The sequence below is a fragment of the Athene noctua genome, chromosome Z, assembly GCF_965140245.1.
Source record: "Athene noctua chromosome Z, bAthNoc1.hap1.1, whole genome shotgun sequence".
Taxonomy (NCBI): Eukaryota; Metazoa; Chordata; class Aves; order Strigiformes; family Strigidae; genus Athene; species Athene noctua.
The window spans coordinates 73,422,158-73,534,339 of record NC_134077.1 but is presented as its reverse complement, the minus strand read 5'-3'; the positions used below and the strand labels follow the sequence as shown (position 1 = coordinate 73,534,339).

General features: G+C 40.7%; 2 protein-coding genes across 3 annotated transcripts; both read left to right on the top strand.

Annotated features, from left to right (window-relative positions):
• The first annotated feature begins 1,826 nt into the window (after positions 1–1,826).
• On the top strand, positions 1,827–68,849 carry ANKRD31 (ankyrin repeat domain 31). The gene is given in 25 exon segments (XM_074931189.1): positions 1,827–1,955; positions 2,836–2,891; positions 4,613–4,692; positions 7,969–8,015; positions 8,661–8,755; positions 9,756–9,800; positions 16,397–16,990; positions 16,993–17,027; positions 19,809–20,086; positions 20,403–20,530; positions 23,124–23,303; positions 26,392–26,534; positions 28,924–29,068; positions 36,217–36,465; positions 41,562–41,747; positions 42,501–42,643; positions 44,623–44,782; positions 45,274–45,371; positions 46,146–46,227; positions 48,385–48,481; positions 51,058–52,108; positions 54,309–54,449; positions 55,006–55,102; positions 58,266–58,460; positions 67,311–68,849. Coding segments are annotated over 25 exon segments (4,584 nt in total). The 5' UTR covers positions 1,827–1,851; the 3' UTR covers positions 67,466–68,849.
• A 2,616-nt stretch (positions 68,850–71,465) lies between these two features.
• GCNT4 (glucosaminyl (N-acetyl) transferase 4) lies at positions 71,466–93,440 on the top strand. Of its 2 annotated transcripts, none has more exons than XM_074931191.1 (2): positions 71,466–71,539; positions 90,245–93,440. In XM_074931191.1, the coding sequence occupies exon 2, from the start codon at positions 90,246–90,248 to the stop codon at positions 91,611–91,613; it is 1,368 nt and encodes a 455-aa protein (XP_074787292.1). In that variant the 5' UTR covers positions 71,466–71,539; position 90,245; the 3' UTR covers positions 91,614–93,440. The 2 variants fall into 2 exon arrangements, with proteins under 2 accessions (XP_074787292.1, XP_074787291.1); XM_074931190.1 differs by lacking the exon at positions 71,466–71,539 and adding an exon at positions 71,717–71,916.
• Positions 93,441–112,182: the final 18,742 nt, after the last annotated feature.

The window sequence follows — 112,182 nt, the reverse complement described above, 5'->3', positions numbered from 1 at the left end:
GGCGGCCGTGGCGAGCTCTTGGAGTCGTGGTGCCTTTATGGCTCACACTGACGCGAGGATGTGCTTTACCAAGGCGTTAAGAAATGGCGTGATAACTCGCAGTTTGTCTGCTTGCGGGAAGCAGTGGTCCCCCCGGCATTCAGAAAAAAATGCGAACTATTTGTATTTATGGCTTTCGGCCACAAGATACCAAATATGCCAAAAGATAATACTGGGTTTTACTCATGAAGCATAGGAGGCTCCTTACTCTCTTCGGGCACTGAGTCGGGTGTGACATGCCGTTCTTGTTAGCAATACATGGCTCTAGTTTTGCCTGGCTATTTTGTGTTTCTGGGTCTGAGCTTGCAGGCTAACAAAAAATATAATCCGCAGGGATTTTGCTGTGGTTGTTCTATGCTCTGGCTTTTCCAAAACTGCTTCTTATATGTGCTATTTCATTTAGAAAAATTTCTAGGAGCTTCACATGGTACTGTGCCAGAAAGCATTCGTGTGATCCTCAAAAAAGGATATGCCAATTAAAAGGTTTCCAAAGGACTCCACCCAAAGTAGTTGTTAATGATGAAATTATTCATGCCAGCTTTTAATTTGTAAACACACTTTTCATTCTCATCTTCATGTGGCACTTATAAATCCTAGTAACTTACTGTGTCAGTCTTCCCTGCCAACTTCTTTCTTAACACTCATGTTTTCTCAATACTCTAGTATTGTACCATTATTACCTCAAAAGAGTATAAAGTATTACCAGTGAGATTTCCAGTCATTTGATAATATGTGCAGCAATTGCTATAATTGCATATGGATATGACTAAGAGCAAAATAGCAATCTGTACACAGTTGCAACAATTATGTATAGCTGATACATAATTTTAAATTACCTTTAGTATCTTGGTCTTTTTTCCACCCTTTTTCCATAGCAGTGGGTGATGATTATGATTTGTCAAGTACTAAAAATGCTGATTTTATCCAGTTCACTGGGAGAAGGGGTCACTACAGTTACATGGAATTTGCAGTCTGTGCAATATGACATCACATTTTCTGCCATCTAGTTATTGTATCTGTAGCTCTGGGGATGGCCTGCCTGCAGCCCAGCTTCACACTGCTGAGAGGCCACAGGAGTGGCACTATCCCTGCTGCTGCAGACACAGAAAGCAAAGCTGTGACAGAATGGGTCTGCCTGAGGAAGAAACTGCTGTGACTAACAGATGATTTCTGCGTTATGTAACAGGAATGCTACTGCAAACGCTGGGAAAATATTGGCAACTAATAACTCGGTTATCTCAAACACATTCCTGAACACATGGACCATTCATTGTGGTCAGGACAGCAGATAAAGTTAGCTGCTTAAATTTGGACATGGAAATAAATTAGGAAAAGGGAGCAATTCTAAACGACACGCGCTGGTCTGTATGAGTGTGTCAAGCGCTTTGTGGCTCTGCTGAATACATGCATGACAAGCCCAGAGCCAGGAGCCAAAACACTAGCCAGGAGGCACAAACCCCTGCTGAAGGTGTGGGGATGGCATCGCTGCCCCAAGCAGGCCAAGGCTGGTCACGTTGAGGGAGACCCGTCCCGATAACACTGAAGGGAGAGGTGCCTTTAACTTCTACCAGCTGCCACTTCAAGCCTACCCGGCTGCGCTTGCTGAGTACGAGCTTGTCTTTCCCTCGGCCTCGCCCGGCTGAGCGATGCCCCCCCGGGAGGGAACAAGGCGCCGCAGGGTTCAGGCCTCCACAAGATGGCCGCCGCCGCCGCTGACGGGAGCCGCGCGGCACGCTGCGGGGAGGGGCGGCCGCCGGCGGCGCCAGGGGGAGGGAAGGGAAGGGAAGGGGAGAGACGGGGAGCGGAGGTGCCATGGAGGAACCCGGCGGCGGCGAGAACAGCAGCAGCCGGGAGTCCGTGGTGGAGGGCTCTGAAACGGAGAGCGACGTGGAGGAAGAGGAGTTCCGGTGGAGGAGGTGGTAAGGGGCGTTGCTCGGGGCTGCGCGTACTTATGCGAGCGCGGCGGCAGGTCTGGCGCAGGGAAAAGCGAGGGGCTTGTGGTGGCGGGCTGAGGGTGCCGCTCCCAGGCCGCCCAGAGGAGAGGGAGGCTGCCGGGCTGCCCAACTCTGGGTTTGATCTCAGGCTACACTAGCCACACACAGGAGCTGTCCCTTCTGCATCTGACATCCTGTGGTGCAAACCAGCTCTTCTTGGTACTTCACAAATGTGAATTTTTAGGGGGTTTTGAAGTATTTCTGCCCCCCTCCCCCCGCCCCCTTCAGACCAGTTTTGTATGCCCTTAGACTCAGTAGTTCTCAGCTCTGCAAATGTCCCCATTTATTTTACATACACCTTGTGGGTTTCTGAGTTTGTGCCTCCGGACCCTCCTGAATAATGTTTTAGTCAGCGGAAATGAAACGTACCGGAAGCCAACTCAGAGAAAAATGAAAATACTATTAAATATGATTGCTGCTGATGTTACTTCTCCACATCTTTAACGTGATACAATTTTCATGACAGTATCTCTTGTATCCGTAAGACATGACGAAGAATTGAAACTACCAAGCAGCAGCACTTCTTTGTATTGGCGTTGTGGCCCAGTGCTGCTTGGAAATATGTAAACCGGTGATACGTTTCCTTACTTAAGGTTTTCTAAGCAGAATATCAGGTATATCCTCACAGTTTGGGCGTCATTTACTGTTGGTGTTGGGGTTAGCGGTGTGCTCACCCAGTGTACAGTTAGCAGTCTCCTGCTAAGATGGGTGCTCTTGGCTGCCCTCAACTGCCCTTTGAGTTTATAGGACTGAAAAGCAGAGCATGCAACTGTTTAATAGACCTTTTTATTATTTTGGAAAGGTTGCCTTTTCTTAATAATGACGTGGCTTTAACTACTGACATAAGAATTACTGAAGGTAGGACAGATTCTTTTTTTATTCTGCATTGGTTTTTTTTTCTGTGAACTGTTCCTGTGGATGTTGCCTGAGTCCATGTTAATTAAACTTTAGTGGTGCATGAAGTTCATTCTTATGAACTGTGCTCTCTTATTATGTCCATAGTTTTTATTTAATATTTTAGAAGAATGCTCAGCGCATTTTTAGTATCTGGAAAATAGATTTGCTCTTAATTTCTTCATTCTTTGTGTGTTCTATAACTGAGAATTCCTGGCTTGTGAAGTGTTTAATCTATATGTAAGGATACCCTTTTTATTTAGATATGTGTGTTGTGCCTGAGCAGAATAAAATAAATGGAATATAAACACATAATAGACATATAAATGGCATCTATGCACATAATAGTCATATGTAACTATAGTTACATATTGTATTTAAAAAAAACACGTTTAATTTGTTAAAATATCCATTCTCTTTAACATACAAAATTTGGGTGGGGATATTTTAAGTGCATTATTTTAATTGTATTATTAAATTACTTTAAATATAAATGCACGCACACTCATTTAAAGCCTTAAAATCTTCCCTAGTAACTCCTTTAGAGCAGGTTGCATGAGCAGGTGTGTTGCAGTTACATAATAGTTTTACTGGTACCTCGTTGACTTTTTTATATAATCCATTTGACTTGCCTCCTGTACGTTTTATTCCACCAGTGCAGAGCTTGCCTGTTATTTAATTGACACAGGGTGTTCTAAATGTTATTCCAGAATTTTTGTCTTTTTGCCCATTCAGAGACCTGAATAGACTGTCGTTTTTTATCGGTCAGCCCTGACTTAATACAAATTTTATTCACAGATCACTGAAATCTGCAAAAACTTTTTCTATGGCTGTGATTTCCTGATGCTGAACACTTTTTCATAGTTGCTCAGTAGTTTTCTCTGAGGAAAGAAGCATCATCCCATTTTGAATTTACCTGTGGTTATCCACTGGAATTAAAACCTGGCAATGTTAAACATACATGGTTCATTTCACTGATTGTTCAGTTTGTGGACTGGGGATTTTTCTGAGGTTGAGTGGGGTTTTTTGTTTGTTTCTTAAATGTAATAGTTTATGGTATTTTTAGCATTCTGCTTGTGGCATTTTATATTTGGTAAATTTGAATTAGTATTTCATTATTTAGGTATTTGTGCATACTTGTATAGTAGCAATTTGGTGATGAGGTATGTAACATAAAGATTAATTTAATGGGTAACATTTTAGTTTTGCAACCTAAAGGTTCAACCTGAAGGGTTTCTCTTTTTTTTTTTTTCTTTTTTTTTTTTTTTTTCTTTTCCAGAGGGAACTTTTCTTTTGTGTAGTCTTGAAACAAAGTATTCCATATAAGAGTGCAGGTATTTTTAGTCACATGGGTCAGGCAGCTTACCAAAATTGCAGTTGTTAGTTTAAAAAATAAAAGAGTTAATCTCTAGTATGAACTCAAGGAGGGTTTCAGAACATTAGGTAAAATGAATTTTCCCCCTAGCTGGTTTTACTAATTTCTGACCTCTCATATATTGTAGTTTCAAAATCTAGTTAGATAGACTGCTTAACTTCTTAAGTCCGTGTATCAGAAGCTTTGATACATTTACCTCAGTTACTGAGTTAGAAATTTACAGAGTTATGGAAAGTTATGTAGAAATTAAGGTAATCAAAACTTCCTTTAATTACTGTATTTTTTTCTTCTGTTCATATTTTTTTCCTAGGAGCTTGCTCTCCAGAAATCTGTTTTATACAGAAATTTTATGACCACACATACAGTGAGAAGGAAGAGCAGATAAATCCAGTAAGTATAGAAATGATAGGGTTTCTGCTACACATATCTGTTAATTATTAATACACTCACTGAGCCTCCCATTCTTTATGTGCAAAAGAGCCTGGTGGCTTGCATCTGAAATGAATTTTATGGCAAGACGGTTCACGTGTGTAAGCACATTCTCTCCAGGGATGTCTCAAAGTCTCTTCTCTGGTCTTTCATGAGGGTATAACCTTTCAAATGAGGAACAAGCCTATGGTGAAGATGAAGAAGTTGTGGAGCACAGACTATGTGTTCCCTTCAGGAGCTGAAAGATAAGAATCTGGGTTAACCATACCAGAATACACCCTCAGTTGCTCATTATGAGATTAGCTGTAATCCAAAGGCTGGACAATTGTTTCTTTAAAAAGAAAGAGATAATAATCTGAAGTGCAGAATAAAATATCTGCTTTCGTGGTGATGGGGTAATTATTCTACTTTATGGAGTAGCTAGTCCGTAAACTTCTGTTTAGTTGAGCAATTGGGTTTCCACCTGCATATGACATGCTCATGAAACGATTGGAAACAGTTTTCTACTCTTTAACTGAGATTATTTTAAACCTGTGACTGTTACACTGTCTAACGCTGTGGAGTTACTAGTCTAAAGACTACTGTCTATGTATATTATTCCAGTGTAAGAGGGGTTTTTAAGAGAACTAAACTGCTTCCTAGATGACAAAAACTATATTGAAAAAAAGACACTCCTACTGAAGTGAATGTTTTTACAGAGCATTATAGAATTGCACATAAATTTGTTTCAACTGACAGTGCGGGTAATAGTGAACAAAATAGGAAAGATGCTGTTACTTCAAAGCCTTTTTTCCATAAGTTTATTTTGCTGCTTGTATGCCCCAGGGTTGTGCTGACTGAAGTTTGTCATGGTTTTTTAAGGATAGAGGGAACGAGGGAAGTGCCCATTTACTCTCTCCCTTTCTCCTCTGAGAGCTGATCTAACTATCTGCTGCCTAACTAAGTCTTTGGCTTCATGGCTCTCACCAGAGTAGCCAGTCTGCAATCACAGCAGGGTATTCTTCCAAGTATAAGGACAAACCTCCTGTCCAAAAAAGAGGAAGTCATGAAAGCACAGAAGCCTAATACTTTTCACCAGATTGTTTGGGTAACTCTCACTTTTTTTTTTTTTTTTTTGTGTGCGAAACCTGTATAGCATGCCACTGTCAGCTTGGTCATGCACAGCATGGGGACAGGGTAAAATTTAAAATCTTTTTTGAATGCTCTCAGGAACATTTTTGCCCTATCATCCTTGATACCTGCATGTGTAGATTGCACCTGTGTGTCTCTTCAGCCAGTCTGAGCACCAACATGAAATGTGCTTACATAGAAGCTTTCCTCTACCGTGTTCTCAGAAATGATCCTATGTGAATACAGCATCTTGATGTGTTGTGATATGAGAGTTGTACAGCCAGGAGTGGCTATGAATTTTTTCAGATAATGTTCCAGTTGTTCAGAAGAGTCTTGGCTTTCTTTGTACTTCAGGTGGGTGGGGGGAGGCTTGGAATATGCTGTCCTATCTTTGATTCTACCATGCAAGAGATTGTAAGTAAGACTTCTCTTCCACCAGAGATGCAGTAGATATACAGACAGATTTTGTGGGATTCAGGTTTTTTCAAACTGACAAGTCGTTTCCATTAACAGCCTATTCCATGTCCTGTTCAGGCAGGCCTCATGATGGTAAGTTTGTGCTTTAACCTTTTTCAGGCTTTTTTCCTTTGCCCAGTTTGGAAAAGTGCACATAAAATTGTTAGCTTTTAAGCATTAGGCTTTGTTTTGAACACATCCAGAGTGCCCCCAGGTAGTTGGCTGTATAAGTAAGCGCTCAAAAGAGAAAAAAACGTTAGAATTTTGCAGGAATTTCCTTACCAAAAGCAAGAGAGCAAGACAAAAGGCTGTTCCCTGTACTTGGAGTCAGTGGCCACACATACTATTTCTGTAACTTTTATGATTTGAAAAGACCTCTCAACCAATCAGCAATATTTTGCTTAGAACCTATTTTTTTAGCAGACAAAACAAGTCCTCCTTTTTCTGAGATATAATAGTAGTTCATTGAGCTTTAATCATCTTATCTGAGGAATGTTAGCCAGTCAAAGAGGTTTAGTAGTTGTTCTGCTATCCTCCTGACCTCACTTGATTCTGGATAATGTTCTGTGTAAATACCCAGGATGATTTGTACAAAGGGTGTATTAGAAGAGTCAGTAACTTTCTGCTAACTATCTCATCACCATATTTTGAAACTATATCAATCAATAATTGTGCACAAACTGTTTCTAAAGAATCTATTCTGTTCCAGGGAGCGTTTTAGCAGTACTTCCTACTAGGCAGTCTCCACCTGTTGCTCTTCAGGTCGTTGCTAAAATGGTTGTTCTTACTGTGTTGCTAATACCTTGTACAAGCCAAGTAAGTCATCCCTTGGTGTCCACACCAAGATGTTCTTCCCAGAGTTTTTCTAGTGCTGTGAATGTTCTCCACTGTATGTCAGTGATTTGTTGAAAATTTCACCAGTATACTGATAGTCCACTAGTAATCCCCAGTTTTCAGCTCATCTGGAAGAGAACAGTTCTGTAGTTTACTTGCCTATCGTAATTATTCCTAGGTTGCTTTAGGCTTTACACAAAGGTTCTTTTTTCCATACTAGATATCTTTCCCTTACATACAGTCAAAGGCACAAAAAACCGACCTAAGCTCCTTTTACTAAAGAGTTTGAATTTAGCTCCTGCTCTGACATTAGCTTTCTCCTTACCCACTTGCCCTTTCCTCTGTCTGCAAGTGGCAGCCCTGCCACTTTGAGTTTGTTGATGTGCAGGTCTTGCCAGCTGAGTTCCTTAATTCTGCCTTTTCTGGGAATATTGAAGGTTGTGTGTTAAACTCCACAGTCTCTGGAGCAGCACTCTGTCTTATTTAATGAAGGTAGGGAAGTTGAAATACAAATACGTGATGTTTTGGTCTTTTGATGTATAAAACCCCTGAAGTTTAAAGCAATCATATCTTACTTGTGTATTTTCCTTCTAGGTGAGCGTTGTCTTTCATAGTCTTGGTTTATTTTTCAACATTTTTCTCAAATAGCACCAAGTAAGAAAAAGATTTAAGAGGAATGGCTTTTGTATCTTATTAGTAATGTATGTAAAGATGAGATCTAAAAATTATGTTTCCCAACTCAGTTACGGAAGGAAGAATGTAAGCATGTAATAAAGCTGAGAAAATAAATAATGAAGTACATTCTTCACTAACTTGTCAATTTTTTTTTTCATTCAGACACCTCAAGAGGCATACGTATCTGACCAGTCTCAGTCTCTGCTGCAGTGAGTATAGTACATCACACAGTAATTCTAGTCAGGCGTACTGTGATTAAACAATTCTGTTATATCTCCATTTGTATGCTATTTTATTCTCAGTGTTCTGTTGTGAAGCAGTTTTGTTCTTTGCTTAGTGAAAGATCTGTATGTCAGAGGTAATTCTCTATCTGTTATGTGTCAAACTGTACCTGTATTTGTTTTTATTGATGATCCTACCTTTAGTGGTATAAAAGCATAAGCAACAGGACTGACAGTAAACTACTCAGGAAAAACCATTAGACAAATAAACAAAAATTTGTAATAAATAATATTGGATATTTTATTCTCAGAAGCTATGGAAATATTTCAGTAGAAGATGGGTTTATAATCGAAATACAGAAAGAAGTAATAAAAAATAAGAAGGGACATTTTTTCCCCTCAAGAGAATGAGTGTACAAACTTAGCTAGGTCCAGTAGGAAATCTGGAAGTCTTAGTTACTGCATGTCTTTGTAAAGCGAAGTATGCCTCTAAAATAATTGCAGGTGTTTCCGCAAATAATTGTAAGTACAAAACTGCATAAATAAACTCAAAGTATCACAGATATTTTCTTAAATTGAGCAGATTACAATTCTTTCTGAATAAGAATTTTTTATTGTATTACTTAATTTTAGGGGTTGGATAAAGTGTCTGTCACTTACTGAAGATACTTCTAAGCCTGGTTTTTCACTAAATGCTGCAGTAGAGGGACAGCAAAATAATTCTGTAGGTATGTTGTATTTTGTACAAAACTGATCATTGCTCTAGAAGTGGCAAAATCATTTGAGAAGCTGCAGATTAGTGTCCATGTAGGTTTATTTAGCATCTCACTGGCCTTTATAACAGTTTTTTAGTTTTTATAGTTGTTTTGGACTTCAAGTTATGTTTTTGTAAGTATTCGGCTAAGATTGTTTGAAGAAATAACTGTTTTCCCAAGCCACTGGTGTATTTCCTGCTTAAAATTATTTCATTGCTGTGAAACTTTTTGATGAGTTACAGGCTGCATAGTACTCAAGTGTCCTATGGATATGTGAGGTAAGCATGGATGTAGCAGTCTTTGAGGGTTCCTGCATGCTTCCTGATAACATATCCAAGAATCAAAAGCACCTTTAAGAATCAAAAACAGAAATGCTACTGGTCATTCTCCAGATACGTCTGTCACCTGCTGCTACTTCAGTTGTACTTCCATTCCTCTCTGCTCCCAGCAGTGCAGGACTGCCCCATCTGTTTTGCTGTCTCCCTGTTGGAGCTAATTTTTGCTAACACAGTAGAAAACCATTCACCTTATTTCTGATTAAGAAATTCCCAGGGAGTCACATGGTTGTCAAAACACGGTGGTGGGAGCAGAGGAGTGGGGCCAGCCCTTTCCAGAGACAGTAAATTATTGTATTGTTTTAGCTGTATTGTCTAATTGTGTTGTAATTGCAGAGGACGGGGTTAGGTCTCACCCTGTGGAGTGGGTGGCGATTCCATCTGCTGATAGTCTTTGGAAACATAGGCCTCTAAATCACAGTGAAGAAATGTGACAAAATAGCTCTGGAATATAATTTGGTGACTAACAGAGCCTAACTGGAAACCTTCTTGTCAGTTCCACTTAGGGAGCATGACTATGGTAAATCCTAAGGTTTGGAACTTAAGCTTTAATCAGGAAATGAGGCCATTTTATTAGAGATGATGAGAACTTTCAGAAATGGAAAATACAACTGACACGTTTATGTTTCTAAATTTAGATACCGAATTGAACGGATTTCAGAAAGATTCAGAAGAAAAGGTTAGTGTATTTTTACAACTGTGACTGTATATAAAATATAATTTAATTTGAGAATATTTTACTGAAAAATACCTGGTTCCTTCATTTTGAAAAGCAGGCACATAACTGTTGAAACTGACACTGAGCACATTAGGTGAAAACAACTTGAGAGGTAATCTTTACTTCCTGCTTTTTGGGTAGGAACTGCAGTCGTTAAGCTTGCAGGGCACAAGGGTAGAAGCATAGCAGTAACAGTGAAGTAAGAAAGATGTCACCATGACATGGAATCTGTAAGAGCTGTTACTTAAGCTAAAGTAGTGAAGACTTTTAATAGCTTAAAATATGGTTTCCACCACTGACAGTTACAGGAGAGGCATTAGGAAGGTCTTTGAGGAGGAACAGAGCATCTGTAACTGTCCTTCTGCTTGGCAGTGATGATTTACTTGTGGCCAAAACCAGGTAGTACCAGTGTCTTTGATACATCTCTTTGGTAATCCTAAAGCTGCTCATGAGTGACTGGTTTCACTGCTGATGAGGTAAAAGTGAGGGAATAGCTTTGGAGCTACCTTGTTCTGCTTCTGTCAGCTCCTTTCTCAGCCATACTGAATCGGAGATGGTTCCACTCCAGTGTGAGCCTATCTGCTTGGGTGTTGCAGGGTACTACCGGTTTTCTTTGACATGTGTTTCTGCAACTTTCTTTAGGCCAACACTAGCACTTGTTTGACCCCCATCATGAAGCAAGTTTTGGGGAACAACTGTCAGATGCTATTAAGTTTTTTTTAGTTGGCTTAGTTTTCAGCCAGGTTATCTTTTCAGTCCAGCTCCCCAGAAGACTGGGTGAGTGCCAGTGCAGCGCAAAAGAGGATGTGGAAGTGCTCAGCTGAAGGCAAGTGGAAGGACAGGGACTGTACCAACACTTATTTAGATAAGCTTGATGTAATCAGGAGGTTACGAATGTAGCTCACAAATAATACTATTTTAGTAATTACCTGCTTGCAAGCATTGCTTTTGCACATAAAAGAAAGAAAACCTTCGAGCGAGGAACGAATTCCCTGATAGCTTCCAGAAAACACAGTAGAAAAAATTCAAAAATATATCCATGCGAACCATCCAACACAGAAATATCTTGAGCAAGAGTTGGAGGTTCTGCAACCACCAACATAAACATCTGGTGGTCAGATGTTCCCTTGTTTCCTCTCCACTTGTCATCTCCCCTTTCCCCTTCCAGACTCCCTCCATTCTTGCTTTTTAGTCAGTGAAGTCCAAGCAGTAGTGAAGGACTTGAATAGATTTCTCTCCAGTTGGCAGAGGAAGTGCTGACAGCATTTCATGAAGGGCTGCGTGGCTTTTGCCTCTGTATCATCTCTTTATATGCTGTTGTCAGCAGCCATGATGTTACTTATGTGTGCTCTGCTACCTCTGCATTGTTACTTCCTTCTGTTGCTAGAAGCACAACGCCCAGTTCGTGCTTTTTGATTTCTAGTCTCGGTTCATCCCTGACCCATTCATTGCTTTCAGGTCTATGCGTGCTGGACAAAGAGACTGTTGCTGAAGTTTGCTCTGTTGCTGTTTCTGCAGCAAAAAGTAACTGCAGTTACCAACTCCTATTGCAATGTCATGGACAGTTTTGAGGATTTCTGCAGCACTAGTGACATCAGTTGAATGGGTCCTAGAGAAACAAGAGGATCTTACTAAGTACATGTAATGCTTGCTGCCATCTGCAGCTTCTTGGGAAACCTCACATTAACTTACAGCAGGATACCAGTTAGAGCAGGGACTCTTAACCTTTCCTTCACCATGGATTTCCTTTAAATACCTTTTGTGGCTGTGTACCACCAAGACTTAATTCAAGATTGAAAGCACTAGACTGCATCAAATATTTATTTCAATTTTCTCATGAAGGGTCTTCAAATTTGTAGAGAAGGGGAAAAAAGTTAATCTGTTAGTGCACACACTCATAATATCTTTAATTGCCATGATTCCATATGGATTTAAAATAATAGCATCAATACTCTTCTTGCTCAAATGGCCCATTTTCTGGTATTTTAACATGCTAATTCCAAACTTGATGCCGATTTTTACATTAAAATTTGATGAAAAGTTATTGCAGGTCTTCTCACCTCCACCCTTGTTTGTTTGTGTTCAGTCACCATATATTTTTGTTTACGGGTCCCAGGCCACCACTTGGAGGAACAGACTTCAGCCCCATTGTGGCCCTAAAGAGGGCCCTTGGATTAAGAAAATGTCTTTAAGAGAAAAACAGCCTAGTTAAAGTGGGACCTACCAACCATACTAGCACTGAATATACTAGTGTGTCAGGGCAGGTATAGGAGGGACTTGAGTAGGAAAGAAGCATTGAGGGGAGGAGCCTGTGGGAAAAGGAGGTGCAGTGCTTGCTGTGGCCAAACCCAGTGGTTCTGGGCCGGACATTCCCCACCCCTGCTTTAAGCCTTTGTGGTTATGACATCATGGCCACCCAGCGGTCTGCAGACCACAGGTTGAGAACCACTGACATTCCAGTGTGGAGCAGTTTATATCAGTATGCACTGTAATCATCTGCTGAAATAACCTGCTTAATGCAGAAGCCATAGCATTATGACTGTTCCGTCTAGTCTCATAGATTGTACCCATGAATAAAGTTAGAATTCCATATAGATGAGTTTTACTTCCATTTTTTCAGGAAGTCTGATTAAGGTTATTGTTAGAGAAAAAAACACTACTTGCTAAAATTCACCAAAGACAAATTTGAGACCAGTATGGCAAATTGTTCATGTAGCAAATATGGTTGATTATATGGTCAAGCATCCCTTATGTCAGAATAAAGTAAAAAATGAAATCCCTGTGGCTATTCCTTTTTGAAAAAGATACAGCTACCAATATACAACTATAATGCCAAGTTTATTAAATGAAACATTCTTATTGTACAGCATTAGTTAAATAAAACAAAATGGAAATGCCTTGAAACAAAGATTACCTATGATTAATAGCCTCTGCAGAATAGGCAGGTTGAGTGCATTGAGAATATCTCCAGAGAAGATATTTTAGGAGCCTGGGATAAGAAGGTTGGGATTAGTTGCTCCAGTGAATTATACTTTTTGCATATTGGGTGATGTTGACACTGGCACAATCTGAGTGCTGCAGGAAGACCTTTTATGAGAGGAACCAATGGTTATCACAGGCTTCTGTGTACTGATTTGAAGAAAAGGCAGGACAGACACCTTGACAACCAGCAGTGAGTCACTGGGCATGTCAGTTTTGTGTGTTTATCCTTGAAAATACAAGAGGAGTTAATTAATTAGCATAATACCTGCATAGAAGTCCTGACACCATTAAATGAGTGTTGCTGAGTTTTCTTGATTTTGATGGTGTAGTAACTCTGATTTTTGTTGTGGTTAGTCTGTTAATTGTGAGGCCAGTACTGTTAATATCTTCATTAATGGCCTGGAATGGAACAGAATGCAACTTCAGCAAGTTCAGGAATGGTACTGGGTGGAGGATGTACTAGATAGTTGTGTTGCCATTCAGAGGGACCTGGACAGGTTGGAGAACTGGACAGAGAGGAATATCAGGTTCAACAGAGGAAAATTCAGAGTGCTGCATCTGGGGAAGAATAACCTCAGGCACCAGTACATGCTGGGGCCAACTGACTGGAAAGTAGCTCTGCAGAGAAGGACCTGGGGATCCTGGTGCACAGTAAGCTGGCCATGAGCCAGCAATATGCCCTTGTGGCAAAGAAGACAAACAGTATCCTGGGCTGCATTAGGAAATATGTTGCCAGCAAGTAGAGGGAGGTGATCCTCTACTCAGAACTGGTAAGGCCACATCTAGAGGAAGTCCAGTACAGGGCCACAAATGTGATTAAAGGACTGGTGCATCTGGTTCTGTAAGGCCTTTGACACAGTCCTCCACAATGTCCTTCTCTCTAAATTGAATAGAGATGGATCTGATGGGTGGATGAGGACACCAAGCTGACAGATGAAGATACCAGATGACAGCAAGCTGAGTGGTGCAGTTGATATGCCTGAAGAATGGGATGCCATCCTGAGGGGCCTGGACAAGCTTGAGAATTGGGCCTCTCTGAACCTTACAAGGTTCAGCAAGCCAAGTGCAAGGTCCTGCACTTGAGTTGGGGCAACCCCTGGTACCACCTTTGTTTCATTTCTCTGTCTACCTGCTTCCTCTGATGCAAGTTCCTGAATCAGCTGAGGCTGGAGTTGACTGTGGCCATGCTCAGCTGTTACCAGTGTGTACTTACTGGGTAAGATGGGTATACAGGACATTTTAGGCTGATGCAGGATTTTTTGCCTGGATTGAGGAGCACCATAATTTGGATTTGTACTGGGAATAATTGAGACATTATAGTGGGATTTAAATCGGGGCTTTCAAAATAGTGTACTCATGCTCAGTGGAAGAGATTTACAGATGCCATCAGATGACTGGCATTCAAACCCGAAGAAGAAATAGCAACTTCATGCTAAACAGACACCTTTTTCTCTTTGGCATTCTTCCATAGGAACCCCTTTTTAAAATGAGTTGTGTGAAGTATAGCTCTTCTGGTGGATGATGGACCTAAACCTGTATTTACCAAAGTGTTGATATTTTACGGCTGAACTGCTGACTGAGGGGGAATCCTGCTCCTCCTTTGAGTGAAACCTATGTGTATTCAGACTATATTTAGATACCAGACTGGGGTCCACAGGAGAGAGAACTCCCGGTTTTGGTTCAGTTCCCATCTGACTCAGCCTTGCTACTTCAGCAGCTCTGTTCCTTTTCAACAGACAATTGAAGGTACAGGGACCTTAGGCACTGGGGCTTCATGTGTCTTTATGGGTAAGTGGTGTAGGGAGAGGCGCTCGGAAGATCTTGCGATGTACGGGTACAATAGAGGCACATGAAAAGATCTCGCGATGCACGGAAAGGCGTATATAAAGCAGTTGCGCAGTTAATAAACCGAACAGATAGCATCCACCATATTGGCGTTTGTGCTTTCGTTCCCGCGAAGGTTAACCTCCTGCAAGGGTTAGCTGTGATCTGAATGCTGCATTTCTGTGGCTTAGCAGATGGAAAAAGACAGCTAATGCCTTACCACAACAAAGTGGTACCTGAGAATGGGTTTTAGTGAGGGAAGGTTTTGACTTTTAGTGTACGTTCTGCAGATTTTAATTACTTGTAGAGCAAGTCCCACAGGATTTTGCTAGCAGAAATGAGTGCTAAAGAATTTTATGTAGCTATAGTTGGATGGGGGTTTTGTGAACACCAGTCACATTTAAGTGTTGGATTTCAGTTGGCATTTGGGTTTTTAGGATCTTTTAATAAATTAATCATTTATGCCTGTCTGATCCTTTTCCATTAATAGAAATAGAAAGAGCAAGTTTCACGTGCTCTTCAATAAATGCACCAAGCCTTTCTCTTAGTAAATTTGTAATATACATACACACTGTTTATACCACAGTTATTCAAGTATAGAAAGTTGTGCTAGTGGGTTTTTTTCCAGTTGTTTAAAGTCTGCACAAATTAGAGAAGTGGTCTATAAAGAAACTGTAATTTAGTATAGCAAAGTAAGAAGTAGTTGGTACTTACAAAGGCACAATAAGCTGCAGAGGTACAAGATAGGAAACAGCAGGCTGGGAAATAATTTTTCAACAAAGAATCAGGGATATACAATGCCTTACAAAATGAATGTGAGTCAGTGCTGACAGATTTCCCCCCTTTCTGTTTTATTTTGTGTGAGCTTTATGTTGTCAGTGGTTAAAAGGATTTTTGCACTACCCCGTATTGCCACTTGATGGCAGCAAGAGTCTAAAAATGTATTAAAAGAGATTTTATTAAGATCCAGTATTGCTAAGCAACAGCACTGTTATATACAAATGTTATATAGAAAAATTATGGTTTAGGTCTGCTGAGACGTCTGACTTTCTTGTGCAGAAGCATTTGAAACAGGGATAGGAAAAAAAATGAAAAAGCTATTAATTGGTATAAAAATGGGTGCATCTGTTGAAAGTGGCTCAAAGTAATTAGAAAAACAACAGAAATATTCCTTATCCAAGAACAGTTACAGTTTTGTGTTACAGTTTTGTCGTTCTGTATTCAATGTGAAAACTCAAATGTGCAGCCTTCAAACACACTCCTAAGGTTTTGAACTGAAGCTTGTAAGGCACAAATGCTCCATGCCTCTGTGGGATCCACATAAACACATAATCAAAACTCATATATTATGTTTTACTAACTGTGCTTTTTATATTATTGTGAGTATGTTCACTTTCACTATTTCTGGGTGAGAGAAATTTTTAATGCCTTTCTCTAAATCCCTTTAACACCCTCAGGTCATTGGCAATGGCATAATAGCTTTGACTTTGTAACAGGTTTAGTCTCTTTGCATTTTCACTGCTAGGGAAGTCAAGAGCTGAATTGCTCTACTTTTGAAACTGAAACCTCAGTCTAACCCTTGTTAAAAAATTGTGTGCGTTCTAGGGAAGGCTTTGAGTCTTGTAGTTCATGCAAAAATTGCAAATAAAAAAATCTATATATGGATGACTTCTGAAGTGAACATTGATTACATTCCTTTAGAAAAAGTTGTTCCATCCCTTTTTGTAAACATTTTTTCTGATGTTTAGATTTCAGGGAAATCAAGTAATCAAGATCTCTCTCCAGAAATAAGCCTCTGTCTAGATGCTCTTCTGGAGGATATAATAATGGTTCCAAAGGAACAGACACCACAAGATAGATCTTTGCATGTTTTAGAAGATGGCCAGAGAACCTTCATGACCATTATTGACACAGATAACAGAGTAAAAGAACATTCCCCTAATAATGATACAGATCTTTCACTGGCATCCCCAGGGAAGATTTTCATGGAAGCATTCACTGAACATAGTACAGAGACTGGTGAATTTGAAATCAGTGATTTGTTGAGATCTGTCAGTGATTCTGAGAGCCTTAAAATGATAAACCTATTACCTGACAAGTTGGAGTTTCAGGGTCATGCCTTTTCCGTTGATACATCAGCAGATGAGAGCATTGATGCCCTGCCAGTACAGCTTGTGAAAGCTCTGAATGCCTTGTCAGGATCTGTAGTATAACCTGTCACTTCTGTAGTGCCAAATAAGGGACAGCTTAACACTGAGGGAGAGCAGTTAAGTTCAGAACCCAGTATTCCCCAGTTAGATGATGGCCATACACAAATAACAAACATGACTGAGACTCAGCTTGCTACAATTCAGGATCAGATTTGCAGAGGACAACAAATGAGCAAGTATACACACATTTTAATTAATATTTTAAAATCTGTTTATAATAAATTATTTTATAGAATAGCCAGATTACTTGGAGATGTGAATCTTAGCAAATAATAAACTTGCATCAGTAATTTACATGTTTATTACATTTTAGTTGTTTTTGTTTTAAAAGTCCAGTAGTGTTTTTCTGTTTTGATATATTCCTGTTATGAAAATGGCTGAGCTTGCTGGGATGGGAAATGCTAGTAAAGTTAAGTCAGTGACTGCCATGGAAGTCTAGAATTACTATGGGAATTTCTAGCATTCCTGGTCCCCTGTACATCATCTGTGTCTCACAGTCTGTCCAAGGGGAATTCCGAAACACTATTCTGTTTTTTCATTGTAGTGCACTGGCATATACCAGCCAATTTCAACTGTAGGTTCTGACCTCACCAGATTCTGTTTTTTCTCCAGGCTATAGTATCCTGTATTCTGCAATCATAGGTCTCACTGCTGTAGCATACAAATGCTTTGCAAGTATTACAAAAGAAATTATACCTATGTCCCTCCTGTAGACTAGAAAGATTACTTACGGGGATTTTTTTACATGTATACTTAGAAGTGCATTTATTTTGTTTAGTTCTGCCTTTGTGAGACTTACAGAAGAAATTGAGGCATGGTTTTATTGTTATGTCCTCCTGTGAAGAAGCCAGTATGTATGGATACAATATGTGAGCCTTCTTTCTTACTTCTCTTACCCTGAGCTGTTCTCTCCACAGTGTTATGTCCTGTGCTGTAAAGGTGATCTGGAATAGATCATTTGGATTCAACAACACACATGCAAAAATCTGGAGAGGAACACAAAGGGAAAGCAGTACTATAGTCTTCTGTTTAGGTTATAAGGGAAAGAGAAGGACGCATAGGAGATGCATGTTTATGCTATATAGTAGATGGCCCTTGTAAACCTGGAATCAGATTTTCAGCTTTGTGTTGTCTTTGAATAATCTGGAGCTGCATCAATGATCAACCATGTATTACTAGCTATTTAAGGTGGTTTTACAGCTGCTTTGCTTCCTCACAGTGGGAAGACTATGAATTAATTCTGTCTTTTGCTGGTAGTATTAACGGAATATAACTATATAAAAAAATGTGCCACAAAGGTTGCTAATTTCAAGGTGCTAAAAGGTCTATAGGCAAATTGTCTCAGAAACATAGCAATTTGCAAAACTATTTCACTGAAGTGTTGATTTCTGAAATTTGTAGCACAGCTGTGTGAAACCTAATGTGTAGATTTACTCAATATTGCAGTTAAGATTGTGAAACAGGGTCCTGTGGGAATGGGGATTTATAACCTCTTGTCAATTAATAATTGATTTTAGCTTTTTTTAATGTCTCCATCTGCTTTTCTTGAAGGCAGAAAGTAGGGAGACAATTTTAGGAGGAAAAAATCCCAGTTAATTTTCTGGTAGCTGGTTGTATTCTAACGGTATATTGCTCACCTCGGCCTTTTCTCATCCTTGCTGTGGTAAAACAAGTACCCACAAGAGGGAGAGAGAGCCTGTACTGTCCTGTAGATGAAAGCAGGATGCTGGATTGCCCATCTACTTTAATATATGTTTCCTTTTTTTTTTTTTTTCTGTTTGAAATATTTTCTTCTTGTTCTCTAACCCTCTTCCCATAGTAGATGCAATACCATGGAAAGTCCTTGACTTTCTGTAGTTTTCTGAATGGAAATACTTGGTTTTCCACAACTGCCATGTTAACATGCATCATCTCTTGACATGGAGGAACCACTTCTGAGAATGCAATTCACATCTTCAGTACCCTCTCTGCTGAATATGGCAATTAAAAAAATAAAGCATCTAGTTCTCCATTTCAGACTAAACAAGTTCTCCCATGTCACTGTGAAAGAATTTGAATGCATGTGTGCTGAGGGTGTGTCCTAAGAGCTTTCAGCATTACTCAAGTGTGCAATAAACTAATGAGTACTCAGGTTTCAGCAACTTGAGTGATACTCAGCAGCACATCACACTCACTTGACTATACCAGTGAGTAAACTCAAGTCAATCACATTAACTCCCATGTAATGACATATCTTTAGGGTGGGTTTTCTCTCTGTTAGAGATGAGCCTCTGGTATACACCAATCACTTAGGTTCCCCTTTGCACAACTTAGGACAAGGTGAATCACCATCGTCTCTGAAAGTAGCTCTTCCTTTTCACCAGTGGTAGGGGTAACAAAGTGCATAGTGTCATCTAGATGCCTGGCTTTTAGAAGGCTGAAGGTAGTTGAAGTGAATCTCATCTGTTGTGGATGTATCTCAGGGGTGGTATGTCTTTAGAAAGAACATCTCAGTTGGGAGTTACCGAACCTCTGGTGAAATATGGTTCTTGATCTTTTGCACATTTCTAGCCTTGTGCAAGAGTGAGATAAAGTGAACTAGCTTAAGACGTCTTAAACATCACTTTATTTTTTAGAACAGGAATTCATGTCTATAGGAAACTGAAATGTCCAGCCAAACAACTTTCATATAGTAATGACTGCTGCTTACTGTCAGCCACCCAAGATTTATTATTTGTGATTCTGAGTATCCTAATTTCCTTGACTAATTCTGTCAGGGGTACATGGTGTGGCATACTACTTCAGGAGCGCATCTCCTGTGGCAGTCTCTCATACCTGTGGAATTCTTGTTATTCACTTAAGCAACCCCTCTATTGTGAGCCGACGTACAATTTATAAGACAGTGTTCTTGGAGCTCTTTATTTGTCATTTTAACTGCATGCTTACCAGTTGCTTGTAATATTTCTTTTTTGTCACAGCCTGTGGGTGATCAGCAGAGAGAGAAAGCAGTAATTCCAAATTACTGGGATGCCATTCCTAGTGAAAAGCAAACTAGTGAAGGAAGTTCACATTCAGTGGAGTCTGCAGCATGTGCATATACAGCCCAAACAATATCAAGGAAAGTGACGCAGTTAAGAGAGACCTCCTCAAGAAAGCGCAGAGATCTTGTTTCCAGTCATCGCCAAATACTAGAAGATACTCAGCAGAGGCTGTCTCACAGTGGCAGTACAACAGGGAGCAAAGCTAAGGATTTTGAGTATGACAAAAGCATGCATAATAATTTTTAAATTATTATTTTAAATTAATGTAACAAATACATTGCATACAGAGGAGTCACTCCTCGTGAATGACTAAATGATCAAAAGGTAAAGGTGTTACCTTTTATTTAAAGATCTTAGTTTCTCTCCTGATTTATTCTTTCTTCAATACTACCTAAGTTAGCCTACATACTTGCATGCTATTACAGATTTCCTTTTAAAATCAATTATATTCCCATTCTTAGCTCTACTATAGGCATTGATTCATATAGAGAAGAGAGTATTTTTGTTGATTCTATGTAAATCTCTTGTCAGTAAAATTCAGAAATCTACTTCTAAAGACAAGCAGGATCTAGAAATCAACATATGCCAAAAAATAACTCTGAATGAGGTTAGAAAAGCTCAGCAGAGAAGAAGGAGCATGAGGATCAAAACCCGACAGAGTAAGATGTTCTCTGATGCTTATCATACAGAATATTTTTTTATTTGAACAACTATACTGAATCAAATATAATTCATAACCTTACCAATATATTGTGGCATGGATTTATTTTAAAAGATGGTTTAAACATTCATTTTAATAAAATTATTTATTATTTCCCTCATTTGTTTAAACATATGTAACAGTTGACTTATTTACATAAGCTCCTTAAGAATCATGAGAATTTTTTCAGGATGCAATTTTATCACAGTGTTATATATGAAAAAGTTATGGTGTGTTCTGAAATGTTTTCATGCAGAGTGAAAATATAGATCCTGATCTACATTTATATATACTTTTATAATCTAGTCGTCTGTGTGCAGTATCATTCTGAGGCAGTGCCATCCCCAAGAATTGACCTATACAAAGTGGTTTTTCTCTTTTGAATGCCTGTTTTATCCTGTCTGTTTTAAATATAGGTTTGTAGGGTCTTCACTACCACAGTCATGGAGCACTCTTTGAAGTATTTTCCTTGCAGTGTGCTTTGTTAGAGAGAAAGATTGCTGGTTTTCATCCCTGGAAGATGCAGGCAGAGAAATTCTTTGCCTTGTAGAGGAAGTGGGTAAAACACAGTATTTCCTCACTTAAGTGCTCACTCCAGCACCTTTAAGATTGGAGTCTTACAAAGTGTTTCTTTTGTTTAAGCCTACTCCATCTGGATTTGTCAATGCATGTACAATCATTTAAACAGCTTACAAAGTTTAGAAGTATTTGAACTGTAGCAGCTGCATTATAGATCTTAGAAAACATGAATAATTCTGTGTCCAATTAACAAACCTCTTTTGCATGGTTTTAATTATTCCCAGTGAAAGCACCATTTTTATGAGATTTAAAGTTGTATGACTAACTGCTCATCTATTTCACGTTGACTTACTAGTTTTCACTCAGAAAGCTGATTGTTTTTAGCATGATTTCTTCCAGGAGTCACACTGACTGTAGAAGTAGCTTTGTGTTAATCCAACCTGTCAAGTTTACCTCCCTCTTGCATCAGACCTAGTAATTGGAGTCTGTGAATCATCTTAATTTGCCAGTTCACTGGAAAAACAGTCCCACAAAAAGTTTTGGTTTGGGTCCGCAAACATTGGTTGTTTTGCACAAGGTCAGACACAAGGAAGGCACTAGAGGAGGCAAGGTAGAAGTGATGGGAAATAGATCCTCTTGAAGTAAAGATCTAAATTCATTTAAGTGTAACATAAACCTGGACCATTATCTTTGTATGTCTGTGAAGTTTAATCCCTCCTGAACTGCTTGGCTAGTTTAGACCAGCTTTGACTAGGGACTGCAGTATCTTAAATGATTAAGGTCATGCAAGGCTGGACAAAGAGAGTAGAGAGACTGTCCATGTGCTCAGCTGGGGGAAGGTCCTGTGTAAACCCGTATCTATTAGATTCTAAAAATCTACACAGGATCAAGAACTTAACATGGTTGGGAATTAGTCTGAGCTCACAGTATATCACCATTCACTAAACAGCAGAGAGAAGCAGAGACATCAGGCTTTGCATGTTACCACTGTAGGAGAATTATGTGTTCTAAGGTCATACTTAAAATGTCTGTTTTGGACACCCAGGTGGCGTTTTAGGGCTAGCAAGCCACACCTGCTACAGCCTGTGGAGAGGAGCAGTGTATAAAGCCTGCTGTCCCAAAGTTTTTCACTAGTAGGTGAAGCCTAGGCCATGCACTGTGCTTTCCTGCAGGTGATCCTCCTGTCCTTTCCTTCCTCCCTTCTTTCTTCCCTCCCTGTTTTTCAGTAGAGACAGTAGCCACAATGCTCTTCTACGTGGTATGAAGGGATGCTGGGATGACACTGCTGGTGAAGTACAGAACAGCTCATCTGTATACTGGAATTAATTTCACTCAAGATGAAAACTGTCATGAGAGCATAATGGGAGATAATTTTTAGTTTATTATTTTATAAAACAAACACTAAAAATAGTATATTTTGCATTTTATTTTTTACATTTAGGCGTCGTATTCCCAAGCAACTGTTCACCTTTTGCTCACTGCAGAAATGACTGAGCTGGTTGTGAAGTAATGGGGAAAAGTAATTTGAGGGAGCCAATCTCAATCACTATCCTAGTGTAAATACTCCTTGCTTATGAAGTGAAGGTTTTAAAACACAAATGAGTGCAAAAGAACTGCTGATAAATTTTACTTTTAAAAAGATAGATTATTGAATAACTGACTAGCTATTGAAATGCTCATCTTGTAATAAATTGTAACCTAGAATAGCATTTTATCATCCAGTGGAAAAAAATGCACTTTGCAAAAATATCATTAAAAAGGGAAAAATTTAAACTTAACATACTCTTACGAAGACATGTTCCTATGTGTTGAATTTTGGTTGTAGTTTTGTTATGGAATTCACTATGGCATGTTTTATTTAATGATATTATTATTTAATTGGTAATGTGTTTTTTGAGATGTTAATTTCTGCTAGACTGAATGAACGTTTTCTTTCCAGGAAGCCTATTTATTTACTGTAATGCAAAGTGAAGCCAAAGTAAGAGAGGAAAGATAATCTTTCTGTTCAACAGATCTTTTACATTATTTTTCAGGACAAGAAGCCTTTGGTAGGAATTCTGTAAAAACTGCTTGCCATGTTTCACTTTCAACAATCAATAGGAGGAATGTTTATGGTGAGACCTTACTGCATAAAGCTGTTACTCATCAAGATGTACACCTTGTACGTAACATAATAAAAGCCGGTGGAAATGTAAATGTTCAGGATTATGCTGGTAAGTTGCAATTGTATTAAAATACTATTTTCAGAACAAGTATCTACCTATAACTAATAAAAGTGCATATTATGAGTTAGTGCAGTGGACAAGGTTTGTGACTAGTCAGTAGATTATTAAATTTTTGTTAGTTTAACTTTGTAATTGTTCATGAGAAAATACACAGACCTATGTATAAAAGTATATTAAAGAAAATTTTGTGGAAAAAGTAAGCACTTAAAAAATTGCAAAGTGATGTAATTAAGCCTTAACCTTAATTCAAGAATGTTGTGCATGCTTATCACAAAGCAGTCCCTTAATTAAATAATCAATCTAATTTTTTTAAAGATTTAATTTTTCATCCATTTCAGTGACCAATTTGACATGCTAAGATTTAGATTTTCCAATTCAGTTTTTCAGGGACTCTGATTTTACCCCTTGCACCTTAAAGGAAGTTGTAGCTTCATAATTTAGCACTGCTTTTATTTTGTAAAGTTGTGAGTGCTTGATATTTTGCATTTTAACTTGGACACCAGAAAAACCCAATGACAGATAGTGGCCAGATGTGAATGTTTTGATTGAAGCAATCCACCTTATCTATGCGTGGTACTGTCTTGTCACAGACATTGCCACACCCAAAAGTATCAATCGGTGGTTTCAAATATAAGACCAGTAACTATTTTGCAGTTCTCTGTCTCATGCATTAGACTCTTACAAACTTCCGTAACAAAAGAGAAAATGGTTTCACAGCTAGCTTATTTGGTAGAAAACTCCGATTGATTCTTAGAGTCTTTCCCTCCTGTACAGTGGCTAGGATTTCACAACTGTTCCATGGGAACACAAAAAAGTGTTCTGCTGTTAAAGGCTATTGCATAATGCAGGCATTTAACAGACCAAAATTAAGGTAGAAATTCTCTGTCTTCTGCAATACATTGTGATAGATTGGGTCAGCAGCAAATTTCAGACTTTCACAGTATAGGACTCTGGCACTTGAGCTAACAGTGTGATTCATAATGTGTGTTAACTTGTGGTAGAGGTAGATGAGAAAACATTTTGCTGGTGGTTTTCAAAGCCACCTGCTGACAACAGAGAAAAGCTGATAGTGTGGGTTCAGCTGCACCCTCTGTGGGCAAGTGTACTAAAGTGCACTGGTTCCAGTTTTTGGCCTCACAGCTGCTTAATTTTTCTGCTTTTTGCATGTTTTGCCAGGCCACTGTTTCTTAATCCCCTGGCCTCTGGCTGCTATTTTCTGATGTAAAAGGAGCACAGTTGCACAAAATAGGTTTTAGTTGAACTCCTTGAACAGATGAGAGGCTGACCTGGCCTCATTTCTTTCTTTTTTGGTGAGAGAGGAGTAATCAGAAAGAAGTAGAGTTGCCAGACCTGTGCCGTTTTGAAACCCACTTCCATCTCACTTTCTTTGGGAATAATTGTTCTAATTATTCTGCCTTTTTCTCTTCCTTTAAAGTCTTCCACCAGTGATTGTCCATATCTTAGCCTAGTATTTTCCCCTATTTCTGTGTTACAGTACTCTACTTCAGTACCTTCTTGAGGTCTTGGATTCTTTGGGGTTTATTTTTCTCCTTTTTATTTCCTGGACATCAGCATGTAGGATAGGAACAGCATGGTAGAGATACTATGTGTGGTCTTAGAATAAGTCTTGATTCACAGTGTCTTGAGGCAGCTGCAGAACAGTTGCAATGAGACTTGTGTTTCTCCTTGGTATGGAGCATGTGCGGTGTCCTTGGAGGATCATGTTGGTAAACTCTAATGATCATCAGCTGAACATGTTGCAGGTTCAATTTTTCAGGGGCTTATTAGTATATCAGATACTTTTTACTGAGAAATAGGTGCTTTCCCCTATGTTAACCTTTTTTATCCTTCCCTTAATAGACTTCAAGCTTTTGCTCCAGAATATGGAGTTACTAGAGTTTCTTAGTGAAATAGGCTCTATAAAATGCAAGTAAAATGTTTTACAGGTGATATTGTTAAAAAACATTCATCTTGAAGTACTGTCGACATTAGGGAATGTAGTTAAAACTTAGTTGAGTTTCAGGCGTTTGGGAATAAAGCCTAGTAGCACAAAATTTTTGGACAACATGATGCAACATCCTGTGCCCATAATAAACCCAATTCTATACAAGTATACAATATTCTAGATTTGGTGGTGTATAAGATAGCCTCAAGAATTTCTTTTTCCAATGCAAAGATAATTTTGCTTCATGGAAGCAGAACAGTCTCAATAAGAACAGTCTCATATTAGTATGTGAGTTAGGTCCAGACAACCTTCTGACAATGGGAGACAGTTGAAGAGTAAAGCTGTCCATCAAAATTATCTTCTGGAGGGCATGCTGGTTTAAGAGCTGGAAGATAGGAAATGGAAGGTCCTGTGTCTTTTTTTCCTTTTTCTCACTGTACAAAAAACTGTCACATAATGAATGTTTTAAGGAGCTGATGCAAGGCTATGCTAAACCCAGTTCAAAGACTTTCATTCCATCTTTTATTTTTGCTCAACACCTCCTTCATGGAGTGGCATTTTCTGTGGGTCATGAAGCTTGTATCTTGGCTTATTCCATATAACTGGGAATGGGTATGGAATTTTAGTGAGATTTTTTTCATTGCTTGCTTTGGACACTTGAACCATTCTTGAATAGTCTTAAACACTTTTGTTTGACAGTAAAGACTCCAGGTCTTTATTCTATCTCTTCTTTCTTACTTACCCTCTTCAGCACAGCTGTGTAAATAACAGTGCCATGAAAAATTGTCTTGTTCTTAAAATAGCATATACATTTTGTTTGGAGATAAATTACTAAGATGGGAGTGGAATAATTTTTATTGTCATCTTTCATGACAGAACTATAAAATCTAAAACTAACATTGTTACAGTGGCACCTGGTTCTTCAGTAAGTGCAAATTTTTACAAAGGAATGAGATCTCCCAACCTTTGTGACCATTTCATAAACATGTCTTCATGCAAGTTATTGCAAAATGCATCAGTTTTTATGTTTTCAGTATACTCTCTGAAGTACTTATCGAATAGACAACCTAAAACTGAGAAAAAATTTTATTAATTATTTCACCCAGATGTGAAAGAATTTCTTTTTTGTAGGCTGGACTGCACTACATAAAGCAAGTGTGAAAGGCTTTTATGGGATAGCAAATGAGCTTTTGAAAGCAGGAGCTGATGTTAATGCTAGAGGAAATGAACAAATAACACCATTACAAGATGCAGTTGAAGAAGGCCACTATAAGGTATATTCCAAAATGAACAAAAATAATGGTTTAGGAATAGAAATTATTGTGGTTAGGTCCAGAAGGTCACATAATTTTTTTACTTGGTGCTGGTCTTTTCAGATTTTGGGTAAATTCAGGAACTTGGGAGTCCTTTGTGCCCAATTTCTGTTCAGACCATTCCATGATTTACAAGATTTGTCCAAAAGCAGAAATTAATTATTTTTCTAACTGTTTGGGATAGTGGCTGAAGTACTGAGGAATAGATTGCTTCTGTTTAATACTACTTGTTTCACTTATTTTATAATTGTCTTGCAGAATAATTTATGACCTGAGCAGTCTCATGGAGTTTTAATGACTCTTTCATGATTTAGTACACATGCATGTATGGTGTGCGATAACAGCTGCCCACAGGCATTTTTGGTGTATTAACACATAGCATTGAGAGTTATGAAGTCATGACTTTATATTTTGTATGGTCTTAAACAGAAGGTCAACTGAATAGTCATTGTGAATTAATTCTAAGTTTTGTTGTCAAATACTAGGTTTCATAAGCCTGTGTCTGAATTGTGAATCCTCTTTCAGTCAGGCAGTGGTTGCCTCTGCCTGTCTGTGCATGTTCCTAGGGTGGCCTAGATTTATGTAGGAGTTCTGTATGTCCCTTTTATCTGCTTCCTGTTTCTTTCTCTAGAAATGCATATATGCTGCCTAACATTTACTGATTTCCAAGATTTTAACAGTTTTTTTGTGGGTTGTAATAAGTTTTGTCCCTAAATATTTGCTCTCTTTCTGTTTCACAACTGAGAGAAGACTAATCTGCTTCTCCCCAAGTCTCCCTGGAGGAAAGAGGAAGGATGGGCTTTTAGTTAATAATTTCCTCTGAAACTTGATAGCCCTAAGGTTGGTTTTGGGCTTGTGGATCAGAGACACTTGCAGATTCATGAAATCTGAGTTCTGTGAAAGTACCTAAGACACCATGTCCATGGTTATGCGTGAAGGACTCTGCATCTCCACAAGTAATATTTAGGGCTCAGCAACTTGAACGTTCTTGAAAGAACAATGATCTCAGCTAGGTCACTTGGACACACCAACATTGTTCAAGTACAGAGCTGTGCTAGAGTCATGTGAGCTGGTATATCCACAGGGTAGCGCTGTATTTACTCAGGAACAGTATAGTTGCATCATGCAGTGGTCTGTCAAGGCTTTATTTTTGTTGCTTCTGATGAGCAACAAAATAGTGATTCAGTAATAAGATTTTTGGTAACATGGTATTTGGAGCTGTTTATTTCAAAGCTACCTTCTCTCCGTGAAGTTGTTATTGCAGATTGGGTCACACCTTTTGACTGCTTTATCCCTGTCTGCACTTGCAATATGGCAAAATTGATTTCTTATTTCAGAAAAGTTATAATTATACAAAAGATTTTCTAACAGTACAGTTAAAGGGGACTGCATACAAGTGTGATGTGTAGCTAAAGATCTCAGGGAAGAATTTCTCATTGAAAAATCCATAGATTTGAGACAACATGTTGAGCCCAAGAGGGGTTTTGTTGTGGATTGAAACCTTTTTTATTTGCTTTGTTGTTAGTAGAATGTATGAACTGAGAAAATTTCACTAGCAATTTTCTCACCAGCAGTGTGATTAAAAATAATGAGGTACTTCAAACACATGGGTGAAGGATGTGATTCAAGCTCAGTCTGAACTGATGACATGCTGAAGAGAGAAAGGCAGAGGTGCAAGTAAAACCACACTAGTGCTGGAATAAGATTGCAGGGTTACTCACAGAAAGGAAATAATCAGATTGTAAATTTCTCACATCTTGACAAAGTATTCTGCAGAGGTAGATGGAACATTTTGCTAAAGTGATAATTTCTTGAGTAACAGTAGAATCAGACTTTATATAATATTTATATAGAATTATTGTATAAAAATCATAATGTTGGTAGGCCCATCTGAGTGGGTTTCATTTGACTAGATGTATGTTGTGTATTTGAAATACCTGTCAGAGCTTCCCTCTGCAGTCACAGGAGTCACAACAGAACCTAGAAAACAATTTATTTTCTCCTAAGTAGTTAAGCTGATTTATACCCTAAAATCACCTGTTATTTTCGACCAGTTAAGAGCTACGGGAGGGTATGAATCATACCCAGTATTTTGGGAGACCTTGGCTTAATGACATCAGGTTAATAACTGGAATGAATTTATAAAAATGAAAATAATAAGACTATAGGATAATGATATATCTAGGGGATTGTTTGGGGTATATTAACTAGAATAGAGAGCAATAATTTGTCATAGACCTTAGATTTGGTTTTAGCTGATCATGTTGTGTAGTACAAAAGAGAGAAGCCTGTATGAGGAAGGAGTATGGAAAATACTGTCAGAAACAATGTGAAAAACTTACTTTTTTAGGTGGCAGAGTTATTACTTTGGTATGGAGCTGATCCCTTATTAAAAGATGAGATGGGAAGATGTGCATTCGAAGAAGCTTCTGACTCATCTATGAGGAAACTGCTTAAAAGCTATTTAGCAAAATCCAGAAGAAATTCACTATTAGGTAGGAGAGAATTATTCTGACATATCACCACTGAATGCAGAAATTAAGGACATCTGTTGCACTATATTTCCTTCATTATTGCGTAATTCCATGGGCTTTGCTGTCTCATGTCTGAGTAGCAGTGAGCACTCCTTATCTCGCACAGTTGCTGTACATTGGCATATGTATAAAAGATAATGATGTCCAGCTTTTTCTTGGGCTGAAGCTACCTTTAAATCTGAAATGAAAATGTGAAGCACAATAGTTGTTGCTTATCTAAATGTAAGATGGGGCATGGCTGGACCTGCTGGTAGTTGAGGTATGGCTTAGAGTTAGACTAGTGTTAGGTCTGGGTCTAGGGTAGCCATTACAGTAGCTAATAGCTAGTGAGTTTGAAAGAGGTTGGTAGGTGAATATTTTGGCTAAGGCAAGTGTTGGATCTTGTACAGCCTTATGATCTAAGGTTCAGAAGAGGCTGCTTGGTCAGGGGCAGGTACAAAGAAGTGCCACAAGATAAACCGCGATTAGAGTTAGAATTAGGACTGTTGGACACCATTGGGCCTGTGTGGGCTGTATGGCATGTTTCTGGAAGGAGTCTGCAGCCCTTGGACTGTTATCCATTATTGCTCTTCCATGTGGGTGGTGATGAAGACACGACATTAGTCCAAGTGCAGTCGGAAGAGACTTTAAGGCCTTGGGACAGCTGATAAAGGAATCTGGCACACAAGTAATTTTTGCCTCTATGCTTCCATTTGTGGACAGAAACATTGGAAGAAACAGACAGACCAGTCTGTTAATGCATGGTTCTGTGGCTGGTGTCACCACCACAATTTTGGGTTTTTCAATAATAGGATGGTCTACAGTCAGGCCTACTGGGGTTGGATGGGGTTCAACTTTTTCAAAAGGGGGAGGAGGTTCTTTGCTCACAAACTAGAGGGGCTCATTGACAGAGCTTTAAACTAGACTTGAAGGGAGAGGGAGATAATACCAGGCTTGGCTGTTACAAGCTGTGGGATGACACACCAGGGTTAGAGGGGTGGAGTGCTACTGGGAGCCTGTGATGGGTTTATGTGTGTGGTGGGGATTTTTGGTAGTGAGGGAAGGAGCTACAGTGATGGCCCCTGTAAGAAGTTTGTCGAAGCTGTCACGTCCTGCTCAGACGAGGGGGACAAGTGACTCAGATTCACAAATCCCCAACTGGAGCGGACAACAAGTGTCCAAGTTCAAGCATTTATTAACTACCTACAATGTACTAATTGAAAACATGATAATTGGCTAAATACAGAGCAAGTTGTGGCAAGCAATATAATATGCTTTGCATTTCTTAATGGAAAAAGGAAAAGAGGGAGATAGAGGGAATGGGGAAATACAGATCACCGGTCTGGGTTCCTGGTGCTGATCCCGCCGGTGAGGGTTCCAGGAGGCGGCCGTCTTTTTCGCTGGCATCCGTCTGCTTCACTGCTCTCTCCAGACGGCTGGGGGGGCAGAGAGAGAGAGCGAGTCCTTTCTTCTCCCCTTTGATTTATACCTACTTTCCTTGGGTCCGTCCCCTAGGTCGACCCACAGACCTACGTATCCCATGTACGGGGAGGGGTAAGGTGTTTCATGGGATGATGTAATTAGCATGATTATGACAGCCGTCGTTAGCATATTGAGGGGTGTTAACTTTAATATGCATTTTGTGGATAATGAAGCAAAGTTCATTCACTGGACACATGGCCCTTGAAACTTGCCCAGGTGCCCCAGAGGAGAGCCGTCCTGTCTCCACAGGGCTCTCTCCCCCAGCTGCATGGGGAAGCGGTATCACCTTCGGCCTTCACAGAATGCACCCTGTGACTCATAGTTTTGTCTTGCAAGTATTTGAGTCATTTCTTCAATCAGCCTCAACTTTTTCTCTTCCAGGCTGTTTATCTTAGTTTCTCACAGGCCTGGTTTCTCGTCTCTCACAGAAGCTCCCTCAGCTTCAAGTCAGACTTGCCTCTGTGACAAGGCTGAGCCAATTAGCGATGGTGACGGCACCTCTGTGATAACATGTTTAAGAAGGGGAACTTGTCAGGAGGAGTAGGAGCTATGAGGATGAGTTGTGAGGAGGACACCTGTGCAAACACAGAACTCAGTGGAAAAAAGGAGGAGGAAGCAGGGGGAGGTGCACTGGAACAGAGACCCCCATGCAGCCTGTGGTGAGAGGGCAGGCTGTCCCCCTGCACCCATGGAGGTAACTGGTGGAGCAGCCTGTGGAGAACCCCATACTGGCACAGTTGACTGCACCTGAAGAATGCTGGGACTTTATGGGAAGAAGCCCCCACTATTACAGTTTGGTGCTGGGAGAACTGCAACACGTGGGAGGGACCCACACTGGAGCATCTTGGGAAGAGTTGCATCCTGTGGGAAGGACTTAAGTCAGAGAAAGTTTGTGGAGGACTATTTCCTGTGAGAGGGACGTCACACTGGAGCAGGGGAAGAATGGAGGGAGAAGATTCCTCCCCCTGAGGAGGAAGGAGCAGCGAGTCTGACCATAACCCTATTCCCTGCCCCCTTGTGCCGCTGTGGGGGAGAAGGTAGAGAAATCTAGAGCAAAACTGAGCCTGGGGAAAAAAGGAGGGGTGGGGGAAGGTGTTTTTAAGATGTGGTAATGTTTCTTACTGTCCTACTCTGTCTGTTAAATGTTGTTGTTAGTGTTTGAATTAAATTGATGGGGTTTTTTCTTCCCCTAAGGAGCCTGTCTTTTGCCCATGACTACAATGGGTGACTCGCCCCTCCCTGTCCTTATCTTGATTCCCGAGCCTTTTGCTTTATTTTCTACTTCCCATTCCTGAGGGAAAAGGGGTGAGTGAGCAGCTGCATGGTGCTCAGTTGCCCTCTGGGCTCAAACCACGACAGGGCTATTGCTCTGAGACATGCTGGGTACACTGGAGCATGCTTGACATCTTACGGAGATAAGCCAGGGGCTGCTGAGGTAATAGGAGCCAACAGGGTAACACCAGGGAAATATGTCAAAGGAAGTAAGGTGTGTTTGTCTGAAAAGGTGACATGGCCATCAGCCCAGCTGAAGTACCTCTACACCAATGCATGCAGCATGGGCAACAAGCAGGAGGAGCTGGAAGCCACCATGCTGCTAGAAAGCTACGATCTTGTTGCTGTTACTGAAACTTGGTGGGAATCCGGTGACTGGAGTGTGGCTGCTGATGGTACAGGCTGTTCAGAAGGGACAGGTGAGGAAGGATGGGTGAAAAGGTTGCTCTCTCTCAGGAAATGGATAGATTGTGAAGAGCTGTCTCTCAAGAGCAGCCACAAGCAGATTGAAAGCTTATGTTTAAGAATTAGAGACTGAGGCAACAAAGGGAACCTTATGGTTGGTGTCTACTACAGGCCACCTGAACAAGGAGAGCCTATTGGCAAAGCCTTCTTATTCCAGCTACAGGACACATTGTGCTCGCAGGCTGTCATGCTGCTGGGGGACTTCAACCACCCTGACATCTGCAGGAAAAGTAGCACAGCGAAATGTAGGCAATCCAGGAAACTCCTGGAGTGCATTGAGGATAACTTCTTAAGCCAGGTAATAGACAGCCCTACCAGAAGGGATGTAATACTGGACCAGATGGTCACTAACACAAATGAGCTAATCGGTGATGTCAAGATTGGAGGCAGTCTGGGCTGCAGTGATCATGTATGGATGGAGTTTGCAGTCCTGAGGGATATGGGTCAGGTGAAGAGTAGAGTCAGGATCCTGAATTTTAGAAAAGCAAAGTTGCAGCTGTTCAAGGAGTTAGTCAGTAGGACCCTGTCATGTGAGAGATGAGGAACCAGGCCAGGAGAAACTAAGAAAAACAGCCTGAGAAAACAGAAGTTGAGGCTGATTGAAGAAATGCCTCAAACACTTGCAAGACAAAACTATGAGTCACAGGGTGCATTCTGTGGAGGTCGAATGCCCGCCCCCCCCCCCCCCCCCAATAACACAGGATGCAACTGGAGGGGGGAGCCCTGTGGAGACAGGACAGCTCTCCTCTGCTTCACCTGGGCAAATTTCAAGGGCCATCTGTCCGGTGAATGAACTTTGCTTCTATTAAAGTTAACACCCCTCAATATGCTAACAAAGGCTAACATGATACTGCTAATTACATCAACCCGTGAAACACCTTACCCCTCCCCATCCATGGGATAGGTAGGTATGTGGGTCGACCTAGGGGATGGACCCAAGGAAAGTGATATAAATCGGGGGGGGGGGGGGGGGGGGAAGGGGGGAGGCCCGGGGAGTGCAGTGAAGTGAAGAATACAGCTGCCTCCTGGAACCCTTGCTGGTGGGATCAGCACAGAAACCCAGACCGGTGATCTTAATTTCCCCATTCCCTCTACCTCCCTCTTTTCCCTTTCCCATTAAGAAATGCAAGGCATATTGTATTGCTTGACACAACTTGCTATATACTTAGCCAATTATCATGTGTTCACTTAGTACATTGTGGGTAGTTAATAAATGCTTGGACTTTGAGACTTGTTGTCCGCTCCATTGGGGATTTGTGAATCTGAGTCACTTGTACTCCCTCTTCTGAGTGGGATGTGACAGACCCCCTGGGAAACTACCCTCAGGGACAAGGGAACAGAACAGAGTTGGTGATATTTAAGGATGCTTTCCATAGAGTGCCAGACCTCTTGATCCCCAGGTATAAGAAATCAGGGAAGGAAGATGAGAAACCGATATGGGTGAGTCAAGACCAGCTGGTCAAAGTGAAGGGTAAGAAGGGAATGCACAGGCAGTGGAAGCAGGGACAGGTATCCTGTGAGAGTATAGGGGTGCTGCCCGGTTGTGTAGGGATGAGGTCAGGAAGACCAAAGTGTGGCTAGAGCTGAACGTGGCAAGGGATGCAAAGAATAATAAGGGCTTCTGTGGGTATGTCAGCCAGGAAGAGGTCAAAGAAAATGTACCCACTCCAATGAACACAACTGGCAAACTGGTAACAATGGGTGAGGAGAAGGCTGAGGTACTCAACAACTTTTTTCCCTTAGTCTTCACTGGCAACCTTACTTCCCACACTTCTTTGAGTGGATGGACTGCAAGACAGGGACTGGGGGAGTAAAATCGCTCCCCCTGTAAGGAAGATCAGGTTTGTAACTAACTGAGGAACCGGAATGTACATAGTACATAAGTCTACAGAATCTGACAAGATGCATCCCAGAGTCCTGAGGGAATTGACAGATGTGGTTGCCAAGCCACTGTCCGTGATATTTGAAAAGTCATGGCAGTCAGGTGAATTCCCCAGTGACTGGAAAAAGGGAAACATTGCACCCGTTTTTAAAAATGGCAGAAAGGAGACCTGTCAGCCTCACCTCTGTACCTGGGAAGACCATGGAACAGATCTTCCTAGAAGCTGTGCTGAGACACATGGAGGACAGGGAGGTGACTCGAGACAGCCAGCATGGTTTCATCAAGGGCAAGTTCTGCCTGACCAACCTAGTGGCCTTCTGTGATGGAGTGACTACATCAGTGGACAAGGGAAGAGCTACAGATGTCATCTATCTGGACTTCTGTAAGGCCTTTGACACAGTCCCCCACAACTCCTTCTCTCTAAATTGGAGAGAGATGGATTTGATGGGTGGACTGTTCAGTGGATGAGGAATTGGTTGGATGGTTGCATTGAGAAGGTAGTGGTTAAGCGCTCAATGTCTGACTGGAGATCAGTGACAAGTGGTGTCATTCAGGGGTCAGTACTGGGACCAGTACTTCATCGTTGTTGATGATGAAGTTGTTCTTCATCAGCAACATAGACAGTGGGATCAAACGCATCCTCAGCAAGTTTGCAGACAACACCAAGCTGAGTGGTGCAGTTGACACACCTGAGGAACAGGATGCCATCCCGAGGGACCTGGACAAGCTTGAGAAGTGGGTCCACGTGAACCTCATGAGGTTCAATAAGGCCAAGTGCAAGGTCCTGCACCTGGGTCAGAGTAACCCCCAGTATCAATACAGGCTGCGGGATGAAGGAATTAAGAGCAGCCCTGTGGAGAAGGACTTGGTGGTGCCAGTGGGTGAAAAGCTGGACGTAAGTCAGCAATGTGTGCTCACAGCCCAGAATACCAACCATATCCTGGGCTTCATCAAGAGAAGTGTGGGCAGCAGGTCGAGGTTTAGAGTCAGGGCAGCAAATTTGAAGCCAGAGTTACAACAGACTACTGTAAATGACATGCAAAACATTTATACTGATATATCTGAAGATGGCACCAGCTGCACTGAACAGACACCTCAATGCAGAAGCACTGTTAGCACATGAATTTTTAGCAGCTACTAATGAAGAAAGTGTTTCTGGAAGTCTTTATAATTCTACCAGTGGTGTACTAAGCACCACTGAACAAAGGGCTCTACAGCCGGAGAAAGGAGGGAAGATCCTGCTTAATGGAGAATAAAGTGTTGAAGGATGTTACCTTGCAAATGAAAAGGCTAGTAGTTTAGAGATCAAGCCTATAGCTTTACAACTCTATGAAAAGGACACAATTCATATTAGACTAAAGAAATAGTATCTTCAGGAGACCAACTCAAAAGCAGATTTGTATTTTGGAGTTAATGCAGACAGAAAGTCTCTTTACTCATTTCAGACTGTGGAAAATATGCAGAAAGAAACCATCCAGAAAACAGGTGCCACGTTTTGTTTGAAAATAATTATGAGTTGGTTGTAAGCATTCTGTGTATTTTATTAAAAAAACCCCAGCTGTTGGTCTCCAGAGAATGTATTTTGCCATAATAAATAGCCGACACATGGAATGTGTTGTAGGACAGTCCACTATGTCAGATTAACAAGTTAGTAATTTTTGCTTTGTATTTTTGGGGGCTGTTTTATATCCAAGTCCCCACTGTATTTACCAAAACGGTCACGATGGTCATTACAATAATTAGAATGAAATTCTTAAGTACCTTATTTTTTTTAATACCAAAGAATTGATAGTCATATTTTCACAAAAGAATCTTTGAATTGTTTTGGATTCAATCTCAATACATTAATGTACAGTGAATAGTGGATAAAAGATTTATTATGTTGAAGTGTTTTCAAAAATGGAATGAGTTACTGCAGGCATTTTTTAATCTAGGCTATGTGGTCATTTTGACATTCATTTTATTATCAATTGTAATTTCTGAAATTACTGAGTATTATGCCTCTTAAGTCCTCTTGTTAAACCAGCAGATGAAGGAGTGTGTGGTGGAGGAGGTGGAACAGAAGGCACTGAAAAAAATGGAGAAGAAGGAGATGCAAAGACCAATGTGCTTTCACAGTTTACCGAAACAGAATACATCCAAACAGAAGGAGTGAGATTAGACTCTCAGGAGCCAAGCCAAAAAGCAGCCTCATGTTCCAGTAGCAACAAAATCAAGCTTTCGTCTAATCGGTCACAATTCAGTCAAGCATCAGAACAGCAAATGTCCAAGAAATCAGGTGAAAAGTTAATAATACTTATAAAAACAACTGGGCTTTTTTACAGGCATACATGAAGAAGGTTTTTTATAGTACATGAGAGAAAGTTTGGAAAAATATAGATATCATGTTCAGCAAAAACTCTAGTGAGTTTCAAGTACTTGAAATATTTCTAGCACTCCTGTACTGCTTTTTACAGAATGCACATAATTACTCTGTTTTGTTTATGTTACATTCAGCAGTCTTTTAGCATTGTGGTCGAGGGGATGCAGGATCATAACTGAGAGCTTAAAATAACATTAAATTGATCCTTAGTTAGCTATGTTATATAAATGATAGTTTAACACTAAATTGATCCTCAGTTAACCATTTTAAGTATCACAGATCAAAGAAGAAAATTGGCTCTCCATATATTTTGCATACATATATCCACTTACATTTTATAGACTATACCCTTGTAAGGCACAAATCAGCATAGGCTCTGATTGTACTGGTACATTTGAGTTTAGCTGTAGTATAGAAACAACTCTACTTACATGACAATAAGGAACTAGTGTCTTCCAGTAGTTATATTCTTTTCTGCCTGTGTGTACAGCCTTCTGTCTAGCAGTTTATCCCATGTCTAAGACTTATATTTGTCTTGTAACCTTACCATTACAACTGATTACTCATCATAACCCTCAAGTATTTTTCACTTGCTGCTTTTTTGGTAAAGCTGGCAGTCATCTTTTGTACTTTGTTGGTTTTTTATCTGGAACCAGAGAACGATAGCACTCAGGAATACTAAAAGCAACGCCTGTAGTTCAGATGGGATCCCTCCTCTCCTAAAACTTCTAAATGTAATATATCTGGACTGCCGATTCAAAAATGTTTATCCTCAGATCATTTGACATTGTCCTTAACTTGTGTTGAAATGAAAAGAATTGTGTCATTAGATGATAGGAATTTCTTGTGTAGCTTTGCCTTGATATGGAATAGAGTATTTGTCTTTTCTGATTATTGTAGACAATTCTGCCATTTCTCTCTAGCAAGTGTTTGGGAATTATTTTTTCTGGTTTTAATAGATTTTAAAATACTGCCTTCTTAGGACCTTAGCTGTCTGTGTCTATCTCTTTGTATTCTTTTGTTTACCACAGCAGTTTCCACAACTCATTATTTGTATTTGCTACCATTCACTTCCCATTTTTTCATTTCTCATTTACTGTTGCTCTCTTCCCTTCCTAAGCCAGGTTAGTTTTTGAATCGGTGCAGCTTTTCATCTTCAGTATGCAATATGTTGTGAAATACTTCCTAGATATTATTCATATTTTTCTGATGATGTTTTTTGTTCAAACTGTTTTTTATTTACAATTGCTTCCAGCTCTGTGAAAGTTACTCTTTCAAATAACGACCATGTCAGTGTAAATATATGTCTTGTATATACATACATAAGAAAAGGTGGTTTTTATATGCATAAGTTTATAGACGTATGTGTGAATGCATGTGTATTTGTGTGTGGATATAACATTTGATTTATGTTTTCCAAGTGTATGCAGCAAAAAAATGTAGTTTCCTCCTTGGACTGAAGTTATGCATTGCTGGGGTCTGTTGATCAAACTTCGGTTGCGTTTGAGTGGGATATAAATGAATGCTAGCATTAAGTATATCATATATGTTTTGAAAATTGAATGAGATTCATGCTCCTGTATCCATTAAATGCTTTTAAAACTGGTGTACGTAACAGTGTGTATACGTAGTATGTGTAATAAATATGCACACACCCCCATACAGGCACACACAATATGGACAAATACATCTTTACACATATTATCAACTACTGCACACATATTATCAACTACTCATTTGTTTACCTCTTGTTGTTTGCTTATTACCGTCCTTCTCTTAGGGGACTTCGGATGGTCACTAGTCTTTCAGGTTGAATTAAGGAGTCATCAGCCAATCCCTGCAATGCCCTGTAATATGTGACAAAAACAGGAAACTGTGTAAAGTTCTTGCTGATCCTTTTCGATAATCACAGTCTTCTTGTGCTCTTCTGTCTTCAGCTGTACAGCATACTGCTTCCTCTTCTTGTCACAGTTGGTTGCTAGTTTTCAAGCCATCTTAAGTTTCTGCTCTCTTGAGTTTCTGGACTGCAAGCTTGTGTTTTCTCTTGGAATTTGAAAGGAGAAGGAAAGGAGTAGGTGCATCTTGTTACTTACTGCTCTCCAGTATTTGGCAGTGTCAGTACTTAGCTTTCATATCTCCAAACTGATTCCTTCAGTTGTAGGAATGCTTTTTTATATCATTCTGGGAAAAAATCCATGGCCTATCTGATACATGTCATCATCCACTGCTAATTATTGGAAGAATAAACATTGAATGCAGAAACTATTCCTTCCCCTAGAGTTGTTCTTTTTGTAGCTCCTGTATTCCTGCTCAGTCTTTATAAGTGCATTAACATGTTTTTTGGATTATTTTCCTTTATATCTTGTTTCCTATGTATACAATTATGATTTTTTAAAAACTTTATTCCAAACATGTGTCTTAAGTTTGGTGTCCTCTGGAATAGCATTTCACAGATTACTTTTTCACCCAAAAGAGATTCTTCAGGTATTATTTTGTTCAGCTAAAATGTAATTATTTCCTCCATCCCAAGGAGAATGTTGCTGTTTAAGAGGTGATGCAAGAAAGTAACACCTTCATACAGTTGAAGGCATTAATGTCTTTGGAGACAGGGGCAATGGCACTTCAGACTGCAGCAGAAAAAGTGGAAGATGGGATAATGTTTTCTGACTTTTGGGGTTTTCAGATTTTTTGCTGTCTCATGCCTTTTCTTCATTAACTGGCTTTTGTATCTCATCTGATTGTTCCTGTGTCCCAGCAATCTTCCTTATATTATTCTCTTCTTGCATAAAAATCTTTTCTTCCTAAATCATGCAGTGTCACTTTCATCCACAGTCAGGCACTTACTAGGCTCTCAACATTCCTCTTCTGCTTATACAGAAGTAAGGTACAAACAGCTTGCTGCTTTTCTCATAGTTCAATCTGTGGAAAGAATTACTCATAGACCAATGCTGAAGGATTCAAATGTCTTTTTGAAGGAGGATATCCTTGAAGTTGTTGAGGTATGGCAGCCTAATGTAGTCTGATTTCTGGTTACAGTAATCTCTCCATTTTATCTTTGTATGTGTGCTGACTGGATTTTGTATTTGCCAAGTTCCTGATCTTTCCTGCTTGTGACCCACCACGGAGAACCAGTATTTTGTGATTCTCATAGGAGTGTCCCATTATGCTTTTGCAAATGTTTCCTAACAACCATGAATAAACTCTTGTGCATGACAATTTAACTGGAAAACTTTGCAATTATTTCTGTTCCCTTGCAGCTGATATTGCTAAGGGTCATTAGCTTAATGGGCTGTTTTGTGCCTTTTTTTTCTCCTATGTCTCTAAGGAGTTCCTAGGACAATTCTCCCATGAATTCGAGGGGAAGAAAAGGAAGAACCAGAAAGCAGATGATTGCTTTGGGAGTTCAGACCCAGAAGCTTTTAGACAAAACAGTACATTATCTCACAGACGAGTAGGTCTCAGATTGGAAGAGTATTTCAATAATGTGACCCCTCCATGTGGTCTAAAATCTTGGTGTTCATTTGAAAAATAAATTCTTTAGCTTTTCTGGTTGCCAATATGGTGTGTGCCAAGCACCCCAATGCAAAGAAGGGCCACCTGAATGCTTCCTGACAGGTTAGAATAGCCTACAGTGAGCTCCATGCTCCTATAGTCTGACTGCAGCAGTACCTGAACAAGCTAGTTTTAAATTCATACGGATATATCCTCACTATATGTCTGTCTTTAATATAGTTGCAGTATGGCTTTCATGTTCTTCCAAACATTTTTGGATGACATGCTCAGTAGTTTACTTTAAGGGAAACTTTGGAAAAGAAGATTTTTCTGGAACGTAGGAGGAGCCTGAAAAAAGGCATTTGTCAGATCATGGAAGATGTTTGATAGCAATGAATACTGATAACTGAAAATATTTGAGAAGACAGTTTGTCAGATTAGAAGAGGAAATGCTTGGGATGCAACAACTAATTGTTCAAAGGAATAATTAAAAGACATAGATAAGGGTTGCAAAATGCTTATTTGAAACCTTACACTTTTATACTTTTTTTACGATTTTGGACAGATTTTCAAGAAATCAGAGCAAGAACACACTGAACTCTTAAAAAAATCTGATAGCACTGTATATAACAGCAGGGACAGGAGTTTAAAAAACCACCTAACATGCATGCTAGAGCTTTTGAAGATTTATACACACTGTCTTTTTGGTAGCAGTTTTGGGGAGGGGTTCTATAAGCAGAAGTTTGGGGCTCTATAAGCAGAAGCAGCACTTTCAAAGTCTGCTTTTTTCTTTGTATCCCTTACAGTTTGATATGGATGTTACTTAAAGCCTCAGAATTAGCACCTGTCTGATGATTACATGATAAAATTTAAAGTAGATGTTGTTTGCTTTGTGAACCAATAAGAGAAGGATTAATCAAGTTTATTTACAATTATGGGTCCAATCCTAAAAAGTTTTAATTAAAAGGCAGTTCAGCCATGTCACTAGACATTAATCAAAGATTTGTAATCAGTCTACAGGACTTTTTCGTGTCACAGCTGTAAAACTACCTTACGTAGAAACCTATCTCTTCCCTGATACAGAATTAGGAACAGAAAAGAGGTGATGGTCAAGTCTTTGCTTTTATATAGTTTATTAAATATCTTTATGTGTGTATTGTATGTATTTAGCAGGCATGCCTGTTAACTTGTAAGCAGTTCATGGAGAAACATAACATACTCCCTACCTCTATACAGTGTAAAACTTTAACCTTGTTACCTTTCTCGTTGATCCCTAATTCACTGTACCCTTGGTGTCTAGATTTGAACTGTAAATTCTTTTGCGTAGGGTCTCCTTGTTATTTGAGCTGTTGGGCAGTACCTTCTAATCTTTTGATGTAGTCAGTTAATGTTATTGAACAATTAAGGCAACAGTACTGCACACATCTACATTAATACAAATGAGTTATGAAGCTTAACTCTTTGTTCATAATGAAATATTTTTTGTGGTTCCTAATGAACACCCAATATTATGTATTTAGAATTCTCCCTGTCTACCAGAAAAGAAGCTCTAATTGGTACCTATAATACAAGATCTGGGAGAAAGAAGAAAAAGAAAAATGCAAAAGGGGAAACTCAGCTGCATATTGCTGCTAGGAGAGGAGATTTGTCTTTGGTGAAAACTCTGATATCATCTGGAATTTGTGTTAATGAACAGGACTACGCAGGTGTGAAAATTACTCTCTTATGGGGTTGTTTTACTATACAATCTGTGTAATTTTAATACAATTATGGATTCTTGATTTATGATATAATTGTGAGGAGGGAAGGACGTAATTCAACAAGTGCAAGCACAGTCAGTGAATCTCTGGATTTTGTCTCAGCATGGAGCCTTTCTCTCAGCATGGAATGTGGACTTGAAAGTTCGGTAGAAGAACTAATGCTTATGCGTGTGAATATATACACGTGTGAAGCACGTTCACACATATCTTATTTCCTTAGGAAATGAGGACAAAAATAAGGTGACAAGATTATTTTTCTTTTTTTCTACACATTTCTAAATCTGTAATGCATTTCTGGTTTTATAGTCTCAGAATGGATGGTATTCTATTCTGCATGCCTGGCAGACTTGATATTATAAAATGCCAGTGGGATTAGAAATCAGACCATTAATATACTTCTGAGTTTTTAGAGTCTTTCTACTCTATCGTTTTGTTTCTTTTATTATTTTCAGTAGTGTAGTAGAAAAGTAAACAGTATCTTTCTGCTTAATATTGGATACATTTTTCTCTAAATTGAATTATACAGGAAATAATTTACCTTGGCATTTCAAGACAATTGTTTGTATAAGATCTATCTTAAAGAGATTAGTCCGTTGCTTATAGTACAGCAAACAGCAAAATGTATAATCACTAATTAGTGATCTGTGTGGATCTTTTCAAATCAGATGCATCCTGTATCTGTCATCTTACTTTTATTAGGTTGGACAGCAATTCATGAAGCTTCCTGTGGGGGATTTACTGAAGTGATTTTAGAATTACTGAAAGCTGGTGCTAATGTTAACAGCAGAAGTCTGGATGGTATTTTGCCAATACATGATGCTGTTTCTGGCAATTATTTGGAGGTACATTTTTCTTTTGCATTAGATTTCCTGAGCCTGATTTCCAGCAGAGGGTCAGCAAAGCAAAATCCTGGTTAAAATAAAGAAAGTCAGAGTTACTGATAGAATTTTAGTGTAGATTTGCATTTAGAAAATAAACCAGTGTTCTTTAAAGAGATCAAAATTAGAAGCATTTTTCAGTAGTAACAGTTGAAATTGTACAGTTAATTGACTTTTTCACTTCAGTGGACAAATCAGAAAAATTCAGGAAATCCCCCTGGTTCTCTCCCACATACTGGGCTTTCTAAAAGTAAACGGAAATTGAGCATTTGCAATTGCATCTTGTCCAACCCCCCTGCTGTGGGCAGGGACATCTTTCACTAAATTAGCTTGCCCAAAGACCCATTCCACCTGGCCTTGAACAGTTCCAGGGAGGGGGCATCCACAACTTCTCTGGGCAACCTGTTCCAGTGTTTCATCTTCCTCATTGTAAAACATTTATTTTTTGTAAAGAAAAAAATCCTAGGCCTACTGTTTAAAAATCAACCATTTTATTTCATTAACTGGTCCCTTCCAACCCAAACCACTCTACAGTTCCATAGAATAGAAGAGAATATTTTGGTTGGAAGGAACGTACAATGATCATCTAGTCCCACTGCCAGATCAATTCAGGGCTGACCAAAAGTTAAAGCATATTATTAAGGTCATTGTCCAAAAGCCTGTTAAACACTGACAGACTTGGGGCATTGACCACCTCTCTAGGAAGCCTGTTCCAGTGTTTGACCACTTGGTAAAAAATTGCTTCCTAATGTCGTCTAAACCTCCTCTGCTGCAGCTTTGAACCATTCCCACACATCTTGCCACTGGATCCCAGAGAAAATAGATTAGCACCTCCCTCTCCACTTGCCCTCTTCTGGAAGCTGCAGAGAGCAGTGAGGTTGTCCCTCAGCCTCCTTTTCTCCAAACTAGACAAACCCAGAGTCCTGTACTGCTCCTCACAGGACATTCCTTACAGCCCTTTCACCAGTTTTGTTGCCCTCATCTGAAGGTATTCAAGGACCTTCACATCCTTCTTAAATTGTGGGGCCAGCACTGCACACAAATAAATAAAATATTGGTTTGGCACAGTGAGTTCCAGGGAACTGAGCATAAAAAGTGATGCAAGATTGGCTTAAATATACCACTTCTGTTCCCATCAGAAGAGCTGATATTTTATCACATTTATCTTTTCTGTGAGCAAAGATAAAATGAAGGGGATGATTTCATAGGCCTGGTGCCGAACTATCTGTAGGGTTCTTGAAAATGTATAAGCTATTATTTAGTATTGTGGGGGAAAACTATTGGAGAAGATTCTGAACTTCTAGAGAGTATTCTTTTTATGATACTTTCTGATACTTAACCACACTCTAAATGTAAGAAAGAAGAGGAAATGCTAAACATGAGAAATCATATGTATGAAGATTCTCTACCATCCAAGCTCTGACCACATCAACATTTTGATATGATGTGAATTTTAGGGGGTAGATGATTGCAGTGATGCCACTAATCTCATTTCCATATTTTACAATTAAGCAGATTGGCAAATTAGAAAAAAAAGTCATCAGTGCATTAACCAAAAACCAAAACCACTATTCAATACTTAAAGAAAAAAAATCTGCTTCTCTGCACTTTGGTCTTAGTGCAGCTGACCATTTCCTTTTAATGTAGATATATGAAGTTTTGTAATTTCACTCTATAACAATACCATAAAGATGATAAGTTTAATGACAGGTTGTGAATTATTTGTGTATTTTAATGGGAAAATTAAACGTGTAAGACACAAGACTGTCTTGATGATAGCCAATTAAACCTATTTGTTTAATTTGGATTGCAAGTGTAACTTGTTTTAGAATATCTTATTTGTACCTTTATTATTTGTGATTTATTATATGTATACTACACATATAGTTGTATTATAAATCCACAAGAATTATCACAATAAAAAAAATAATAATATATAATAGGCAGTGAGGATTCTACTACAGCATGGAGCAAATCCCTGTGAGAGAAATGGTTCAGGGAAAAGTGCTTTGGATGAAGCTTGTGATGATGAAATGAGAGAACTGCTGAACTTCTACAGTGCTGTGGACTCTCTACTTCCTGTTGAGACTACTGAAGTTACAAGTATGTTGGTTTTGTAATGTAAATCACAGGATTACCCTGTAGTCTTAAGGAAAAACTGTATATCAGAATGCTGCTGATTTGTGGAGCTGCATGTTGCCTGGTACTAATATTTTTAACTCAATTAACAGTAAACTACTGAAATTCATTTATTTATTTATTTATTTGTTTGTTTTCAGAAAAGTGGAATGCATGAGTTGTTTTGCTTTTTTTTTTTTTTCCTGAGAGAATGAGGTATAAGGACTTATTAGGCTCTTCATATTTTTTTTTTTTATTATCTACATTTCCCTTTACAGGAACCTTGTGTTCTTGAAAGTGGTAGCTTTAAAGACTTACTTCCTTATGCCACGTAAATTTGGTCTCATTTACATGTAGAAGATACTGTTTTATGATGTGACCTGCCATTGCATCTTCGTAAACTATATTAGCTAATCTAACCTGTTATATTCCTGCAAATTAATTTTAAATTCCGGTTTTCTTTCTTCATTGTGGAGAGAGAAAATGTCCTTCTAGGTCAAGATCAAAATGTCATTGTTGCAACTACTGTAAAAATGATGCAGCTTTGGAGCCACAAGATGGGAAATACAGTGTGGCAAGTATCGATAATAGAGTTTTGTTAAACAGCTTCATAGTGTAGTACTGTGCAGTGTTGTTTACTGAGTGAATAACACAAAAGTATTTAAATAATTAACCCTTTGAAATGTATGTAAAAAACAGCATCATGAAGATGTTTACAGTATATAAGCTGTGGTTTAAAGCATATGAGTGTGTATATTATCACTTGTCTCTGTTCATGATTCCTGTGCACATACATTTATTGTGCAGTGATCAATGCTTACATACATTTCTTAGTGCTTATATGAATAGAAAAAAGGTCAGGGATCCTGGGGCTTTTCATCCCATTTCTAGAACGGCTGTTTGAAAGAGTAATGGTATTTCTTCATGATAGTGAAGGTATTTAGAAATTGTTTAGTCTTAATTTAAAACAGCCAGGAAGATTTTTGCATAAGTTGTATATCAGGAGAGCTCTTGATGGTATTTCTAGGTTCTGTCTACCTTGTCTAGGTGATGCAGTCATGGTGGAATTCACTGTCAGATTCCTGCAGTGCACTCAGAGGTGGGTCTCTGAGCATGGACTAGTTTGAATGCCTGGGCTAAACCAGGCTGTGACAGCCCCTTGCAGACCATACCCTTGGCACTATGCAGATCTGTCATATCTGTCATACCAGTGCCCCAATTGCCTTTACACAGTAATTCCCTGCCTGGAATGCCTTCAGTCCACTGATACTTATCCTGCATCATGGCCTGTGTTTTATATGGTGCTCTTGGCTCTAGTTCTTACTGTCATTTCTGTGTTTGTTAACAGGAATCTGTTGCTGCCATACAAACTGCAGAAGAGGAGCAAAAAGAGCTGCTGCTACTTGAATTGAGAACTTCCGAAGATGCAGGTAGACATAAATTCAAGATGTTTCGATTTTTTTTTTTTTTGGTGGGGCGGGTGGGTAGGGGCTAAATATCTTTGGTAATGTAATTGTTTTTAAAATAGTATTGCACATAATATATTCGAATATCTCCTCTGGAAAACATGCTTCAGAGAATAAGATTTTAATAACAGCTCTCGGGTAACTGCATTTCCTGAAGTACTTACAGTTTATATAGGACTGAATATGATGACAAAGGAGGAGAGCATGGCTCTTGGAGGTATGTGTTTCAAGTCAACCTAATCGTATAAAAAGGGATCATTAGATAAGAATGTACGCTGTTGGCAACATTATTCAGTTACAAGTACGCAAGCCCCTCTATGATCAGGAACAGTTATGTCTGTATGTAAAGTAACAGATGCAGCATTTTCATTCTAGTGCAGCTGGACTTTCAGGAGCCTAAAATAACTTATGAGGCAAAAAAGAGACATCTTTAAGGGAGACACTGTGGATGATGGGCTGTTTCAGAAATGCTGGTGCCTGGAGGTATAATTTGTTTTAGGCTATCAAATCTCAGTTCAGATTTATCTCAAGAACCTACTAAGTGACACTGAGTTCCTAGGAGATCACAATGCTGGTGCTGTGTAGCAGTTTGAGTCTGTTGTGTCTGTGCCGTGACTGTTCAAGTGGCAAAGCTTGCTGCAGGAATGTATTTGACCAAAGTCTCTCTTCCCAGCTGCCCTTGCCATCTTGGCAGGGCTGTTTACTTTGAAGCAGCTCATGCCCATGAAACAGTTTTGCTTCCTCACAGAAAGGAAGGAGTTTTAAAAAAATGTATTTTCCTGAATATAGGGTGGAGCTTTCAAAGTATATTTAAAATAGTCAAATTATCCCTTTAAAAATAATGTGAAATATGGAATTATGCAGATGTATAGTTTCCAACTCAAATTTACAGTGTATGAACTGTTAATTAATATCTATGTTTTCTTAAAAAATATTTGGCAGTTAGATGATACAATAGGCAGAAGCCTATAGATGAAAATCGGTGCAATTTCATAAATTAGCAAAATAAAGTTATTGGACTTTGCCTGTTTAGGGCTATGAGAGAAATGGACATGGTGATTTGTTACCATCACTGACAAAAGCATTAATAATCTAGCACTTCTTAAACTAAGTCATAGTTACCACTTGTGAAGAGGCACAAGTGAAGAGGCACAAGGCTGAATAAGAATATAGAAGTACAGTGACAAATTTTTAACACAGAATAAAATCCTCAAAATATTTGCATGCAGTACAACCTACTGTAAATAATAGATTCAGATTCCCTATTAAGCTGCCTTAATAAGAGCAATATTTTAATATTTTAGTAAGTAAGTAAATACTATGAAACAGTTTGGGGAAACATTTTATTAAAGCCATTTTTAATTCCATAATTTCCATTTTTCATGAGTATGGAAAGCTTGTATTTGCTGGTTTAGAATTTCAGGAATTAGATTATATGTTTAGCACATTGTACCAGTGGTATCTGCCAGTTATGACTTTGGAGCTCTCCCTTATGCTGTATGGCTAAGAGATAGGGCATATAAAGATGAATTTATAATTTTCTTATTTTAAAAAAATATAGTTAACAAAAAAGGGGCAATTTATAATTATTTTTTTTTATAATATGGATTTGAAACTATGTAAATTGTGGTACATTTGTTTCTAACATTATATGTTACTTGAAACAGTCTCAGCTCATTAAACTATTTTATAACAGTTCAAACAAAGGTTTTAGCCAGCCACCTTTTTTAGACTGTGTCACTTCTGCAGGTGGCCTCATATGTAATTGTCATGTTATTGCAACACAAAGAACTTCAAAAGTTACAGTGCTTATCATCCATAGGACTGTGCTTTAATCTGTCTTGTTCTCGTAGTAATTTCCTAGACAAGGCACTTACACTTCGAAATTTTCCAGTACTTGGGCTGTTTGCTTTTAAGTTAAACTTGTATTTAATTCTTTCTGTAAAGAATCTTATTAGAAGTACTCTAATTGTAAAGTTGTCAGTATGCAGTATAAGGTACTGCTGTAACAAAATTTTCATACTTGGGCTGTATGTTCGCTACATTAAAAATGTTAGCACTAAAATTATTTTCTACGGCTTATTGCCATCATAGTTTTGATTATATCAAAATATTGTACAGATCTGTATATCCAAAGGCTGTTTCAGATACAAGATACTTTGAATGAAATGCTTGCAAAACAGAAAATGGAAAGGGATACCCTTGCCAAAAAAGGCAGGTAAGTAGAATACAAGGAATGTATTTATAGGAAGCTGTTTTTTATAGCAGTAGTGATCGAGGTTGTTAGAAGGTTAGCATAAAGTAGTATGAAAGTAAAACCGTGTGGTTTTCATTCATATTTTGCAGAGGCATGATCCATACTGGCTTCAGTTACCTCCAGTAAAAGTTTACATCAAGGAAGAACTTCAAGGTTTAGCTAATGCATAGTAGTCAGTTACTGTGCACACACTGAGCTTTGAAATTAGGTAACGAACATACAAAAGGTGTGGAAAAATATCTAAGCAGAAATTAGGAAATGGAGGTACTGAGCAGTTAGATTACTTTTGCAGCATTATGGAGGAAAGTGGTAGCAACTCAGACACTACTTTTAGTGTCCTTACCTTTGGTTTTATTTCTTCAGCACCACTAGATTGGGAGTGCTCCACACAACCAAGCAATACCAACAGTCCACAAAAGCCACTTATAGCAATGGCCTGGAGCATGCTTGTAGACATTCCTTTTCTGTGAGGACACCTCAGTGTGAGCATGGGCTCTCTGAATTGTCAGCTTCCTGCTGCTAGCTCTCACAAGGCCTCTTTTTACTTACTTCTAAAAGGGATTACCTGAATGCTAGTAATCTGGTGAGTGCTCAGTTTACAATGTAGCATCGTGTTCACTGGATGTTTCTAGGCCATCCGATGAGGATGTCTACATACTGTTCGTGTGAGCAGTATTCGTTTGGTCATGTAAAACCAGCAGAGTACAGCTTTCAGGTAGTTCCATGGCAACACATACAGTCTAGTTGAGCAAAGAGACTGACACATTTCTGTCATGTACCATTCTATCAGCTGTAAAAGGTAAAATACATAGATTACACAGATAATAAAAAAAAAGAGAGGGTTTTATGTGAAGAGAAGTTACGATTCCAGGTCATTGTTGTGAATGAATTAGTGACTGAATTAAGAAACAGAAACTGTAAAATTAGTATCTATACAAAGTTATCTGCCTTCTAATATCAAGAGTGAAACTGTGTTCCAGAGCGAAGTGATAAATATTTCTGGGTATTGTAGATACCCTGCAGCTAATGCAACAGTTATCTGTCAACAGTAATGAACTACATGCCAAATTACATTAAATTTTTTTATTATTATTTATATGGTGAAACATTTTATTTTTAACTAATTAGCATATAAGGTTTTGTTACATGATAAATAAATGTACAGAAGATTAGGAAGCATTATTACATTTTCCACCTTTCTGTTGTTCAGTTAGTTTGCCCAGGGAGAGGTGCTACTAACACTTTTCCATTTCTGTCTACTCCTTTGAAGATACTAAGATATATCTCTCACCTGAAAAAATGATGAAAAAAAAAGCATAGTATTTGTTAGTGGCTGTAAGTTACTTTGTCATTTTAGTCATGCTGTCATTGCCTCTCTTCAGTTGCAGCTTCTTCTGTACCTGTATAGCAATAAAGCAACAAAATTTCCCTGGAGAAACACTGCTGGAAAAGTGTGAGAAGCCTCAGTGGCCTGTGTGGGAGTTCATAGTTGTCAAGGCTTACTCATATCAGTGATTGACTCTATGCTGATATGTTAGTCATACCATGGATTCTAAGCACATGTGATAGGGAGCAATATCACAGTACAGGCACCAAAACTGTCACACTCTGGTTTGGCTGTCTTTGTTCTGCACCAACTAGTCTTGCTGTATCTCTGTCCTGATCCCCTCAACAGTCTGCTCTCTTCCAAGACTGGTATGGTGTTACTTTCACGGCACCTCTGCTGTGAGTGGAGTTAAAAGCAAACCGTGCTGCTATTCCTTTTCCCATACCTTGTGGTTCTCCGTTGTCTTCCCAGCATGGTGCCAGAGTGCTAGTCCCATGTCCCATGAGGGGGAATTAGGAGAAAAGACTGTTATGCTAGGCTATTGGCTCCTGTGCCAAACAAAGTGGGGTAAAATAAAAAATTCCCTTCTGGCAGGAAGGATGTAAGGTGCCCCAGTGAAGGAGTCTCACAGGAAGACCAGCTTAGCTAGGGAGCATGGTGAAGGGAGAAACATTCCCAGACTAACATACAACATCCTAAACTCCTCTGTCCTCTTTTCTTAATGGTCATGTGGTATTATTACAATTGTGTCTTCACATAATGTTTTGTTGTGCACAGCGTAAAAATTTTCTGATAGTATCATTCTTCAGTAGCTCATCAGAGCTTATTTTAAAAGGCTCCAAATTAGAACCTCAAAGGCTATGAATTTCAGTGAACTACAGTGATACTTGGTGATAAAAGAGCAACCAGTGGTAATACATAACCAGCTCTGATTCTGTGAATTAAGTGTAGTATAGGAGGACAAGGCTACTACTGAAGTTTTGATGCTTTACATACTACTTCCAGATGAGATTCTGCAGTTTGTTGTACATAAGACTGAGATTTGAACTATGAACTTTATACATGATAAAAATATGGTTCAAATTTTATGTGTTGGCAGAGTCTTTTGAAACATATTTCTGTTCTTTCTGGGTTACATCTATTAAGCTGTTTTTATTTTGTGTTTACAGTAACTCTGGTGTCCTTTTTATTTTGTTTTATTTTCCTATAGGGCTTCAGTGGAATCTTTTAAAAAAGGAGCATTGAGGAAGCAATTAGTTAACCTTGCTTCTAGGCAAAAGGGTCTGGTGACAGTGGTCCAGACTCAGGAAGAATTAGTCCAGAAAATACAAAATTACAGAAAAGCAATGCAAGTGTTCAGTGCATCATGTTCAGAGAAGCAAATCTCAAACTTAGTTATTTCCTATGGAAATGATAAAAGACAAAGTTTAACTGCTGATGAAATCATGTATCCTGATGTAGTTACATTTAGTGTGGGGCTTGGTGCCAACATGCCTAATGGAAACAGAGTAGAAGCACATCTCTCTTCAGAAGACAGATTTTCAGCTCAGGAATGCAGCCAATATCTACACATCTGCTTGGATGAGACAGGAGCAAATAAAGCAGGAATTAAAAGCAAAGAGGCTTCTGATCATCCCTTGGCATCTGAAAACAGGGTAGGAGAATATCCCTTTGACAACATGTCAAAGCTGAAAAAGTCTGTAGAAGTGGTGATGTTGCCTTCAGAACCTGCTGTTTCCACTGCTAAAACAAAGTGCTTAGAGCAAAAAGACATTGATTGTGTTACAATTGCAAAACAAGGAAAGGGGTCTTTAAATCCCTCTTCAGTGACCACCGCATTAAAAATTGCAGAACGAAGCACTGTTGTCAATAACAATGTCTGTCAACCAGGCAGCGACTGCCAGCAGGTTCTTAGAAATGAGGATCTACACAGCTGTGTAAATAAGAAAGAAACTTTCCAGCAGCAGCAGCAAGTGATATCGTCAACTTCTACAAAGAACTTCCCTAATACTCTGCAGCGAATGATCTTTCCGAGTACTGAGAACTCATTTAATAACAACTTGGTGCTTACAAATCTTACCTCAAATACAGATTATCCAATAAACTTCAGTGTGAAATCTTCCCAGAGCTATAGTAGTCAGGAACGTGAACAAAAACAAGTGATGCATAGAAGAACAAATAGCAAAAAGCTTCAGCTGATAGATCTACTTGAATTGGGAAGGATTAAGCCAGGAGAAAATGTTTTAGAATTCAAACTGCAGGTGATTGTTGTGGTATAATAACGTTAATATTAGCATATAATGAAAAAAGTCAAACACTAAAATGGGGAGACAGCAGTTCTCATGGTTTAATATGCATTTTTAGGGCTTAGTATTGTAAACTTTTATTCATTGGTTGCAGATAATGTTTTATGTGTTTTAAAGGAAAATGCTATGGATGATGTCTTCTGCCAGCCCTTAATTTTAACACCCAGAATATTGCATATGTAAAATTTGTGTTTAACTTTGCATTATCAGTTTGTTAACATTTCTTATTGCTAGAACAAGACTGGAATTGTTGGTTGGTCTACATTGTGTAATACTGGATTTTCATATTGGAAGAGAGAGAATGTTAAGATTTTTATGGCTTAATGTGATTCTTGGAAGCAACTATGAAGTCTCTCAAATAAAGAAATGTGATATCAAGGATTTCATGGTGCTGTGATAGACATGAGTATATACAAAATTACTTGTTTACATGCTGACTGGTTCTGTAGTTTACAGTCTTGTATGAACCATATTTGAAAAAGAAAAAAAAAACCCAAACTTTTTTTTAATAGAAAAGCATGTCCCTGTGCCTCTAAATACAGATTTGCAAGGCAGCTGCCAGCGGACTGGCTTGGTATTGAGCAAACGATGGAATTATTGACTGACTTCCCAGCTCTGAGCTAGTTAATTTCCAGGGCAACATATTGATTGAAACAGGAAGGGTTCTTTTCAGCCAACTCACCAGGTGTAGTTAATGTAGAAAAGACTCCTTTTTCTGCACCTATAATCTGCTTGAGAATGCTTTTCTGCTGAGAGTGGCCATTTCATGTGTTCTTGTGTTTTGTAACATAAGGCAGTGTGAGTAAGTCACAAGCCTCTGTGTTGGGCCATATCATAGGTATACACAAATGCTTCTTTAAAGGACATGTCATATTCCTCTGCACCTCAAGATGTCTAAATGGAAGGAGGAAGAATTCACTATGCTTACTGTCATTTTCTTGAGGTTGTTATCTGAGATACCAGCTTGATGCATGTGAATCTTAAGGACTTATAATACTGTATAGAAGCATTGATGTTTTGAGTGTAGAAAAGTCAGTGATTTTTATTAGAATGAAAATGACATTCATTTATGTCTTGGAAGATAGTGATCTAGAGATTGAAGTTTAGAAGCCAGTGTCTGTTGCATTGCAAAGAGATTATCAGTAAAATTTTCTTCTTTCTCGTTAACAGTGATGTACTTGATAAACATATTCCTTGCTTAAGGTTAGCTTTGCAGGCAGAATGCAGTTTTTGAATGCTGTAGACCTGAGCTATGAAACTGTGAACTGGGTTGAGTGTCCATCAAAATACTTGGGTTAAACATCTTAATTTAGATTCTTACAGACACTGCAAACCAGTGGATGTAGTAGGAGACAGTTCAATATTTGCTGGTGGATCAATTAGCTTATTCTGATTGTTTAATATCACGCATGCTAAACAACCTTACTGTGTTCTAACACAGTTTATCGACAGCTAATTTTTGCCTTATTTAGCTGTGTTAGCCTAACTGAGACCAGTATAACAAAACCACAATTTACTGAACTATAAACAGTGCTTCTAGAGGTGCATGTATGTTTGCAGAACTGGGATGTATTAGCATTATCAAAGAGGCAGTAACGATAATTTCTTTTATACTTTATTTTGTATAAGATAAAGCTGTTACATTCCTCCTAAAACATGTGAGTGATGTCCCTTGACATAAGTGAAGCTTTTATGCAGACACGTTTAATCTTTGAATCTTTGCTGGGATCTAACTGGCATGCGTTTGTTCCACACCTGTGAGGCAGATTGCATTTGAGTAACAGTTTATTGTTGCACCAACTTGCCTCATGAGAGTTCCCGAGCTCACTGAGGCAAATTAATTTATTCACAATCTTGTTATGTCCAAGAGGAACTAAAATGCCAATACAGTTCTGATAAATAGACATAGGAAGATTTGTCCTCTTGACAGTGGTGTCTGTGTGGCCAAAACATCTTACTCTGGTGGAATAAATCCTTAGTTTACATACCATTGTTTATCAAAGTAGCATTAAATTCTTGTAACTTTTTTCAGGGAAAACCAGAATTAGCTGCAACTCTTCAGCTATATTCTTCAGCATTTTTTCGTGTTTTAAGGATGTTAATTGAGATTGTTAATTTGTGAGTAGAAAACTTTTTCTTGATTTTTCTTTTTTAGGAATTTAGTTATAAAGCCACGCTCTTAAGTAATGGCAAGATCAGAACCAGTAAGAGAACAGTACTGCAAAATCCCGTTCAGTGGGTTAAAGACCTACTAGGAGGTGATATTTCTGTGACACGAAAGTATGTGTGGAATAAGGTAGGCCTGATTTTACTCCCCAAAATAACAATAATAAATAGAAGTAACAAATCTGGATCTCCATACTGTTCTTAAAGCAAAAGAGGGTACAAGCCTGTATCTTAAGGAGTCTTACACTTAATGCAGAAGTAGCAAAGAAAGATCTACACAGCTGTAGCTGATAAGGTGGTGAACTAGTCACAAGTGTTGGAGAGAATGTAGAATGCCCACCTGTAAACTACAATTGCTTTGAAAGAGTAGTTTTAAAGATGATTAAGAGACTGACAGAAAAAGCTGAAAGGTAGTTAGAATAATAAGGAGCAAGCATATTGAAATGTCAGCATGTCAGGGACAAATGTTGCAAAAATACTGCCAGAGTTTAGAGGGCTTTACAGATGGGTTGTATTATACTTTTTTCATTTAAAATTCAAATTAGCAGAATTTCTGCTTGATCTTGACAGACAGATTAGATGGTTAATGCATAAACTCAGTTTTATAAGAAAAGTGAAATTTTTACATCTATCAGAAAAAACACAGAATAAAATGACCAGTTACCCATTTAGATTTGTTTGTACAGGTTACATATCTTGGGACACAGTTGTCAAAATTTCTTTCTGAAGAAGTGTCAGTTTCTAGTGACCTGGAATTACCATCACAAGAAAGAGAGCCTTTGGGTATGTACCACTTAAAATTTAATATTCACCATCACTGAAAGCAGCAGAAAGTGATTTCTAAAGAGCTTAAATTCAAAAATTTCTCTGTTGCTTTCTGACTTTTTTTCTGGGCTACATGCTGATCACAGATCTTGGGCTTTAAGAATAAATAGTGCCAGAACTTACATATGATCTCTAAAGAATTAAGTTTCTTTTCTTCCATAAATTGGTTGTGTGAAGAGTGTTGGTTGCTGTGTAAAAAATATTTATGTAACCTTTTACATTGAAAGTATTTAACAAATATTGAAATTTTTAATGAGCTAATATAATATTTTTTTATTTTGCTGAAAACTTAGATGTACTAGCATAAGTTTTAATTGCATGTACATCTTCAAATCACATTAAATAATCTGTGTTTGTGGAAATCTCAGTATGCCCAAGCAACAGTAATAACTAGGGGGATATTTTATCCTCTGAAAATAAGCAGTCATAAGAAACAGAGTACATTGATATCAGAAAATGACATCGAATAATTTTTTCCGAACTGTCTGGCAGGCTTAAGAACTTCAGCCTAATTTTGTTAAGTAATGTGTTCCCAGGGAAACCCAAGTCCCTTTGACTGCCAGTTGTACTTGGAGTCCGAAAAGCTTTTGGGCTTTTGTGACTGGTTCTCTTATTTTGATGAGACACTGCACCTCACGTGAATACGGATACCAGGCTTGGTCTGTTCGTTGTATACTGAAAGTAAATTAAAATATAATATAACTAATTTGATACTCAGACTACCATGTTCTACTGGTTTTTGCTTCAGGCTAAGAGCATCCAGGTGGTGAGTTTACATTGGCCTACTTCAGTAACTTTATATGAGGTATAAATGACTTTAAAATGTATTTAGTCTCCTCACCTTTAAATAGGCTTTTGAATATTTTACTATTTTGTAAATGATTCCTCCTGAGGAAAATTTATGATGAACATTGTAACTTCTAAAACAGAGAAATCATTAAATCGTTAATTACTAAAAAAATACTCTTGACAAACAAAAATCACCCTGAAGATCAGTAAGTGGTTTTTTTTTTCCCCTTTTTTTCTCAATTTACCCAGGGTAACCTGGGAAAGAGTATTTAAAGTTTTTTTGTCACATGTGATTTAAGATCACTGTAATGCCCAACCATTAGCCCTAGGTGAGAAACTGAGGGAGGGAAAGTGTTCTCCCTTTCATTTCTCTTTCAGATACTATGTAATCAGATACAGAGTAGCAAATTAAAGTCTCTTAAATCGTTCCAGAAGAGGATTAACCTGTACTGTTGTATTGTGAGAACAGTTGGGGTCATTGGGTAGCTCCCAAATGGTTTCCAGGCCCCGTTCAGGAGTTAGCTTGTTCCAGGGGCTGTTCCCAGCAGGCACTTTGCCTACAGCCAGCCTTCTTGAACCACGGGATAGTTTGCTAGTGTGGATGTGAGCTATTCAGTGCTGCTTGCCTGGGGACATTCCCAGGCACTCTTTTATCTTTCTAATATACTTACAGCCTATGTGTATTTTATAATAGAAGTTTATCCTACTTTTGTAAACAATCAATTTATTTTTTTCTATGAATCCCAGAGCATCATTAAAAAAGAAGACTGAAGCCTGATAATTTGAACATTTTTGGAGGAGAATGTTATTAAATACGTCTCCTCCACATTCCTCCCAGCTTCACTATCTTAGCTCAGTATTCACCGAGCTATTGTATGAGGATGGGGAAGTGGGAAGAAAATGATACAGGCAGTGGCTGTATTAGCTGTCTTTTAACAGAAAGAAGCAGCTACCGCTGATCTTTGTATAGACACCAATTTAGGAATCATGTCTGAAGAACCTCTACCAAATCAAGGTTCCTAGACAAGAAAGGTGAAGGAGTTACTGTTTTGTGTCTGGCAGCATAAGAAATAATCCCAGCTTTTCAGCTTGCTTGAGATTAAGGTGCTTCAAGGTTTGTACAGCAGCAGATTTTTAGATACCTGAGGGATGTTAATGCAAAAAACTTGAAGACCCTATGAAATAAAGCAGTCCTAGAGCAATGTGGGTATTTAATAGAAGCTTTAAAGATTGCGATTTTGGAATTAGTCATATATTCCCAAGTAAATTTCACTTTATGTCCCTTCTTTTGAGTATGAGCCTTTTAAGTCTCTTCTAGGATCACACTAGCAGAAAGCAGGAATTAACTGTATTCAAGTCTGAGTGAGAACTAAACATTAAGAAAATAAACAGTACTTTTAGACTATCTGTATGTAGGAATGTAGAAGAAACGGTTATTATATGGCTTGGAATTTATTCCTCTGTGCTTTCTGATACATGTAATGATGACAATGTTTGCTAAAAATGATCAAGAATAACAGGGATTCAGAAGCAGATGTCAGCTGAAGAGCAGATGTCAGTTGCAGAGCAGATGTTGGCGTTAGATATTTCATATTGAAATTCCAGCAAAGTGGCTTAAAATAAAAGCATATCCAGTTGTTACAGTAAGTGTGATACATACATTCATTTTGCAGATTGCTGTTTCAGGAAGATGGTCTTGGAAAATAGTGATTCTTGTGCTCTGGCAATCCCTTACTACCTTTAATAATCATTAGCCACCTGTAAAGATTAGAACCACTCTTGCTCACATTTAGTTCATTAAAGTCTCCAAAGTTCTGTGGAGTGTTTTCAAGGTGATCTGGATGATTTCTTAATGGCTGAACTGTGGGTGCTGTTTCAGAAGTTTTATGTTAGTGTTACTTCAGGTATCTAGCATAAAGTGACCAGCTGAGCTCAATACGGTTGCATGAAAGCAAATGAGAATACTTTTGCTGTGATCATATGTGATACCATGTTTCTGTTTTCTTTGAGACAGGCAGTGAAACACATATATATTTAGTTTCCAAGTTAAATTTTTGTGGCATCTAATGTAATTTTGCAAAGGAAGACATATTTTGAAAAAAGAGAATGCCTGGTTCGTCTTGCAGCAGCTATGGCGGGGCTGGCAAAGGAGCAGAGGAAAGTCTGCACTTATGTGTATTAAGTGGTATAAGGCTAAGTGAAAATTTCAGCATTTACCTTTAAGAAAAATAAAAAGCGTAACTGCTCTGTGCACTAAACGATTAAACCATGAGCATTAGTCAATACTGTTTGTTCTTAGAACAAAGTTGTCTTGATCTTTTTATGCTCTCAGGAAGAAATTTTACCATGAGGGACCCCAGCAACCACAATCATCACCATCAGAGTCCTGGCACTGTCTCCGTTACTCAGCCTCTTGGGAGCTTTGGCCTGAGTAGTATGCCAAAAACCCCATCCCTGCTGCAAACCGAAGTTGTGAAAACATTGCTATGTGCTGAAAGAGAAGCAGCTTTTACCAAGGAATTGAAAAGTAAGATTATTTTTTTTAACTGCCTGAAAAACCTAATAGTGGATGCAAGGGCTATACAAGACATACAAAGGAAAAAGAAAGTAGGTGGCATGGAATTGATTTGTGAGGGGGAGAGAAAGAGTGCTGGGGAAAAATGATGACTCTGCTGATGGGCTGGATTGATTGAAATGACCCAGTAACTAAATTTGTCAAAGCACAGTGTGTTCTACTCTCCTGTGTCCAAATTAGAAACATTTTGTTATTTTGATGTAATTAGCAAAATAACTCCATATCATTTTAAATGTCGCCACACAATAATAGCATAGACAAATGTCTTCTGGATTTAGATGAAGAAATATGATACAAAAACATTGATGAATAGTCTCATGTAGTGTAATTTAAAGGGAAAAGTGGAAATGTTCCCGAAGATGCGCTGTTCTTTGTGTAGTTGACTGAACTTGTAACTTTGTGATTTCAGTATTACATTTTCATGTTGATGGCACATTAAACCCTATCTGTAATACTCATACAATCTGAACAGTGCTTACTGCACTTTGATCTAGTATGTTTGCTTCTACCTCCTTTGATTGCACTGTAGAGGGCTGACCATGACTGAACACAGCACAGAGTCAGAATGGTCACCTTAAACTGCTACCATGCCCAGTATCAGGTAACACTTTTGCACTGAAGTGGCTAACAGTGCTGGGTTAGGTCTGCAATGGGAGACAGTAAGAAGCAGATCAGAGATGAGGTGCCTAATCAGTGTCGGCCACTGTAAACTGCAAGTGTATCCACAATATAAAGCAGTTCTCTATGCTTCTGCAAGTCTATACATAGGCCCTGCAGATACAGTGCAAAGGATTAAGTAAATCCTGGATGTGAGAATCCTCTGCAGAAAATGCTCTGTTATCCCACTACATTATTTTATTATTTTTTTTTTTAAACAGAAGCAAATAGTTGCAGTGTATTAAATGCTAGGGCAGAATTTGAAGGGAAGTGGTCTTTAAAGTTACAAAAAATAGATGGTATTTGCATTTATGGATCAAAAAACCCAGGTTGAACTGCCCACTGATACAAATTGAAAAGTTACATAGGTTATTGCTCAGAAGAGTTACTCTCTACTGAACAGATGAACAGCCACATTGATGTTTTCTCAAATACAGCTCTAGTTATAGTTCTGCTTACCAAGGTAATGGTCTTGTAGCATGCATGGTCCTTACCACCCTATTATCTGAGTGCTCAATCCTGCGTGGAAACTGTTATGGCAAGAGTGTGGAGTCATTTTTGAGCAAAGGTTACCACTAACAGACTGTGGGGAACATACAAAATTTTAAGAGTCATACTACAGTAAATATTATAAATTAGTAAATTGGAAATCTATGGAAATGTTCCCTACATACATTTTTATTTATATCTACTACAATTACCCTCTTAACTGCTGGAAAAAACTGCTTAACATGCAGTATAATCCTTAAAAAATGTAACCACCAGCAGTTTCCACATCTCTCACTTATAGAACCCAAAACTTTTGCATCCAGTTCTGGGAAGAAGATTTTCAGGTTTCATAGTCTGATAGAAAATATGTTTTGAAAGCAAACTATGAAATGCAAAGAAGGAGATTTCTTTAAAAACAAGTGTCCCAGGATGTGTGTTTAATTGAGCCTCTTAAATGAAGCTTTGGAAGTAGCATGAGAAGCACCATAGATGGCTGTATTTTTTTGCCCTCTATATTTGTTTCAGAAGAACTGGGCAGATACGCAATGCCTTTGCTGCTTTCACAAGAACCACAAAATCAGCTAGGTTGGAAAGAACCTTGAAAATCATCTAGTCCGACTGTTAACCTAGCACTGACAGTTCCAAACTACACCATATCCCTAAGTACTATGTCAACCCTACTCTGAAACACCTCCAGGGATGGGGGCTCCACCACCTCCCTGGGCAGCCCTTTCCAACACCTAACAACCCCTTCTGTAAAGAAATGCTTCCTGATATCCAGTCTAAACCTTCCCTGGCGCAACTTGAGGCCATTCCTCTTGTCCTATTGCTTATTAATTGGTTAAAGAGACTCATCCCCATCTCCCTGCACCCTCCTTTCAGAGACCTGTAGAGGATGATGCGGTCTCCCCTCAGCCTCCTCTTCTCCAGACTAAACCCCCCCAGTTCCCTCAGCCGCTCCTCCTACGACCTGTGCTCCAGACCCTGCACCAGCTCCGTTGCCCTTCTCTGGACACGCTCGAGTCATTCAATGTCCTTTCTGGAGTGAGGGGCCCAAAACTGAACCCAGTCATCGAGGTGCGGCCTCACCAGTGCCCAGTACAGGGGTCAGATCCCTTCCCTGTCCCTGCTGGCCACGCTATTGCTGGCACAAGCCAGGATGCCATTGGCCTTCTTGGCCCCCTGGGCACACTGCTGGCTCCCGTTCAGCCAGCTGTCAGTCAACACCCCCAGGTCCCTCTCTGACTGGCAGCTCTCCAGCCACTCCTCCCCAAGCCTGTAGCGCTGCTGGGGGTTGTTGTGGCCCAAGGGCAGCCCCCGGCATTTGCCCTTATTGACACTCACACAGTTGGCCTCAGCCCATGGCTCCAGCCTGTCCAGGTCTCTCTGCAGAGCCTCCCTGCCCTCGAGCAGATCAACACTCCCACCCAACTTGGGGTCATCTGCAAACTGACTGAGGGTGCACTCGATCCCCTCGTCTAGATCATCAATAAAGGTGTTAAACAGGAGTGGCCCCAAAACTGAGCCCTGGGGGACACCACTCGTGACCGTCTGCCGACTGCATTTAACTCCATTCACAACTCTTTGGGCCCGGCCATCAAGACAGTTTTTTACCCAGCAAAGCGTGCAATCATCCTTCACTCTAAATAAATTCTGAATGTAAAGCTCAGCTTTATAAATTGGCTTTTAACTAGTTTACTTTCTGGGCTTCACTAGTACTGGAAAATGATGGAAGAGTAATTAATTTCAGTGTTCTTGATAGTCAATCTCACCTTCTTGTATTGTACACCAGCACAGTTGTGATGCTGAAACTGCTGACTTGGCCGGAGAATATTTAAATCCAAATGAATCGCTCCAGTAGAATGAAACCAAGCTAGTATGAATTAATGAAACCAAGAGTATTTCAGTACCTCCTAGACAGGTCTACAATTGGGCTACTAATAAAAATCGCATGTGCATATTTGCAAGAATCTTCCATTAGACTTCAAACTGCAAACTCCTCAGATGAAGGATTTCATATGCATCTTTAAACTGGTCGAAGATACTACTTTATTAGTCCAGACAAAATTCTAGCCCATTGTAGTATATTTTTCCAGTGATATGTTTAAAGCTCCATTTAATTATAATGCAAAGAAATCTTGCCTCTTCTTGAAAATTTGCTGTGTGTTTTGTGCTGCATAGTACTCCAGTTCAATGCCTCAGATTCTGCTTAGGCTCAGATAATTACCTCAGAAACTAGTTTCACTGCAAAATTCTACTGTTCTTCACATTTTTGGAGGAAAGCTGGAGAAGATGATGACTGTGATTTACTGATTGAAAAGTCAAGATGTAAACTGAGAACCCCAAGTTTAATGTAGTTATTTGGCATGACTTAAAGGAGCTTGATTCTGTATATCTGAATTTTTTAGATTGTTTATTATTGAAGTAGTGTCTCATCATCACCATCAATAATGACAATAATAATATGGAAGAGAAGTACTTGGAAGTGTTTAAAAACACCCCAACAAGCAAACCACAGAAAAAGCCCCCCGCCCCCCCCCTAAAAAGTCCTCCCCAAAAACAAGCCCTTAACATGTAATATATGTGTTTTCCTTGCTACCTATAGCAGGATATTAATCAACTACACAATATCCCCATTTATATGACTGTAAAAGACAGGACAATGAACTATATATATTCTTTGTGTTTTGTTCTTTGGAAGCAAAGTGAGATTGCGGACAAATACTTCTGTCCTTAATCTTTTCCCATCTCAGGGGTATCTCAAGGTACTGTTTTCTCTATGGCTTGCAGACAAAATATTTAGAAGTATTTTCCAGTACTGCAAAGTTCCAGGCATTTGCTTTAGGTACTGACATACTTCACAAAGAAGCACATAGTTCTGTCAGCAGAATTTACAAAGCTATATTTTCCAGTAACTTTGCATACCATGTCTGAAGTATAGGCTTCCTCCATCTGAACAAACTTACTTTCCAAAATCCTCTACCTGCTCTTACTTGACTGTCGGCAGGGTAGAAGGTAGAATGTCACATGACTGACTCAGAGTTGAGTTATGTGGCCAGCAAGAGCCAAACAAAATTCACTTTTTAGGAGGCCCAAAAGGAAAAAAAAAAAAAAAAAAGAAAGCAGCAGCTTTCAAGGACAATGTGCCATGGAAGCCAATTGTAAGAATTTAATGTCTGTATTGCTTACCTGGCAGTCGGGTTTTTCTGAAACTAGCAAATCATTTTAAAAATAATTAGGTGACTGTGATTGTGTGGAACCATAGACTAATGTAGGTTAGGTGGGGCCTCTGGAGGTCTTTAGTCCAACCTCCTGTTTGAAGTAGGACTAGCTTCGAAGTTAGATAAGGTTGCTCAGTGCCCTATTCAGTCAAAATCTGAGTATCTTCAAGGACGGACATTCCACAACATGTCTGTAAAACATATTTGTATGCTTAACCATGGTCATGGTGAACATTTTTCCCCATATATCTAGTTGGAATCTTGCTTTTTAAAACTTGTAACCACTGCCTCTTTTTCTTGTGTATAGAAACCTTGTTTCTTTAAGAGTCCTGGCTAAAAGTAAACTGACTCATAGTGAAGAGCTTTAAACACTGGCATTCAGGCCTTTTTACTTTATAAAAGAAGTTGTAAAAAAAATCCTTTGGTAACTGACCCATCTTCTTAATTCATCAGCTGAACTATAACATTTTTATCTGCTTTGGTGGTCCCATGGAGATTGAGAGAAGACTAAATCAAACAACTGCTGTAGGTAATCTACCTAGAACACATCTATCTTACCTTACTTACGAAAGCAATAAATGAAAGGCAATGTGATAAACAGCAGGCTTCAAGAGGCAGTGGCTTTAGCTGCTCCTTTTCTTCAAACAGAGAAGACAGGTTTTTTTGACACTACAGCCTAGTAATGTCAAATGAAAGCATTTAGGAGACTACCTGATGATCCTTACCTTGGTGAGTATTCCAATTACATCACACATATGTTTTTATTCAGCAGTGACTTTTAACAACATTGGTACTGTCAGAAGGGGCACTAAGTCCTTCTGGCCCTGTTGTAGCTGTGCTATGAAGTATCTGGTCATTATAGTCCATTAGGTAGCTTCCAGACTGAAATTATTTTTTTATTTCATAAGATGTTATAAATAACCTTCAGTTTTTTTCAAAGGGTTGTAACTCCCAATGCAAAAAATGAAGCATGCATAATTTAGGATCACTTGATAAAGTAATTCTTGGGGAAAAAATACTTTCAAAATTGGGGGTGGGAGGATGGGGGGATGGAGAGTAGACATAGAGGATCCCAAAGCAATAGCGTATATCTTTTGGGGGATGGACAACTTGAGTTCAGGTGACTGACTGGCATGATATGTCTGATTGTTAGAAAAAGATCACTCCTTATTAATGTGTTTGTAAAGGCAGAGATAGAATTCGCATGAGGAAAAAAGAATTAAGAACTGTATCACGTGAAGTGAATCAAGAACTGTGGAGAGACCTGGAGAAAAGCAAAGGCGTTTTGAGGGGGATAAAAAAATTGCCAGGGAAACATCATATTTCATCAGAGAAAGATCTAGTCTTGCAGTTTGTCCACAGACATCTAGACACCAGGTCTTGATTACCTGAAAGAAAAGTTATTTTCAAAATTACCACTAGCATGGGCAGAATTCATGTGCAGCCTTTTAAAGAGTCAGAAGATCAAAAAATGTTGTTTATGTGAGATGCTGCTGTCATTTTCCAAGGCCTTATTTGGTCTGAATGGACATGCCTGTTGGGACTCCTGCATTGTCACTGGGCTTCTTTGTGTGTAAGTTCTTGAGAGGAGTATGGATAAGACTCAAGAAACTCGGAAGCTCTTAAGACAGATTGTTGTTCTAAATACTCCCATGTGCACTCTAGATCAAACGCTGTCACCTTTAAATGTGTTGTTCTTAATCTTCTCTTTTGCTTATGCATCTGCAGGTCATGTCTAGACTAGCTGCACAGAACCAGATTCATTTGAGTCAGAAGAATAACATCCCCTGTGACTTTGCCACATATACTGCAAATCAGTTTGTCTTTCCCTCAGATTTGATAATAGTCTTTGCCTGTTTTACAGAAGTATTGAAACTGTATTACTGATACCCGTAAATTCACTCAAATACATTGCTTAAACTGCAAGAGCATTTAAATTCCTTTTACAAAGAATTTTCAAAAGTACATTAGCTATAAAATGTTTAACCGTATCTCTGGATAGTTCCAGCACTTTCTTGCTTGGAAAAAGTCAGAATGATACTGGTGTGATAGTCATTTTTAAAAACTGATCTTTCGGGGTCATTTTAATGATCAGAGATTTGCCGCTCCGCACAGAAGTGGCCATCTTTGGTGACTAACCTTTATGCAACTGGAGATTCTCGTCTAATATTTATATACTTGCACCACTAATTGAGATTCTCCTTAAATACAATTTTCTTAGCAGCCACAGTGACAAGATCTTGTAAAGCTGTAACAAAATGGAAACACAAGTTGAAACACATTTAGAATGGTTTCAAAACTGTAAAGCTAAAATAGATGCCAACAGAGACAGTGGCAAGCAGTGTAAAAGGTACAAGCTTTTAGAAAACTCTCTTCTCTTAGAATAGTATTAATATCAGAAATAATTAATAAATAGATATTGTTTTATAAGTTTAAGTAATAGAACACAGGTGCTCTAGAAACAATACTGACAGTTCAATGCATATACTGCTCATTTGTCCTCTGTACAGTCCTCATCATGGCTGGCTTGAAACCCAGTCAAACTTAATTACTAAAACTTATCTGTTAAAGGATTCCACCAGACTGTGGGTACCTCTAGACTTCCTTTATTAATAACTCAGAGTTGGGCTGTCACCTTGGTGTCCCTGTTGAGCTCAGTTTCTACCGGTTTATTTTATTAAAAAATTCCCAGACTTACTTTTAAGATCTCTCTTACCTGAAGGTGTCCTTAAAACTATTGTGTGATCTCCCATCCAAGCATTCCTGTTTATGCCCTTTGAAACATCACTTCTAGGTGAGTGTGTAAGTTGACTTCCTCCAGTGTGACTGGCCACAGCTTCATAGACGGTAAAGACTGTGTGAGTAGCATTGTGATGTAACCTCTCAGGTGGGCATTGCATTCAGCCCGCCATTCTTTGTTGTAGTCCAAGATACTTAAATGTACTGTAGACATCAGATCATGCTTTTTGTTCCATTATATACTGTGCTATGGCATGAGCGTTCTGAAGATGCACTGAGTGTGTAAGATAGCGAATGCAGTCCTGTTTTCATTGGAGTCAGAAGTTTTGCTGTGGATGTTGTAGGTGTGGAACAACATACATCCTCACTCTATTTATGTTTCTGAACACAGACACCTCTCTTTTAATAACTTTGTCACTTCACTGCTTTTGGTGGTAAGCTCCTGGAAATCAGGAAATGGTAGGGAAATCCTCACCAAGACATGGAGTTAAAAGGTCTGATACCTACAAGATACACTGCTTGTTTTAGCTTTGGGACCTACCACTATTGGCAGTTCAGTGAATATATTTGAATTTTGGAATCAGTGTAGGTGACACAACTGGAAGACTGTGGTAAGAGAGAAAGACAAACTCTTGGGATGGCATATGGTAGCCCCAAAGTAAGTGCAAGCTAAATGACCAAGTGGTGTCACTTCAAATGTATTTTGTCTGCATTTCGACAACGATTTATCTTGACTGATCTAATCAGCCTGAAACACATAGCCTGTTTTGCTTCTTGAGACACTTGAATGTGTGTGAACACTGTTTTTTGTTGGTTTGTTGGTTTTTTTTAAAAAAAGGGGACATGCCTACTTTCATGACAGCCCTCCCTCTCTTGATAACATCTGTTACATGTGACTGTTCTGCCCTCACTGGCAGTTTCTGTATTGGGCTGGTTGTGGCAGCTGAGCAGCTCTGCTATTTTTGTGCAATGGTACTGAAGGAAGAAGGCGTGGATGAAAGATGAACAAAAGCAACCAGCTCTGAAAACCACAGTTCTGTGTCCATTCTGTGCTGTTAGAAAGAAAATGTCTTGCAACATTTGTTACTGCTGGATCCTTATAGTGTTCTTTGTTACAGGTTTTAACAGTGAAAGCTAAATTTTCAGCTTCTGCAGTGACACAGGTGCCTAGGTTTATGCACTGCAATAGTTGCTTCAGTCCAGCAGATGTTTAAATATTGCAAATGCCCATTGTTCCATCCTGCAATTTCTTCTATACAGGTGTATGCCTTCCTTTTTATATAGTCCTTTCAGAACTGTAAGAAGGGCGTTCCCTGTGAGGGATTTGTTAATTTGAGGGAAGTACAATAAATTTACCCCTTTATAGATGTAACACATCAAATTCCAGCAATGCTGAAGAACAGTTGTGTTTTCCTGTTCTATAATTGGAATTAGCCAGGATGATTGACTTCTCACGCTAACCACCATGAAGTGCAGTATGGCTCTTGTCTCACTGAAGTCTGGTTGCAAGTGAGGGATACTGATAAGATGGCTGAAGTCTTATGCTACAAGATTCCTGGGACACATTACAGATTCCTAGGGATTGCTAACACTTAGTGGTTCTAAGAAGCTGTTAGAACTTCTGTAGATGAGGGTGCCAGTGATTGCTTTTCGTTACTCTGATATACACTCTGTAATTATTTGCATTCATTTTCAGCAGGCTCTTCTGTCCAGTTCAACTCAGTGGAAAGTTTGTCACATTTTCTTCAATTCCATGAGGTAGTAATGGTATGTAAAGAGGAGTTTCTACCATGTCCTGTAATGGAAAAGCACTGGAATTTCTACAAAGCATGTGAAGATTTTGGATTCTAAAGACTTCTTGAGTGCTAACATTTTTTTCTTCATCATCACTTAAAAGAAAACATATAAGCTTTTAGAACTAAGTGCTTTGTTACTGTCATTTTGATAATTCATTTTCCCAGCATTTGGAATGGACTGAAGGATTGTTGGGGTAAATGAGGAACAGGGAAGTAGCAGGTGAGGATAATTGTCAGTATTAAATTTTGTGCTGTGAGATTAAGAAATGGAGAAGTAGATGAGGATTGTTATACACTGGTACTTACTGTGAATTATATTCCAGGTTGATAACTTCATTTGAAATTCCACTGATTTCAGTGGCTGCCCATGCTTGATGGGGCAGCACAGAACCAGATAGGTATTGACACCAAGAGTTGCTTCCTGCACCTAAAGCTGGAGCCACTCTGCCTGGGCATATACTATCAGAAATAGCAGCACGCTTGTGTAATAATATAAGCTGTTAGGTTAGGCAGAAAATCAAGATGGGCAGCTTTGAAAATCACCGCAGATTTGCTTTGTGTGGTGTGGATATATACAAACATTTGAGAAGGGGACGGGTGCTGGGAGAAGTTGCAAGAGGAATCTGAGCCATTGGAAGTGATCAGGGAAATTCCATTCATGTTCCAGCCAAGTCTTTCTGATAGACAGAAAATGTGCTGGCATATGACAATAAATGCAGTTAGCTTGTTTGTGGAACATGAATTTTTCCATCTAACAACATCTTAGAGATTCATCCTGATCTCTGGAGGATTTATATTTGTTTTAATTTTACAATGTGTGAACTGCCTTGGTAGCGTATTTATAACACATTTGACTGTCATGAGAGTTATTGGCATTCAAATGGCATTCTTTCTCTTTCGTTGTCTGGATTATAAAAAGAGACGAAATAATAGCACCTGCTACTCCTAACTTCAGTGAATGGGATGAGAAATATCTCCTGTCAATACATAACAGCCTCAGCTAGCTGTTTGGAGTGCGAAGAGCTATTCTGCAGAGATCTGATTAGCGTCTTAAACAGAAGGTGGTTTAGGGAAGAGTGGGGGGTCTGATGTGCAGGGAGCTAATACTGTGCCCCAGGATGTATGAGCAATCGTAGCCTGATGGGCTGTAAGGATAAAGAAATGCACACTGCCTGGAAGTCAAAAAAGTTAAAGGCTACTGAGTGACAGGTAGTTTCTAAAGGTCAGTTTCCACACAGAAAGAAAATGGAGCAATCTCACAGCTGTAGCAGCAAAACAAACCTGAAGGTGTATTGGTTTAAAGGAAATGTTTGTTCAAATATTACACTTCCACTTTCGCTTTTCAGTGAAAGACTTTTGACTGTGAAAATGACTGCTGAATTACTTAAATGTTTGTGTGACATTTTTTCTTTGTTACAAGATGTTTAATAAAATTAATGTATAAAAACTGAGAGGATTTGATAGCAATACTTCTAGTCCATTACGTTAATGTGATTACATGACCTAAGGCAATCCTAAGATACCGTGGCAGAAAATCTGATTGATTCAAGCTGTTCAGAGAGGTAAAAATGCAAAGTGTTACATGAAAATCACTGATTCTTACGCTGTATGTAAAAGTGACCAGGTTTTTTTTTTCAATATTTATATTACATACAAGCATCTTGAGAAAGGTGTTAGCTTGAGAACATATGTTTAATATGACTAACAAATGTAGGATTCTGCTTCCCAAATCTTAAAACTGTGAATTTTCCCTATTCTTCCTACTGGAATCTTTTTCTTAATGTAAAGACCCATTGAGGGATGGGAAGAATACCGTCATGAATAGGGTGTCTTGTTTTCTCCGTTTAAATATATGCTTTCTAAGTGTACTTTTGCATAAAAATATAAGCTGTTATCACAGGTCAAAGATAGGCAGCTGTTAGTGATCCTAACTACACAGCAGAGTAATAAAGCTTCTGCTCACAAGTGGCAAACAGCAATGGTTAGTCCTCCAAGTCCCTCCTACTCCATTCATGATTCAGTTATTTTATTTAGTAACTCCCTTCTCCACTCCTAGGCTGTGAGTTAGCACATATTCTGTGTGGTGCAGGCTAAAGTAAAAAGGATATAAAATGCAAAGAATACAAAACCCCTGGCATTCTGTCTGCTGTTAATATTCAGATGGGGAATGAGAGGAGGAAGAGGTGATGCAGTGAATAAAAGCCATGAATTCAGATTCATATTACCACAGATTATTTATTTATTGCTGAGATGGAGTTAAAAAAAATCAGTGGGAAGATTAATATCAGTGAGGAAGAATGTGAGGCACAAAACAAAAGGTTGAGAGTGAGAAGATAAGCAGCTGAGAGGCAGACAATACAACACAAGATTCATAGATTTCAAGGCCACCAGGGCCCAATATGATAAGCTGACCTCTTGAGTAACACAGGCCAGAGGTTATGAAAAAGTATAAGCAGGGGAGACATGGGGAAAAGAGAAAAGAAAGAAAAAGATGCAGATAGAGCTATATTCAGTCTAGGTAGAGGATCAGCACAAAATGTTGCACCTTTTTGCCAGGCAAAGCTGAACTATAGCCAGCAAGAGCAGTTAAGGTAAGAGAATCATGGGAATGAAGGCCAGCTTTGGAAAGATATTTAAAGTACCGTAAGGTGCATATACACCTTGGGTTTTTGATGGTGGAAATGCAACTAAGGAGGGGGGGGGCAGAAACAGTGCCAGAGTAATGTTTCCAGCCATAGGAATTTGGATAAATTCTTGGGAGAGTTACACTTGCAGTTGGCAAGTGTTTTGTCATTAATCAAAGACATTTTTTCTGGTTTTCAAACCTTAAAGTTAATTGGAAAAAAACACCCTGTTTAAATTATCAGGAGAATGAACAACTGCATACATGAGATATGCAGGCTGCTTTTCTGTTCACCTGTAGTCAAATAACCAGTTGGGTAGGAAATCATATCTAGATGATCTGGAATTAATTTTACTGAGTTTCTGACCATATCAAGAAAAGAAGCTTAAACATGACACAGGAAGGGAGTAAAACATTTCAAAGATGGAATGGGATTCAAAGAACTGTTAAGTTTTTCATATATATATAAATTTTTTTGGGTTGGGTTTTGTTGTTGTTGTTGCTATGACTCTGGCTTCATCTCTGGGGGAAAGTTTTACCGCTTGCACCAATATTATTGTAGCAGAGTAATCTGCAGGTGAGTTGTCCAGCAGCTGTGTCCGTTTGATTTCACTTTGGTTTCTGTGGAAGGAGCTCAGGCCTGCGGTTACAGATAACTCGGCTGGAGTGGTTTAAGTGATTAGCAGCCTTCAGGCGAGCTGTCATAGCTGTGCCAGCCGCGAGGCTTGTGCCGCGGTAGCAGACCGGCGCTCTCCGCCCTGGCGGCCTCTTCCAGATTTCCCACCGAACTCGCACACCAGGCGTGCATGCCCTCGGAGGGCAGAGCCGAGCAGCTCAGCCTGACCTTAAAGGACCGGCCTTTTGCCTGGAAGCCGCTGGGGGACTGCAATAAGCATTCCCGTGCAAGGGCACGCCGCTCCGCTGTTAGCGGAGGTTTAAGGCCAGACCGCCGCTCAGTAGTTCAGAGCTGCAGCCGCCGCCGGTCCCCGCGGCTCGCCCGTGTGTGCTTTCCCGGGGCAGCCGAGCAGAGGCCGCTGCCGCCCCGAGGGGGAGGGCGAGGAGCCCGGGCCCGTCCCCGCAGGCGGATGCGCCTCGGCCGCAGCCGGGCCGGCGGCAGCGGAGCCCCGCGCCGCCCAGCCTCGCCCTCCGCCCTGAGCGGGCTCCCTGCCGGCCGCAGGTTTCGCAAAGCCTCAGCGTAGACCCGCGCTGGAGCCCTCAGCCGCGCCTCCCCCTCCTCCTCCGCGGGGGCAAGAGCGGGGTAGGACCGCGCCGCGGGGAGGCGACTGGCTCCTCCCGAGCCCAGGTGCCGGCTCCCGGGAAGGGGCGGCCGCGCTGCCCCCCGCTCCTGCCCGCCAGGTTGCGGGGCGAGCGGCGGCCCCTCCTTTTTCCTCCACGTCACGGGGTGCCGTGTCGCACACGTGTCCGTGAACACACACACACGCACACGCGCGCCTCCAAGCAGAGGAGCGCGCCCGGCCCGGGACGGCCGCGCTGCGCGCCGCTCCGGTGAGTGCGCCGACGGCCGGCACGGCCCGAGACGGCGGTAGCGGGGGGCCCGGCCCGGCCCGGCGAGCAGGGCCCGAACTTTTTGCGCGGAGCGGAGCGCTGGGTCCGCAGCAGCCCCCGTCTCCTCCCGGTGGCTCCGCCATAGGCGCAAACTTGGAGGCTCGGCCGCGGCGGCGGAGTTCGGGCAGGAGGATGAGGATGAGGAAGGGGCGGCAGCTGCGTCGCTCCGCGGGGGCGCAGCGAGCGGGGCGGTGCTGCGCGGGGGCGGTAGCGAGAGGCCGGCCCGGGCAGGGCGCGGCGCTGGTGGCGGCCGGAGGAGGAGGAGGAGGAGGAAGAAGAAGAGGGTCGGTGCCGGTGGGTGTTGCCGGGGACCTCCGGTAAGAAGGCGCCGTGTGTCTCTAAAGTTAATTACGGGGCGATTGTACGTATTGGGAACAGAAAGAGGCAGCGGCTGACAGGCTGGGCACACACCTGCCCGCAGCCCGGCTGGCAGGAGGTGCACCCGCGGTCGCAGCCACATAAGCTGCTCTCGTGGAGCAACAGTTACACCAGCTTAACGTGTGGTTTGGTAACAGGAACCGAGCTTCTTGTGAGGTTGTCTGAAGTCTCTCGTGGGGTTTTTTTGTCTCTCAGTAAACTGCTAAAAACGTACGTGTTAGTTTGTAGCTGTGTTTAATTTGCCAAGTGCATTTAACTAATTTCTCTAGTATGGAAAGAGGGTCATTTTCTTTGTCAGGAAACAAAAAGTAATAGAACAGCAAGGATCTGTCAGGAAAAAATCTTTTGGGGTTTGTTTTGTTTTGTTTTGTTTTTTTCCCCTCGATGAGAGATGGTAGTTTTTTTCTCATTACGGGGAGAACAGACTTACTAATATCAGAGTAAGGCTTGTGGAAGGAGACCTTAAGGGAAACTTCCCTTGAGGTTAGCTCATCCACTGTGTCCCACCTGAGGATCTGCTCCAGTGAACATCCTCTGACATTCCAAATATCTAGTCCATAAACCAGCCTGTTTCATTTTGAGTTAGTCAAATTTCCTTAATAGTAACCTTTTAAAATAAATAAACTTCCTTAATAATAATCTTTTTGCATTTGATAGCCTGGGAGAGAAACAGCTGAGGGGTAGATATGGTAGATAAACTTGCAACTGAAGTGGAGGCAGTGAACAGGAAAGAGCTGCTTGCTCTCTTTCAGGCCAAGAATTACAACAGTTGGGTGATGCTGGAAGGCAAAAGATTGGAAACAAGTAAGACGAAGTGGGTTTTTACACAATACTCAGACCAGCTGTAGGGTGTTTTGTGTCTCACTCGTCTACTGGATGTCAGAAAATTTATATGTGTTCAGAAGAAATTGGATTGAAGAAATTGAAATTTTGTGAGAAATAGAAAGTTGTAACCCCTGGCTTTAGAAGCTGCCGAACTGTAAGGGAATGGAAACTGACAGAATATGTAAAGGTGTTGGAGAGTACTTCTGCTCTCCTCTTTCCTTCTGCTCTTTCTCCTCTTTCCAAGTATCCACTATTCGGTACTCTGAGATAACATCCTGGGTTGGATGGGCCCTATGGGTGTGATGAGCCTGCTCTTCATGCATGTAGCTTTTCTGAGATGGTCATAGAAAGGTAACTGAAATGCTACTAAATTTGTGCATCTGAGGGTTTTCGTCTTATATATCTAATTCTGATGGGTTTTGGTGCAGTTCTTGTGTGTTTTTCTGTATGCTACCTCTCTGTAAAGGCATTTAAAGATCCCTAACAACCCTAGCTAATGCTTTTTGACACATGATTGTTATAAATAAGCAGTTCTGAAGGACTACAACTTTTTGAAAAGCAGTAATGGTGATAAGGGCTATTCAGTTTTGAATTGCTTGTGTTGAAACAGCCCTTGTGCTGGGATTACACTGGGGATGCAGGAAAGGGGACCAGACACTGAAAACTACTTGTGTGCTGGGTTCTATGATTGTTGTGGATGTTAACCTGTACTGTGCATGCTATTTTCCAGCCTAATATGTGCAAATTATTCTAGTCAGTCAATAGACTGTCTGTAATAATTTTTTAAAAAATGCATTGGTGGCTGAGACTAGATCTCTGAAATTCTTTAGAAGAGGCCCAGGTGAGCTGGGAAGAATTAACGAAAGGCAAAATTAAAAAAGCTCAAAGGGTCAAACCCATGTACTATTATTAGGTATAAAGAAACCAGTGAGTGCTGACATATAGGATTCAGGGAAGCCTGGAAAATGTTGAAACATCGGTTGAAAACAAACAGGTAAGTCCAGATCATGCAGATCTTTTCAGTCTGGAAGCTGTTTAGCCTGGCCAGATATGTCTGAGGGTCTCAGTGAGTGTCCACAACGTACAGTATGATTTCAAGAAGCTGTATGTCCACTAGCAGGACAGAAACAGGGTGTTTTCAGACTTCAGCAGAAAGATATCAGGAAACGGTGATGCAGGGATTTTGAAAAGGCGTTAGCTGTCGGTCAGAGCTGGGAGTGGAACACCAGAGAGGCTGATGTACCTGCTTGGCCATTCGTCTGAGGTTACTCTGTACCTCTGTGACTTCAGATAGGAAGTGGGTAAGGAGCGTGGGCTGTCCTGATGCGTGCTGATGCGGCAAGTTTGGCCTTGCTAACAGATGATGCTTAAGAGAGCTCTAGCAGGAGCTTATGGTGTTTGTGTAGCTGTTTCAGCTACAGAAAGGCATCAGGAGTCATACGGCTTTTGAGGTCTCCCAGGAAATGTCAGTAAAGGAATGAAGAGACACAGCAGGTGAGTCACAGAAAGCTCATTTCTGCAGCATAAACTGCAGGACACCAAGTCCAGCATAGCAGATAAGTTTTGTGTAACTCTGTCAACAAGTCAAGCCTCATCAGACCTCTTGCTGAAAAACTTAAAAATGAAGAAGGTTTCACCAGGATTTGCAGTGTGACCAAGTGCACGTCCCTCTACTTTGAGTACAAGATGGACAACTGTGAAGAAAGAGTTGTTCTCTAATCTCATCGTGCCCAGACAGATACATGATTAAACAGATAACAGGGTAGATACCAGCCATTGGAGACCCACGCATCCTCGTGCTCTGTCATATTGTCTAACAGCAGTGTGGCTTGCGTGATACATCAGGAAGCTAGCTGCTGGCTCAGGCGGGATTTCCAGCTGCTAATCAAAGACCTTCTCCATTTGGATTGGCATTGCAGAGCGCAATTGGCCTGTGTGCTTTTTTGTTGTGCATTGTTCTTTGATGGGGGGATGTCTTCCTGTGTGCCTGCTTTTCAGGCAAGGACAAGTGAGCACCCTAAATCTCATGCAAAAGATGCACAGCTATCTGCAGACCTTTTCCAGTTTTGCATGTGCTGGGAGCTTTTATCTCACAGGAAATTCCCATAATCTCTATATTTCTATGTTCTTACTTTTTTAATCAATTCATAATATTTGATAGCATTACTCACTGTACCCTCCCCACCACACTGAAAAGGGGTAAATCTGACCCAGCTACTATTATGCCACATTGTGTCTTACTCATACAGGGAGTGCCAAATACTAAGTAGGGAATTCAGAAGCTCTTCTTGCTGTATGAATTTGCTGTGCTGGGCCCATCGAACTGAGACAGGACTGCAAGATTCTGTGGATCTGCGATACCAAATCTCTCTTTGGAGTTTGAGATTCAACCTGCTCCTGCCACACTGGAGAACAGAGCACAAATAATAAGCTCTGTAGTACAGAGATATGCAGTTTATAAATCCATATGAGCTGGAAGGCTGATGATGAAGAGGAGACTGGTGTGCACAATACTTTTGTCAAAATGTGGGTGGAGAGGAGGAGAATGCAATGTATGCCTCGAGTACTGCTGCGCTTTTCTTGAGGGAAAATACTGTGGTATTTGTTTGTGGTACATGGAAGTACTACAGTGTATAGTTCCTCACATTTCTTTCTAACCATTACACACACAACGCTTGGGTATAATAGCACAAAAAATTTCTTACTACATAAGAGACATTGTATACCATATGAGGTATTTATGTATAGATGAACTTGTGATGCAGATCATCATGTCTAAAAAGAGTTTCAGAAAGTATCACCAGGACATTCAGGGTCATACCAGGAGCCCAAATTTCTGGCCTTGGCTCAGTGGCAGAGCTATTTCATCTGGAGGGAGCAAGGCCTTCGAAACTTAAAAAAATGTTGGTACCTGAAGTACTGTGCAAGTCTTGAAATTGTTGAGGCTTTTGACAGAGAATTGTCACATCTGGGCACTTTTCTGCCTCTCCCCAAACTCTCTTCACCCTGCTGTAGAAGGAAATCAGGTTGCTTTGATGTGATCTGTTCTTTTTACAGTGCTTTTTTTCACCCATCTTCTTGTCACTTAGAAATGCTACACAAGTAAACAAAAATTATATGCTTATAATACTGATAATGGCTTCCACATCTTATTGCAGAAAGCCTCCATATTCACTATTTTTCTGCTAACATTTTACACTTTTCTTTCATAATCTGTGCAAGCAATAATGTCATCCTGGCTACTTCTGTACATCTGACTTCACACACGCTTGAAACACAGATAAAGGTGGAGGCTGCAGGGATTGTCAGGATGGAGCAGATGCCAGGACTCTGCTAAACCACTGAGCTGGCCGTGCCTGTGTTGATCTTCTGGCACAGAGTGTCCTAAAGAGCTCCGCGAGGGTAAGAGACCACAGCAAATTCTGGGAGGTAGGTCTGCAACTCTTACTGAAATTATCTTGCTGATGTGACAAGCTGTGACTTTGGCAGTGAGGACTTTGACCCGGGGTAAATTGACTTTAAGGAGATGATTTACAGTGGGGGCTCACAGACAAGAGTGCAGGCAGCTTGTTGGTGAAGGAAATGGAGAAATACTTTGAGCTGTTAATGGGAGCTTTTCTGCAGTGTGGTGCAGTTTCTCCTGCCTCCCTGTCTAACAGGAAACTTCCACCCCCTTTTATGGTGCTACTCCTTGCCAATGTACACAAGTTCTGGCCCTTTGGGCCTGATTTTTATGGTATGTGGTAGTTAGGGGGAAAAGGTTAACCCTCTCTCCACCACAGCAGCAGTATTACTTTAAACTCTCACATGAGTTGAAACGAAGCTGTTAAACTCTAGATTGCCCCAAATTAGAAGTGAGTGAACTCTATTTACGATTTCAAAATAGTTAATTAATGAAAAAAAAAATTTTGTCTTGAGTCCTGCCTTATGGTGCATATTCCCATCCTTGGGAATCATGGATACTCCTGTCTCCTAAAGTCAGAGAATTAAATACTCAACATATAAGAAATCAGGCCTGCGAATTTCCATGGCAAAGAATTCCTGGGCTTTCTAAGCACTTCCTTGCTTTAACAGGGCTGCAAATTTCATGGCTGGCAGGACAGAATAGTTTGGGATATACCAAGGGATTTGCCAAGAGATTTTGCTTTTCAGGCCTCCACCAGAACAGTTTCTATCACAAGTTATTGTAAAGCAGTTCACATTAGTTGGGAATGCAGAGGAACCAGGTTCACTTCTGTCTTGTGCTGCTGTCTTCTTGTATGACCCTGCAGAAGTCACTTGCCTCTTTTTCCTGGCCAGAGAGCAGAGACACAGACTTTCTTTACTTGGGACATGGATGTGCAGAAATTAATGTTAAATATTTTACTGCAATCATGGAGATCACCGACATGCTGGAGGAAGCTAGAAGAATATCCAGCCTTTTCTAAAGAAAATAAAGAGAACTGGGACTGAGAGGCAGACAGACAAGCAAAAGAACTTACTGTCAGCACAGCAGGTTCCATTGGGATCTGTGTATCCCATGCAATGAAGACTCCTCACATTTGGCACTGGGATGAAATTGTGTGCAACACCCATAATTGCCAAATATTTGCTGATCCTGTGTTTCCCATGTATATAGTGAGAATCTGTCTTTCCTCTTTCAGAAGCACAAAACAGGCTGTGGTAAACTGTAGTTATTAGCTTGGGGTGCTGTGTTGTTTTAAGTCTTCAGGATCTTAAAACTGGCTGGCTTATCATTTAATTAGGCTTAGGTCTAAAAGTAATCGTGTTTTTTTTCACATCTCAAAATTAGAAGTCCGTAAGGCAGCATGTAAGTAATTGCAGTTACTTAGCTCTTTAACATTTAGAAGAAATCTAAGTATTACATCAGGCAGGCCAAACAAGGGGGTGAGCTGTGTGGAACGAGGCTGCTAGTGGGCACTGCTGTGTTACACGGGCGTAGACTGAGACTCCAGTACAGGGAAAGTGAGTGGAGAACCAGACAAGCTCAATAGAATCAATTTATCTAGATTTAATGACAATAAAAGTACTCCTAGAGAAGCTCTGCTATCCTTATCAATAGACAATTTTGTGATGGAAATAGCTAGCAGCAGTAAACACTATCATATGAATACATTAAATTTCCCAGCTAGCAGCACTGAATAATCAAGTAGAGTTAAAAGTTTAATTCAGACAGTTTACTAAAAAAGAAAATAAATCACTTAACAAATTACATCATTACTTTTTTCCTTCCCCAGCTTCCCAGGAACACTGTCCCCTCTACCTTCCCCAGACACCAGTCAAGTGATCTGTATAGAGTAGAGAGAAAATCAAAAGGAACTAGCTGCATCTTTCTGCAGAGTTAGTCATGTGGACAACTTGACCAGTTTTGCATTGCTATGTAAGTGGGTGTGTATTAAACAAACAGAGATAATTTATCAGGGAGAACTTTTCCCAAAGTGTTTGCCTGGAGGAGATGGAATTGTTCTGTGGTTCCTGCTATTATATGATAATGGTGTTGGTTGCTGAAACACAGTGTGACCTGGTTTCCAAGAAAAGGTGTAGACACTGATTTTGCCTCAGATACCTTTGAGGGATGGGAGCAAGTCAGAGAAAGCAGCTGTTTGGCTGCTCTGTTTGATTTTTTTTGTTGTTAATGCTACCAACATGGAAGCACTTACCCTCATTGATTGTGTCTCCATTCTCCTCTTTCATAAGTTCTCAACCTCTGTTCTGCTGCTCCTACTCTTCTCAGCAGCCATTCCCTTTTTAATTTTTTAACACAAGTGATAAACAAGGAACCTGGTTCGTGCTCTCTGTCATCAGAAGGGCTTCTACATGGGAGAGACAGCAACATGGTGGGGTAGGAGCATTCCTGTTCCCCTTCATCCTCTCTTTCCATTTCCTTTCCTTCCACAGACTTGCTTTTAGACTTGACCTTTTCACTTAGCTCTTGCTCTGTGGCAAGCACAAAAGCAGATTGTCCTACAACAGCATTCGTAGTGAGTAATACGCATTTCAGATCGACCAAGGAGAGAGCAGTGCCTACTCACAGCCTGAATCTTCCAAGAATCCCTATTCTGGTAGCAGCCAATGTATCTTGCCACTCCACAGTCTGCGTTAGCTGCTCCGGATCTGATGTGACAACAGTTAAAGAGATGGTTCCCACCAACTGGTTGTCTGACATGACACCAAAAATTGTTTGTGGAATCTGTAGTGAACAGTAGTCACAGACTTCTTTGCTGGGTAATGCTAAAGTAGAAAATAAATAATAAAAATTTGACAGGGCTACATATTAAGGAATATTGTGGCTTTTGTTTTTCTGTAGCTCAATGTAGTTGGTGGTTGAGTTTGAACTTTTGCTTACCTCCTGAACAGGTCCTTCAGGAAGGATAGATAGAGCAGGGGAGCAGTGGACATTGACTGATGCATACCTCGCACTCCTCAGGGAAGTTGTGATGCATTGGTTGTTGCAGGCAGACAGGTTACAAGCTTCCTCAGGTAGCCCTGCTGCTGAACCTGTTGCTTTCAGAGCTGTCTGGAGCACCTTTCCCTCTCCATGAAGCCAGCCTCCTCTGAGCAGAAATCCCTCCAGCCTCCCTGGACAAAACCCAACCTTCAAAGCAGGATTTTCATCCTTCTGCCTGCAGGGAGACTTCTGGTGTGTCTTGGCCCCACCAGGCCCTGGGCTTTCTGTGATGGACCCAGGCAGATCATGACAGCACCAGCCTGCAGGCTGCATCCAGGGAGCTTGTGGATCTCTGTAGATCCATCTGGCAGCTTCTACCATTAATCACTGAAGTTCTTGTGTTTAGTGGAGCACAAGCTATATCAGAAAAGACACAATGAAGAAAGGGAATGACGTGCTGGGGAGTTGCAAAACTCCCTGTAGTCTCAAACAAAGTCGTGGGTGAACTGTTAATAAACTAGTGTGATCTGAATACAGACAAACTGGCAACACCTCTGCAGCATATAGGAAAGGGTGGAAGAAGACCACATATTTTGATGAGACCATTGACACATTTGCCCTTTTTGGACTCTTAATTGGGGATTTTAGTTACAAATGATCTCTATCAAAAGTAGCTTGTCTGAACCTTCACAGTTCTTCATGGTTCATTTTGCCCAACAGGAGTTTTTGCTAGATGGAGAGAAGGAGAAAAGAGTAGATGTAAAATGTAAATACCCACAGGTCTTTGACTTTTGAATTACATAAAAATTACCTTGAATAATGCAACTGTTACTTTAAAGGAACAGCTTTTTGGAAACTGCTTTATTCCCAAGGAGGCTGTTTCCAATAGCCATAGAGTCATTTGCAAAATAGGAACAGAGGCTTCTGAAGGGGATGGGGCTGCTTCTGCAGTGCCAGGGGTGTCCGCTTCTTTTTTGCTGCAAGGCAGTCAGTTTTCATATTTTCTGACTTGTACTGCTGATACAGGGTTGCAAGAAGTGATCGACTGTGTGGACTGCAGGTGAGACTTGCTGTGCAGACCAAGAGGAATGTGAGAATTGGTAATGTGTTCCTGCTTAGGGTGAAGGGAACTGTAGACTCCTCCTGTGCAAGAATGACCTTGGCATCACTGAGTTGCGCAGATTGGAAGTTGCTGTTACTCTGGAACACGGTGTTTATGGAACCAGCAGAAATAATAGTGTGAGACACAGCAGTAAAGCCCTGGGCACTCAGTGCTCTCAATAACTAGGGCTCTGCATATGTAATTCATTAGGGTTTTAGTAAAGTGGAAACATGCCTTCAGTGAGGCAGCATTCGCTCAAAGCCTGCCGGTTTCTCTGCTCTGCAGAAGGGAACCTATCTGTTTCTCTGGGTTGCTGGAATCCCTCCTTAACCCTTTATAGATAGGTGGTCTCCAAGAGGGTGAAAGCTCCTGTAACCCTGGTGGATACATGCTATTGAGGGTCAGCCAGAGCAGGAGCTTGGTTCCCTGTGCTGGGTCATGCTTGTGAGGACCAGAGCAGCTTCCAGGCTGACTTTTCTCCATTGCTCCTGGGCACTGCTCTGGGGCAGAATAGTTGCTGGGGTGTTACTGATAAAGGATCAGGGTTGGTTGCTGTGCTGCTACCCCCAGAATGCTTCATACTGGATGTGCACCAAGGCTGCACCATTGCAAGCTGCAAAAGCTAGGCTCTTGTCCTGGCTCCTGTTTGTTGGGGCAGTAACTTTCTGTGCTGATTTAAGCCCTGCCGGGACCAGAGAGCACGTTGCTGTTGCCCCTCCCCCACCCTCAGCCAGTCAGGCTGGCAGTGAGGCACAAACCCGGGTTAAAATAAGGAGAGATTTAATACAACAGTGTGATAAACAATCTGAACAACAACAGTAGCAATGATAATAACAATAAACAGCAATAACAGTAAGCAAGACAAACGATATACGAAGAAATACTGCAAATGGTCAGGGAACAAACCCAACCTGTGCTTCCCATCACCAAAAAGCCATTAAGGGAAAGTCAGCATGGTATGAATAACCCGGCTGGAGATCCCTTCCCCCTCTCTCTCTGCTGGGGAAACTTAACCCTATCCTAGCTGAACCAGGACACTTTCACAGGGCTGCCTCACCCAGTCTGTCTCACAGCCTGTGATCTGGGACAAATTGATCATCCTTTGCAGTTCCTTATGTCTTTCTAGCAGTGGTGGAGTGACCTCAGATTCTTAGTCTGACAAACATTGGGCAAGGAGGATCTCGCATGTATGGTACATCAACCAGGATACAGAACAGGTTCTCTGCTGGTTTTCTTCAAGGCCAAATCCAGAAGCACTCTGGGTAATTTAACCACATTGAGTTCTGCTCCCTGGCATACGGTATTCCTGGATGTTGTAGGACAACCTCAAGCAGGTCAGTGGAAGTGTACCTGCCTATGGCAGGGGTTTGGACTAGGTGACTTTTAAAGGTCGATTCCAACCCAAACCAATCTATGATTCTGTGAAATAAGGAATGGATGTATACCTTATATAAAATATTATTCCAAATAAATTAATTTGCATGCTCACAGGAAGCTCTTCGGAGCAGAAATTTGGCCTATCACATCTCATAGTGTACAGACTCAACTGATTAATACCTGATTGTTCTGTTCCTCTTCCAACACACAGCATCAGCTTTTATTTTTCTTTCAAGGGCCACGGGCTTACAGGGACATGGGTGCAACTTCTCCCCATTCTTTTTTTTGTATGTGTGGTCTACTTCCTTCCAGGGAAGAGACACTGGGCTGGTAAGATATATCCTTTGCTACCCCTAATTGCAGTTTACCAGCTGAACTGTGTATGGACACACGCTTTGCTGGGCTAAACAGCAGTCTGGATGGCCAGGCCCAAAGAGTTGTGGTGAACGGAGTTAAATCCAGTTGGTGGCCGGTCACGAGTGGTGTCCCCCAGGGCTCAGTTTTGGGGCCACTCCTGTTTAACATCTTTATTGATGATCTGGACGAGGGGATCGAGTGTACCCTCAGTCAGTTTGCAGATGACCCCAAGTTGGGTGGGAGGGTTGATCTGCTCGAGGGCAGGGAGGCTCTGCAGAGAGACCTGGACAGGCTGGAGCCATGGGCTGAGGCCAACTGGGGGAGTGTCAATAAGAGCAAATGCCGGGGGCTGCCCTTGGGCCACAACAACCCCCAGCAGCGCTACAGGCTTGGGGAGGAGTGGCTGGAGAGCTGCCAGTCAGAGAGGGACCTGGGGATGTTGATTGACAGCCAGCTGCACAGGAGCCAGCAGTGTGCCCAGGGGGCCAAGAAGGCCAATGGCATCCTGGCTTGTGTCAGCAATAGCGTGGCCAGCAGGGGCAGGGAAGGGATCTCACCCCTGTATTCGGCACTGGTGAGGCCGCCCCTCGATGACTGGGTTCAGTTTTGGGCCCCTCACTCCAGAAAGGACATTGAATGACTCGAGCGTGTCCAGAGAAGGGCAACGGAGCTGGTGCAGGGTCTGGAGCACAGATCGGACGAGGAGCGGCTGAGGGAACTGGGGGGGTTTAGTCTGGAGAAGAGGAGGCTGAGGGGAGACCTCATCGCCCGCTACCTGAAAGGAGGGTGCAGAGGGGTGGGGATGAGTCTCTTGAACCAATTAATAAGCAATAGGACAAGAGGTAATGGCCTCAAGTTGCACCAAGGAAGGTTTAGACTGGATATTAGGCAGCATTTCTTTCCAGAAGGGGTTGTTAGGTGTTGGAATGGGCTGCCCAGGGCAGTGGTGGAGTCCCCATCCCTGGAGGTGTTTCAGAGTCGGGTTGATATAGCGCTGAGGGATGTGGTGTAGTTCGGAACTGTTGATGTTGCGTTAATGGTTGGACTGGATGATCTTCAAGGTCTTTTCCAACCTGGCTGATTGTGTGATTCTGTGATTCACTCGTCTGCATAGCACTGAAAAGTTGCAACACTTTCAAAGGTCCTCTTTTGCAGTGGTTTCATAGATACAGTGAAACCTCAGGTAGGAACACTCAATTTAAATCTAGTTTACACAGATTGGCATTGTTTCCACAGCATCATAGATGTTCTGTGTTATGGAACTATAAATAATACGAATTAAATAATACAGGAGAGTTACAAGCTTTGCTTGCAATGGCCTTGCTACCTCTGTTATACTTCACCGTGGCCTTATCCAGTGTGTTTAGATCAGCATGCAACAAAAAAATTACACAATACACAAGTGAAAATGCAGAAGAGTTTTTTAGGCAGGCAGATAATCACTCCCTCTTAGGCTCTACCTTGGCAGCCAGGATTGCCACTGCTACTTTCTACATATTTTTACAGAAGAGAACATCTTTTTTATTATGTGAAATGCAAATGAAGAAGCAAATGTTGCTCTAATCCAGCCTAATTTTGATGAAACAAAAAAGCTAAACTGCAAAACAAGACAAAACGTGGATTGTTGCCATCTCTGATACTTTGTTCCCATTCAAAGCTGGATTTCTTTTAGAACTTTTTTCAGTTCAGTTTAAATAAAAAATCCTGAAATAGGAAATGTTTACTGACTTGAGTCACCACACATGGGTTTTGGGTGCACTGGTGAAATGCAAAAGCATTCACATGGCTTCAGAGCAGGATGTACAGGGTTTTCTGACCAAGTTGCCTCTGGTTTTAGCGGCACACCTAACCATTGCTTAATGCTTCTCAGGGATTGCTTTTTAAATGTCAATATCACAGAAGGCATACTAGAGCTGTGCTGTCAATCAAGTGTTGTAATTAATGCCTTGGTTTGTGAGTGGAAGCTTTTAGCTGGACTGCTCCCCAGCCAGCGTGATGTGCTCCCACGTGAAGCCTGAGCACCTGCGGAGAGGATTTCCCCCTCTTCCCAACAGCTTCACCCATTTTCATTTCATGGTTGAATCCTGAGCACTGTGCATGGCCTTATAAATAAAGAAAGCTTTGACACAGTGAACTTTGCAGCTGAGAGCATTATCTTTGAGAGGCTAAGAGCTGTAGTCAGTTATTTGGTGGATGGCCTTCATCCGTCTCTAAAGATGAACAGCAGATGTGAAGGGAGAGCCACCCCCCAGATTTTTATAAACTTTTTTTTTTGTGCCTGCATTATGGTGATAGTGAAGGGAAACACAGATTTCTCCAATGGAAATCTTCAGATGAATTGCCATAGATTAAACTTTGATGTAGGAAATCAATAATGGGTCTGTTAATTAGACTGATACAAATGTGCATGTTTGTTCTTGGGCAACATGAAGAGGGTAAAATCTGGAGGGTTTAGCAAAAGTGTGGTGCACAGAGAGGAGAGGCAGATTTCCCTGGGAGACAGGGTTTGTGAAAAGGCTGCATGACTTAGAATCTGAACAGAAGTCCTACTCCCAGCACAGATCCGGGGCTCCTACCCTCCTCGAGAGCTTGGCTGTGCAAACTCACTCTCATTCCTGTTTGCAAGAGTTGAGGTGACTCCCAGAGGGATGGAATGGCGAAGGGCAGACACGGGTAACAGTCACTGACTGGTGGCTGTGCTCTTGTGCCAAATCCTGATCTGTCCCCCTCTCAACACCCAAGAGCAGATTCCTGGAGCCCAGGCTGCACCAGAGTCAGCATGGGAAGGAGAGGTGCTGTGGGTGTTGCGTCCTTCTGACAGACACACTCGTGATGTGCTGCAGTCTTTGCTCATGACAGATTTGGACTAGCCACGCCCCAAAGGCATACTTAGGGAATTCCACAGGGTAAGTGCATGGTGGTGTGTGGAAATGTTATGAGTCAGTAGAGCTGAAATTAGAATTGTTCTAATACTTTCTTTTTCCCTCCCAAAAGAATCCTAAAAGCAGGCTTTAATTTACCTTTAATTAGCCTTTTCTTTGGTTTCATCTTGCATGCATTTAACATTCCAAGCAATTACAGTCTCTCAGCAGAGATTCAACTTTTCTGTGCTGTTATAGTAATCTGTATTGTAAAAGCCAAGAGAAATAGCCACCAGTTCAATTTGCTTCTCTGGCCCTTATAGGTGAGCTTTACTTTTACCTCCATGACAGTGTTCCTGTATGAACTTGGGTGATTTATCCAAGCAGTTTGCCCGTGGATGGTGTGCAGGTGCAAACACTGCTATTCATGTTTATGATGTGCTCACTTTAGGGGTTTGTACACTTTTAGGTACTTTGCAGCTTCAATGGCTGTTAATTTGTGTTTAGAGTTTGCTTGAGTAAGATTAACTAAGCAGGAGCAACCATTTTTTGGGGGAAGGTAAACATCTGCACATCTGGCTGATAGGAGCTGGAAGTCACTACTGAGGCAACAGGTCTTTTCAGGTATTACCCTGTGATCAGACCATATTTCACTTCCCCAGACCTTTGCTGGGTTACCCGAAGTATATGTATGAATGTCTGTAGACATATATATGTTATTTCCTGTATACTTATTTCCATGTTCTCTCGCTCTTCCCCAGCTGCTGCAAGTCAATAGAAACCAAGGTCTAAATTCTAGTGTACGTCCCTGTGTTCAGTTTCTGGCACACTTCTGCCTTCAGCTTGGCCTTCCTTCCCAGCACTTCCTTTAGCGGGCCATGGCTTGGTTCATAAATTTCAATGGTTTCGGTACACAGGGAAGAAAGTTTATCCTCTGGTTTTACAGGATTTTATAACTGTTGTGTGAGCCCCAGGAGAGCTGCAGAATTCTTCTGTAGCCCCCCAAAAGACAAGACTTGTGCACTGGATTGAGTCAGGGAGGCAAGAGTGGAGTTCCACTGCCCACTTGAACAGTGACGTGTATTTTCTGGTCTGCAAGCCCAGCATCATTGCCTTAGGCAGACACAAACAGATGAGTCTAGCGTGGAGGTGAAGACCGAGTTTCCATTTGGGAGTGGCATGGGTCAGCCTTTTCTCAGTCCTCTTGGGAGGGTTTATTCTGCTGATTAAGGCCAACACAGTGTGAGCAGAGGGACTAGATCTGTGGCTGAACATTTTCAGGAGGGTGGAAATTCTCCCACCACCTTGTTCCTCCTTTCGTGTCATTGTGCAGCCTGCACATTTGCAGAAAGCAAATGATTTTAAGTGTTCGGAGGTGTAAAGCAGTCCAAAACAGCTTCTTGCAGGGAGGAAAATAAATAAATAAATTAAAAAAAAAAAAAAAAAGAAAAGTGAAATACACCAGTGGAAAACCCAGCTGTTTTCTGGGTGGTATATAAATATTGCCATCATGGATCTAACTAGCAATTGTCTTTTTGTCCTGCAATAGATAAAAGAAGATTCAGAGAACAGGGCAATGGTAACAAGAAACATTTTTACGGGTAAAAATTTCATGTCAGAAGTCTTGGCAGCTGGTAATTGCCTGATGTTGTGATTCCAGGGAATTTAGCTTTTCATCCGTATTTATGTACTGGTGAAGGTAACTCTGGAAACTCTCAATAGCCAGCTGATTGCCTAACTCCTTGAATCCTGATGAGTTCATGGTCTTCAAGGTACCTTATGACAGACTATAATTGTGTAAGAACACGTGTTTTGTTGAACAACATGAATGTGTTTCCCCTGTATTTTTGCATGTCTGTTTTCTTTGAATATCCCTTGCTTTATAGATGCAAAGGATAAATAAAACCACCCATTTACCTTTTCTGAATGGTTAGGTTCTTTGCATCCCAGCCAGTAAGTGCTCTGACCAGGGTAGATGCTCTGTGTGTGTATATAGGCCAGCTGTTTGATATGTCTTGGTTGCAAGATGAGATCAGTCTCCATTAATTTCTTCAGGAGTCTTCTGGCATGCAGAAAAGTAAGTGCAGACATCTTACAAAACAAGGCAAGAGATGGCAATGCCAAGCTCCCTTCCTAATATAAAATCCTTGTGCAAAAGATGGAACATTGCTCCTGCATATAGTACGGTAGCACCTGACAAAAAAATACTCATGAGCAAGATAACTGGAAGTAGCATCTGATCAGTGCTAACCCAGGTAGGTGCTTCAGGTAGCTCTACATGCCTGTGCCCATCTGCCACATGTCATTTGTTCCCTCCTCCTCCAGAGATGACTGTGTGTATAGTACACTGCTATGTCTGAGTGGGGCTTTGAGTGCTGCATGTGATAAAAAACAAGAGTTTTGCACATGAACCAAAACCTGATGAGATTTGTGGTGGTTCTTCTGTCCTGAGGGATTTCATTCTCTGGATTCACACTTTTCCTCAAGGAATCGTGGTCTTTTGCAGAAACTAACCTCCTCCTGGTTAGAGGCAAATGATTTGTGCCTAAAGAGCAAAGCTGATGCCCTAATACTGATATACCGAGCCTGGCTGTGGAGTGTGTCAGAGGTAACAACAAGAATTTGATGTGATCAGGATGGAGCCGGAGGGACAGTGGGGTATTGGTAGCGATAAACTGCACTGCTGGAGAGATGTTAAGAGTGCTTAGGAGTGGTTGGGGTCACACTTGGTGTGATTCTGTCTAGACCACTCTGGTGATGGTGATATCGTGTGAGTTGTAAACAAAGCAAAACAAAACCAAAAAACAGCAAACAGGTGGGGCTGTAGATGTAATTGCTGGCTTCTGGTGCTCTCATCTGACCAGATGCTGTCCAGGGTCAGGGGCAGATGCTCCATAAACAAGGGATTTGGTGGAGGAGCTGAGATATCTCACCCATGCTCCTTAATTCCTTCCTCCACAGGGAATTTAAACCATGTCACCACAGTCTTCTCAATTTCTATGACTTCTTTATATGGCAAAATAGTGTCTTGTGGTTGGCAGTTCCAAAAAACAGAAACATTCAGGGAGATGGGTGTGGATCCTTTGCTCATCAGCTGTAAAGAGGGAGACCTCACTGCTATCCAGGTGATTTCTTGCACATCCTGGTCCAGTTCTGGACTGCAGTGGGCTCTGGTGGTCTAGGTTGGTAGTTTCAGGTGGGGAAGCATGATGCAATAGCTTTTTTGTTGGTTTGCCTAGAAACAGAATGTTTGACATAGGGTGGAAGCTTGCCATGGTTATGATAGAAAGAGGGGTTTTGGAGCAGTGGAGGATATGCTTTCCCCCACCTCTCCTTTTTCTTCGTCCAGGCTCTCTTTTGACTTTTTGAAGGAGGTAGAGAGGAAGGGAAGATTTACTCCCTGGATGAGGTGATCCCTGTTCAGCCAGGAGTGGTAGGGGTTGTCCTTGGTAGCCAGGGAGACCACTGTGCAAGAGTCACAGGGTGGGCTTCACGGAGAGATTGTACCGCACAGGTCTTCTCCCTCCAAAGAAAAATGGGGACAGTTTAGCTGTGTTCCCCTCTGCAGGGCTTCCATCACACGGCTGGAAGCATGGCTTTGCTTACAAGTGGCTTTTAAGAGCGTCTTTTCTCCAGGAACATAGGTATAGAAAGGAAGTAGCTAAAGGGAAGATCTGGATTAGATGGGATTAATTTGGAGAAGAAGTGAAGGAAAACACCTGCTGGCTAAGTGGGAAGGTGGGATTTTTGGCTTTGTAGGGAGATAGATCTGGTTTTTTTCTTTGTTTGTTAGCATACCTGGAGACTGTTTGTAAAACCTGCAGAAAGCTGCTGAGCTCTGGCTTCTACAAAATAAGGTACATGTTGATTTACCCCCACTCCCTTGCCTGGTCTATACCTGACGCCCCCAGATGAAACAAGGAGATGGCAGTTCCTTCTCCTTTCTGTTGCCCCCAGAAGAGAAATATCAAGGAGAAAGACACACAGTGAAAGGGAAAGTCAGGGAGAACAGACCAATGAAACAGCTCTGCCTTGACAGGCTGCATTTTAATTGAAGCTACAACTTGCAAGACCTGACATTATTTGGAATGCTAAAGATCCTGAAGTTAGTAAGTGTTACATGCACACCTCAGTACTTGATTGTATGTGGGATCTGCAGACATCTGAGCCACTTCTGCTGACCTTGCCATTTTATTTACTCTGAAGCATTGCGGAACAGCTTCTTCTCAAAAGAAAATTTAGGGATCTTTTCAATCTAGGGACAAAATAGAGCTTATTTTAAACTAAGTAGAGCTAAGTTTAATGCTGCACCTGAATGTAGACTCTGGTCTAATTTTAATTAATGGATAGAAACAATGATGCTTGCATTCAACTGGTGAAGTGGAGCTCTATGGAGAGAGGATCACAGTATTCAGCTTTTATTGTAATATCTTAGTTGTTAAGTTGCTACACAGGAATGTTATTGAATACCCTTCTGCCTAAAAAGGGCCCATGTGTGAGTTTTTGCAGTCACATCCAATGTTGTGTCACAACAGAAGGGAACAGGATATATGCACCGTTGCTCACTACTACCCCTTCTGACTTCAAAAGGTTACATTATATGCTTATTCCAGTGGATGGAAGTGCGATGTCTTCCTTCACCTCTTTCTTCAGGTCAGGTTAACAGTATTTTCTAGAAGAAATCCGGACACAGAGAAGACTTATGTCTTGTCAGACCCTGTTGGGAGAGGAGGGGAAGGAAATTCATTTCCCCTCGGACATCTTCTTGGGCCAGTCCCAGTGTTACACAATGAGAATGCTCTGACTTAATTCTAAAGCTTTCAGTTTAATGCTTTATTTAAAAAAAATACTAATATCTACCATTAAGCATGTGTTCTTTGCAGACACACAAGAGATCCCCTTGCTGCTCCTATTGAATCCCCTGGAATTACTCAGGAAAATAAACAATCCTTCCAACTCATTTAGAGGACAGTCATGTTTCTGCCAATGTAGGGGTAGCTGTATTTCAGTTTGTGAGTTGTAAGAAATTAAAAAAAAAAACCAGTTTGGGAAATAAACCGTGGTTGTCTTGTTCCAATACTCTTATTTAGCTGGAAATCATCTGAAATCTGGGTTGGTTTACCGCCTTCTGTCAGCTAATTCAGAGGACTGAAATCTTTGCCTACTATTGTGGTAAAATCTGTCTGTGAATTAACACATGATTAAGAAAAAACTGCAGATTTCCAGTGCCTTGTCTTGCTAAGGTGGTGTTTATGCTGTAGATAGACTGGTGTGCACATGTCTTTCTTAGAAGCTAGAATTGTCTCTGATGCTTTGTTCCTGGTTTAAAATACCATTATGTCTCTGTTTTCTTGCAGAATGAAGAGACACAAGTTTCCCTACAAATGTCCCTCACAAAGAAAAATCCTAATCCTGTGTGTTACAGGGTGGCTGATTGCACTGCTGAAGCTCCTCCATGTTGAAAGACACTTTTTTCCCTCTAAGGGCATTTATTTGGTTGAGCACTTCTTGAGCACTTCTTCTTATGTTAGAAACAGGTATTCCTACCTTAGAAATGAGTTCCAGTATGAAATTAATTGTTCCTCTATATATGAACAAGATCCCCATGAAATTGGCAAGAGTTTAGAGATAAGAAGAAAAGAGATAATTGATTTATCTGATGAAGATGTGATAGCATTGACGAGTGCTTGCCATGTGTATCATTCACTTAGGAAATACCACCTAAAACCTGTTTCTCCAGAGGAGGAGAGTTTTCCAGTTGCCTATTCTTTGGTCGTCCACAAAGATGCAGTAATGGTAGAAAGGCTCATACATTCACTGTACAGTCATCAAAATATTTACTGCATTCATTATGACCAAAAAGCAGCAAAAAGTTTCAAATCTGCTATGAACAATCTAGCTAAATGTTTCCCCAATATTTTCATTGCATCAAAATTGGAGACAGTGGACTATGCACATATTTCACGGCTGCAAGCAGATTTAAATTGTTTGTCTGATTTGATGGACTCTTCAGTTCCCTGGAAATATGTCATTAATTTGTGTGGCCAAGATTTCCCTTTGAGGTCAAATTTCGAGTTGGTTGCTGAACTGAAGAAACTTGACGGAGGAAACATGCTGGAAACTATAAAGCCAAGCAGTAGCAAAAGAGAACGATTTACTTATCACTATGAACTTACTAAGGTGCCTTATGAATACATGCAGATGCCTGTAAAAACCAACATTTCCAAGAATCCACCGCCTCATGATATTGAGGTATTCGTAGGCAGTGCCTATTTCGTTTTAAGCCGTGCATTTATTCAATATACCCTTGAAAGCTCTCTTGCAAAAGATTTTTTAGAGTGGTCAAGGGATACATACTCTCCAGATGAACACTTCTGGGCCACTCTTGTACGTGTTCCTGGGGTCCCTGGGGAAGTTCCAAGGTCGGCCCAGGACATAACAGACCTACAAAGCAAAACTCGTCTGGTGAAATGGAATTATCTTGAAGACCATTTGTATCCTCCCTGCACTGGTACCCACCTTCGCAGTGTCTGCATTTATGGGGCTGCAGAATTAAGATGGCTTCTGAATTACGGGCACTGGTTCGCCAACAAGTTTGACTCCAAAGTGGACCCTGTCCTGGTAAAATGCTTGGCAGAAAAACTGTCAGAACAACAGAAAGAGTGGGTATATTTGTCCTCTGATAAATACTTTCTGCACATAAATTCTATGAATGCCTCGCTATAGCAGCACTATCTTATCTGCTATCAGTACTGTGTACTGTTATAGCACAGAACCTGCAGTTCCTCTGCCTTGATCTGTTGCAGGATGTTAGTGAGTAAAACTTCCATTCTGCATGAAGTTCAGGGCCCTGGAGAGCCAGGTTCTTGGCCATCTATTTATGAAATGTCATGCCTCTCTGATTTACTGGTTTGTTACTTGCCACAACAATCCTGTAATTGTTCTTCAGGGTGATTCTGAGAGGATGAGGTTTGTTTTTGGAGTCTCTGGCGCTGTCTGTCCCAATGGAATATTTCAGAAATGTGTTTTACAATAAGTGTGTTTGCGTCTTTCCTAAGAAATGCCAACATATCTGTCTACCTGTCCCCTTTTCCTTCACTTTTCTTTTTCTTAAATGTATGAAACAAAGACCTCTGTATCTGCTACCTCAAGAAAACTGGAAGTGCCCATCTCATGGACTATACCAAGAGATCAGCATGACGCCAGATGAGCCGTGTGGCCTCACCTTAAGTCCCATACTTCCTGTCTGTGGGAGCTAACAAAGATCTTTGCAATGTGAATATGAATGGATGATATAAGGGAAAAAAGATCCTTAGATAATGCATTGTCCTTAGAATCGTTCTCCCAGCTCATCTGTGCATTGCTTTTCCTTCTGTGAAGTGCATGCTCAGGTGCTGTGCCATGCCTATGAAATCAGTGGTGGTTCATTATGAACTGTATAGGCAGTATATGAATGTGCCCTAACAGCAGCCTCTGCAGCCCCTTTGGGTAATTATCCATGCCAAAAGAAGTCAATCCTCATTTCTGTCTCTGCCTGTAAAAATATCCTCCTGTGAAATCCCAGTCTTCTTGAGACAGTATGTCTACACACAGTGGATAACAAGTGCTGTTTCTAATTTGTATTCAGCAATGTGGTGCTACGTTGAAATGTAAAACATGTGAAGTCAGGTGGTAATCATAACAGCCATATTGCAGAAATGAAGACCCTGTGTAGAAATGTCTTTTTGTGCAAGTCTTGTGGCCTTGCACCACCATGATCCCAAGCCGGTGGGTGCCTGAGCAAGCCCTGCTTCAGCTGTAGAGCAACTATTTTCCAACAGCCTTTGCTTCCCATTGCCCTCCCAGGTCTCCTGGTAGGGAAGTGGCCTGGGACCCTCCTTGCAGCTGGGGTCTCCATGCTGCAGCATGAGAAGTGTTTCTTAGTGCAGGGGTCTCTGCAGAAACTCTTGCAACTCAGAAATGCGTCTTGGCATTTTGGGGATTTTTCTGAAACATTGCTCTGCCACGAGTTCAGTTTTAGTGGTTCCAGTGGACACTAGGGTATAGCTTGCTCCATGCTGCTGTCCTCTTTCTACCCATCTGGCTTTTATTAAGGGGCCTATTCCTATGAGTGATTTTGGGATAGCTGGTTTTACTAATCCACAAATTGCTGCAGTAATGACCATGTCTCGTACCCATGAGAAATCTTTGTTTCTTATTTGAGTTGAAAGAACCAAGTAATTTTTTGGTCTCAGATTTTGTTAATAAATTTAGTCATGGTCAAATCATCTGCAGCTTAAGATTGGTTTTGGAAGTTAGGAGTTGCAGAGCCTTTTCCCCCATCCAAGACACTGATTTCCTATGAGAACTCAGACAAGTCATCTGAGTTTTCTGTTTCCGTTGCTTCAGCTGTAAAAGGGGAACAATGACATTCTATTATCTTGCTAAGCACTTCAAAACCTATGGGCGTTATGGGTTGGTTGCACAGTACAAATTGCTTATCAAAGTATTTATGGAGTCTGTGGATGCACAGGTCAAGTATTTCTTTGATGTACCGTTTCTGAAATAAATGGGGATTATTTTTAAAGTGTGTGTTGCTTACTTCAGTGACTTGCCATGTTTGCCCAGTTTTCTGACTGGATGTGATTTATAGACACTTCGTAGGAAATAAAATATTGACAGCATTTACAGATTCGTTCATCAGCACTTGTATATAAAGTAGAGTTCCCATGTGGAAAAAGCTTAATAAAAGACATTAGGATTCCAGAGAGCCAAGCCACAGCCTTCTGTACACATAAATTGATGTTTAATGATACATTTAAAAAATTGTATTTAGTTAAACTGGCTCTATATATCTATATACACAGATCCCCATTTGTGTTTGAGTGATTTGCTCTACCATAAATGTATAAAAATAATCTACCAGCACATTAAACTTAACTGAAGTTTGGGAGAACTTGTAGAGTAGGGCTCATGGTTGGACTCGATGATCCCAAGGGTCTTTTCCAACCTGAATGGTTCTGTGATTCTGTGAAGTAAATAATTTTAATCAACATGCAACTTCGTGCTACTTTAACTGAATTGGGTTGAATGATACATTTAATTTAACTACTTTGAAATAAGGGAGCTCATGCTTCCTTGGTAGTGAAGAGGTGGATGTGGAGATGGCACAGTGTGGGGCAGCATCACCCATTACAGCAGTACGTTTGCTAGCTGGGGAAGTTCAAGTTGTACAGGCATAGTTGCAACTTCATGAAATTTTGATTTTCTAATGAGTTATAGATATTTGTGGTTTTTGAAGGTAACTTTAAAGGCTATTCAAGCTTGTAGAAAGGCAGTACACAAAAATCCTAGGATTGCTCAGGCTGGAAGATCATCTAGTCCAGCCTCCTGCTCACAGCAGGATCAACACTAAATTTGGGCTGGTTTTCTTGTGCTTTGTCCCAGGGAGTCTCACAGATCTCTAGGGAAGATGCTGTAGCCTTATGGAGCAACATTTTCCAGTGTTTGTAGGAAAAAGAACAGCCAAAATGTAAATTCCTTAACTTTTGAATAATCTTCTGGTTTTTTGACTGCATTCAGCAATGTAGATGCTATACTGATGCCTGTATCATAGTTAAGTGATTAGACTATGGGGGTGGGTAACAATTTCATTGTTTATCTTTGACTTCATCATCTTTGTTCTTTACACAGGTGGGTCAGTCTTTGCTGAAAATGCACCTGAGGCATGATCCACAAGCACATTTTTTTTTTCTGTGAGAAAAGTTGCTGAGCTTAGTTTACAGCAAAGCAAATATGAAGTATTATTTGGGCTAGAGCTGAGATTATAGGGAGTTATCTTCCATTCTGCTCTCACAGGGTTGGGGTTTTTTTGCCTTAATAAAGCTCAGACATCCCTTTCCTCTTCCTCTCTTTCCCTTTCTCACTTCTGCTGAGAAAGTTTCCTCTTGTAAGTTATTTCACAAATTTGAAATGCATGTACATTTGCATGTATTACATGGTTCCTTCTGTCTTTGTTCTGCTGAAGAAACCCTGTGCTGGCTTTCTTCCACCCACCCTGGCTCATGCTGGCCTCACGGAGCATCTGGACTACCAGTTAACCTGATTTTCCTATTCAGGAATGATGTGTGGGCAGAGCACTAGTCCTGCTTCTGGCTGTCAGCACTGGTGTACAGGTCCAGCCCACTGTTTTTTTTACTGTCTGAAAACAGCAGAAATGCTGTATGCATTCCAACATGGAAAAGTTAAGTGAGAAAAAAGAGGAAATAATGAACTTTAACGAAAGAGACACAGATACATTTGTACAACTTGCTTGCTAATGAATTTATTAGGCTGGACATGGAGTCAGGAAAATAGTATATACAAGCATAAATGCCTCGCTATGTATTTTCTTTGACGTTTGACTAAAAGGATGTGAAAGGAAAGACTAGAAATTAGACACCTAATCTGTAATTGTAATTAAAGGAGACTTGGCCTGTTGAGCATTTCTATGGCTGCTATGTCATCACTGTAGCATTTCAATCAGAATGTGTAAACCTGAGAAAACCAGTATTTGGGCAGTAAATGTGGAGTATATGTGGCATACTAGTGTGTTTTTACAGTATGTGACCTTGATTTTTAGTTCAGGTATAATATCTGTTACTATTTGGTGTTTTTACAGAACTTGCATCATTCTTGGCAGTGGATAATTTCCACTCAACTAGAAATGACACTTCAGAACAATGTGCTCTGTTAGTAAGATGCTATAAGTCTATACTGAAAGTACCCCAGCACCATTTGGTATTTTAAACTAATAGCTGAACACTCCATCTTGATCCTGTTTTTTTCAGAACTATCATACCAGGCTCTTTGATTTTTCTATGACTAAATTATACTAATCTTTACAGAACTGATTCTTCTTAGAAAAGGGAGAAAGCAAAAGCCGTGAAACTTTGGATGAGGCATTATCTCAAGTGAGACAGTGTATTGGGTTTGTATGGCGAAGTTTTGGTAGTGGATGGGCTACAGAGGTGGATTCTATGATGAGATGCCAGAAGCTCCCTCCATGTCCAATAGACCCAATGCCAGCCAGCTCCAGGATGGACCCACCACTGGCCAAGGCCAAGCCCAACAGCAATGGGGGTAGTGCCTCTGTGATAACATAGTTAAGAAGGGGAAAAATCTGCTGTGTAACAGCAGCTGGAGAGAGGAGTGTGAATATATAAGAGAAACAACTCTACAGACATCAGGGTCATTGAAGAAAGAGGGGGAGGAGGTGCTCCAGGCACTAGAGCAGAGATTCCCCTGCAGCCCATGATGAAGACCATGGTGAGGCAGACTGTGCCCCTGCAGCCCATGTTGGTTAATGGTAGAGCTGGTATCTACCTGTGGCACGTGGAGGACCCCATGCTGGAGCAGGCTCCTGGCAGGACTGATGGAACCATGGAGAGAGGAGCCCATGGAGCAGGTTTGCTGGCAGGACTTGTGACCCTGTGTGGGTCCCATGTTGAAGCAGTCTGTTCCTAAAAGAATGTACCCCGTGGAAGGAACACATGCTGGAAAGTTTATGAAGAACTGTAGCCCATGGGAAGGACTCATGTTAGAGAAGTTTGTGGAGGACTGTCTCCCATGGGAGGGACCCCATGCTGGAGCAGGGGAAGAGTATGAGGAGTCCTCCCCTTGAGGAGGAGGGAGTGGCAGACGTGTGATGAACTGACTGCAATCCCCATTCCCCATCCCTCTGCACTACTGAGGTGGGGGAGGTAGATAAAATCAGGAGCAAAGTTGGGCCCAAGAAGAAGGGAGTGATGGGGGGGAAGGTGGTTTTAAGATTTGGTTTTATTTCTCATTTTCCTACTCTGATTTGATTTGTAATAAATAAAATTAATTTTTTCCGAAGTCAAGTTTGTTTTGCCTGTGATGGTAGTTGCTGAGTGATCTCCCTGTCCTTATCTCAACCCATGAGCCTTTCATTGTATTTTCTCTTTCCTGTCCAGTTGAGGACGGGGCGTGATAGAGTGGCTTTGGTGGGCACCTGGCATCCAGCTGGGGTCAACACACCACAGACAGGTAGGAGCCACATGGTATATTGTAAAGGGACACAGGGACAGTACATTTTGTTGCTACAGAGCTGCCACATACATGTCTTCAAGATCTACTTAAGTGGAAATGCTTGCATATAGCATGGTTGCTGCTGCCATCTCTGATCATTCTAGACTTGTAGTACATTTTGAAAATGAAGATCATTTGGGAAAAATGCCTGGAGCTGGTATCAGTTTCTCGTAAAAAAATAGGTGCTCTGAAAAATCTTGAAAATTTACTGCAGCTTGACTAGGGGAATACAAAAGACTCAGGAGACTGTGCTAGTTGCATCAGAGAAGGCAGAAGAAGGAGCCTCTGATTTTTTTTCTCAAAGCAGGTCAGTGGTTTTTAATGATGCTTTCTGTGTTATTTGTAGAAACCAATTTAAATATGTGCTAATTTGAAAAACTAGTGACTGACTTCCACCTTGCATCTCAAGTGTTTGCTGTAACACATATGAGTTTATTTAAAAGATTATTCCTTGGGCTACAATTAAGAGACTTCTATGTGATTTAATTAAAGGTAGCAGCTTTTTTATTGCTGAGCCTCTTTTCTCTGCCCGAGTATGTTCTCTGAGATGGAAAAGATGGCAAGTCAAAGCTTTAGCTGGGGCGATGAGATTAGAGAGTATACAGAGAGGCTGTAGGTGGCATTATTACCACCATAACATAACAGGTGGGAAATAAGAATAACTGCATCTTATATTGTAGAAGTTCAAGTCACCATTTATTCAAAAACATAATAGGAACTGGAAATCATACAGTTGGAAATTACTACATGCATATATTTTAATGCTAAATTGCTAGGGGCCATAGGAAGTAGGATGAAAATGCAGGTGGTATGTGCATTTTTATCTGACACATGGAAAAACTAGCTGTAGATGAACTGCAAGACCATTCAGTTATAAGAAAAGTAGAAGTCCTCCTCCCATGGAGGCTCAAAATTGCAGAATTGAAGGCATCAGCTTATTTTCTTCAGGAAGTGTTATGCTTGCTTTTGTTTCCTACAGTTGTACCCTACCTTTTAATACAGGAGTGACAGCTTCTTTGTGGCCTTAAGATACCTGTATGAATTAAATTTTATTGCTTACCTCTCATTTGCTCTAAGCAGTTTTGGAGTCCAGAACTTGCTTTCTGTCCCATAGAAGGTCTAATGGCTCTTACTACAATCAGTGTGTGGCATGACTGAATTTCCATTTAATTTGCTTTAGCCGGACACGTGCATGTTCTCAGCTACCCTGGGTCTGAACTGGCGCAACAGTTACGGGCTTCCATCATTGGGAGATTACCCATATTTTTATCCACTTGTATTTCAAGGGAAAATGATCAAGGGTATCCTTTGTTCCTATGTCAAACTTAACTTCTTCCTCTCGTTTTGAATTCTGCTTAGTAAAGACTATATATAAAAAAACTGTGTCAAGAAGATACATCTAAAGCTGTAGAATTATGCACATCACCAAAAAAGGTAAAAAAAGGTGGTCTGGAAAAGTCATTTCAAGTAGCTGAAAAAACAGATGATGCTGGGACTGAATGGGGGTAAAATACATGAAAGTGTTATTGCAGTCAGTTGAAGAGTCACTTCTCTGACTTTTGTATTGCTGATAATGTTCTTAAAAATGCATGCTTATTTCCAAACTTTTGCTCAACTGGAATATGAATGCCTTCAATTGGTAAAGCTTCATCTCTCTTCTTTACAGGACTGAGTTGTACCTTGTGAAACCATGAGCAAGTTTAGATGGTTTACTTCTTTGCCAGGCCTCAGATTCCTTACTTCCTATTAGGCAGAGCAGAACCAGAAAAGGATCTGTCTGTCGGCACACAAGTGATCAGGTAACACATCCTCCTGGCAACAGAGCTGCCTCCAGAAACTGAGCTGTAGCAGGAGCCAGTCCACTGAACCAGCAGAGCAAACAATGCCTCTGCTTCATTTCTTCAGAGTGCATCAGCATTATAATTTTCAAGATTAGCCAGCTAATTGTATTATCTGTGTTGTTTTCATTGGCTGAAGAATCTTGGATTTCTCTCTTAGGGCTTTCTTGAATGAGGATTTATTTAAAATCTCTATATTTTGAGAACAGACACAGTACGTCCTGTACTGCATGCCTTGTCCTCGTTTGAAACCAAGGCAGCCAAATCAGGTTCTGAAGTCATAAAGTCGTAAAGAGATGAAGACATGAAGAACTGAGTCATCCTAGAATTAAGGAGCTGTATTTTGCTTCTTTATGGCCATTAAGTAGATAGTTTTGTAATCAGTTTCAGAAACCAGAGGTGTTTCATAAATCGAAATAGCAAGAAGTAGAGACATTAAAGAAAAATTTACCCAGAGGACTTACCTGGAAGTTTTTGTTTCAGTCTACGTGAAGTAAGCTGCTTTCACTTCAGTTGCTGGGCAGATGTGCATACCACAGATCTGCTGCTAGCACTGTGGCACCGTTGCCACCTTCCCCAGTTCCTTGCACAGAGCCAGGAAGAGACACAGCTATGGAGTTCTATCAGTTAAAGGGTAAGGCACCCAGCAGCTTCTCTTGTATCCAAAGTTGGGATAGTGGTGTGTTTGAAGATTGGAATAGCAAACTGTCAGGGGGTGTAGGTGCTGAATCCACCCCTGAGTGATTACATTGCTTTGCAAAAAACTGGTCCTGCAGTCTAAGAGTGTATTCATTCTCCTTTTCTCTGGCTTCTGGGTAAACACTCCTGCAAAATCCTTATGTTTCATTTTTCTATTGAGTCTATTGTTGTGATCAACCATTCGATTATGTTCTTTATTGTTGTGATCAACCATTTGATTATGTTCTTCATTGTTGTGATATGTACAGAAAAGCAAATCCATATGTGTCTCCATGATGAGGAGTCCTGCAAGGCACACCTGGGCCATTGTTCATCACTGCAGTTGACCTTGCTGATGCGAATGAACTCTGTGCTGAATGTGTAATGGAAACTGAGTGATGGATGAGTGACTTGACCAGATAAAAGTAAAATAACACCCAGAGGGAAGGGAAAGAAGTTATGTCAGTGCTTCTGATAAACAGAAATACCTGCCTTTTTTTACCCCCAAGCCAAAAAAGCAACTTGGTCTTGTGTCATAAAATCAGAAAATGAACAAATGAGCTGCTACAGTATTGCTTGATCTAGCAGACAGAAATATAATGGAGGTTTAGTGCCTGGAACATGATGCCAGTTATTAGCAATAAGATTAAAATCATAACTCTTTTTCACCAAAGGAATTTGCCTTGGTAACAAATTGCCAAGGAGTATGTTTGATCCTGTGTCATTTGAAGATATTGATAGCTTAACTGTAACTTCAAGGCTTGATGTGGGAATCATTCTGAGATTTCATGCCCTGTACTATGAAGAAGGCAGGCTGCATTTGATCATGGCTGCAGATAAAAATCATAGAATCAACTTTTAAAAACCCAGCTAAATTCAAGTGGGAGTGGGATTTGCTCATAATGACCATTACAAACGTAGAGGGCCCTTGCATTAATTAGCACCAGGGATGATGGTCTACACATAAAGTGGCTAGCTTTAATTTTTTTGCTCTTGTTGAAACAGCTGAAGCCCTACTAGTAGGAGAAGTTATACCTCTCTAACAGTGCTTATCCTTATGTATATAGTTTATTCTTCTTAGGAAAGAGAACAAGCAGTGAAGAGGAAGATCATCTGTACAGTACAAATATAAACAGCTACATCAGTAACAAGTCATAAGCCTAATCACAGATATTAGACTGGTATCACAGAATCATCCAGGTTGGAAAAGACCTTGAAGATCACCTCACCCAACCATTAACCCAACATTGACAGTTCCCAACTACACCATATCCCTCAGCACTATGTCGACCCAACTCTTAAACACCTCCAGGGATGGGGACTCCACCACCTCCCTGGGCAGCCCATTCCAATGCCTAACAACCCCTTCTGGAAAGAAATGCTTCCTAATATCCAGTCTAAACCTTCCCTGGTGCAACTTGAGGCCATTACCTCTTGTCCTATTGCTTATTAATTGTTTAAAGAGACTCAGCCCCGGCTCTCTGCAACCTCCTTTCAGGGAGCTGTAGAAGGCGATGAGGTCTCCCCTCAGCCTCCTCTTCTCCAGACTAAACCCCCCCAGTTCCCTCAGCCGCTCCTCCTACGACCTGTGCTCCAGACCCTGCACCAGCTCCGTTGCCCTTCTCTGGACACGCTCGAGTCATTCAATGTCCTTTTTGGAGTGAGGGGCCCAAAACTGAACCCAGTGATCAAGGTGCGGCCTCACCAGTGCCGAGTACAGGGGTCAGATCCCTTCCCTGTCCCTGCTGGCCACGCTATTGCTGGCACAAGCCAGGATGCCATTGGCCTTCTTGGCCCCCTGGGCACACTGCTGGCTCCCGTTCAGCCAGCTGTCAGTCAACACCCCCAGGTCCCTCTCTGACTGGCAGCTCTCCAGCCACTCCTCCCCAAGCCTGTAGCGCTGCTGGGGGTTGTTGTGGCCCAAGGGCAGCCCCCGGCATTTGCCCTTATTGACACTCCCCCAGTTGGCCTCAGCCCATGGCTCCAGCCTGTCCAGGTCTCTCTGCAGAGCCTCCCTGCCCTCGAGCAGATCAACACTCCCACCCAACTTGGGGTCACCTGCAAACTGACTGAGGGTGCACTCGATCCCCTCGTCTAGATCATCAATACAGATGTGAAACAGGAGTGGCCCCAAAACCAAGCCCTGGGGGACACCACTCATGACTGGCCGTGAGCTGGATTTAACTCCGTTCACCACAACTCTTTGGGCCTGGCCATCCACTTTTACCCGGTGAAGCGTGTGCCCATCCAAGCCACAAGCAGCCAGTTTCACCAGAAGAATGGTGTGGGAAACAGTGTCAAAGGCCTTGCTAGAGTCAAGGTAGTACAGACATTCAACATAAAGGTCCGAAGTACATAAAGTACCACATTTCAACATAAAGGTCTAAAGACCTGAGATCAGGCAACTTGGTGTGGACTCAGTGATCTAAACCTGTAACTCTGGGTCCTGGGACTTGAAGTATCAGGCCTCAGGTGTCAGCCACAGCTAATGGTGCTCACACTCAGGTATGTGAGAAAAGTCTGCAGCTGTCACTTGTGATTGCTGGTCCTGCAGTAATAGCATGCTGTATGTGTGCTTTCATGTCACAGCCTCTGTACCAATACATCTACTCAGAGTCTTGGTTTACAAGCTAAAGGAAATCTAACAGCCAGTGATGCAAACTCAGTCTAAAATCCAAGCTGAAGTTTTTAGTGGGTCATATGCTACTGAAACGCAACATCTGCAATTGAAGTTAATGAAGAGGTGCCACTGCTGCAGTCACACCTTGAACGCTCCTTGGTGTAAGGTAACCTTTTTCTCAGCACAATACCACTTCAGACTTCAAAATCCTGTTCTGGCCATCAGGTTGCTTTAAAAATTGTATACCGGCCTTACTCAAATGCTTTCTGAGAAGCTTAATTCTCATCAGTTGCAAAGCAACATTTCCTGCTCCAGAAATCTTTTTTCCATTTCCTGAAACTGTTTTAAACTCCAGTTTGCCAGAGTCCATGGGGCTCCCCTCAGAGAAAGATTAAAGTTTAGTTAAATATTAGGAGGAAAGAGAAATGACTGAAGCATGAACAAGCCATGAAAGTAAAATATAATTTCTGCCAGTGATTCTGGCCATCATCTCAGGAGCGTGTGCCTGTGCTCTCAGTGTTGAGGGACTGATCCCTTCCTGCTGTGGCTGCAGTGACTCGGCTTGGTTTTTTGCTCGTTTTCCAGTGTCAGGAATGACCTCTATGGCAAATCAGTTTTACACTTCTGCTGGCAAATATCTTAAATATTTAAAGACTCTGAAATTGGTTTTGATGCGTTAGGGCAACAGGAGTATTAATAGGTGGACTGTGGTCCTGCAGTTGCATTGGAGTGGTCAACTGGTTTGTCCCCATGGATAAACTACATTTATGAAATGTTTGTTTCATAATTAAATTGGATAAAAAAAAATTCTGTTTGTAGATACTTGTCTGGGAGCAGGGCTTCTTTATGAAGACAGTGGTGTCTTCTGGGGCTGGTGGCAGAGCTGAAGGACCTGCTGCTGCACGGGATTTGTGGGAGGGAGGCAGGGAGGGATGTTCCCCCAGGTACAGCTGTGCCAGGCCCAAGCAGAGGTATCAGGGAAGTCTGCACACCTGCCTTGTTGCTGGGATGGGACAGAGACCTGTGAGGCCAGGTGGGGAGGCAGGGGGTTGTGAGGGTTATGTGGGATCACTGGTGTGGTGGAGAAAAAGCAATGGCTGGGCAGAAGCAGAGAAGGGAGTGTCTGTGTAAAGGTGGTGGGCGGCTCCTTGCAAAGTATATATAAGATCTGGATGGCTTGAAGGCTTTTTTTTTTTTCTTTTCGATATACCTTTTGTTTTAACTTTTGTCAGTATACTTTTATTGCTTTGAAAAATGCATGTTATCTAACATGACCTCCAATTTAAGATCCAGGCTAATGCCTTAATCACATGCCTAGGGCCTTACCTTCTTCCTGGATCCATATGTAACAAATAACAATTTCTGAGGGCTCAGATATAGCCAAAATAGTGCCAACACGTGTATGCTGACTTATTGTGCTCAGGAGACCCATCGTTTAAGTGGTACTGCTTTTGTCTCTGTCCCCTCCCATGTCTGTACAAAAGTGTAATAAATTCAGGCAGCCCCTGAATTTGGTAGTTTTGAATTGCAAGTAACCAGGTATGAAAACAAAGTGTGAGTGATAATATGAGGAAGAAGAGGCAAGACATCACAGGTGCAGAATATCTCTGGGAAAAAAAAGTCTTATAGTATGAAGAAATTAATTTTTCTTGGGTTCTGCTATGACAAAGCTATTTAAATAATGTTAGTTGGATGCTAATTATATTTTGATTTGAAGCAATGCTGTGAGCTTGATATTGAATTACTATGAGGCTTTGAGGAAGTTACCAGTAAACTTGTCAGAAAATATTTGCTGAAACTGCTGTTCTAGAGAATACTGGACTTCTGATTATTTCTTCTGCAACCATATTGACTTTCCGTTGAAAAAGTTAAGTTTTAAAGATTCCTCTTGGTCTTGTTGTCTCTTGAATATGGAAAACTGAGGTTTTCAGGTGAAATACTTTCTCAGTTTCTCAGTGAATATGCATCTAGTCACTGTGAGGTTGTAATAAGTAGCATGCTACTGGAAGTTAATTTTTTCTGATTGCAAAATATGTTGAAAAACAGAAGTGCTAATGAAAGTTATACAAACAAATCTCAAGGAGGATTTGACCAGCTATTAATAACTTGATGGCATGTATATACTTTTCAAATCTTTTCCAAAATATATTTATCCTTCTGCTGGCTCCTTTTCTCATCTTTCCCTTCTGGCTTGTCATGTTTGTCACTCTTTTCTGCATTTGTCTCTGGGTAAATTCTCTCTACAGCTTATCTGCAATATCACTTGTCCTGATAAACCGAAGAGGAATAAATTACCAAGGTATATACTGCCTTTGACTGGGGTAAAGGAAAACCTCGTCACATTCTTCAAACCTGTGGTCTAAAATAAGCAAGAAAGCAGTATGAACAGGAGCTAAGACTTTGGACTTGGCCATCCACCCAGCACAGAGAGAACTGGAGCATTCAGCATATGTACTGAAATTCTGAGGCTCAGTGTCACCTTTAGTATTAAAAGTGTAACTGATTCTCGCCAAGCAAGCTAGCAGTAAATAATAAACAAGTATGGTACCTCTATAAGCATCCTGCAAACACCCTGTGGCTCTGTGTATGTGTATGTATGTCCTTGTTAACTCTGCCATGAATAAACATTTGACTCACTGCTTGGCACATAGATTTTCAATCAGCCCATGTATAATGAATAATGCAACAGTTACCAATGTGATATTTATTTCTAGATGCTGAAAGTTGGTTTTGGTTCAATAATTTATGAAAATTAATCATGCTGTCTCCACCAGCTTTGGTATACATCAGCCCAGAAAGTCACTCTGAGGATTCTTTTCTGATTGCTTTACCTTGGCTTCCTCCCACAGTATTTAAAGAAAATAATTCTTTGCTTAGTATATTCTGCCAGTTAATATAGTTGTGTATAAATAGATGAATGTATTTATGTAGGTGTTTGTGCTTCCCCTATGATCTCATAGATACTGACTAGGGGCTTCATGTCCTTATTTGACCTGTCTATTGTTTATTTTGTGCTTCCTTCCTTTCTAGCCTAAATAATTGTTTTGCAATGACCAAGAAACCCACAGAGCGGTTCTTGTGCTACTTTTGAGGATGGAGCAACTGAGCAGCTGACTTTAAAGGGCTGAGCTTGGCTGGAGTAAACATGATTTTATCCTTCAGAATCTGGGGTCAGCTGAACTCAGGAGCATGAGGTCTGTTGGGAAATAAGAGCAAATGTTTTAAAATCCTGCTACAACTGCACTGAACAGGCAGATGCTAGAGAAGGTCTTTAGTGAACTACAAAGTTATGGCCAAAGCAATTTCCTAATGGCAATTTGCTCATGATTTTTCTCTATTAGCATACTTTCAGCTTACTCGTATGCACTTCTTATAAAAGTTATCTGTGTTTTTTTCAGCTAGGAGGTACAACTCCTTCTCCTCTTTTCAGGGATGTGCTCATTGACTGAAGAACCCATTTTGTTCCCTTGCAGACATATATGGTAATGACAGGGGACTGACATCCTTCTGCCTAGAAACCAGATGCAGCTTATATTTCTTTAGATTTTTCTTCCCTCAGGGGCCAATAGTAAGAATGAACTTATGTATTACAGAAAGAAAGAGGGAGGAGACTTGTGAAATTCCTGCATTTGTCCAACCCACCTGGAGGAACAGGAACATCATTATGTTTCCTAAGAGTTGTAATGGACAGTGGTTGTAACTGGAACACACACTTTTTCCAGAGTAGAGGAGGAGAGATGCTTTATAGTCATTTGGAACAATGAGGAGCTATTTAGGATAGATAATAGAGAAATAACAAGGCTGTGGTTTAGAATTTGTTGAAAAAAGGAGTGCCTGAGGAAACATAATGCTGGTATCATAGCACCAAGAAAGTAATGAGCTTTTTACAGAGCAAGGGATTCAGAACTATCCTGATTTGCAATGCTGAAGCGATCCCTTTGGAACAAAGCTATCTCTTCCTTTCCAGTACAGGTTATGTGTCTATTTGCTAACAGTGTCAGAACTCCCTGTTTTGGGAATACCATGACCATGGAGCTCCAGAGTAAGAGCTATCATTTAATCCCAGCCCTTTAATAGGGCCTAGACAGAGTATTTACCATAAGACAATATAAGCATCAATAGATGCTAATCATTAGATGTAGAACAACAAAGTAGTTTAGCAGATAAACCTTACAGGGAGATTAAATCAATTTAAGGTTAGATTTAAAAATGATGACCAGAAAGTGTCAGAGGTGAACAATAGACCTGACTGAGTACCAGCTTCCCAGCAAACATAATTTTTATATTGCTAAGATGATGTGATCATATACATTTACCTGATATAAAGTAACATATATTATTAATTAAGATAATAACTGGTCTGGCACCATGACTATATTTCTCTCTCTGAATGTAAAAGTTCACATCTGCATATAACCAAAGCTTTGATTAAGCTATATAATTTAGTAAAATTTCTACCCTAAAGGGCATTTCCCTAGTATTCATTATAATCTTACCTCTTGATTTTAAAGATCTGTTTTCCTTCTTTTTGCATTTGATGGTATTTTCATTCTGTTTCAACACAGCCATCATTTGCATGTTTTTTCCCCCTGTAGCAAATCAATTTGTCATGTTATATCCATATTGGTGTAGGTTCCTTGAGCTCTTGTAGTTTCCCAGCTAATATCTGTGGGCAGTACTGCTTTTTATCATGTAAGAAACAACGTGCCTAGAAATCTTGAACAAAAATATAGTGCTCTTTTTCAAGTTAAGATAACATATCTTATTGAAGGGATTTTTTACTGTTTAATAAAATGTGTGTTTTGTGTTTGCTGATAGTAAGTGGTCTGTCATGCTGCAAAGTTAGCTCCTGCAAAGTACGCAGCCATCTGACTTCAGGCAGTGACACTGGTCACTGGTCCAGGAAGTAGTGCAACTGGGCTGAAAATGAATCTTGGGAAAATTACTGTGCCAAGTGCAGGCAAAGTGATACAGATAAACAGTAAGGAGAAGTGAAAAATACCAGAAAGTTTTAATTCTTGAAAATTGCTGACTTGATCTCTGTGTATAATGCTCCTGAGAATTTCACATGAGGGGTTATCTGTGACACACAGCATTCAGGGCAGTTTGCATAACCACAAGCTGCAAACAGTAGAATTTGTAGTAAGGGAAAAAAAAAAAAAAAAAAAAGTTCAGTTAGTTTGTTGTCATCTGTATCAACAGTAGGACAAATGCATCATGGAGCATTTTACTGATTTACCAAGCCTAATGCTCCACTTTTCATCTTAGCCCTGATATGAAAAGCTATTAGGAAAACTCACTGAAAAACAATGTGTCATACTTTCTATAGAGCCACTTGAGAAAGAGGTACTTACCATACCTTCCTGAAGCGCATGGTAATGACCTAAAAGAGCTGCTGAAAGATGGTTTTAGACTCAGCCTTATTGCAAAGAAGACAAATAGTGAAGGTCACTTATGTAGTCTGTATTGTAGGGATGATTTTATTCTTTGCTGACAGTTCGTGAGAGCTCTGGGAGGAGCTTTGATACCTAAATCTCATCTAGCCATCTCTTCAGACAGTGACCTTCAAAACAGTGAGTCAGCCAGTGACAGAAGCAATGCAGAAATACAGCTTTCTTTCCTTTTAACAAAATCGCTGTCTTTGCTTTTGTGAGTGGCAATGCTTCATAAAGGATGAAAAACTGTGAGATTGGACACCTAAGGCACCACTTCTGAGGGGTAAGTGTGCGACTTGCACAAAGCACCTGCATGGCTTTCACAATAATTCCGGAAGGTTTGTAACTGCAAAGTTTGTGGTGAAGGGGAAAACAGTTCTTGATGTAGCACCTTCCCCAGAATATGGGGTGTGGGGGGCTAGGGTAGTCGTGTGCGTGTCAGTCACCCTAGTTATATGAAGTTGTCCTTCTGGTGAGTTTTTTTAAGCAAAGATGAAATTCTACCATTTGGCTGTGGTTTCCTTGTGCAGTATATGATCTAGCCACTCAGATTAGCCATCAAGTCTGCTTTGAGGAAAGCTTTATGGTTTCACCTGAAATATCAATGTATATATCAACCATGGAGCTGTATTTATGGGTGCTGTCAACTGGAGGAAAAGGATGGCTGTGCTTGGCCAGGCTGCTCAAATTTGGAGAAGTTTCTTGTGCCAGATCCTGGGCCATACTGCTGTGTGTCTAGCTCACTGTGGGTTTGCCCTGGCCAGGCCAGGCACTGGAAGAGCTCAGTCTGCTGCCTGGCAGATCTTTTCAGTTCTGGTGAAAAGTCTCTTCTTTCCTCTGTCTCCATGGACTCGAGCCTTTGCACTTCTGTTGCCTACAGAATATCAGAGTAACCCACTCACACCACAGCAGATTTCCTTAACCATCATAATGCTGTGTCGTCCCCTAAGAAAAGGATAAAAATTATAACCACAGAGTCAAAACTATAATTTATATAAAGTTTGTTTTCTTCTTTTCCACCACAGAGCATTGAACTCAACCTGTCTGAAATTTCTAGTCTCTGGGGTTTACATTAGTGCTTAACATGCACTCCCATGTGAAAAATATATGGGTCCTTAATGAGCATAAATGCTAATGTCTTTGATTTTCTCATCTGAAAAGCTCTGCTGCATCTTCTTTAGTAGGAGAGATGTGCAACACCTCACAGGAAAGAGGTGCAACCTACTGAGGTCCCAACCACAATTGTTATGGTGTTTGGTTATTTCTAGGACACATTGGGTTCAAATAGTGATATCAATAGTACGAGACTCACAGTCCAGGATACAATGGTTTCAGGAGAGTGAGACTTCTGCAGTCTTCCTTAGTGGGAAAATCACTGTGATATGTGTAGGCAAGCGCTGGGAGCAAGACGTGATCACATCTGCATTAGCTGTTGCATGAACAAACATTAATCTCCAGCTTTTAATATCCATTTGTTTCATACAATTGCTTTTAAGATATTGCACAGAGTGTTTTCAGGACACTTTAATTTGCAGAAATAACTAGTGACCTAGGAAAATCTTCCCATTCTGTGTAATCCAACCCACAGTAACTAGGACTGCTAACAAATGAACCAGAAATATATGATTAATTTAATGAAAAATTACGTTAAAATTAGAACAGGCTACTGTAATGTGGGCCAGCTAGACATACACATTTATAATCACTTAGAAGATTTATGTCAAATGACATGAGGTTTTACTTCCATATGTTTGCAACAACTCCCCTCCTCTTCCCCAACAGAGAAACCCATTCGCTGGTTGAGGATGAAGGGTATTTCATGTTTTTCACAGAGATAGCTCTTAAAAGCAATCTGGCAGTGACATGCTGTGTCATGCACTAAATAGCAAGTATGATCACTGCTGACCAGTCAAAGCACCAGGAAGGTGCTGCCTGGGCCAGATAACCATGATCCATTAACACTGGCCCATTAAAAGCAGCTCAAATGATGGGAACAAAGACTGTGCTAAAGTCGGTAACCAGGGGACTATGAAGAATAATTTATAGCTGTGGGTGGTGAGCAAGATTCAAGAAAGCCACTATCTGCAAGGAAATGGCTGGAAACTCGGCATAGAGTTGTTCTTGGAAGGACCAGGACAGCCAAAGGTAGCAAAGTTAGCAAAACTGGTAATATAAAAGGGTAGGAGTAGGATAAAGCTGAAGAAAAGGGCAATGCTATCTGGTTTGCATGCACACCAGCAACTTGTCAGAGAATGACTGATGTCTCTGTAGAAACTGAGGAAGCCAAATCATCCACTCTACAATTGAGTCAATCTGGATTTTCATAAATAAGTTGGTGTCCAGCAGCCTGTGGTTTTGTCTCTCGTAAGCCTTAGAAATGAGTCATGTTTGCTGCTACCCAGAAACCTGATTTGATGGCAAGGATTTCCTCCCTTGTACCGAAGACTGTTGTTTGCTTTTGGAAAGCAGAACAGAAGATCATGTTTCAGTGAGCATTCATTCATTTCTCCCTGGTGAAAGTGGCTGAGGCTCTGCAAGGTGCCTGGGAACATCATGAGACCAAAACTTCTATGGGCTACTTCATACAGAAAAATCCTCTTGTGTCTGGCATGAAGCGATCTTTCTGATGGGTGGCTGAAAAAATCCCATAGAATAAGTAGCAGACAATCCCACCGTAAAAGCTAAAGGCAGTTTTGTCCTAATATTCACTGAAATGTTACTGTTGTATGGGACAGAGTAACAATGTTCAATGTGTTTGTTTTGTCAGCGATCAAAGAACTTATTTTTTTGGCTGTATTTTATTTCCTTCATCTGTCAAATTTGGCTCTAAATAGAGATAATGTTCTGTAGGACTGTCCTGGTTCAGCTAGGATAGGGTCAAGTTTCCCCAGCAGAGAGAGAGGGGGAAGGGATCTCCAGCCGGGTTATTCATACCATGCTGACGTCAGGTCCGGGGGCGGAGCCTTTTTACTTTCGCTTTTGGTTTTGGGGTTGCGCACACACGCGGCGGGCTTGTTCCCTGACCAGCTAGCGGTATTTCTCTGTATATTGTTTGTCTTGTTCACTGTTATTGCTGTTTATTGTTGTTACCATTGCTACTGTTGTTGTTCAGATTGTTTATCACACTGTTGTATTAAATTTCTTCTTATTTCAGCCTGGGGTCTGTGCTTAACTTCCAGCCCGACCGGCGTGGGTGGGGGAGGGGCAACGGCAACATGCTCTCCGGTCCCGGCAGGGCTTAAACCAGCACAAGGACCCACAGAAGGAAAGACAGGCAGTGATGTTCATGTTCAGGATGCTGTCCTCTGGAGGGATGTATCTGCTTCTAGTGGTGGATCCTCAACAAAGTACCATTGTGGTGCTGTTCCTCCAAGGAGGACAGGGAGGATATCTTAGATGTGGCAAACCTGCAGAATGAAGGCAATGCTTCTGCATATTCCCCATGAAATTTCAAGTTATTCAGCTTCTTTAATGTGTTGCTGATTGCTCACAGCTTCAAATACTGCCCTTTTGATTCTCTAAATAGATGAAAGTGCTCAAAATTACATCAGCAGTAAACACAACACTGCAGGACACAGTCTTCTCTGCTTGGCTAGTATTTGTCTTGCCAGATGAGTGTGACTTTTGCCTTGGACCTCACAGCAGCACTAAGCAAGGTACTAAACTGTTTTATAGGGTGAAGAGTGGTCTTTAAGAGAGCAGAAAAACTAGAAAAGAGGAAGCAGAAGGGCTCTTTGATTTGAATTTGGTGAGTTAATTTTATTTCAGGCATGTAAGTGTTATGCACATGAGAAGTTGATAAAAAAACTTAGAAACTGAACAGCAAAATCATGGAAAATCCTGAGCCTGTGTTGCTAGGAGTGCTCTCTGCTCTCAGCTGTGTGCATATCACTAAAGACACTTAAGGATGGTGAAGACACTCTGTCTTGACAGACAAAAATGTTTTTGTTTGAAGCCACGTTCAGGTGGATGCACATGATTGAAAACTGTATCCTTTGGGCTGTGAAGGCAGTGGGGTTGCTTCTGAGCTGTGAGTGACAGGGTCACAGGCTGCATGCTGAGAAGTAGAAGGCTGCTTGAGCCCCTGGACAAGCCCCAGGGATGCCACAAGCTCAAAGGGTAAAATCTGAGGAAAGAGATAAGGACAGGAGTTTGAGATGCAGACTGAGGAGGAAGAAATTAATATAAATGTCAGGTACATTTTCAAACAAATCCCCCAGCGGAAAACCCCCTTGCACTTTCAGAATTAACAGCCTCCAAGGAAAAAAAGGAAATTCACAAAATGTGGCTTTTCTTTCAGAGTCTCCCTCAAATGTTGGAGCAAGTCTGATACACTCTGGGTGGAGAAAATGAGGGAGGCTACGAGGACTGCACTCTGTGAGCAGCTACCTCACCTATTTCCTTCTAGTGACTTTTTTTAATAGTATTGCTTCTGTATTACTGAGAATGCTTTCTGAGGAAGCTGGCTAGGAAGGGAGCTCTAGCAGTTTTGGGAAAACAGAAAACTTTCAGTGAACAAGAGTTTTTGCATAGCAGAATCTTCTGCTGCTCCCCTTGTCCTGGTAAGCTCTAGCAAGCTGCTGCAGGTATGTGGTGAGCAGGGTATCAGAGGCTCTTCTGTGCCAGCTACTGTAAGGGCATCTTCAGGTTTCTGC

Bases quoted from the DNA above. Each gene is read 5' to 3' on its own strand.
- GCNT4 (XM_074931190.1), top strand. From the start codon at position 71,732: ATGAGGATGAGGAAGGGGCGGCAGCTGCGTCGCTCCGCGGGGGCGCAG. The intron at 71,917-90,244 runs GTAAGAAGGCGC...GTTTTCTTGCAG, and splicing joins GGTGTTGCCGGGGACCTCCG to AATGAAGAGACACAAGTTTC.